This window comes from Acipenser ruthenus, chromosome 5 (genome assembly GCF_902713425.1).
Source record: "Acipenser ruthenus chromosome 5, fAciRut3.2 maternal haplotype, whole genome shotgun sequence".
Lineage (NCBI taxonomy): Eukaryota > Metazoa > Chordata > Actinopteri > Acipenseriformes > Acipenseridae > Acipenser > Acipenser ruthenus.
Window position 1 is genome coordinate 24,299,853 of NC_081193.1, and position 144,179 is coordinate 24,444,031.

Consider the following 144,179-nt stretch of genomic DNA (forward strand, 5'->3'; position numbering starts at 1 on the left):
TATAAATACCAGCTCATCAGTAGGTTAGTTTAGGGGATAGTGATCCCATGTGATGTATTGCAAGGGTTACGTAGTGTAACCGGTTCCTGGAGCAGGACGCCTCGTTTTATAAGGCTAGCACTCGCCCTCTGTGGCACCTTTTATTTGTAGTTTTTGTACTGTGTTTTATTTTGTATTTTTGTACATCTTGCTGTATGTGTCCTCTGTGCGTTACCATGGCTGGTAACGTCACATGACCACCTTTATTTCGTTTCTGTTTTGTTAATAAATCCTGCGCGCCTGTGCCGGCGTTTCAACTCCACCCCCAGTTGTCTCTCTGTATTGCTTGAACCGCGGCTATCCAAACACGTGACAAGAGCAAGACCCTGTCACAGGCCCACAAAATAGTTTTATTATACTGTTTTATTAAATATATACATTAACTGGCAAACCAATCCCAGAACAAAATGTAGTCAATGGTGAATAATGTTAGTTAACATATTGAATTACATGACGTTTTGTAGTTTTCCATATACTTAACGAAAAACTGTCAAAAACGGAAAATGTGTCATTTCAAAATCTAACACGAAATACTGTACTACTATTATGGCTTCCAGTTGACTTTTGCGATATCATTTGGTATCTTCGATTACATGATGCTAAATAAAATATCTAAATTATGTTCATATAGTTGTTTTTTTTAATTTTGTCTCAATTATAGATGACGCAAAACTTATGGCCACAGCTGTAGAATAATACACACAGGTGCCACTGTATTTGTTTGTTTCTTTTAAAAATCCATTCGTGTTTCATGCACTCTGTCTCTGTCTGTCTGCCCCTCTCCTTTGTCTTTCAGTTTGTCTGTCTTTCAACCTATTCACTGAAGAGTTATAAAGTGACAGGACTCCTGCTCAGGAAATAAGAGCTATAAAAGTGAGATTTAACAGCTGCTTCCTTTGTCTGTTTGTAGAAGTATTTCTCCAGTGTTTAATTGAACTCTGCAATGCAGAGGATCGCTATGCCGTTATTCAAAAAAAAAAAAAATAGTTTCCATGATTCAATGGCTGGGTGGTTTTGAAATTCAAATCCACTCTGTCCTTCTGGATTTTAAAGTCATTTAGCGGGGTGATAAATTTTGTTTGTGCACATAGCAGTGCGGAAAAGAATAAAAATACGGTGCGGTGGTGTTGTCACAGCATACTGTAGCTGAAAACACAGAATAGTCGTTCTTTTTCTTTATTCTATAGTTATCATGACTGATCTGTAATATTTCCACAAATAAGCATAGCCAAATTGTTGCTTACGGCTATCAACGGGAGTGAAATTACCACAGCACTCTGTGAACGTTATTTCCTTTTATATAACAAGTATGATATATGGAAAAGGAAGTATGTTTAAACCTGAATCCAGAGATTTACTTTCCTGAGATCAAGCTCTGCTTAATATCACAGTGTCATCTGGAACACTGCTCCCTTTCATATCAGAAATACCAGTGTTTCATCTAAATGCAGCTACCCAGTCTTGCAGTCTTGAAATTCAATGACATCAGGAGTCAAAGGTGAGCTCCTCCAATCGAAATTAATAACAATTTTATAAACATAAACCAGACGCAGCCTCTTCAGCTCATTATAGCACCAGTTGACCACAATTACTTCCTACTTAAGAAGAATTATATTTGCCCTGTTCTCTGATTTCATCACTTTACCCTTCTATTATGTGACATACAAGTAAACCATCTTAAGTTCTATCTGATTAATTTTGACATGAATGTTAATTTCTGCTCACTAAAAATGACTAATGAATGGACTAGTGGGGGCTAAACTGAAACGACAAAACTAATTTCCCTTGTAAGGTAAATTTAATCAAAAGCCAGACATGAAAGGCATGAAAGTCTAATTAATTAGCCCACTGCACCGTCTAACCCCAAATATTATTTTGAATGCACTGTATATTATACTGTACATAACCAAATAAGTATATTAGCACTGCTTAGAATAACATAATAGGTGTCAATGCATTTCTGAAAGGCAGATAGAACATTGCAGAGGACCTCAGGTGCGATTCTTGCTGCATCAACTCTAATTCAAGAACCCAATGTCAATGTCTGGATATTCCTATTCTTTCAGTCTTTTTGAATCAGCTCCACAGCCATACCCCATTCTTCAGCCTGTTCTGCAAAGAGAAAGCTTTATTGTTATCGCTGATTTCTGAATCACACTCTTTACCAATGCATTTTCTTCTACCTGATTCAACTCATTTTCAGCTATAAATATGCAGCACCAGGGGCATTTGTATTTGTTTGTGGGGTCAAAAGACCAAACACAAAATGCTAAAGTAGTCTGCCACCAGCCACCACACTGTAGATTGATTCAATGTGCAACAGGTATTAGGACCCCACCTGAAACTTTTGCTGCACAGAGGCCTATAGGTGACATCAAGAGGTATTCTAATACCTTCTGCACAGCAGGGAGATAACCTGCAGTGCTGCAGCAGGAAAGTGATAAGGGACTTGCAAAATGTTATACTAATGAGGTAAGAAAATATTTGTTTTAGAGCCCAGGTTATTACCCCTTAGGTTACGCGTCTGTATCCCAGCATTATACCATTTACCTCTTTATGCTGGCTAATGAAACACGCTCCTTTAGGATTTCCTGGTCCATTTGTCACCCTTTGTATTTTCACAAGGGTTAAATTACCCAGTTCAGAACTGCTATGATATCATAAGTCAGAGGTGAACCGTTTTCAAAGTGATTGATATTTTGTGTGAAAGCATATCAAATGCTACTTGTCCTGGTTATTATGCCTGCACTTGACCTTTGACCTATGCAATTGCTCCCTGCTTTAAAAAACTGTATCTTTTTCTGCTAACCAATGATGTCATTCCTTTCCTGAATGCATCACAAAATCATTTACTAATCTTAGAAAAAATAAACAATGGGAAATTAAACCCCATAAAGAATATGAATTAATCATAAACAGACAAAAAGTTACTAATTGAAGTCATTTTCTGCTAGATAATTGGCTGTTAATGAAAGCCATGGTCAATTATCTACAGGTAATGACCGCTGCACAGGATATGACTGCTATTAGAAACTTAACAAATGTGTTTTGTGAATAAAGACATTTCTCACATGTGTTTTAAGGTTGTATTTTGGACTGGGTCGGTTATGTTGCCATTGAAGGTTAGTTTTAAGATTCTAAAGATCTGCGTTTTCAAAGTATCATTGATTTGTGTTCACATGTGAATTTAAATGACCACTTATGAAATTTTGTGTAAGTGGATATGTAATTACATTGTAATAACTATACTTATTAAAATGCTATCTATGATACAATAATATTAAAAAAAGAAAGCTGGTAAAAGGACATTAGCATTACCTACTTCTCAGAAAGCATTTGGCAGTGTAGCATCACTCTCAACTCCCATTAACTATGTTTTTTTTTACAATGTGTGAAAGTGTTTGAAAAATACAGTGCCTTGTTTATGTGGTGTGTCAAGGTTTCATTTGAAGAAAGACAAATAACCCAATACAAAACAGACGGTCTTTCTTCATTATTAAGATATTTAAAAAATCTCTTAATAAAATATGTCTTACCTCAGTTTTTAAATGTGTTTACATTTTATAGAGGCTCGCTGACTGGCTTACCGTGCTCAGCTTGCCTGTCACGTTCTGATCACAGGGATATCTAACAAAGGTCTGTAATGTTATGGGCACTTGGTTTCTTTGCCAGTCTCTCAGCAGTGACATTCTATAAAAGACTGCAGTACGCATTTGAGCTGCTCCACCAGTGTCAGCTAAATTGTAACATTACATCAGCAGCCACAACGAGGTGAGCTGTACTGTACACTCGTTATTATTATTATTATTATTATTATTATTATTATTATTATTATTATTATTATTATTTCTTAGCAGACGCCCTTATCCAGGGCGACTTACAGTCGTAAACAAAAAATACATTTCAAGAATCACATTACAAGTATTAATACAATTAAGAGCAAGATAAAATACAATGACTTCAGTTCTAGTAAATACAAGTATATTACAAAATACGAATCAATATCAGAGCAGATAACAGTGTCAGTGATAGTTACATCAAGTGTCCAGAGGGAAAAGAGGAGTTCTACAGGTGCTGTCTGAAGAGGTGAGTCTTGGAGGCGCCGGAAGGTAGTCAGGGACTGGGCAGTCCTGACATCTGTAGGAAAGTCATTCCACCACTGCGGGGCAAGGGTGGAGAAGGAGCAAGCTCTGGATGCAGGGGAGCGTAGAGGAGGTACAGCCAGTCTTCTAGTGCAGGAGGAGCAGAGAGGTCAAGTGGGGGTGTAGGGAGAGATGAGAGATGAGATTCTCATCCTAAGAATCTACTATTGTACAGTAGCTGCTATTGTTCTCAGGATTCATAGATTTTGAAAGCTACAGTAGCACACTAAATTAAATGTATTTTGTGTCATAAAGTTAAGTATATGGTATGCAAATGTGCAACTGATGGTACATGTTTATAGTCTAAATTATTTCAACGACACATTTTTAGTGTAATGGTTCATGTAATACTGCAGTTATAAGGCTTCATTTAAATGTGTAACATTCACTTAGAACAATGTATTGCCACAGCCTAAAATTACTTATAACTCAATTACAGATGCATTAGTGATTGCTTATAAGTAACACATCAGCACTGTTGATTGTGGGTTATAGAATTGTTAATTGTTAATATGTGTTCATACCAACTGCATACCTATACATCACAAGCAGTTGGAATAAAACTAGCGTATGTTGCAAACATCCTTTTTCTGTGCACGTGGATAAAGACATTCATTCCATTTTCTGAAAGGCTGCTTAGTCCACTGTGGTTATTTCTGATGCACAGAATAAGCCACTGTGGGCTTGGTGTTAGCAGACAGACAAAGGGACACTTATTGATAGTTATAAAAAACAGAAAATCTGGGCCGTATTTGTACATTACCAACCTTTTGCTTATTCCAGGGTTACCTGTTCTGTACCTGTTCTGCTTTGAGACCGTTAGGATTGGCATGATCTCAGGAGTAGCTGCAATGCTGAAACATGTCCCAGATGGGATATTTTTGACCTTGACACTTCATTTAAAACTCAAGTGGCTTTGATAATGTGTATTACTCCAGTGCTGGTGTTTCCCCGTTTTCTGTCCTGTGCCAGGGAAATTCTGACAGCAATTACAGGGGAAAACTTGGATGATAAATTAGGGTTACACTCATGATTTCAAATGAACATTATAACATGTCTGATGAAAGATAACACTGTTTGTGTTCATTTTTACACAAACTGAAGCTGGGATTGAAATTGAATTATGGCACTGTTATCCAGACAGCCACTTTAAATAAATGCCAAATAAGAAACACTTTCATAAGCAGTAAGAGAACAATCCAATTGCATACCATTAGTTGCATTTGATTCCATTTGCAACATCTCAATCAGTTAATGAAAAATCACATGTAATTATTTTATACTTTTAAAGATTAAGTCAATTTACAGTATACTGTGGGGTTGTGGTTTCCAAAGACCTCACAGTCAAATTTTGAACCCCATATACCCAGAACAAAATATTACCTATTTATTTAGGTATAAGCCATTTGTAACTATATAATGCCTAATTAATGTATGCCTAATAAACATCCATAAAGTTGTAATTAATAAATGTCACCCTATGGTGGAGCTGTGGTTTGTAACTATATAATGCCTTATTAAATTTCACCTTGTGGTGGAGTGTTGTGGTTTGCTCAAAGCCCATAGTGATTCAGTAGTTAAACTCTGTTTGATACCCTGCAGGTGTGCATCTATGTCAGGGGAAAGGCATGCACTTATTCACCAATGTCCCGTAGTTCTCACCTGTCAGCCTGTCCGATCGTATCTCTCTTGAACATAATACTCGCCAGTAAGAAAAGGATGAAGTAATGCGCACAGACACTGGTGAAAAATGCCTCTGTTGAATAAGATTTGCATGAAGTTACTATTAAAGGGCTACGTCCATCTTTGACATGTGGAATCCATTAGTGGATTTACAAATCTATGATTATAAAGAAGAATAACTCTATATAACTGTGGCAAGGCTGAAGCCTGCCCATGTAAAATATGTTTTATGTTTGATTTATAAATAACATTTGATGGGGATTGTGGAAGGGTGTGGGTATTCACTGACACGGGAGACAGAAGGGTGTACTTGAAACACTGCACAGGTGCCCTGTTTTATTTATGACTTTTGGTTTGTGTCTTTTATTTTCAAGTGCTTGTTTTAGCCCGCAGAGGGCGCTGCTGTCCGTGGCCTGAATACCAGCGATGGTAGACAGTCCCGCTGACGCACTCGGAGGTGCTCTCAAATAATAATAATAACAAAAGGCGAAATCAAAAAGAGAAAATAAAACACAGTAATCAAAACTACAAAGAAAAGGTGCTGCACTCGACAGCGTTACCCCGACCGTCGCTACCCGCACACCGTGAGTTTAACCAGGATCCTTGGTGTACTTTAGGGTAGGGATTAATTTAGGGGAATTTTAATCCCACTCTAGTTTTATTTAGTGTGTGCAGGGAGAAGGTTCCCGGTGCGGGACCTCCCTTTTCAAATGTTACTTTTAGTTGTCTTTCACTACAATTGCATATTATAGCAAACGGGTGTGATTAATAGATTAATTAATCGTCCAGATGGAGTGATTAATCGATTAAAAGAAAATGCCAAGATTAAAACCCTGATTAACAATATATAAATTACAGTATTAAATTGAAAAAGAAAAGAAAAAAGAAAAATAAAGATAAGGAGAGAAATGCCAGATGGAAAGATACAGCAGCCATATAAAAGCAAATTAACAATTATAAATATTTAAAATACATAACTTACTAGAATAAAATAACATAACATAACAATAATTCCTGCTGTTTCTACTGTAATTCCCGCTGTAATTGTGTTCTCCGCTCTGAGCCACCCTGTTTGCACATGTTCTGTGTTTCCCCTGTGATTAGTCCTGTCTGTAAGCCACCCTGTTTGCACATGTTCTGTGTTTCCTCTGTGATTGGTCCTGTCTGTAAGCCACCCTGTTTGCACATGTTCTGTGTTTCCCCTGTGATTGGTCCTGTCTGTAAGCCACTCTGTTTGCACGTGTTCTATGTGTATTGTTCCCATTGACTCGAAGTGTGCGGCTGAGGACCAATAGGATGTGTGTGTGTATCTCTCCCCTCATCTACATACGGGGGAGCGGTACTCGCGGTATAAAAAGAAGCTTTGCTGTCATTATGTGTGTGTGTGTTGTTCTGATTGCCATGGTGACTGTGTTCATGTGTTGATTCTTGTGAAGCTGACAGGGCTGTGGTCTCTGTGTGGGTGCTGAGACATCGTCCAGAATAAAGATAGGGATTTGAAAATGGAGCCAGCATCTCTCCGTTTTCTGCCTCTTGCACGACACGCTACTGTACCACCAGTTGTACATTTTGCATAGCACATGTTTAGCTTTATAAAATAGTTTTAGAAGTTCAGAATTGGGTAGTGCTGGAATCAACCAGATTTAACATTAATAATGTATGTTTGATAAAGTTTAAGATTTCAGACTATTAGCATCTAAACCTGGTTTTAACTAACTGATTATGGACACAAGTAATTGCCCAAAATATGCTATACTGCTCTATTATTCTAAAATGCTGTTGGAAAATTACACATTTCTGACTTTAGTTGTAATATGCATACGGTATAAAAAATGAATTTGGATGTTATTTCTTTTTTCTTTCATATTTCCTTTAAAGGGCACAGAAAAAGTCCAGGATAAAATTGTAGGTGCTTTTAAACACTGATGCAATTTTTCATCAACCAACAAAGTCTCAGGAAAGTGCCAAATGAATCACTTACTGAGCACTTTGTTAACACTGCCTGTTTCACAGTGTATAAACTGTTTGGACTTGGCTTGGGAATGAGGTACCGAGATAGGAATTTGATGCTGGATAGGTGCTGAGAGTACATGTTTTACAATAAGGTTATGTGACTTTTTCATTGCTAAACTATTTCTCCCACTTCAGATTACACCACACTGTTTGCTTTCACATAATCAACTATCTACTTTCTTGTACAATTTAAACAATGATTCCCACAATTCGTGCTATGTTTGCTCTTTTCCTTGGCATATATCTAGTATACAGTCATTCATGAGTCATTAATAAAATAAAACATGAAGTAATCTTTGAACACAATAGCTCTGTTGTGAAAACACAGGACTAAAAGCAGGGTGGTGCACCTGCGCTAATGTATCTCGTGTTTGTTTTGTTTGTTTTACAAATGAAATAATACTGTTGTTAGGGATTCAAAAGAGGAACTTTTAATGATCCAAACAGAAGATCAGCAACTTAAAATGTATAAACTTAATTTTCCACTGTATTTTTTATTTTATTTATTAGGAGTGATGCAAAAAAATACTCTTTGAGGAAAACACCAGCAGCTTTAATACAGTTAAAGGTTGGCAACTTTGAATATTGATGCTTAAGATCCTTTTACGCTGGTTTCACAAACTGAACTAGCACTAATTGTGGACTACCTTACCTACGGTAACATTAGGTGGTCCAAGATTACTGCAGTTCTAATCAGGGACTATGAAACCAGCCATTTTTAATTTTGAATAAAATATTTAAACATCATTATATTAAAATTACCTTAAAATTGTCAAAAAATGTTTATTGGTATCCTCATTATGAATTCTTATATATTTAAACCATTTATCCTACTCTGTCCATTAGGTTTGCTGGTTCAGTTCTCAATTGCTGATAAAGTTCCTTGTTTGATCGTATGATTGCAGTGTTTACAAACTCACTAAAGTATGTCTAAGTTTAGTTTGGATGTCTGCCAGGCCTGTGGTTAACTGAAGGCTTTGCCTAGTTTGGAATAGCGTGACATCATCAGTGCCAGAGGCAGTTCACTTTCCTGGCATTTTCCTCGATACTGTATGTGACCACAGCTCACCACCGTAAATTCAGATAGCTCTTAGTAAGGTCGGGCATATAAACAAATAACCCATACAAACACTCTAAAGTGACTTTCACCAGACTTACTATGGCGAAGAGAGGCAGGAGGGGGCTCTCGGATGTGGCACATCACATTTAAAGACCATGGACTAAACTATTGCAGATCCACATAGAGGGGTGACTCAAAGTCCTGACAAAGCCACACCAGAGTGCAATAAACAACCATTTTAAAACCATGCAAAAATACAATAAAAAAAAAAAAATGATTAACTTGGCTGGACACAGGCACCATCCTGGCCACAACAGTCAGTAGGGAAACAGCAAGCCAAAAAAATAAAACTGTTTTGTACTGTGAACTATGAAAAACTAGCAAATTCCCTTTCCAGTTATACATGATATATTTTATGTTCCCAATTGTATATCAATTTAGTTTTTCCGGACAATTGTTTAAAGGGCAGACATTTCCATGGAGACACATAAATACCAAGCTTATTTGTTTGGTCAGTACAATGTAACAAAGCACCATAGCATACCAAACTACTGCCCCTTACAGCAATATGTATTATCGAGTCAGGGAAGAGGCACAAATACCATTCCGCAATGTAAATAAAAAAAAAGGTTTCCTTCAATGCATGTCTAATAAACATCAATATATTGGTGGACGCTTGGCATTTCTTTAAGGTATTTCAACTCAAATGATCTCCACCCTCAGGAAATGCAATTATTTTCATGAGGCTACAGTACCACAGTTGTTACAAACAATTCACAAGCGTGCCTAAGTTTTTTGTTAATATTTTTGTGACATAAACAGTTGGATTCTCCTTTCACAGTAACGTGCACAGTGACACAAAGACCTTGATAAATATGGCCCAGTGTGTTGAGTACCAGTAACTTTAGTATTTCAATGCAAACACATTTCAATGCTTAAGCATTGAATATTTAGGAAAGCGTACAGAAAAATGGAGCTTTGCTTATCCTCCAAGTACTAACCTACTTACACCATTACTCATTTCACTCTAGCATTAGCATTTTTGCAGGAGGGAGCAAGGTCTGGATACACTATGGTTTTCATAAAGGTGGCCTGTAACACTTTATAATAAGGCTCTCAGTGGAGCTGGCATTACTGTCATTGTGGCGGGTTCAACTGAATGCTTCCTGGTGAATGTGATATTTCCCTATAAAAATGCATTGTTCTTGTTAGCCAATACCTCAAAATATAAACAAGCAAAGGAGACCGACACTCCCCTTTAACCAGTATGCTGACAATTTGATATAAGTCAAAATAACGCACTGCTCTTGCACTAGTACCGTTCAAAAAAATAAACTGTGTTGCTCTAGCTCTAAATTCATTCATAAGAGATGTCCAAAGATGACCTATGTATGTAATTAATCTAACCACGCTTTATCCTTCGATAAAAAATCCTTTCCATGTAGTAAAGAAAATGTATATAGCTTTGCCTGCTTTCAGCAGAGGAACTAATAGGCAGGAGATCCCACAAAGATTTGTGAGGGTTACTACAGATCTTTACTCAAAGCGTGAAGAGTGATAGCTACCAGCCATGACTTTAGACCACACCTCCTGATTAGATCTGCCGCCCTCAGGCTATGTCCTGTCAGACATATCCCTTCAGCTCCTTCCCTGCCTCCTCTCTTATTGTCAAGCTGAAAAGCATGCAACTCTTTCTGAGATGACTTCATCCTGAAAGCAGAGCTTTGTACCGTTAACCACTTCCTAACCACTATGTAACACAATTCTGTATGATTTACCCCTTAGCACACAAGCAATTTCAACATGACTATACTGGTCAAAAGAATAACTAAAGAATGAATGGCCTTAGATGCCTCTAATGCCCTGGTGCTTTGTCTGTGTTAAGTGGTGTGTCGTCTTCTCCAGTGCTGAAGGTTCCTGATCTTTGCGTCACTGAAGCACGTCTGTTGCTTTTCACAATATGTTGCACACGTCTGCGGGCTCGATCCATTATGATATGCTTGCGACCAGAGTTGTGTTTTCTGGTATTGTTTTTCTGCAAATGTTACCATTCCAGGAACCCCCAGAGACCCTCCTGATAGACACGTTGGTCAATACGGCCAACGCGTTTCAAAGACGAGCCAGTTTCATTGGAACTGACTATTTTGCCCCATGTGAAATCACTGAGATCCTTCTGCTTTCTCATGATTGTTTCTGAATAGGTGCACACAACAAGTGACCTCATGAATGTGAGTACATTGCAGACAAGGCATTCTATAATTGTACATCATATTCTCCAATTTTTGGCCACTAAGTGTAGGTATCAATCTTTGGACAAGCAACAACATTAAAATCGAATCAGCACAAGATAAGTGGACAGTACCAGGGGCAGGTGATTCCTGATGCAGGGGAAAGCCGACTCTATAAGAACCTGGAATTTGAGAGTTCTGTTTAGTACTCTGAGAGTTCTGTTCAGCTCAATCATAATACAAGAAGCTTCCTGGTGCAAGTGACAGGTAGCATCCATCATGTGTGCCAACCTACAGACAATCACATTGGTGCCTATTTCACTGCAAACAGCACAGGCAGACAGGATTCTAAGATACAAAGCAAGATAATCACTCTGTCAAAAATCAAAGCACACTGGTGCTAGTGCAGTTCAAGATTTATATCTTAATCCACCAAGCTGTGCTGCTATGCAAATAATGTATTTATCATGTGTTCCAGCAGTGACTGAATAAAACATATTTAATGCTGTTGCCAAGATTAAAAACATCAGATTCCAAAGATGATTCCATTGTTGCTTCTATTGAACCCCTTAAGTAGTCAAGTCTTCAATGTGCAGAACTACCGATGGGGTGTATAACTACAGACAAGTTGCAGACATTACTTTTCAAAGGTCCTCCTTTTTCATATTTGCCTCAGATAACCAAAAAAGCAAACGTTCTTGGCGAATATGTAGTAAAATGAGATTAAGTCTGCTACTTAGGAGGCTAGAGTATCAGATTAATCCTTCTGTATGTCCTCTGGGATCATTCATAGCTTTTTTGGACAGGATCACGCTGTTCTGGCCTTTTTGGACAGGGGATCTTAATCTTTGCTGAGTTAAATAGGATCATCTTTACTCGCTGTAAATTCTAATAGATAATATATACAATATACACTTTCCTTATCACATTATTTGTTTCTTTTTTTATTTTTATCCCTGTTGAATTCTGCTTTGCAAGTTTTTTGTACAATAACCAGAGCACATTCTCAAGGGATCACTATTATTGTTATATTGAGAGAAGATTTTGTAGGAAACAGAAAGTGCTGAAATGGTTAAAACAGTCGGAGAAAGTGAGGGCCAGTTGTTACTGTCATGGAAGCCGAGTTGTTTTTTTCTTTCCTCCAGGAATGAAATACCCCTTTGTAGCACTTTACCACTGTTGTCAGACTTCTCAATCCCTGCCCCCTCCAGACCACTTGTTATGTCCATCACGGTTGTAGCAAAGCTCAAGATGTGGTCATCTGCGAGGGTCCAGAGGTCAAAGCTATCGATTTCAGTGAACATTTGTCTTCCCGGTGGGGCTTGCATTTAAAGGAACATGCAAAGGGGCTTCACTGTTTCAGTCCCCAGAAAATCTTGACAACTGTGTTTCGAGCACAGAGAGTAAAAGAAAGGCTGCAGCTGCAGGGCAGAGAGATCGGCAATCCTTAACTGAGTACATGCCAGGGCTGAGAGGAGATCGGCAATCCTTAACTGAACACATGCCAGGGCTGAAAAGCATCTCCAACAGGAGCTGCTCTGCTTGAAGAACCGGATTTTGTCAATTTGAATTTCAAAAAGCTTCATCTAAAGGTAGCCAAAAAAGAACAGCATGTATGAAAGTGTTTTTATTTTTTTTTAGTTGACAGGTTATAATTATGAAAACCACATGCTTAAATGCTTTTTTTTTTTAAAGCGCTTGTGGGTACTATTAGCCATTGGCAGTTGTAATTCAGCTATCTTCAAACAAGATAAAAGGGAACAAGTCTCAAATTGCTCCTCTTTTTTTCCCCATCATCTTTTAATATCAATTTATTTCGCCCCCAGCAATTAAAAAACAAATCTTGAGGGAACAAAGAGGTAAAGCTTGGAACTGGCATGACTTGTTTATGTTTAAGGAATTACCTCATCCCAAAGCATTTTTGATTGAGGAGGTCGGGCTGGAGTGCATTAGTCTCTCAGTTCTTTTCTTGTTATCTAAGTTTTTTCTTTTGTAAAGAGGGAAGGAAGTTTTGACAGCCAAGGCTTACAACCTCCCTTCCTTCAGTCACCCGCACATGCTCTAACAGACTGTGGTGACTTCACTGTTCTGGACTAAACCTTTCTTTTTTTTTTTTTTTTTTACACTGAACAGTCGGGCAGCATGCCAGCCTTTTTCCTCTTGCTCCGCTCCCTGCTTATCAGGCTGCTTAGTAGCAAATTAGCAGGCTCTGCTGCTCAGTTCCTCAGGAGAAGCCTCTCCACGGCCGGCTCTCACCTTGGCTCGCTGCTGCGTCGTATCTGGGACCGCATACGCTCTCAGGAGTCGAGAGAGGCTATTCTTTCCTGCGTCCTTTGTCTCTTAAACATGAATAAAAAAGTAGATGTCTAAGTTTCTTTTCTTTAAAAACATTTTTAATAGCAACTTTTTTGGACTTAAAAAAAACCCATTGTAGACTGGACAAACCATGTCGGAAAGTATCGTCAGGAAAATTCAACCTTTCACTATCGGGACAAAACTTTCAGTGCCGGCAGTACCAAAAGGCACAGAATTTCCTGACGCTTTTTTGCCAAGCTCTTCTTTGGATAACTGTAAAATGCAGCACAACTTGAACGATCAGGTCTCCCTGTACCTGGGCCACTCTCCGATCCATCCAGACGATTCACACTTTTCACCTGTGGCCGCTAGGGTGCTTCAAGCTGAGAGGTGTCAGGATGAGAAATCTGAGGAAGACCACCTTAACAGAAACGCTGTCTCCCCAACAGCATCCTCCCGCTCCATCAAAAAGATCACCATCTCCAGTGGGAAGGAGAAAACAGGGGACAAGGTGGACTCAGTGGCACACTGCCCAAATGTAATGGCAGCCAAATCCGAGAACTCAAACAACAATAACAATGCAGCCATGGTTCTGCCCAGGATTGTCGGAGTGAGCTGTGAGAATAACCCAAACTCCCAGTTTAAGGTAAAGGTCCATCCTTTTGCTTTTGCTATTCTGATACTGCCTTACACAGCTTACTCAATGTTTGATAAAATCTAGTTACACTTTATAATTGTTGTTGGTTGTTACTTGTAATTGTAGTTGTTTATGAATACTGAATTAATTTTCTTCTGTCATAATATATGCCTTACTTACTCATGTTTAACCCTAAAGTATTTTTCTGTATTTTAAAGCATAACACACTTTTGCATTAGTTATATTGTACCTACTAAATCTGAAGCCTATCACATATTATGCTACCAGAACGTATAGCTACCGCAGTTTTCTGGCAAGTTGGTGCTGAAAAGAACATGTGTGATAACTAGAGAAAAAATAACTTGAACATGCAAGTAGCTATAGGGTTTAATAGATTAAACATGGTGCTTTGTAGCCATTTACTGACAGGAAAAATAAAAATGTTCTGCAGCACAAAAACCTGATATTAATTTATTATAAGGTTACAGGTGATGCCATTTGTTATGGTTTAGCTCTCTTGCAGTAAACCCAACCTAACATATGGGACATTAATTGGTTGGTTGTTTCAAATAGGATAGACTATGCGCAGTCAAGTTTCTTCCCTGTGAGACAGATGTCCCTTGAATCTACATAACATACAGTAAATCCATTTCAGGCGAACATACCCTTGCTAGAATTCGATTTCCCTGTTCTGTGCGGGTCTGCATTCTTTCATGGTCTGCATCTTGTGACATTATGTTTATGACTATTATCCTCAAAAATTGAAGTTATGCATTTTTTGTAGGATGTCTGAACAGCTTCCTATTAAAATAGAGTGTAACGTACTTTCAGTTTTTAAGGACCCCCTAAAGAGAATTACAATATTCAAAAACATTTCCTCATATACAAAAAATAGATTTATAACTTTAATAGTTCGTAATTAATCTGAAGCAACTTGAAAGCTGTGTACAGTATCTAGGTAGTGGTGATTGCATCTGTTAGCCTTTATGATTTAAGAAAACTTTCTACAACATAATGAAGATTGCAACAGTGTATTAATGCAAAAGACTGAGTGATTCCTCCAGCATGGTTAGTTAGTACCTACAGATAGAAGAAGCCATATTCCATACCTGCAGGGCAAGCTTCTGAATTATTGAAGATGGAATGAATCTGGAACAGTAGTCCAGGATTCCTCTATAAAGTGTATGGAATGACGCACTTCAACAGCAGCAGTACTAAACAACTCAACGTGCCAATTATCCTTGTTAGTGTGAAAAGTTTACAAAGTTGGGGCAAGGGCAGAGTAAAGTTGGCTGTGAGTTTAAAATGCTACTGGAAAGAAACAGTTATTCATTATGTATTACACTGATCCCTGGTACAGTACAAGAAACATTACAAAAAGATTATTATTATTATTATTATTATTATTATTATTATTATTATTATTATTATACTTTTTTTCAGCAGAAGATGCATGGTTCAAAGTTCAGTTGTTAGCAGATGGAACAAAAAAAAGGCAAATAAAGGCAGATATCTGTTACAGTTTTTATTCTAATCTTTAAAAACTTCCATTTATTTGTTTACATTTATTTATTTAAGCTGTATATGGAAACTTTAAAGATTAAAATAAAAATGGTAAGGTTAGTACCAGCATCATCATTTCCTCACAAGTAAATTGTAAATTCTCTTTTCTAAAAATAATTCATATTAAGCCCCACTAACTTCTCATGTTCTTTGTACTGGCTGAACTATGACCTTCTACTGTCCAAAAGGTTAACAAACGCTAACACATTGTACTGAATTAGTAGCTCTTTTTTTCTTCTCATAGTTTCCTTGAGTTTGAGAGTCGGCTGTGAACTAACGTCAACATAATATATCGGAGTGATTGGTATACACTTTTACATCAGTCTAGTTAAATTTTAAAAATGTAGGATAGCCACTCCTGGTTTTAACTAGGTTTGGTTTAATGTTTCAATCTCCAGACATTAATTACATGCTGCTCCTGCTGCCAGCATCTTCTGCTTTATTATTTTAGTCTGGTTTTATATCAACAGGCAAACAATTAAGAAAAAAATATGAATATTAAAAAGTAATACTGTCAGTAAATAAATACACTACACAAACCCTAACCCTAACCCTAACTGTGACAGGACAACTGCATTTTAATTACTTCTTGATTTTATTATTATTATTATTATTTTAATTTATTTTTTGGTTAATAATAGGATCTGTTATTTTACATGTGTTTTTTGTTTTTGTTTTTTTAAAATAAATGCACAATTTTAAGATTAAGACATTTTATACTCTTTCTTCTTTTCATATACTTTCGTTAGACTGACATAAATAAATGTAATTACAAATGATCTTGAATAAACCTAATATTCCTTTAGCTTCATTTTTAGGGCATGCTAGAGTTAGAGCTGTGCTGTTTAGAATCATTTATATCGTCAAAATAGACTCCATCTTGTGTTAAATGTCTGATTAAAGACATCACAAGTCAGGTTTGAATACAAATTACTGTTTTAAAACACAAACAAAATACAGTGTAGTCCGTATTCTGTATTCCTTAATTACACACACGACATGTTTGATTCCCATTGTTATTCTGTATTCCTTAATTACATACACGATATGTTTGATTCCCATTGTTATTCTGTATTCCTTAATTACACACACGACATGTTTGATTCCCATTGTTATTCTGTATTCCTTAATTACACACACGACATGTTTGATTCCCATTGTTATTCTGTATTCCTTAATTACACACACGACATGTTTGATTCCCATTGTTATTCTGTATTCCTTAATTACACACACGACATGGTTGATTCCCATTGTTATTCTGTATTCCTTAATTACACACACGACATGTTTGATTCCCATTGTTATTCTGTATTCCTTAATTACACACACGACATGTTTGATTCCCATTGTTATTCTGTATTCCTTAATTACACACACGACATGTTTGATTCCCATTGTTATTCTGTATTCCTTAATTACACACACGACATGTTTGATTCCCATTGTTATTCTGTATTCCTTAATTACACACACAACATGTTTGATTCCCATTGTTATTCTGTATTCCTTAATTACACACACGACATGTTTGATTCCCATTGTTATTCTGTATTCCTTAATTACACACACGACATGTTTGATTCCCATTGTTATTCTGTATTCCTTAATTACACACACGACATGTTTGATTCCCATTGTTATTCTGTATTCCTTAATTACACACACGACATGTTTGATTCCCATTGTTATTCTGTATTCCTTAATTACACACACGACATGTTTGATTCCCATTGTTATTCTGTATTCCTTAATTACACACACGACATGGTTGATTCCCATTGTTATTCTGTATTCCTTAATTACACACACGACATGTTTGATTCCCATTGTTATTCTGTATTCCTTAATTACACACACGACATGTTTGATTCCCATTGTTATTCTGTATTCCTTAATTACACACACGACATGGTTGATTCCCATTGTTATTCTGTATTCCTTAATTACACACACGACATGTTTGATTCCCATTGTTATTCTGTATTCCTTAATTACACACACGACATGTTTGATTCCCATTGTTATTCTGTATTCCTTAATTACACACACGACATGTTTGATTTTGATTCCCATTGTTATTTGTTATGTAATGAATATAAAAAAACACTTGGCTAGCTGTACTGTAATAGTAAACAAAAGCTGTAGCAAAAATAACCCAATCCCATGCATTACTGGGAAAGAGGGAAAAGTCATATTTATTTACAGAACAGGTAGTTTTAAACACTAAATATTTGATAGTTATATTTTATCTATACTGTAAGGGGAAATTATAGACAAATTAAGTACACATTATTGTTTATGTGAAATTATATTCTATGTATTGTATCCATCCACTAACTGCGTATTAGAATATATAGTAATGTTTTCATATTTGATTATATAGATGTGTATTTTTTAACAAATCTCACAAAAAAATGTGTGGGTCTTTCTTAAAAACTTGCTTTAAATGGCAACTGATGGAAATATTTTAAATGCCAAAAATGTATTGATTAATAATCAATTTGCATTTTATTCAAACTTTTCGCTGCCTTTAAAAAAAAATGTTTAGAGTTCAATTAAAATAAATGTTTGTATTTATTTTTATCAGGATAAGCATGATTTTGTATGGGGGGTAGAACAAATAAACTTATTCAAAATAGATATTTTAATTAAAATATTGCAGATGGCTAAATTAATTAAATATATAAAAAAGAATAGTTACATTTCTTTCTTTGAATAACAGCAAACTATTAAGTACCAGTTCTAAATTTATAATTATATATAATTTAAAGCAAGTCTGAATTATCAGTGTAAGAGTGACTACTCTTACAAATACAGTACTTTCCAGTCTTTATTATTAGACCACCTGTGTAGTTGCGTTCTAACATAATAAGCTGACAAACATTTTGGCTAATGCCTTCATCAGTACTTGGCTGTAACCTAAGTGTACAGCACCACCATTGCCTTTTTTTATAGTTCTGCATGTATTTCTGTTGAGCCCATGATAAAATATAAACTGTACTTTCAACATGATGTTGGAAAACCCTTATTTTTTTATTTCTATTTTGCTTCCTGGGTTCTGACAGAGCTACTGTTTTTATATATATATATATTGCTGAATTATATATTGCTAAATACAGTTCTGGCCAAAAGTTTTGCACCACCCTATAGAATTAACAAATTTTGCTTCACTAAACCTGCTGAATAATGTTACATTAACATATTGAATTACATACCGTTTTCTAGTTTTCCATGTACTTAACGTAAAATTGACACACATTTTTAAATGCGACATTTAGAAATCTAACATGAAATACTGTACTACTATTATGGCTTCCAGCAGACATTTTGTAGTTTCTTTGATTACGTGATTTTAAATAAAAGATGTCTAATATGTTCATATAGTTATGTCTCAATCCTAAAATTCTAGGTGATGCAAAAGTTTTGGCCATAGCTGTAGTGCTTTTTTTTTCCTCACAGCAAATTTTGGAAGGTTTTTTTTTAATGGTTTTATGATGAAAGGGAAAGTACAGACAAAAGCAAAACTTTGAATGAATGTAAAAACCAGACACCATTATGAAAGAAACCGTTTTCTTCCCTAGAAAATATTGTAGTATATCTTTTTTTCTGTTTTGTCATTACTACATTACATTACTTTTTCATTGATAATTAATTTTGTCAAATAATTAGTTGGGTACATTGTGAAAGCTAGTATGGATTGCATTATATAGTGTACTAGGGAATTAGATAGCCAATATATTATTTCCACTACCTAAATAATGCCCAATCAACACACGCTGATGAATGTGCATTATGAAGGGATTGAATGACAATCATATGTCATCAATGGGTGTAAGGAATGGGAATAAGGAATCTTTTCAACTGTTGTTGCTCTGTGTAATAACTAGGGCTTCTGATTTTCGGTTTTAACCGATAAAAACAGATAAAACACCCCCATACAAAGAATAATGAAATTGGAGTTCAGTATATCCAATAAACACCAGAAAAACATTGGAAATGGTTACTCGATTCACACTGACTTGACCCATTTCCCTGTGAAAAAAAATTAAAAAGCAGTTAGGCAATGTCCCTCCTTCCTGACTTGTAACTAGCATTGACTCACTCTGAATACTTTAAACCTGCCCCAGCTACTGAGTGACAGCAAATTCCTATGTTTCTATTGGAGGACTGCAACACGCTTGCGAGATTTAAAACGAGCTTACAATTAGAAACTTGTTCTTGATCAAGAGATTTAAAGCTATATTATAGTTCGATAGGGAGTATTTACACGCTGCCGGAATTTAAAACAGAATTGTAAATTGTGGCGAAATGTAACAAAATGCCTAAATACACAAAACCCCCAGAAGAATGTGCCCGTGGCCATAAGGATTTTGTTGTGGAGACAGCAAAGGAAAGAAGGTAAAATGGACATGTGCAAGTACTGTCAAGTTACTGTACATATTGTGACAGAAAAAAAACAAAAGTAACCAAAAACAATCAATTCATACAGTATATAAAAATCGAAAGCCCCGAAAAAAAATAATTTACATAAAACTGTAAAATAGCTCAAAATAAGCACCTAAGAATGAAATTAATAGAAACTGAAAAACAGAAGCCCTGTTATATTGAACTACAGCATTACATTTTATTTTATTATTATTATTTTTTAAACAGTAACACATTTACAGGTACAAAACTGAACTCAAAAACTGAATAAAAGGCTTCTGGGGAACATTTGGACCCCAAAACAGTATGATGGTTATACCATTAAAGGTCCAATTAACATACCACCTCAGAGGTATTGTAAACAATGGTAAATTATAAACACATGGTGCAGTAATCCCTTGCTTGAAACGCAGCTACCTACCTAATCTGCAATCTTACATCATCTAGGGAGCCGAATGGTTTGAACAGTAATTGTTATGGCTGTACTCTGTATAGTATATTATACATTGTAAAGCACACGTGTAGTCTCTCAAAACAATGAAACTGTAGCTGCAATCTGGAAAAGCAAACGTCATGAACGTCATGAACAGTCCATTGACAGCATAGCCAATATCAAGAGCAGAAGTGGCCTTATAACTTGTCATAACACTCCCCCTTGCTTGTATAACATTATCGGTTATTACTTAAGTATATGACAAACAGCTGTTATAAATTACAATATTAATCACATGACACAAGTCAACAAAACACACTAAGATCACAGGGGGAGGGTGTACACTAACTATTTATCATTCAATAATCATTTACAAGCCAAATAATTATTTAGAGATATCTTAAAATGCAATTTTAAAATATCTGCAAAACATTTTGAGATATCTCAGACTGAATTACAGATATCTTTAAAACATTTTGAGATATCTGCATTGTGCAGTTTTTAAGATATCTAAAAATGGTTTTACGATCTCTGTAAATCAATTAGAGATATCTAAAATTGATTTACAGATATCTTTAAATAATATGTAGATAACTGTAAAACCAGGTAGATTTGGCTAGCATGGAGTGTCAAACGTGACACTATGGCAACAGATATTGCTCAGCTTTCTTAAACTGGGTTTCCATGAAGTTTTTAGTTTGTGTTGAAGTGCAACCTGTCTCATCTAGCCACGAATAAAAATGCAACCAAAAAAACGTAAATATATATATATATATATATATATATATATATATATATATATATATATATATATATTATTTTGTATCCCGTAGTTTTTTTTTTTTTTTTTTTTTTTACATTTTTATTGGTGGCTAAATGAGGCAGGCTGCACTTGCGGTGTTTCAACACAAACTAAAAGAAAGCGCTGTGTACTCTCCTTGTATTATTTGTATATATTTATTATAAACCTATTATACATGTACATATATAATATATACAAGTTTTCCTAGAGAACCATAGCTTCAGCAATTCTGATCCTTATAGTCTACGAGCAGAGCCAGCACTGTAGGTTAATGATATAAAAATGATCAGTCAAAAGATTTAGTACAGTACATACTGGTCATAAATCTACAATAGGTTACCCAACTTGCCCTCATTTCCCACTACATAATATTCTTATAATAATAATAATAATAATAATAAATACCTGAATCCAAATTCTGCAGGGACAGTGCAAGGCTCTCGCCAGTAGAATATATATTTGTTCTTGTTGTTATTGAGGATCCAGTATTCTGGTAGTCTATACGAGTTCAACACATTTCTCAGTAGATGCTAATCCACCCAGGACTTTCTAGAACTTTGTTATAAATTGTGTCAAGATGATGTTAAGCCCTGTTGTGACAGGGCTGAAGCCCTGCACATGTAAATAGTGTGTATTTTGTATTTAAGTTTGGCAGGGATAGAAGTCCCAGCAGGGGGTTAGCAAGTGTGTGTTGTCCAGCCCCGCTTTGACACTAGTGTAACGAGCAAGGGAATCACTGGAGATGCACATCAAGGCTCACAGGTACAATGTGTTTGCCATAAGGCTAGTGTAAAATGAATTGCAATAATTAGTGTGCAAGGGCGGAATATACAGTAAGCCATCGCCGTGGAGCAGCTGACTTTGGTGATGTAGTTAATTTGATGTCAGTTTGTAGTTTACTGAGGTAAACTGAACGTTATAAACTTTAAAATGCCATGGAAGATATCACAGAGGATTTTGTTACAAGTACAGTAAATATCTCGGGGAAGGCAACTTTTGAAAACATTCCTCCAGATGTTTGTTCTTGTTGGTTGCTAACATAAGTATGATTCGCACAGGAGTAAAAATCAGGTGTCCTCAGAGTTGGTCAAAAAGCGGAGGACGTCTAGTAGTAACCTCCCAGATGTTGATTATTTTTCATCAAGAAAAAGTCGGTAAATTCAAAATGCACTACGATGTTGTGGCCAGAGAAGGAGCTTTTGTGCATGATTTGTCTACACAGTGAACCAGTAAATAACTACTTTTGTTGAACCTTCTTTTCCAAAGGCTAGAATAACCATTTTGTCCCTTGAGTGATATATAATTCCATACATACCTTCAAATGCACCACTCAAAAGCATCTTTTTTTAAGTCACCAATTATGTTTTGTATTTTCCCCCTGATCCCCAATCGTTGTGTTTTACTGAACTGTAGAATCACTGTAGAATGTACCAATTTTAATATTATATTATGGCTTACTGATCCGTGGTTAAAGAAAAAGGGCTTGTAACCAGGATGTCCCCGGTTCAAATCTCGGCTCACTCACTGTGTGACCTTGAGCAAGTCATTTAACCTCTTTGTGCTCCGTCTTTCGGGTGAGACATTGTTGTAAGTGACTCTGCAGCTGATGCATAGTTCACACACCCTAGTCTCTGTAAGTCGCCTTGGATAAAGGCGTCTGCTAAATAAAGAAATAATAATAATTGTAAAGGCAGGTGTTGCTTTGAGGTGAATATCCTAGAAATGAGTATATTTTCTAAAATAACACTGACATGGTAGATTTTCATAGGAGTAAAAAGACACAGGACACCTGAGTTTGAAATTTTACAGAAGGTGCTGATGTCCTGTAAAAAAAATCAGAGCACCTCTGAGAATGATCTGGGATGAAAAGAAATGGACGGTTCGCACCGGACTAAATTTCACTGTTGCCAGTAAAAATTCCAAAACCACCTGTCCCATGCGAATCGGGCTATAGGTTATATTTTGTATCTGAATTTCTTCATTAGCAATCTCTTACAACAATGATGTGTGATGCCACATGTGCTGCTGCATCTCAGGTGTTTTAACTAGTTTTAATTTCTTGATTTTTGTTCAAGGTTTTACTCAGGAAAGAGGACGAAGAAGAACATAAAAACACACGTAGCAGCCATGGGGCAGCAGGATTTTTAAGGCCGACAGTGCCCAAAGACTTCCCCAGTCATCTGGTAATTATTTTGTTAAATTGCTCAAAATGTTATTATTCACCCAATGTATGTTTCTGTTTTAAAACAAGCATCTAAAATGTTTTTCAATGAATATTTAATCACTAATATAGTACTCTTATCATTCTGCTAAAATCATCTGTTCTGTTTGTTTTATTTATTTTAATTATGCAGGGTTCTTTTTTTAATACAAAGTTAGGCAGTTGAGGTACCTTTATCATACCTTATCATTTCCTTTGCAGTTTCTCGCAACATGGGTCCTCTTATGCACAGTTTACGTCAATAAAATATATGCATTTTTTTATTATTATTTTTTATTATCTGTACGTTTAAAAAAATGTAAAAATCTGCAATCAAATTTTTTGTTTTTTTTTCACGGCACTGGATAGCATTTCATTCGACTTCGTATAATATGTACCGGTTCTGATCCTGGCGACAGTGTTACGTTGGTTTTTGGATGTTCTATTCACACCCATTTTTTGTTAGTCGACAATTTTTTTATATTTATCTTCATTCTTGTGCAGTTACTATACAGCCTTGTGCACAACAGGGCTCTGGGCAGCACCGTGCCAGTCTGGTATGAGGATGCTGTCATTGCATGGTGCTGACACAAGCCAGGGCACGGTATGGATTTTTACAAAAATTATGAAAACAATGTGGATTTTTATTTTATTTTTTTCTGCCCTGGCTGTCTTCGCCTGCCTTTTCGCATGTTACCGCCTTGTTTCTGCCCCTTAAAAATGTCACAAATACTGGCTGGGGATTCATGTTGCTTTCGGCAGTTCCTCCTACTCCTGCAAACCTTCTGTCCTCCCATTTCATGGATTGGAAATGGCTCGTTTTGGTTTCGGGATAAAGAAAATGCGATATGGAAACTAGCTATATTATCGCATAAACACTCTTTCGCAAGAATGATCAGGGTTTGATTTGGTCCAGGCCTACTAGTGTAGTAGCAGATACTACCCGTTTGCATATGTAACCATTTTGTTAGCTACGATTACTGTACTTTAAGTTTAGCTCGATCATTGTCAATGCTTTTTAATTATATTTATTTTTTCAATTACTTAAATTGTTGACTAGTTTTTAGTAGTTTAAGCATTCTAAGACGAGCCAATGTGTTTGTTTTCCTGTTAATTTTTTTTTTCCCTAAGTGATACCATTACAAAAATAATGATAAACATCTACTTTTTTAATTAAGGATTTTCCTGCAAAATCACAAAAAGGCCCACTGTACCTTTCGGCAACAGAAACTTTTTAATTATTATCATGAATCACTTTCTAAACTGTGTGTGTGTTCAGTTACAGCCAGCTGTACATATGATAATGGTCTCTTGGAATTTAGGAAGTGATGTCATGCGTATGGCCGCCAAGCCTAAATGACCAATTATTTTCGATCCTGCACACATACACACCGAGGGGGAAAAAAAGTTGTTTAGTTTTTTCAATTGTGGTTTTGGACTATTAAGGGTCAAAACTACACACATTGTGCTTTGATCTAATGAAGATGTGGTGCGACCACCTCACAAATAATAAAAAAAGACTGTAAAATATATATTTGCTTGTGTAGCTAAAGCCATTTTTAGCAGCAATTTATACCAGGAAAAAGTGCACTCCATATGTACCAAAACTGAATCACCAGTTAAAATGAGCCTGGAGACACAGAGTCAGCAAGAGTTTTGAATCTGGATTACAAACTGCATGTAGAAATAGGGATACTTGGCTGCAGGGTGGAAAAACATGAGATCAGCCAGTGTGCTTGCTGAAGAGATCCGTTTGTTGACCAAGCACAAACCAGTGGTGATGGGTAAAATAAGATTTTACCCATCAGCCAAGTTGTTGTGTTTTTTTGGTTTTTTAAACAAATGATTGAGACTTTAAAAAAAAAAAAAAAAAAAAAAAGATGTAACATTTCTTGGAAATCTCTTTATCCAACGCGTCAGGGAACAACATATTTTTTTCAGAAATCCAGGGCCAGTTTGTGAAACACTACCCGAGCACAAGCCTTTCATCTCTTTCAAATCGATTACAAAAATATATATTACACACTGACAGCTGGTTTTAAATGCTACAGTTTATGCAGAAAAGCTTGTTAAACAAAACAAAACAACTTTTTTTTTTGATAAGGATAAACAGAATACAGACTCAGAACTTTGGTTTTGTCTTCTGTCGGCCATTGATTATTTTTGATATCCATTGTTATACATTTGTTTAACTGTGTATTACAATGTGTGGAGTCAATGTGTCAAATTGCACACCCTGTGCCTGAGATATATATTTCTATAATTTTTTTTCCAGTGAGACTTCCATTTGAGGACCACAATGGTTTGGTGTGAATTTGTGAGCCAACTGTAATACCGATTTGGAATTAATACTTAAGAATCGGCCCTTACTGCTTTCATTCTTGGTGGATTAAACCACATGAGAATGGTTACAAATTAAAGCTTTACCTCACATGAGTGTTGGAACAACTATAATTATGTAAAATAAAAAAAGAGCTGTCCAGAAAAGTAATCATCATTTCAACCTCCCTTTTGTACAGGTGCTTCCTGACAAGAAATGTTCACTGGACTTGAAAAGGAAATCATATTATTCCTATTAATTTGTCCCTGGCAATTTTCAGTGTGCTGACAGTATTTTTTCTTAAATAGGACGTTAGGGTTGCCTGACACATGTTTGAAAGGGCTTTCAGTTGTATAAAGAAGTATAATTAACAGTTTAATGGCCAGTTTAATATTCCATCCCAATGATGTGGTAACTGCAGGGCTGGCAGACTCACTGATTTTATTGTGAGCTTCTGATTTTTCAGGACCATTAGCAGCTTGTTTCTTCTCCACAAGATGAGTTTTTCCTGAAGATGTAAAAGCCAGTTTTTGCGTCACTAAATCCGAAAACCTTTTTTTTTCAATATAGATAAAATGCTTTTTAGAATGTTATTCATAAAAAAAATACTAAAGCTTGTTAATTTCCTCATCCAAGTTGTAACAATGATGATTGGAACTGGCATAATAGGGATTGCTCCAGAATTTTCCAAATGAGGGTTAATGTGGTCAGCCACTGCCCAAGCCGTTTTTTAACATAGCCTTTATGATTGAAAATTTTGGGGGAAAAGTTTAAACATTCTAAACCTCAACCATTTTTTGTCTTATGTGTAAGGTTTGTTTGAGATAATCAGGAGTCACTGCGATTGCATCATCTTATTTGTAAGGAAACCAATTTAATACACTTTTGCTGTTAGGTGGATAGAGTATTTCACTTACATGTAACCAACCCACAGTGATTACTAAACCAATGGCACACTGCAGACCATGCTGACTCCTTTTATATGTCTTGTTGAAGTGTTAAGCTTTGATGAATCAAGTGTAGTATTGGCAAGTAAACTCACTGGGCATGGAATAAGGTTGAATAAACTACTACTAATCTAACGTCCTCTTTGATCCAGCCTACCGGATGATAGCAAAAGGATTCAATTGAATAACATTTTATTTTCCACCTTTCGGAAAGGTGACAATGAATTGCGTGTCTGGAAAGAGGGCATCAGGTGTGAACTCTTAGAAAAGCAGGACAGTGGAACATGGCGCTGTTGTGGAAGCATGTGGGACAGGGTGGATGGGCCTGCCAGTTAGGGATAGCATCATCCATTCTTCCAGCCAGGCTCTGTAAAGCTTGAAACCGCACTTGCGGTTACATGTTTGAAATCCTGCTAATTTATAAAGCTCTGTGGACTGGAACTTAGTCAGCAATGACTTCATCAAAGTGAGCCAACCATGTGGGTTTATGGCGGTTTCGGCTCCTATTTCTGAATTCCCACCATAGCCCGCAGCTTTCCAAATAATCTTTTTATATCTGTTGTTGTTTCAACAGTTTGTTTCTTGAAATATTTTTTGGGATTATTATAATACTTTATTGTAGTTATTGTTGTTTGCGTCATTACTGTTTTGTACTGATTTGACAGTTCAATTAGACTCCTGATGTTTTAATAGCTGCAGCTTGTGTATTAAGGTGTGTCATCACAAAACCTTTACAATTGTAACATAATGTTCTTCATATCACTCCTCGTATACTTCATTATATGACTAGGGAAATCTCTGTGGCATTTACTTTCATTGGAATTCCCTGTTATCCTTCAATAACATGACAAAGTACAAAGTACGTCACAAAGACTCCTCTTAACAGCAAGAACAGCCAACCACCAAATGACTATGTTAAAGTTAGACTCAAAGCAAAGCAGCATATATCTGACTCTTTTTTTAAATTAAAATCAGACCTTATCCAAAGCACTTGTTATATAATACTGTACGTTACATCTAGAACATGCAGTGTGTGAGACAAACGTCTTTCTCGCTCTTGGCATTTAACAGTCATTCATAAGATTTTTTTTTTTCACAGACTACTGAATCGAGTAACCCATTTTTCAGAAGGGATGTACCAAAAAAGGAGAGCACAGTCCCTGGAAATGTGGAGAAGCACAAACAGCAGAGTGACTACAGCCTAACACAGCGCATAACACAGTTTAACAGAGAAATACTGCAGGTAGGTTTCAATTAATTCATTACAGCCGTAAAGTTAAGTGAATTCTCGGAACAGGGGCTAACACAAAATGGAGTATTACTCCCTAAAGCAATAACCTAGTCATTTTACAATAATGGTATCCAGTTTAGTATGCTCATTGCAACACAAATTAGTTATTTGATTTCACCATTCAATTTCACCATGGGCAGTATGAACAGTAGTACATTCTCGTAAACATTTCTGACTCTAAAATGGTCAATATACACGTAGAGGTTGGGTATTTACAACCATGGAAGAACGATCTACTCTCAGATTTGAGGAACATTGTGCACATAGGTCAACTGTGACTGTTTTAAGATACAGTGTTGTAGTGAAACATTTTGTTATATAAAGTACATTTTATGACTGTTTTATTTACATCTTGTAGGCAACAGGAAACTCCATAAACCTCTGCTGTTTTCCCAGATCTGATCAGTTACTGCCCTATATGCTGTATTAAAACCTAGGACAGGGCTCCCGAGTGGCGCATCCAGTAAAAGCACTTGCGTAGAGTGCAGGATGCGTTCTATAGTCTGGACGTCGCGAGTTCGAGTCCAGGCTATTCCTTTGCCGACCGAGGACGGGAGCTCCCATGGGGCGGCGCTCAATTGGCCGAGCGTCGCCTGGGGGGAGGGAGGGTTAGGTCGGCCAGGGTGTCCACGGCTCACCGCACACCAGCGACCCCTGTAGTCTGGCCGGGCGCCTGCGGGCTTGCCTGTAAGCTGCCCGAGAGCTGCATTGTCCTCCGAAGCTGTAGCTCTTGGGTGGCTGCATGGTGAGTCCGCAGTGTGAAAAAAAAGCGGTCGGCTGACGGCACACGCTTCGGAGGACAGTGTGTGTTCGTCTTCACCCTCCCTAGTCAGAGCAGGAGTGGTAGCGGTGAGCTGAGCATAATAAAATAATTGGCCATTCCAAATTGGGAGAAAATAATAAAAAAAAATTGGCAACGACTAAATTTATAAAAAAAAGAAGAAAAAAAAAAAAACCTAGGACAGATCTTTATTAGTGACATTAAAATAACGTTAAATGCATATAACACAGTGCAGTCCCATGATCTCATCAATTCAATTCAATTCAAGCCTTTATTTAACCAGGTAAAGACATTGAGAACAAGTTCTCATTTAAAATGACGACCTGGCCAAGAGGCAACATAAATACAACAGACAACAATACATAGACAGTTAGAGACATTACAACAATATGAAATCAATAAAAACAAACAAAAAAAAACTAATAATATCAGTGTCTGCTCTGACAAGCACATGAAACAGGGAACAAAGCTTCAAGTCTAGAAAAGAAAGCACCCTCTGAGATAAAACCAGGGAGTTTAAGCCTTGATTGTAACTCATTCCAATCGTGAGCAGCTGCATATTGGAATGAGTTACGCCCAACAGCAGTAAAAACACGAGGGACAATTAAACTAATCAAATTGCTGAATTGAAGGTTGTAATAGGAGACCGATATAGTCAACAATTTGCTTAAATAGAGGGGTGATTTCCCGATTAGGGTTTTATAAATGAGTCTGTACCAATGACATAGCCGACGTGTTTGAAGTGAGGGCCAGCCAACCAAAGTGTAGAGATCACAGTGATGAGAGCGGTAGGGAGCACCAGTGACCAATCTTATTGCAGAGTGATATAAAGCATCAAGCTTCATAAGGACAACATTAGAAGCAGCTTTATAAATGACATCTCCATAATCTAAAATGGGTAGTACAGACATCTGTACCAATAAATACTTAGCTGGCCGTGTGAAGCATGATTTATTTCGGTAAATAAAGCCGAGTCTAGCTCGAACTTTCGATTGTAGTTTGACGATATGTGGTTCAAAAGTAAGTGCACTGTATAGCCAAATACCCAGATATTTATAAACTTCCACTTGCGCAAGGTCAACCTTACAAGAGGTACCAATTTTGCAGCCTTGCTCAAGAACTGCAGGATTGGTAACATTTGCACATCCCCTAGTAAATAACATACATTTAGTTTTATCAACATTAAGCAATAAACATAGATCACAAAAAGATTTTTGAATCTGATTGAAACTTGTTTGCAAGTCTGATAGCACTGAAGATAGAGTAGGGCCAATTGAATATAAAATAGTGTCATCAACATAGAGATGAATGACTGCTCATACATAATATCATTTGAATTCCCAAATATAAAGTGGTAGGCACTTTTGTTTTCTTATTGAACACATTATATAGGTCTTATCTGTTAAGGGTTCCAGAGAAAACCCTACACCTCCTTATACTATATAGAATTTCCAGGAAGCAAGTGATGCATTCTGACTTTCCCATGCAATGCAGTATGAAATAATTTTGTGTTGTGGAGAGGAACATGGAAACTTTGGACAAAAATGTATCGAAAAACATGGAACTAGAACATCTCTGTCCCCTGACCCCTTCTCAGTGTTTAGTTTTTGACATTGTTTGAGCTGAGCATGCAAGCAGCACAGGGGAGTGGGAGGGAAAAGAACGGCCCCAAGAGGAGCAATTATTCAGGGGTGAGATCATTGTTTGGCTCCCTCTCTTTACGCCTTTGGTCCACGGAGACCAGCCCGGCCTGCACAAGGCTTGCGTTATCTCATCTCAGAACTGCCTTGAAAATACGAGGACATTTTTCAGTGAGTTCGGCCCAGGGACAATGCTCCCAGCTGTTGGCTGGGAAAGAAAAAAGGACAAGCAGTGGGAGAGAATTTATGACGATATTAACACAAGAAAAAGTGGCCCCTTTATTTGATATTCGCAAAAGCAATGATATATGTAAACTAGACTCATGCTTAACATGCCTTGAATGCAAAATAACTGAAGTAGCATTGATTTTACAGCATGCTTTGCACGCAAAGTGTTTTAGGAATATTAAAATATACTTACTCTGTGGACACTTACTGGGACAAAAAGAACTGGACAAAAAAACCTTATAATTTTGTTGCAATAGTTTCTTCAAGGCAGAATGAATTAATACACTAAGGAACTATGCATGAACATTCTTATACATAGATTATCATTAATGAGCCAGTTTTCTAAGTTTAAATTCTATTTAAAAAAATTCAAAGTAAAAAAACAAAACATGTAAAAAATGTAACTTGGAACAACATCAGAGCAGAAAGTGCTGAAGTAATTTACCACATGAATTATTATGTATTGTTAGAGTTGCCAGTGGTGTCCAGTTCATCATACTGTATACACTTTCATTCCAGGTATTTGAGACAGTATAACAACTTTCAAATACTACAAATAGATTCTTGCTTCTGATCACCTGGTATTTTTGGTGTTTTTTTGGATTGCTGCTGGATGATTCCCCATTTCTTATTCACAGAAAGCTACCTAGATGTACAGCTTCTGGTTTTGCCTCTTATGAGGATTGAGGGTTAAAAAGTGTGAAACAGAGGATGTCATGCACAAGTTGAATATGTATTACATCCAATCTGTCAAGTGTTTCTTACAGGTTCTTAATGATATGATAAAATTGTGAAAAAAGATTACATGGATGCTGAGAGCATTACCAAATGATAGTGCCCGTTAGAGGTGCCCTGTTGCTCAGAAAATGGTAAATATACAAGGTATTTTTATGTTGAAACAAGTAACAAAAGAATATGGACACATGGCTAGTTTCAGTGTTCCAAATTGAAACAGTACAACTATGTTGCTTTTGAAAGTGTGTTTTGTGTCTTTAAGAGGCTTCTATATTTTAATTCTCTGTTATGGCTGCAGTGAATCACAGCATGTGAGTCCCACCTCATGGGTAGTCAGTCACAGTGTTTGAGTTTGATGTTGTGGCTGTGGCGAATCGTGTTTGATTTCTCTGTTAAGGCTACAGTCAGTCATAATATTGGAGCTTCACATACTGTCCGTTAGGGTAGCTGAGAACCTCCCAGTTTGAGTTGCCCATTATCACTGCAGCACATTCTCAGTGGTTCTGGCCACAAATCAAATAGTGCTCATTATGATCCATCTCTGGTTCATCACGTCACTGTGATTTTCCACCGAAATGAACGACTGTTTACTCTAAACCGTATTACCAAGGCATACGTTAATATAGGCGCATGTGCTTTAAGCAGAATTGTTAGATAAGGTGTCAAAATGAAACACATGCCATGTAGAGAGAAACTATTTTCAGATGCACCTCAGCAGAAATCTAGCTATTAAGTCAATGGTTCTACACTAAGTGGGTAACGCAAGACAATTGCATATGTTTTTTAACCCCACAAGGGAGGTGTAAGGGATAATACCAGGACATTTCACAGTGTGAACGTAGCGGTATGTGACCTAAGTGTTGTCAGGTGTGTACTCAAGTGTATTTGACAGATATCCTATTGTTAAAAGAAGGAGGAAAAGGCATGATATTCAAGCGCTTCCTCTATGATGTCATTATTTTTCAAAACACAATTGTGCTGGGGGCCTGCTTGCTTGTGAAAGCCTTAATCAAAAATGCCTCAGTGCCTCTGGGAGCTGTTAAAAGTTAATGGCTGTTTTGTGTTCAGTAAAAAATAAATGACATCATCTTTTAATTTCATGCAAATAGAACTTTGTTGTTGCCAATCATTATGTAAAGTGGTGTGTGGTTTTCGTGCCTTGTTTATTTGGGGAGGGTTGGACTTTAAGCTTATCTTTCAAAAGTAAACCAAAAACATAATCAAACATATTCTGCTTTCGGTTGTAATACTGCAACTAAGGTTTATAGAAGAACTATTTTTGGGTTTTTTTTAAAAAGGATTTCTACATTTCTGCATAATGATATACCACTATACAACCTGAAAGACTTAACCCTGAATTCAGAAGTGCTTTATAGAAAACTGTTTGTGCTTTATAGAAAAACATCATGTGTTTGCCAGACCTGCGCTCAGTCACAATTGCCGTTGAACCTTGGCACACATGCGTAATTGTAATTATATTTATAATTATACCATACAATTGATCCATTTCAGTTCAATTACGCATTTATTTGTCATCTGATCATTATTCTTGTATTTTCAACCACTTTTGGTGACCCCATTTATATAGTCTGTTTCTGTATTTGCACCTGTGATTATTGCTTGGTTATTTAGAATAAATAGAGTAACATGTTAATGTGTGTATTTGTTTGATTATTTTAGTGTAATTGTAATTATAATTGTAATTACTGCTGCATAATTGTAATTGAATGAAATTTCATGCCTATGCTTTACCTTTACACGTTGCTATATTTTTAGCATGATATCCCAGAGTGAACATTTACTGTAACATTCAAACAAACCTTCCATAGATAACGTAGGGGGACCTGAAAGCCACTAGCAAGTGAGAAAGTGGACCACAGCAGCATGGGCTGGTAACCATCTGTCAGTAACATATTAGTGCTGGTGTAACAGTGAAGACCTGATGTATAGGGTGTGTGCATTGAAGGGCCCTCTAATGGTGACAGGGTATATTGCAGGCCATAGGCTTATGTTACACAGCTGCTTTTATCAGTCATGCATAACAGAGGCAATAATGCGGTCACCAAAGGAAACCAAAGGAAAATTTCATTAGCCTCGTTTCCTTCTCTTTGGGGTTAGGATGCCGACGGACGTTAGGGTGTTTTTTCACCCGGATCCCATTGATTTTGGGTGAGAGTTGGTGGTCATCCCAAGTTAAAGCCAGCATTTGAAAGTGGCCTTTTCCTTTTTGCTTGTACTGTAATTATCCACTTTAAGCAAAAGTAAGGTACACACAGGTTTCCTATTAACTTGATTCTCAGACAAGGAAGTGATCTGATACCAAACCCAACTCCTTTCTGAGACATGCTATTTGGTCCATCTTCCTGTACCTAAAAGAAAATGTCTGGATTGTTTGTTTCAGTATGAAGCTTTGCACGTGTTCATATGTTTTATTATTTTCGTGCAGGCTGAGACATGGATTAAAGGAAAGCTGCAGGATTTGAAAGATGGATGTAGCATTCAGCGGTGCCCCCTGCAGGACTGGGAACAGGTATCACAAACCTTACAAAGAGACCTCAAAGACTTTGAGAACACCATGATACAGCTCAGCCAGGTAAGTCTGTGGTGCCCTTGTAAAACACCAAGACCATTTCACAAATATATACCACGTAGGACATCAGCAAAAACAATGTCTTATTTAAGAAAGACATATTCTTTTTATTAAATTCAAGAATGTCCATAATGTCCTATAGTCGTCATCATTAAAACATGGCTTCAAATAAAATGTTTTTACATATTTGTCTAATTGTTTAAGCCAGAAAATAAATTAAGGCTGGTTTTAACAGACCGTGATTAGCACTAATATTACTGTATTAGAATTGTTTCTAATCAAAGGCAAAATAGTCTTGAAAGTAACATTTTGTAATATAAGAAAACAGCATTTAAAATGAATTATTTATGAATACACTGTCATAAATACATACACTTTTATAGGTGCGTTTCATACTTATTACCTGGAATAGTATTGACGCATGACTACCAAGGCCTATCCTTTATTTACTGGTTCAGTACAGATCCAGACATGCCCATGGCACCAACATAAAACAAAAAATACATTTGAGCTGATTCTTTCAAATCCATGACGAATGGGATTAAAAAAAAAAAAAAAATATATATATATATATATATATATATATATATATATATATATATATATATAATGTTACATGAGTTCTTTAACGTTCAAATTCAAACCAGTGGAGGTGTGCCGATATCTGTAATCAGCATACACTTGAATCTGAATAAGAAGTGCTGGGCAGTATGCTGTAGTTTTAAAAATAGTCTCTTCCCACCCATTACATTCTTTTCTTTAACCTAGCATGTCATCAAATGTTTTTTTTTTCAAATTAAGTGCTGTAACCTGATCATCTTTCAAAACTTCAAACGAGAGACATACACAGCAAGATTTATGGAATTATTTAATGAATTAGAACTCCTTTTAACAGTAACATCTGGTATCGGTGTGAATGTTTTTAGTTCTATGCCGCATGAGAACATTCCTAAACATCAAGGTTGTTGGGAGCCACTGCTCTACTGTACTGTATGTTATTTCATTTCCTACTTGCAGATGGGAGAGCAACTTATGTTCAAACAGAACCCCACTTCTGACACAGTGAGGAAACAACTATGTCAACTCAAGGACCAATGGCAAACGTTAAAACAAACTGTGGCCAATCAGTCGAAAGCACTGGGCGGAGCCAGGAATCTTCAAGAATTCAACAGAAAAGTTGATAAGCTGGAAGCCTGGCTAAAAGAAAGGGTATCTGAAGTAAGAGTGGTGGTTATTTAGTTTGTGATTCACGTTGTTCACATTTTCCAATGAAATGTCTGTTTAAGGAACAAACGTAGAGTTATGGATTGAGGTCCCGTTGAACTATAGGTGATCAGATGCTTCTGCATTTATGCTCTGCTTACTCCTTTCCTGGAATGTACCCACAGTACCTGTTTTTTTTTTATGTTGCATGGACAAAAAGCTTTAATGTGCTGAGTCATAAAAACTTGTGTTGGATATCAAAGCAGAATCCTTCAGGAATGTTATGGTTTGTATCTCTTGCTGTGTCATACTTTATAACTCATAGTGTTATTTGTTTTTAATTAAATTAGTCTTGATCTTTTAGATGTCTGTCAAGAGATACAGTACATCATTTTCCCAGAATTGTCATCTAACCCATCTCATGGGAATCTGGACCAATTGACATGAGTACATAGGCAATGTAACGACTCATACATTTAGCAGACATGACTCACTGCCCTGTTAGCGTAAAGTGCTGTGCCAACTCTGCTGTTTCTAGCACGAACAGATGGTTGGAGGAAAAACTGTGCAATAGATAACCACACCCCCAAGACCACATGAACCTATTTTATGCATGCAATTTTCACTACAGTAAAGCAAGTCGTTAGGGTCACCCGAACAAAGCAGTCACCTGCTCTTAACAACCAGTAAAGCCCCAGAATGGATTTTCTTTTTTAAAAGGAAATGACCACTCGGCACCTGGCGTTCAGCTGATGTGGTGGTCATCTGGTTTGGATTTCATTCACATTTATATTTGATTTATATTTGTCTTTAGATCAAATTTGTCATTTGCAGTAAAACTTCATTCCTTAGCAAAAGTTCCTGAAGACATGAACATTTAGGTCATGGTGACCTTTTTTGCAAGGGTTCTGATCTCTGTTTGGTTGGGCTTTAATTTCAGAACTGCTTGCCCAAATGTTATAAACGTGTATGAATATTTGTTATCAGGCATTACTGCTCATACTGTGAATATTATGACCCAAGGTTGACCTACTTTCCACAGTACTGGCACCTTATCGGTTGAATTGCTGAAGACTATATATTAGGATCCGCTTTTGATGACTTTGCATGGATTCATTGTCATATTGGAGGAAACATACAATACAATAAATATGGATTGAAAAACCAAATAATAAATGATTAAAAAAAAATCATATTAAAGCAAATCAGGTATAAAATAGCTGATCCTAGTACCCCAACTGTATTGATTCTGTATGAAATTGTTCAGTGTAAAACCAAGATCATCAGTTTTGAAAATTTGTACTAATTCCACATTTAAAAATGGATGTAATATTTATATTAAATGAAGCAGTTGATTGTTCATATTTCTTTTTTTTTATCATACTGAGCACCTTACTTATGAAGGAACTATTTTGCAGGAAGAAAAGCAGTCGCTTGTGGTGCTTCTGGAGGAGAATATTGACAAACTTCAGCTTACGAGAAAAATACTGGATTTGAAACAGGTAGGACTTGTAAAGAGTGAGAAGGTTTCCATTAATATATAATCTCCCTGCATTGTTAAACACATTTCAGCCTCATTATATTGCAGCGTTTCCCTGCAAGGGCTGCAAGCAGGGTGCTGGTTACATCATCAAAGTCTTAGTTACGGTCAACTGTATTGATGAAAAAGTTTCCATCAGGTGTGTCCTTCCTCAGTTTACACCACCCTAAACAAAAAAAGTAATTTGTTTCATTAAAAGGAAATTGTGTATTATACAGTAAATGAGAAAAGTCTCTGCAAGAAGGAATTTATCCTCATTTATTCAAGTTAGCTGAAATTAAAAACTACTTTGAAGGTAGAAGTTTTCAAAGTACCCATAGACATGGAAGATGATACAAAACAACTGCTGTTTTATTTAAAAACGTCCCCCTATGCATGTTCTTAAGGATGAACAGCAGTACTGGACCCTCCATGCTGAGATTAACAGCCTGGCTCTCAGATTGGAGAAGCAGGGAAAGAACGAAGGGAAGAATATCTCAGCAAGAAGAAAGCACATCAATAAAATGTATGTATCAGAAGTCATTTGAGAGCAAATTACCGGTAACTACCCTTTTTCAAACCATTTCCACACGAGCTAGCTCACAATCCTTTCTATATTTTCAGAGACAATGGGATCTCTGTTTTGTTTTTTGTTTTTTTTGCTTCCATTTTCATATTTCTGGTTATGCATTGTTTTTGGTTTTGTTTCTTTCATTGAGAACGAATATGCCATCACTACTTGACAATGATGTCATTCGGAAACGTTGGAAGCATGTGCAGTTTATGAGTTTGGTTCAGTATAAAAGTTTCAGTTGATGCTGTGAGTGACCGGTCCACCTGCTAGCACAGTGACATCAGACAGAACTACCTCTCAGCAAAAAGCTGAAACAACTGCAAGAGCATTGCCTTCTGCATGGAAATCCATCATTTAATTGTACATTATTTTAATTGAATGAATACTTAATATAAATGTCGCTTTTACTTTTTTAACAAAATATGCGTGTGTGTACATGTGTTGTAGGCAAAACCGAATGAGTGTTTACTCAATTGCAAAACTATTTGCACCAGTTTTAAATGAACCTACCAGCTGTACTGGGTGCAGTTTTTTATTTAAATAAATTTACAAACAGCATTGGATCAGATGGTTACTAAATTTATGAATGTGTAAGCAAAAAGTACTTCCGCATTATTGTGGCATGTTAAGTGATATGTGACCTGATCATTCTCTGGATTTTACATAACTTTCAAACCCTCTTTTTCAGGTGGCTAAAAACCCAGACCCTCATCAAAGAATATCATGAAAACCTTCAGCTGGCTTTAGAGGCGTCTTCCTTTTGCCAACAGGCAGACAACATCATCATAGCTACTAATAACAAGGTAAAGTAACTACACACATATACAAAAGGAATATTGCATATGTATTTGATAGGATACAGTGAAAGTTGTGAAAGTTATCTATAGTCTGTTTACATATCCGACACATTGGTCTTGTATTACTTTGTATATCTGATCTTGTAAAAAAAGGAAAGTCATGTGACAAAATCTGCACATTGAAACCAGTTTGTAAAACTCATATCATCCCAATATCAAACTGGGGCTGCTGCGGGTTGCATCTTCAGCATACAATCAAATCTGCAACTGGATGTAACAAGGAAGTTGAAGATTAGCCTATATGTATCACAGTTTTATATTGCCAATTATAAATGTATTCCCCTACCTCCATAAAATATAAACCTTTTCAAATATCCCCTTCGGTCACAATTTTTTTATATTTTCAGATTGTGTGAACTCTATGGAGTTCGAGAAGTTGCCCTAGATTAAAAAACACATTATGCGTTATAAAATAGGTACATATATAGGAAACTTAACATGGCACAATTGTGCACATAGTGACTGAAGGGGTTAGCGAGAACAATGGAGACTATTAATGTATACATGTATGTTTTTCTAATGTATGTGTGTATGTATTTATTGTACAGAGGAAGAGCATCTGTGGTGCAAATGGACAAGAAAACAGCGGGGACAGAGAGATGAGAGACATTGCTAGTCAGATTATGGTGAGTGCAATACTTCACGCCTGTTGACTTGGTTTGGAAGTCTAGAAGTTAGAAGCTTGCTGCATGGTTCTACCCACCCACTGAGAACCCCACAGCTTACTTCACAAAGAAGAGTGCATCTTGCACAAGGAAGATAAATACTGGAAAATAAAAGTTTAAAACCATATAGGTTCTTCGGTATGGTATGCTGATGCGTGGAAATGATGGTTGTTTTTTGCAAGGCCCCTATGTTATTTTTAAATCTGTAACATTCTTGTGGATTTTGGTTCAGTTTTCCTGCTTTGGAATGCCATGTTTATCTGTACTTGCCAGGAAAGTGATGTAACAATTCCTTTGTAAACCCCCAACGCTGCATTTCCTGCGACCTGTTATTGGAAAAGCATCTTGTCTCAGAAAGAGGAAAGCAAGATTGGGAGTGTAGAGTGTGAGACATGGCCTGTCTAGAAAGAAGCAATAGTGAAACTGAAAGTATGAAAAAAAAAAACATATATTTGAAGACAAAACATCAAAAATCACCATTGCAAACAAGGTTAAAGATCTTTTTATGTTTATTATGTACACCTTTTTAAACCTACTGACTGTTTTTGTTTGTTTGTTTGTTTTACGTACAGTTTACATAAAAGGGCCAGAAATATAATTGAGAGATGCAAGGACAAATTGTGTGCGCATTCGTGAAGTTTAGTATTGGTTCAAGACACAACGTAATTGCTAAGAGCAGCAAAACGTGATCAGGGTTTGGTGGTTTGCAGCACAAGGCTCCAATAAATATGTAATATAAGTATTTTCCATCTTTTATAATATAGATGTTTGACTCAATGTTTAAGAGCATAAAGCATATCTTGTTCCAAGCCTATAAATGTATTCTAAACTAACTGAGTAATTTCCTTCTTCCTCCCAGATGTTGGATGTGACTGTTTCTCAGCTGTCAAACCTCCACCCGACCCTGGCAGAAAGAGTTACTCAGAAGCAGAGAGAGGTGAAGAACAGCTGGGCTCTCCTCCAGCAGACTGTCAGGTAATGAGACACACACACAGAGTAAGGCCTGGCAGTGCCCAGCTTAACCAGGGGCCTCCTGCTGTCACAGGGGTTCACACAATAGGCCAGACTGAATAAACTTCTGCTGCAATGCACAATACTGTTGCACTACTTTTATGAAAACTATAAAAAAAACAATTCTGTGTGCTTGAAGAACCCGGTAAATTATGTTATTTCTTTATTGTATTAACATGGATAAGAGACCAAAGAGATGGTTTAACATGTTGTTTTATAATTAGCCAGCTTCTCTCTTATGTTCTTAAAAAGACCTGGGCGTTGCAGTAGACTCGTCGCTGACAGCAGCCAGGCAGTGTGGAGAGGCAATGGAAGAAGCTGGCAGAATGATTGGCTGTATAGTGTTGTAGAGTACAAATCAGGGAAGGTTATGATGGGGTTATGATAAGGTTACATAATGCACTGATCTGATGAGAACGCACAAAATCCTGCATTCAATTCTGGTCCCTGCATTACAAAAAGAACATTGCTGCTCGACGAAGAGCAACTGATTCAAGAGCTATGAAGACTGAGGGAACTGAATCTGTTTAGCATAGAAGAGCGGTTAGGGAGACTTGACGTTTTTTAAATTCCTAAAAGTAGTCGATAAAATGAACCCTAGTCACTATTTCAAACACAACACTGAGACGTGTGTGTAGTCTACTGAATGGGATCCTTTAAGAGCCAACTAGACTCAGATCTGGCATCAGTCGTCTACTAGAAACTAGTCAAATGGCCTCTCCTATTCATAATTTTTCTTATGCTTTTATGTTCTTATTCAGTGTCAACACATGGTAAAAAGTAGATATTGCACTTTCCTCCAATCTTTATGTTGACTGCGGTATTCAATGGTAAAAGTGTTGTAGCTCATACTGGATACATGGTAGGTTTCATACTAACTAAATGCCTTGTTTAAACCCTTATAAATGTATAGTATACATACGGAATAGAAAGTATAAATAGAGGTTGCATACAGGTTAATCTGTTCGTTTATACAGGTTTCTTACAACTTTACATAGATGGCTGCATATACTGGTGCTCTTTTATGGTACATGTCAAGGAAATTGAGCCTGCCAGCAGGATTATTTTTCTGTTCTTAATATTAGTATTAACCTATGTAAATGGGATATGCTCCCATTATAAACACAACTGTAGCTAAACTAATAACAGTCAGTTAAGCCAATTTGAATATATTCCGAAATGTTGACAGTGTTATAAAAAGGGGTTGTATTCAAGCATAACTGAGATTTTACACACAACAAAAACAAACAGTTGCCAAGCAACCGGACCAAGAGTGGGAAGCCAGCTCTGAACAACTAGCTGCTATTTGTGAAATGAAATATTGTTGGACTGGCTTAATTAAACTCACTTCAGGGATTTCCTGAAACCATTCTCAGAATTCTCAGACCTTTTAACAGGATATATTTTGAACTCTGAGGTGAAGAGGGAAACAAAAAATATTTCTTTGTGAAGTAAAATAGGAAGTCTGCAATTTCTCAGACTCAAAACATGTCTGACCTACGTGACATAACGTCTTTTGCATACAACAACAGATCATGTGATGTGGAAAGCAGGGGAATGGCAGTGATGAGACTATACTAGTTATATTTTTAACAGGTATTTCTCCCCTCAAAAATGAATATGATTTTTAATTGTTTTTGTTTTTTTCACTAAAGTATAAAATCTGTAAATTGTTTTTAAATGTGCTACTTTTATAATCTCTGTACTGTGAAACAAAGTTTGATTGGGAGGACAAAAATGTCAATGCTCCTTTACTACTAGATTTCTATATGACAGTTATTATTATTTTATTATTATTATTATTATTATTTATTTCTTAGCAGACGCCCTTATCCAGGGCGACTTACAATCGTAAGCAAATACATTTCCAGTGTTACAATACAAGTTGAATTGAGAAACAGAAGAACTGATAACAATCTAAATATGAAAGCAACAGGACTATTTCAATTCCATTTGTAGCTATGTTTCCTTTTAGTTACCTTGACAATGCATGTCTGTTTATGACTGTGATAAAAACGTTGAATTTAGGGTTTTGATCAGTACAGTGCTGCCTTAATAGTTCACGCTGTCTTACACATAAACAGTGAAATATATATTGAGAACATTTTCCTTTTCTGCAAAAAAATTACACCCCCTTAGCTGCAGCCATTTCTATTTGAAGATAATATTTTTTAACTTTTAAGGAGTCTTTTCAGAAGCAGTGGTTAAAATTGGACATTAGTAAGTCTGGTAAATAATTATCTAAACTGAAACAAAAGAGAATTATACAAAACACACAAAATAGGATGTTAAACAAGCAAGGAAATACATTTTTCAAAAATGTAGGTGGTATAACGTATCCCTTTAGATGCATAGAAAGAACAAACAGATGTCTGTGCACTGTTTACATGTTCAATTCCTGTTTGCCAGTTGAAACCTGATTTATTATGAAGCAGCCTTTTGTGAACAGAGTTATCTTTGGACACTACAGAATGTTCCTGTTTTTCTGTAGGCTTGGCTTATTAATAAACATTTTTGTGGGTATCATATTTAGCTCATAATTAGAAGAAAGCATTTTTTGTTATGTTTTTTTATTCCAGCTATGATGTAAGCCTTAGATCATGTCTATATTTTGTAACTTTTCTACCCTCTGCAGGAATGAGAAGTCAGGTCTCCCGTTGCCATGTTCAGATTTCATGAGGGAAGTTGGCGACCCCTTGACCTCTATCCGGGAGCCACAGTGCAGCGTAGGAAAAGATTTGCAGAGGATCATGGGAAAAGAGGTTCAAGAAGAACAGAACCTGCTTAAAGCATGTGTGGTCAGTAGCTTGGCTTTTTATTGCAACAGTGCTACAGGTTTCCACATTTTGGTGAAATATGTTGGTTCAGAAATTCTGAAGCTTATATACTGTAGGTACTGCACTGTAGGGCTGTATGTGTTCACAGCTATTAATGTTGGCTTTCAATGCAGGGTATGTAACACTTAAAGGTGATATTTACACTGGCTGCAAAACACTTCATAACCTACAGTGTTTATACAGATTTCACATAATTCCAGTACAAATAACTTTTTATTCAAAGCAGAAAATCTAATATTTTTCTGATCATTGTAAAAACAATATAAGAAAGTAACCGAATAATACCAATAGTAATGGAGCGGTCAGAGTACATACTGCGGGGATAGTTTCTTCCCCAGCCTTCTCTACTAGTGGACATTTCTATCAGTCTGTTGTAATAGCTTAATCTAGTCAGTATAGTGTAGACGTGGCTGGACGGGCTCAACAACAAGAAGTCCTGTTTTGTGTGAAAAGCCTTTGACCCAATTGAGCAATGCTGTTTCACAACAATGGTGACACATAATTTGGAAACAACTCATGGCATTGAGCTTTTGTGCCGCCTTCCTGGTATTATTATTGTTATTTTTGTTTATGCATGTGCGGGGTGTGACAGGAAGGAGTGCAGCCATTGGGTCTCATCAGGTTGGTGGCATGAAGTAAACATGATGCTTTGCTATTTCGATTTTGGAGACTTCCCTAATGATATCCAGATGTTCCAAGCTGTATCCCAGATGGGCATTCTGTTACAGTGATAGTTCCTGGCTGACATCACCCCACAAGATCTTGTTTAAAGAATATATATATATATATATATATATATATATATATATATATATATATATATATATATATATATATATATATATTATCATAATTGAAGGGAGTATTTGTGCTCATGCATGGAAAGACTGGTGGCTATTTTTGTCCTTTGACAAAGCAGTCTAGTAGAATAAAGCAATAGCTTTTCACTTGGAAATCTGGGTTCAAATCCAGTCTGGGTGCAAAGAGAAATGAGTTTAAGCTGCTTTTATAAATCAATGTGTTTTTCTTTGAGATAGGTAAGCTTGTTCTTTTAAATACTTTGATAATGGTCAAAGTATCTGGCAACAGACAACATTTTCCTTTATCATTAGTTTAAGAATCTATACGCTAAACTGAATATATCTTCTAAAAAACTTGTTTTGAAGGAGGTATAAGGGAGAAGAGGGACACTAATGCCCTAAACTACAGGCAGTATTAGTTGCTAATTTTAAAATTACAACAGTGCTATCATGTATGTATGTTAATATACATTCTTTGTATAATTGAGTCATTATGGTTATTTAAGTCTTCAATTACAGCCTTTAGCACGAAAAGAAAACAGAAAAATCTGAGGTACCAGAATTGTAGTCTGCATATTATATGTGCTCCTTCCATTCCCTCTCCCATTAAACTTTGCATTTTACAGTGTTCAGTTATTTGAATCCAGCCTTTTTTAATGGGTGGTTGATCCGACTCAAGCACTTCATCACCAGATTGCCCAGTATTTTTGTAGCAGTCAGCAGAACTGCGAAAAGTGCTGTGACGTAATTCTTTGAGAATCATTTTGTTCAGTAATAATGCATACAGAATCTATCCGGGGGGGGGGGGGGGAGGGGATGGGGGGGGGTCGAATACCTGTTGTACTTTTCTTGTTCAAAAAATTTGAACACCTTGATGTGAAAGAGACGCAATGAAATACATTGCTCTGCTTAGATGACAGTGCCAGTACTGCTGGCATCATACTTACTAGTTAGACAGATAGTAATTCAAAGGTTATAGGCGTACTCTGTGTCTTTTATTTAGAGTTGCCACCTTTTCCACACCAGTCAGTCTAGCTCTATCAAAACTGCAGTATACTGGAATACAGTTTAACACAATACCACCAGATCTCGGTTCAAATCAATAATCATGCAGTATGCACAGTATTGTGCTCTTGATATTTCAAGCAATCAAACTTGCAAGCCAGAAAAATAGTAGCTATTTCATGGTAGGTTAGAGGCCAATCTTGTCTGAGACAAGTAGCTATGGTGATGAGTATCGCTGTAGTAAATCAATACAATTTCTGAAGCGACAATCCTGAATTATTTTACAGCCATTGTGTCATGGCAAATTTGCCCCCCCCCCCATAATAAATATTAACAAACGTTATTAATAGACATTAAACTATGGCACTATTGGTTGTGTGTCAGTAAAAAAGAAACAAAATGAGTCAAAATGTACTAAGATTTGGTTTGGGTTTTTCAATGTTACTAAAAGCTACCGCTAAATATGCAATGTTTATACATACACACACGCATATATGTGGTTTAATTACCATTATATATCGTAAATAACCCATATTTTACTTTAAAGGTTATGTATTTAATCACACGCTGATCAATGTAATGTAAAGCATTATTCAAATGCTGGGGGCGCAGTAGAATGTACAGATCAGTACTAAACAGTACATTCCTAATAAGATAGTGGAAATCCTTTACGCAACTAATCCTTATAACGGGATTTGCTACCTTGGTAGATTTTGACAGTTTTTGTATTGGCATTTATCAATTAGCACATTCACAAGGAAAAATGTCAGTTTTGTATTTCTACTTTTAATTTAAAAAACATTCAAATACATGTTTACTTAATGAAATGTGTCTGCTAAAACAGTATCTCATTTATAGCAACTAGTTATAGCATCAGGAAGCTGTGTGGTCCAGTGGTTAAAGAAAAGGGCTTGTAACCAGGAGGTCCCTGGTTCAAATCCCACCTCAGCCACTGACTCATTGTGTGACCCTGAGCAAGTCACTTAACCTCCTTGTGCTCCGTCTTTTGTCTTTCGTAGTTCATACACCCTAGTCTCTGCAAGTCACCTTGGATAAAGGCGTATGCTAAATAAACAAATAATAATAATAATCTACAGTGTCACTGCAGCAACTTGGAGAACAACAAAGGCCTTCTAAAAATGAGTTACAATATTCTCCATTCAAAATGACAGAGGCACTGCCATTACTTACTTTCAGATTAAGCACTTTACTATGGACAGTATGCAGGTTGGTAACATGGATTGAACCCAGGTCCCTGGCCACCATAAACAATATTTTTAACCTGTGAGCCACAGAAGCAGCTGTGCTAACTCAAGTAATCTTGTAACTGCAACTCAAGTGTTCACAAAGTGACTTGCCCAAGGTGGTATTGCTGGGCTGTAGCTGGTCTGGGATTTAGATCCTGGGACTCCTGGCTCTTATTCATTTGCTTCTGTTTGTATAAGCCCATTGGGGTTCGCAGTGCTGAGACATGCTAATGAATGGAAGTTATTGGAACAGAAAGACAGTTGCCTGAAACTGATTACAATTGGCTCAAGAAAAAAGTGGCTTGAATACAGGTCCAGTAATCACTAATTTAATGAAGCACACCTCCCTTTGTGATCCCCGCTTTGAGTGTCAAACGGCAGGTTGTTCCACATTAAACCTAAGCCACAGGGGAGGTTGTAGGTAACCGCCTGGCTATACCAGACACTGACACAGCAGAACGAGAGTCTGGAACTGGAAACACAATAAGAGATCTAATAGTTGCACAAGTTTAGAAATGCAGTTAAAAACTCTGGCTACCCTCTCAATTACATGAACCATAAAAAAGTGAAGCCCCAACGTCTGATTTCATTTGAATAAATTTAACCGTGAGGCAGAGTCAGGTATCACCCAACTCTGGTGCCAATGGAAATCATGCTGATTGCAAACTTGCAAAAACGCTACGGGTAGCCAAAAGGTCAAAACAAGCACTGCAGTATGTATTTACAAAAAACGTACTGGTTGAGTGTAACTATGACTGTTCTTCAGATACAGTATTCCACAGTCTACCTTAAATAATATGTAATTAAACCCAACTAATTTAGTGAACAAAAAATAATGCAACTGTTTTTGACTGGAAAGAACTTTAGTATGCCTGCACTCCAGTGACTGTATTCAACTGATTTAATAAAAATGGGTGTTAGTGGCTATTAATGAACCACAGAATGTGTGGAGGTGTTGTTAAATTCTCCATGCTCTTTATCCTACAAATAATTTTTACACAGTGGCTGTATACAGTACATTCCCCATTGGCCTCAGATATTGCACAGTGAAGATTCAGATGCTGCAATGTTTCTCAATAGTATATGGCACCATACAACTATGGACAGAAGGGTCATTTTTCTTTGGGGCCTTGGGGGCAGTACATACTGAGCCATTTGGATACTTGGATCAACTGGGGAGGTGGAGCACCCCCGGGCTTCAATAATGTACTGTGATATGTCATCACATAAAATATGCCAGTAAGTGATAATAACAATGGTCGCGTAATCAGTCTGCATCAAGGGGTTGTCTGTTCTTTTTACAGGGAGACGCTCAAATGAAATGAAAAGGGCATCTGAAAGCATTCATTATTTTAATTAACTATAATATATCCTCTTATGAAGTATCCTTCTTCTTTTCATTTTATAGAGTGCGAGAGAGCCTGGGAGTAATAGGAAGTTAGCTAAAAGCCAAGACGAGGAACAGGGGTCAAAGAGCAGCCCCCTTATAGGAACAGGAAGCAGCCCCAGGGAGACAGATGATGTCATTGGCTGGCGCCAGACAGATGGGGAAAGGTATTCATTTGGTGGTTAAGCTGAACAGTGCTTTCTCAGATCAGAGCGATTCTGTAAAACCCAACTATCCCACTTAAATTAAACCAAACGCATATTCCTCTCTTTGAATGAGTAAATGGTTGTTTTTTAAAGTTTATTTCTGTGAAAATAGAGTTTGAAGCATAAACAATCATGTATTTTCTCAACTGTTGATTTTCCAGTCTGTTATGTAATGCATCTGCCACAACAAATAATATAGTAACAATAAGGCAGCCATTTCACATACTTGACAACAGAGACAAGACCTACATTTGTGCCGCTTTTAGCGTAAAATAATAAGTGCACACAAAATTGTGGAGGGCCATGTTACCCACTAGGTCACAGATACTATACCTGTGTAAATAGAACATCTCAAAGGTACAGTACTTCAGGCTCAGATTTGTGAACTAGCCTGGAATGCTCAGTAAATGTAGAATCCCAAGTACTAATGCTAACACAAGGATCTTCTTCCAAACAACATACATAGAATACCAATGTGATTTGTCTTTCGACACTAGTGTCCTCTATGTTCTGGGAATGCATAAGCACACATGTATTTTTGTATCATGTTTTGCAGCAGAAGGAAAAAACCTGAAGCAAAAGCCAGTTTGCAGCATAGATACCCGCAACTGCAGGTCCAGTTGCAGAAGTTCACTGTTTCAGCAGACAAGGTACTTATGCTGTTTAGTTTTTGTAAACATGCATGCTCTGAATAAGCATATACAATGTATTTATCTATTACTATACTGTTTATATTTTTACATAGTTAAGTAAAACCATAGAAAGGAAAATAAATGTCAGCACCATAAATAGAGCTCAGACAAGTATTAGGATCATAACAAGTTCAATTTCAGTCATGGAACCATATTAGGATCATAAGAAGTTAAATTTCAGTCATGGAACCATCCATCACATATCTTTAAATATGTTGTGAATTTAAATAATGGATTACTAAATCTTTTACCCATGTAGCTGTTGAATAACAGCTTTATTTAGGGAAACAAACTTTATTTTCTTAGAGTCAGATACCTGTCAAACAAATGAATAATTCAGAAGAACTGCTGAAATTAGATTTTACTTCGAGCTCTTGGCCTGAAACTTTTCTGACTTGGATTCATAATGAACTCAAGTGGAACACCAGCAGTTACAGCTAATTGATATGAATTTCGACCATCTTGTCAAAATGTAGCGTGTAACATATATCAGAGACTTCATCAACAGAATTCATCTCTGCTGCTTTGCCCTGCAGACCCTACTGTGGCTAAAGGACAATGTTGCCATGGCCACTCAGATCTGCTGTGCAGAGAACTACCAGAGCTTTGAGGCAGCAAAGAGGTGCCAGGCAGCCCTGGAAGATGAAATCTTATCAAACCGGACCAGGATTGAAGTGGTCAAGAAGGTACGTGCAGACCAAGCAATACCAATAGAGACCATAAGAACATAAGAAAGTTTACATCCCAGAGTGTCAGCTTCAACACTGGGGAGTTGGTTCCAGAACCTCACAATTCTCTGTGTAAAAAAGTGCCTCCTATTTTCTGTTCTGAATGCCCCTTTATTCTATCTCCATTTGTGACCCCTGGTCCTTGTTTCTTTTTTCAAGTTGAAAAAGTCCCCTGGGTCGACAATACCTTTTAGAATTTGGAATGCTTGATGTAGTCTTCTTTGTTCAAGACTGAATAGATTCAATTCTTTCAGCCTGTCTGCATACGACATGCCTTTTAAACCCAGGATAATTCTGGTTGCACTCTTTCTAGAACAGTAATATCCTTTTTGTAACAAGGTGACCAGAACTGAACACAATATTCTAGATGAGGTCTTACTAATGCATTGTAAAGTTTTAACATTACTTTCCTTCATTTAAATTCAGCACTTTTCACAATAAATCTGAGCATCTTGTTGGCCTTTTTTTATAGCCTCCCCACATTGTCTAGATGAAGACATTTCTGAGTCAACATAAACTCCTAGGTCTTTTTCATAGATTCATTCTTCAATTGCATCTCCCATATGATTTATAATGCACATTTTTGAGAGCAAGCACATTACTGAGTGAAAATGAGAGTTGCCACTGGACAAATCCTTAATTCAATCCATGGTGTGCTTGCATAAAGATTGAATGGTGCTGTAAAAGTGATATCAAACTGGAGGTAATAAATTCACTTGCAATCTGGTCAATATTAGTTTAACATTTAAAGCTGTTAAACACAAAATCATGATCGTAGCTTAAATTATAACTTGGTGTTTACTTCATATGAATTCCATATGCACTAAATAATTGAACTGGAAGTAATGTGCTAGCTCCCATGTTATTAATGGAAACCTAAAATAAAGCTGTTACTTGATTTTTATTACCATTGCGTATTCTTCTTTATATGCGTGCTGTGGTAATAATTACTGTCTAGTTATAGTGATTACCACAAAGAGTTTTCTCGCTAGTAACCACGACATAATACAGAATTGTTATGCTGTCAGAATCATTCTAACTTAATTTTAAATAGACCCAGACACAAGATTTAAAGTGTTTTCAGCACTTGCGTGCCAATTTTATTATTTACAGAAATAAAAGATGATAAACAAAACACTATACACTATAAAACAAAAACCTAACTCACACATGGAGTACTTGCTAATACTTTCTTTCTTTCAGTCCCTAAACTACTATCGGACGGCTAAGCCGTTTACCGATTTAAAACGAAACAGAGTTATTTTCTTCACACACAAACGAAAAGGTTTTCACCAGACCTTTGGAGACCACACAGGTCTTGTTGCACTGACAGCCTCTCCTTTCACACAGACTGGAGACTGCCTGAACAAACATTTCTGATCTCCTATATACCTGCCTGCTAATCACAGGCAAACGTTTATGATTACAGATTGGAGCCAGGTGATGTCTCTCCTGTGGCATTCTCGGGGATGTAGTTCTTTAGCCCCTCTTCAACTACATATTTCTCTTCCTCCCCCTAGTCTATCATACTATGTGTAATTTTTTTTAATTTTGCACAGGAGGGAAGGAGTCTGGTTCGAGCCCAACATCCAGGAAGTACTAAGATTGAAGAGTTTCTGAGACAGCTGGAAGTCCTGTGGGAGGAACTCAAGACGAGGCACCAGAAGAACGATGCTGTTCTCCGGGAATTAGAGAAGACGAACTTACAGGTATGACTTTCTAACAGTCCACTATGCATTTTGTATCTTTTCTCAATCTTCACATCATTTTCAGTTTATATTTCCTGACTATTAAATTGAAGGTTTACAAATGTAGCATTTCTCTCTAGTAGTTTTTCACCACAGGCTAATGATAATACTGTTTCTGCACTTGTGGATATTTTGTAATAAAGTCACTAAAATATTTTCTGAGCAAGACTGAGCAAGGTAGAAATTCTGTGAAGAGGCCAGTATATAAATGACCTCCTATTAAAGTAGACACCACAAGGATCAATACAGTCATTTATGATTTCATTTTTATTTATATCTGTACAGGCTATGAAAGTTCTGAAGGACTTGAATGACATGGAGGAATGGCTGAAAACAGTGGAGTCGTCCATCTCGCTGTGCGCGCTGAGCGGAGACCCCGAGTCGATGAACGCAGCCGAGAGGGAGAGCAGTCTGTTAGAAAACGAAGTCGCTTCCCGGGGGCTGGAGCTCCGAGCACTGCGTCAGGAAGTGGAGAAGCTGAGGAGCAGGCGGCACTTCCACACGGATGAACTTCCATCCAAAATGGAGGAGGTGGAGGACAAGTAAGTAATCCACTAAGCACCAGATCAACTGCATCTTGTTTTCAAGAGATGTCGAGTCTGCCTTTGTTAGGGGTTAGGGACTTGACCAGTTAAAGTTTTGATGCTACAGACACCATGACTTTGGTTTAGCATCTCATAGATCAGGGGCATCTGTTGAGTTCCAGTTCAGAGGGAAGATTCAGACTTTTATCACCATCTGGATACATTCAGTACCTTTGCTGGTATTGCTACAGAACCTTGCTGTATACATAAATACCCACTAAACCCTGTTTACCTTGAAAATAGTTACAACAATAAGACAGGGTCATGCAAAGAAGTACCATTAAGCAAGGAGGTAATAAAATAAATCTTTTGGATCGTATTAAAAATGTTTTGAATCTACAACATGGCACTTGAAAAATCACTCGTAACAAAAGGATCTTTAATACCGAGCAGTGATAATGTTGTTAATGTTTCTAAGTGGTAAGAAAATAGATTGGTTATCACTCCTTTTAAGTCAAGCACTTTTGCACATGTTGCTGGACTTCCTGTCTGCCCGCGGGACAGAAGGATGCACTGAGGAAATGATTCTGAAACCTCAGGCTTTACACAAAACAAAAAATCTGTTCACTTCATTTGAATTACCATAATTGACTGAAATGACCTTTATTATTCCTCCTACGAACATACACAGTGTTCAATGGCATCAGTGCTCCAGATCTGATATATTTAGGAGTACAGGCCTGGTCTGGAGGGATAGATTTACTCCTTGCAAGTACCAGCTGTGTGGGATTCCTTGTAAAACTATATGATGTGGGCAGCTTTATTGGACGCACCTAGGTTTCTAAATACAGAGCTGACTCTCGAAGTACAGGAGCCTACCAAGGAAAATACAGCAATGGAAATAGTCAGAATGTTTCTCATCTCTAAAACACACAGTAACACATAGAATGCAGACCAAATGTAATGTACCTATACCACCAAATCTATCAAAGATCAGAGTGTGTTACCTAGAAAAAACCTCATGTATTTTACGTTCTGAATGGAAAATTATTCAAAAATCTTTTCTGAATGGGTTTTGTATTTTTTTCTGGTTTTATTTTCAAGCCAGATACTTTTGAGAGGATGGTATTCACAATGCAGCCTTTGAAACTTTCCTCAATTTCAGCTTGATATGCATCCTGTAGCTAATTGCCAAATCTTGGTTTTCCATCTAATTTTGGAAATTCAGAATCATAATGTATGTCAATGTATGAGCTCTTAAACGTGTACACATACACAGCATGTATTCTGTCAACAACAGCTGTTGGAACACTGGAATCGATTCCATTATTATGTGCATCGACTCAAAGATGACCACACTAAAAAATGATTAAAGCCAAATTTGTTGGAACAGTTGTATTCATTGCATTGTATTGTTCAGGTCCCTGTCATTAGTTATTATTATTATTATTCATTTCTTAGCAGACGCCCTTATCCAGGGCGACTTACAATTGTTACAAGATATCACATTATACATTATTTCACATTATACAGTTATCACATTATTTTTACATACAATTACCCATTTATACAGTTGGGTTTTTACTGGAGCAATCTAGGTAAAGTACCTTGCTCAAGGGTACAACAGCAGTGTCCCCCACTGGGGATTGAACCCACGACCCTCCGGTCAAGAGTCCAGTGCCCTAACCACTACTCCACACTGCTGCCCCTATAATGTGTCACATTATACACATATGACAACTGATACGAGATTGAGAGGGGATTCAGAGGTCAGCCCATTAGACCATTCCCATTTGAACGGTTTTTTTTGTTTGTTTGTTTGTTTTTTTTAACGACAGGTACCACTGTGTGCAGAACATGCTGAAGCAGCAGACCTCCGAACTGCAGGACACACGCATGCTGACAGAGTTCCTAGAGAAGGTGGAGATGGAAGAGAACCAGGTCAAAAAGAGGGTGAGTCACATGAGCAACATTGGGGCAGGTAAGAGTAACAAAGCAGCCTTTAATTTGTGGCATAATTCTGCCCACCGCCTTCTTTGCATCTGTATCTCCCTTCCTGGGGGACAATGGTCCTCCATCACCTGGCCTTGGTTAACCTCTGACCAATCATGGAGGTCACTCCTTAACTGAGGATGGTTCCTGCCAGGACACAAGCGAGATCTTAGGCTAAACTGACCAAATATTCCATGCTACCACAACATATGTATTGTTGCTATTTTCTAATGTTTTTCACATTTGAGCCATTATAGGTATCACATCTAATCAACACTGACAGTATAGAAGTCCAGGCTACAGAGTCACTTCAAAGTCCTATTATAAATATTCAATTCAAGACTACTAGAAGATCTTTTTCTGGTGTTTTTTGCATCTCTAGTCTCTGACTGTTGAAAACATGCATCCTCTGTAGACTTATGTTTTTGCAATGATGACTGCACTGGTGCGGCTGGTGAATAATTTTGTTTACCCTTTAAGAATACAGTACAAAAAAAGACCACAAAAGGACTCGTCTTTTGGTTTGATGAGCAACTAAAACTGGTGATAGATGATCTTACTGGTTTGAATCACAGCTTCTAGAAACCAACAGTAATTTAATCACAGTTTGATTTGTGTTCAGAATGTTTTATTTATTTTATTTTGATATTCCGCAGCATGACGATGCCAGGAAACTATGCTTCCAAGCCACTGTAGTGAAACACACATTTTTTTGTTTGTTTGTTTTTTCAGCAGTGCTGACATTGCGCCATGGATTCTAAGAAAGATGCTAATTAATTAAAGAGTTTAAGCCCATCTGCTAATGGTGACCAGCAAGAGTTTTTAAAGACATAAATATACACAGAAATTTGACTAACCAAACCATATTAACGTAGGAAAAGGCCAAGAAAAGCATGTGACCCTTAAGAGTGGACAAATAGCTTTTTTAAGGCTTGTACGAAGGTGTCTAAGGTGGAGATTCAATGAAAAATACAGCATCTGGGTTTCAAGCTAAGTTTCCAGTGGCACTCACAGTATATATTTCAATTTAGGGGCTTCTAGAAGTCTTTTCACTTGGGTCCTCACATGGTTGTGAGGACCCAAGTTGGATTGAAAGTTGGATTGAACAGCACCATAAATAAAGCTGGTTATGATATGGTGCAGTATTTTTTTAAATCCACCTCCAAGAATGGAAACACCATGCACATTCCCTACTTGACTTGCATTGTGTTTTTCTGTTTATGGATACATAGTAGTTACAGAATACATGCAAATCCTACAGCAGTATTTACAAATAACACCCATACCTGTACAGTATTGGTGTACCCATAGAGCAGACAGAACATTGTTCAATGTAGATGAAAGCTACTATTGTATAATTGTGTAATTCTTTATTCTAAATGAACAGTTCTAAAATAGTAACACAGTGCATTTTTGCAGCCCCTTCACAGTGAGCTGGGCTGTCATGGGTCTTCCCTGTTGGTCCTGGCTGACGCAGGGCAGCAGCTGATCGACAGCGGGCGCTTCGACTCGGATGACATCGCTGACCCCCTGGAAGAGCTCCGGGAGGCTGTGGAGATGCTGAATGACACCGTGCGGGAGCGGGGCAGGTCTCTGACCGAAGACCATGAATTGGAAGAGCAGCTCAGGCGGGTAGGAGACGCGGTTTGTTGACCGTCCTGTCTTTAAAATGAACTCTGACCTGACAAACAATTTGAAAGTGGAACGCAACATTTTTGGGCCCAGTTTGTAGATAGCATGTGTTATATTTACAGGCTCTTACCTTTTTTTATTTCCCCTGAAACATTATTCTGCACACTTGCTCAAAAGCTTAATAAATCAAGCCCATCGGGAGCCTGTTCTTGAAAAAATCCTAGTGGCCTCAGTGTTCCTACATATCCTAATGCATCCTACTCTCTGGCAGACACTGCCTTTAAAAAAAAAGTCTTAGCGTGCTTTATATTTTTTTATAAACACATCTTTCAAAGAGGTACAAGTCACTAAAAATAACTGAAAATAATAAATAAAAAAATAAAAAAAAACAATAGGGAAAGTGCACCTTTCTGAAAACCTGCAGTCTTCTTCTCTCTCAGCATTCAAACATCACAGCTAGGATTAGCCAGATGCTGTCCAAGAGTGTGGAGCTAAGCATTGAGATCCACGAGATGGAGACCGACATGGCAGTGAAGTGTGAACCTGACATGTGCAGACTGGAAAACTTAAACAACCAACAGGAAGACATGGAGGTGAGTAACACTAATTGGATACCTGACTATGTATCAATATAGATTTTCCTTTTTTAATTGATGCATGGTTACTATACGAACCGCAAATTGAAAAACATAGCTAGCAAGAAATCTGATTAAACACACTGCACACTTTCTTCCAGTGTCCTTCTTATTCAGTAGAACAATGCTACCGAACAATGCTGCAGGGCTATAGCCTTCAGTTTCCAGAGCCTTATGTGACACACAAGTCAGTACTACTTAACACAATGGCATCTATTGGAGTTTATACTAACAGTGTTTGTAAGAGTGGGAGCTCTGGCCCTCAGGTTATAAACTAGGCTTTATTTTTTTCTCAGTAGAAAATGGCATACTGTCGCTGCACTTTCACAATTAAACATAATAAATATTTATTAAAGCAGAAAAAAAAATATCCTTGTCAGATTCAAAATCAACCATATTTCTTTAGTTACTATATAACAAATGTTCTCAAATACTGACTAGAACAACAGTAAATGCAAAATTACAAAATATTTCATTTTTATGTCCACCATTTAAAGACATATACATAGATTTTAAAAAATTCTAAATGAGACAACCTTTATAAAAGTTGGCCATGATATTTTTGTAGTTTTCCCATGCTTTTCCTGTGGTTATACTATGCATTTAACACAGTTTACCCTAGTTTGTCTTGTCAATTAATATGCTTTACCATAGCTTACTATTCTTTACAATGCTTACCTATGCTTTACCATGCTTTCACTATGGTTTATTACACTTTTATAAGGAAGGTAGCGCATCAGTAAAGCAAACGTTTGCTTTTTTTTGTGCTAATAAAATCTGTATATTTACAGAAATGGGGATTTTCACAGTGAACTGCATATTACATGGCATGGAGTGACATTTCAGAGAAATTGTGTAATCCGTGATAACTGTGAAAAAAATCCAGCCTTAGTTATAAATCAAATCCATTGGTCCTGTCCCCCGAGTTTCCGTTGACTCGAGAGGATGGAGTGACGAGCTTGTCTGAACAGGTTGGATACAGACATAAAACAAAGTAGAATTTGTTACGTTACTGTAGTTGGTAGTATACTGTAAGGTGTCATGCCAAACACAGTGCTACAGCCTATTTTGCTGCACTTCCTCACTGTTTTTACGTGAGGTTGCTTAACGTGTAGAATTGTATTATTGTACACATACAGTATGGGTATGGTCAGCTTTTAAAGGTTCACCTCATTCATAAATAATAAAATGAAATAAAAATGGAAGAAGTGGAACTGAACTGGTCCATCTTTTGAGAAATATTTCCTTTGTATTTTAAAACATCAAGCGCAGTTTTTATGGTGTGCTTTTCTTTTTTGATGTTGTAAACTGACAACATTGTGAATACTTTTTATTATTCACAAGGGACTGGCTTTTTTCTTGTGGAGTGGAGTAGGGGATTGCTTCATGACTCACATTTGGACCAACATTATGTTTATCACATGCACACACAGCTGTCTGGATGCGATACCATTAAAGAAAAAATGACCCAATCTTACCTCTAAAAATAGCAACAGAGTCATAAAACAACTATCCAATGTTCTGTACATCCGAAGGTTATTGTACTTGAAAATGCTATTCATTTTTTTTCTTTAAAAACTGTCAACAGGCAAATAAAAGAAAGCCCAGAAATATTTAAAGCATTTTTACCAGTTATAGGCCAAGGCCAGTTATACTCAGTGGGCCATTACCGGAGACAAATCAGGAAATATGCAAAACCTTTTGGAGAAGGAGGGGGTGCTGGCCCAGTGTCTTCTTTTAATTTAAAATAATTAAACGTTGCTTCCATTGTGCTCTTTAGATTGACTTTGAAGTCATCAGAGAGGAGGTGGATGAGATGGAAAAGCAGGCTGCTCGCTTACAGGTTCTATGTCCAGAGAGAGCGCAGATCCTTGGGGAGGAGGTGCAAGCAACACTGCAAACCTGGGAAGAGATGGGCAAGTGCATTGCAGAGAACAGCGCCAGGCTTTCCCAGGCCCTGCAGCTGCAGGATTTCTTCAGAAATTACCTGGCGATGATGTAAGTGACAGCCTAGAGGATTGGTGTACTGTTTTTTTGGGCTGAGGCCCAACATCATGATGTAATTTTGCCATAAATCTGAGACAGACATTGACCTGCCCTATTATAGCTGGTTATGTTCACATAAAGAGTGACATAAAATAATGAGCCTGTTATAATTTAGTGTGTCATCCAACTTAAAAAATATATATATATATTACCTCATTGTACTTAAGTTTCAGCTTACATTTGTAAGCTACTGAGTGAAACAAACATAAACATGTTCCCTCAAAAACACACAATTTACCTCACCCCTACCCACACCCTGAATATACAAGTTTATTTCATTTTCCTCTACACTTGAAAAAATGTTTATATTTTTTGTATCCCTGTTGAAATTTCTTATAGTTTTCAAAGATTTGATTTGAATTTGTTGTAAGAAAAATAAAAGATTGTGTTGGATGGGCTGTGTTGATTTGTTTCCCTCTGGTTCTTTAGTCAGGAAGCAAGTACCTGAGCCATTGACAAAGCTCCAAACAATGACAGTCAGACCAGAGGAGGGCTTTTGACAGACAACAAAGGCCTAAGAACAAGTCTGCATATTAAAAAGTTATTGAGCTTGATTAGCTAGATAGTAAGAGAATAATTTCTGAGGAAACATGAAATACGAAGCAAAACAATTTACGTAAAACTCGAAAAAAGCTAAAAAATAAGCACCGGAAATTAAATTGATACAAACCAAAAAGTCCTAACTATAACTTAACGTTTTATGAACCAAATAAATCTGCATTTGGTGAATGTTTTGATTCTGTATTAAGAGCACATGCTGATTTTACTGAAGGTTTCACGTGGATGCTCTATGTAAAACAAATGTGTTGAAATTGAGAAAGCTAGGCAGTCCCCAAGCAGTCACAAGAAATCCATAGCAAAACCAATGCAGTATTTTCCACAACTTCCACAAGGTTACTTAATATAATGGGAGTCAATGGGGACAAGACCCTGATAATATCATTTTGGTTATTATCACTCTCTCCTTAATATCAATCACATTTATCAATCATACAACTGATTTTCACCCCACCTTGGGGAAATAAAAGCAAGTGTGTATGTTTAAGTTTGCTGTATGTACGTTTGTAAAATATAGCAAACAAACCTAGTTGAATCTACATTTGAATCCAGTAGAAACAAAACAAAACAAAAAAATGCTGGGGAATTCTGCAAATTTCCCTTTTCACAGCATAAATACAAATACAGTGTTGCATATTGAATTGAGTGGCCCTCTTATAAAATAAATACAATCAAATAACCTCTCTGCTATCTTATGAAAAAATTGGTCTGATTTTAGGGCTGGATTATATTTACTTTTTAATTGGGAAGGTCAATCAGAACTAAGATGGTTTAATAAAATCTTTCTAAATATTCTTCCACAATTGCCGTTAGCTAAAAATGTTGAATTGACCAAAGAAGCTAGGTACACACTACACTCATTAAATTGGGATGTGCATTGTTGTGTTGCAACTAAATCATATTTCAAGTTCTCAGCTCAAGCAACTATCCATGTCCATTTCCTTGCGGACTCCTGTGATAGCTAGCAGCCTTTCAAGCACCTTGGTCCTCAACAGTTTCTCAGGTGTAGACTCAGCTTTGGTCTCAGCTTGGATAAGTGCCCAAACATCTTCGGTGTCTCACCTCAATTCCTCACAGCTCATGGACGGAGGACACGCGCACCTGTATCTTCTCTGAGAGTCCAGTGAACCCTGGGAAAGGTGGAAGGCTTCCAGAGACAGAAGAGCTAGATACAAAGATCGAGCAGAAGTTTCAGGAGTTTGAAGAACTGGCAACAGCTGGACAGAAGCTAATAGATGAAGAACATCATTTAACAGAAATGGTAAGTTGGAGCTGTCAAAACAGAACAGCAATGTCAGACTGTTAAACTCCATCTCCATTCTTCAGATGAATTGTACGGTGCCCATGACACCCCACCATTGCTGTTAGATACCATCTGAACATCCTATATCTTATATCATTGAAAGCATGTTGATGAAACCTGACCTTATAGTCAAGGAGTGGTTTGGCAAGTACAGAATGAAAAGGTCACCAGTTGACTTCTTTTACATTTCCTTGCAGATCAAGGAGAGAACAGAGGAGCTGAGGAGCATGCTGGGATGGATCCTAGTTCGCTGGAGGGCACAGAAGCACCAGCGGAGTCGCGGGAAGACAAAAGCAGAGCCAAAGGGAGATGTGATCTACTCGGAGGCTACAGTGTGCACGCCTCAGTCAGTTCAGGTCAGTTTGCAGAAGGACAAAAAAACGAAATTTATAGCAAAATAGATCTTTGTCATTCCTGTGATTTTTTAGTTTTTATTTAATTATTCAATTAAAGCATCAAGCATCTAGAACACTATTCAATCAGTCTTCAGGTTCATGCTTTTGTTATTTCTCAGCTACATTATTGTAATGCTTTCTTTCCTGATTCTAAACTGTGTTGGCTCCAACTGGTTCAAAATGCTATAGCCCAATGTACTTACTCACACTCACCATTCACAACACATTACTCCTGTTCTTAAATCACTAAAAGTTCAGGATTGATTTTAAAATTCTCCTTACTTCTTATAAGGCCCTCCATGGCTTAGGGTCTTTATATTTGCAGGAACTGTTGGTACCTTATGCCTCTAGTCATACCCTGAGATCAGCAAAGGCTGGCCTACAAGTCAGCTGAAATAAGGAGGGGCGAGGGGGCCTTTAGTAGTTGTGCTCCCTGGCTTTGGAACTCTATCCCAAATCATATCAGGAATGCTGGCACAGTTGAAACTTTTAAATCAATTTTAAAAACATATCTGTTTGAGTTATTTTTGAGCTGTATTGCTTAGCCGTTGGCTATCTTTTTATGTTTTGGTTTTGTTGTGAAGTGTCCTGGGATGCTTCGCATGAAGAGCGTTCTATGAAAGTAAGCTGTATTGTATTGTATTCCATGAGGGCAAATACCAAACAGCCCACTGTGTAACAAATATGCCACGTATTTAATCCAAATCATATATATATATTGCGACGTTGTATCAAATTTGATTGAATATCATTAAAGAACAGTAAAAAGATACAGGCACTTTTAATTATGATTATTAAATTTACCCTTGGATTTTACCCTTTTCTTTCTAGGGTTTCTCCCCCTATCTGGAAGAACAGTATGTTTTTCAAGAGCGATCTACCGGCTGCCAAGTCAAGTCCTACACAGATAGACTACACTCCCAAAAGCCACTCCACAGTTCTCAGTCTGAGGGGGGCTATGAAGAAATGGCCCCGATTCGCCCCAAGGGCAGTGAACTGAACTCACCAGGGGGTTCTCTGGAGGGGTTGCTGATTCTGGAGTCCCTGGAGTCCCCCGAGTCACCGCTGATGGTGCTCAAAGAGCCAACCTCCCCCTCACTCGGGGGCACAGTGAACCTCATCCTCAGCTTTTCAAAAAAGGGGGACAGCCAGCTGCAGCTCCAGGATGCCGTGGATGAGTCAGAGACCCAAGAGCCTGTTCACAGGGTGAGTTCAACAGACTCAGTTTGCCAAGTTACCCAGTGGGCTTTAGAACCCGGCACAAAGGGGGTTGAAGTGGTCTCGCGAGATTACTGTAGTGATGCTGGAATATTTTGATAATTCTTGCAGTTGTAAGTGCCATTTTCAAACCTGTCTTTAACTTTATCACCATTGTCACAACTCTCTGCGAAGGATAGAAGCAGCATGATTAAAGCCCCAGGGAAGTGACTTATAAAGGTAACCAAGATTTAAAATCAGTTTTCCAAACTCTTTTTACTTTCATTAGCAACATCACTGGTCCCTTTTTTCAATGACAGACGTTTCGTGTTGGTGATCTTTTGGGGTTTTAGTTAGCTTTTTATACAGTACCTTACTGTGCAATAAACTGAATTGTCAAGTACAACACTACAGACAGGGACACTTCTTAGTGTGGCCCCTGGCCTTGCTAAACCGTACAGAAAAGAATTAAACCTGAATACAGGGCATTAAGAAAGCAAAAGTTGGTAATAGTTGATATAAACCAAGAGCAATGACCTGCTAACTATCTGTACACAACACTTTAAAACGATTAACTTATTTATTTTTTACAGCCAATTAAAATGCTTTTATAATGATTTTCAATCAAATAAAAGAAACCAATAGCTGGTTTCCAAAGCAGCTATGTTAATTAGAGGCTGTTTATAAGTGGACTTACCTCGAGCTATTGTACCTGTGTTTGCTCCCTCTTAGACAGTGGACAGACCCTGATAAATATGATAGATTATTCCCCAACAGCAATTGCAAGAATCTGTCTTATAATGTGTAGCTTTTTAATTACATATGCTGTAGCACTTTCATAAAGCCTGATACATGCAAAACTTGTGTACAAGACAAACAAAGACAGACTGTGTAAGACCACCTGTTTTAAACGAGAACTCGCCTCAAAAGGGATTAAATAGAAGATCTGAGGGACCACCTGTTCCAAAATGCCAGTTGCCTTCACAACAGGTTCAATCCGTTTAAACTACATTATTTATGTATGACTGCTGTCATCAGTTTTTTTCTCATTGAATGAATCAGGTTCCGGACTGTCTCCTTTCCCAGGCTGTTCTTTCCCATTTTTACTGTATTATTTCTTTTCCTCTCCCTCAGCCCTCTGAGTCTTTATCCTCTGGCTGTAAAAACTTTTGGAGGCGCTGCCAGGGCCTTTTGGAAAATACTTTTGGTAGTTTAAAGAGAAAGAAAAAGATTTCTCTGCAAAATGCTGACGAGGTAAAGAGTGTGCAACGATGCATGTTGTGGAAAACATGTTCTTTCTGTGTGTGCATGTTAATGCATGTGTTGCAGTGTGAAACAATCTACTCGGACCTGAAGCGTTACTAACACAGCATGTGATCCTATAAAAACAAAAACAGCCACTGTTTCAAACTCGACTCTTCTTCTATTGTTTAAATATTAAATAAGGTATTTTAAACAATTTGGATCAAAGTTTGCCACTCAGTGAAAAATACCTTACTGATCGTTTTATATAGGCAGCCACAAATGTACAGCATCTATGGTGACCAGGGATTGAATTAAGTTTATGGTGCCGCCATATTTTTCTGATTGTTATGGCTACGCCATTATTTCACATTAATCCAGGCATAGATACTATTGTACTGCATAGATACTATTGTACTGCCCCAAAACACTATAGTTTATTATACAACACTATAACATGTACAGCAGGATACTATAGGAAGCTTTTTTTATGATATTTTAATGTGTACTGTACTTTACCTTGGGCAAAATTTACTTGGACCCAGTGGTTTTCACTGTGCATCGTGTGTGAAATTCTTCTTCTTCTTCTTCTTCTTCTTCTTCTTCTTTGGTATGGCGTTTGAAAAGCAACAGGCTACAGTTGTAATTTTAGTTTGTTCCACCAGAATACGTGTGTTGTGGGTAATCATCAGTGATGGGCCTGCTGGTTTGCACCTCACTGCATTATTAGCTTGGTGAGTCCTTGATCTTCCACACCTCCTATGCGTTGTTTAGACGTGGTTGAGAGTGGTCCCATGATTTTTTTTAATTTTTTTTTGGTGATGTGCAAACTTTAAAGTAGAGATACAAGTTAAATTTCACATGTTTCTGGCTCAAAACTATTGCTTATTTAAATTCCATGCTAAAGAGGAAACAGACTGCATAACACCTGGTCCTACACTCATATTTCCATCAACAAGATTAGCAAGTCACATACAGGTGCGAGACATATTCAGATGATTCCCATCTTGGCTCAAGACTGCCATGACATTAGGCACCCTGGGAACCACTGATATAGAATAGAGAATATCAGATCACGTCGTTGTTTTAATAGTTTCTACTTCTATTGAGAACAAAACTGAGATATGATATGAGAGGTCTTCTTTGACCTCGTTACACAGTCTGAGTTTTAAAGACTGGCATCATTTAAGTTGGTTCCGCAGACCCAAATTAGCACTGATCTAAGGAAATCTAAAGGTAACATTAAGTAGGCAAGATTAATTATTTTCATGGTACGTGAAACCAGCCAATAAAGGGATACATTCATATTGTAAGTGTTATTCTGAGTGAAATTAAGAACTTGTCTATCTTTTTTTGAATGAAATGAACTCAACTTTAAGTCAGCTGAATGCAACTTGAAAACCTGCTGTATGTACGTGACACACTAAAATGGTGAGAAAGATTAGAAAAGAAATGTCTGATAGCCAACCTGACTAAAATCCAAGTCTGGGCCGTTTCTCATTTAAAGCAGGGATGTGAATGGAGCTTAATAACAATACCTCAGATGAAAGCACTTCAGCCTGCACACAATACATTAGTTACTCCAGCTAGATTTGTACCCAAAACTAGTGCCTGAAAGCGCAATAAAGGGAAATACTGTAAGAGTGAGTATTTCAAAGCATGTAATTGTTCGCTTCAATATGTGACAGTATATCATGCTGGGTTTGAAATTGATTACTGCATATAAAATGTAGTAAAATATTCAGTATTCAGTTAGTTGTTTGGATGTTAAAGAGAAACAATGCAAGGCTTGGACAAAGGCATGTCAATTGACCACCATGGGCAGCCAGAGTGGCAGTGATTTGGCATGATGCGTATGCAAGGTGTTTACATTGTTGAGGGACATGTGACTTTTCCTCAATCATTACTGTGTCTAATTCCTTCAGGGAAGTTAGTGGTTGCACGCGGCTGATGTACAGATTTTCCCACAGAGTCCCCACATTTAAATGTGTTCAGGAAACATCAGTAGTTGTCAATGGTCTTGGATACAGGACTGCCTGCCAGCCAAGTGCCTTCTATCAGCCCACAACCAAAGTCTGTCAGATAAGCTGTCTTGTCCATTGTGACTGAAATTGACTTGCAGCTAGGAGATTGAGGAGTTTTGATATATAACAGAACATATCAGTAACTGAATTTCCATAACACGTGGAACAGTTATGTGAGGGACACAGGTGTTTCAGGTTTTTTTTCCCTCTCCACCAGCCTCTTTCCCACCAGTTTATATCACTGTTTGATACACTGACTTCACATTTTCAGTGTTATGGAAACTTTGATACACAGACTTTATATTTTCAGTGTTCTAGATATGGCTAGAGGGTAAAAACAATGTGGCAATTGATATGTTAATTGGTGTGTTTTTCTTTAACAGAAAGGGGTCCATCTTTTATACCTACGATAGAAGACATGGTGCACATGAGCTGAATTTGATGAATACTTGTTCAGCTCTAGTCAGAGCACCATAACTGATTTGCAGCGTGTGTCGTTATGCACTCTGTCACCCTTTAAATATTTGTTGTATTAATTCGTTTGCCAGTCCTGCATATGCAGAGCACAGCTCCTGTACATTGCTATGCCCCAGCTGTATTCAGAGAAATGAACCATTTAAATACAGCTGAAGTACTCAGGTGGCTGTTTGGTAGGAAGCTATCTGTCTTGACATCTAACTGTATAGATTCTTAGGTGACTTCAGTTTTGATACCCTTTAAACAGCTGTGGTAGATTTGGTTTAGTCATAGGGGTTAAAGGCCACACCATTTCAGTTGTGTATTTACTTACTTAAACACCATATGAGTTTAATAAAGTACTTGTTAAGCAGGCACTAGGAATAGTGCTTCATGGTTCCAAGTACCTTTCTTTTCAGATGGGTGTAGAGCTTAGATCAGCTTCTTATGAGTAATAAGGTATTTTTTTCAGATATTGCTTATAATCCCATTAGTTTTGACTGCTACACTATACAAGTGTATTTAGTTTTCCATAATGGGCTTTTACTTTGTTAGTGTTTTATGTTATGTGTGTGGAAACGTTATGAATTCAAGCCTGGTATCATAAGCATGAAACTTAATGGATAACAAATATAATCAAATCTGGGGTATTGGCAAAAATCTGCGAACCCTTCTTAGTTCTAATGATGTTTTTTTTTTTTTTTAGGTAAGTACCTATTTGCATGTTAAGGACAACAAAAAAGCACCTGTTTTTGAGAATGTCACCCTGCCCCGGCTCAATAGTAAGAGACTGCCCAAAGTCCCTCCTCTGTCAGTCAGCAGTATGTCCTTCCACACCTTGCCAAAAACCAGCTCTAGCTCCGTCTTCAACAGCCTGAAGAAGAGGGGCAAGAAGAAGAAGCGAGACATCCGAAGACACTCCATTCAGAAGATCATGGGTGTTGACCTTTCCAAAGGTGGGGCTGACAGGGCTGGTGAGGTCACATCCAGCACAAACACGTGGCCTCTGAAGGAGAGAATAAAGGATCTCATGATTCCAAGTCCTGCCAGTGGAGAGCTTCTGGACTATGTCAAAAACCCATTGGCTAAAGACATTGATGCAGAGAGTACTGTCGCCCGGTCCATGTCAGGCTTCAGTCAGCCAGGTGGAAGTGAACGCTCTGCTAAAGAAGGAAGCACGGCAGCTGTTAGTAACAATTGCAAACACCTTTGTCTGGGCTCTGTCTTAAGTTTTGAGCTACCCAAAGACATGAACCTAATTGGTAACATCCCAGATCTTATCAAAATCCAGCCTCTTGACACAAAGACAACTGACAGCCTCACTATCAATTCACTCTCTTCCTTTCGTAACTCAGCTAAATGGAATACAGAGGTAGTAAAGGCTCCGGTAGAGACCAAAGGCTGTTCGGCCTTAAGCACTACCAGGCAGGCTTCTATAAAACCAAGAGTCTATGAAGAGACTTCAAATCAGATTCCTACAGGGGCACAGGGCCAGAAGAACGGGGGTCATTGGTTCAAGCTGCGTAACACAGAAAAAGATTCAAACCTGTGCCAGTCTGGTCTACCAGCCACAGAGAATCCTCAGAACGAAGGTCAGGACAGTCCCAGAGATGACAGATTTGACTTAAAGTTAAAGCGTCTCTCCGGAATCAATATTCTTCAGGAGGAGGTTGGCGAGTGGGACAAGCTGGCTGACACTTTGGATTCTACTTGTACACTTAGCAACCAAATAGATGCTGTTGATGAAGAAAAGCAACACAGTAGGACAGCAGCCAATGGATACTCCCAATCCAGTTCGGAGTTGTGTCAGACGGGAAGGAGCACACCTTGTGATCTAAGGAACAATGAACACAAACCAGATAAAAATAAAGGAAGATTTAATGAAGTCTATGGTTTTAAAAGTCCCCAAGCAACCTCTAGCAAGATATTGAGTGAATCAGTTCTTTGTAACAATGTAAACATTAAGACCTGCTCGGGGGAACAGACTGAATCTGTTGCATTAAGAGTCGACAGAAGCACGTTTAAACGAGAGAAGGAAACCAAGACCAACAAAAGTGACAGAACCAGCAGTGAGCTTGGAGTAGCAGCAGTGGAGGTCATCCACCCAGACCACCAGCAGTTTGAGGAAGAAGAAGAGGAACTAGAAGATATCTGGAACAAAAGCGTTGGTTACAGACAGAGTGTCTGCTCCGACATCATGTATCAAACCTACAATCAGGAACCGGACAGCACCTTCCCTGCACAGCAAGAGACAACGGTCACTCAGTATCAAGACGTCAAGTACAGAAATCTGGTCACTGCCTCTGCCCCCAACTTACTGGTCGCTGAATTTAGGCTGCCTACCTCTATACAGAACCTCTTGGGCTATTGTAAAGAGCCAGATGCCAGAGAGAAGAACCCAACCAGTGACCACAGGAGGTCCTGGGCTGCTTTTCCTCATAAAGAACAGGCTAGCCGGCAGATAGCTCTGATTAACGAGACAGCCTCTGATCAGGTGGAGCTACCTAACGTAGTGGATCATCAAAAGTATATCTACAAGTATAGAGAGGAGGAGGAGGAGGAGGACACAGGTAGTGCGAAGGTAAGATCTCAGTTTGTTAGCTTGTCCGAATTCCAAGATCTAACCTTTAAACTTTCACTGACATGGACACTCACAATGTAGAAGTTATGAAGAAGAAATGAAACGGGCTATGATGGCTTGCTAGGAGGTTTGTTGTTTTTGTGAATTATGTGAGTAACGGATTTATTTTGAGTATTGGGAGAAGCATTCCAGGAAGTCCAAATTAATTGCAAACATTTCAAATGATTAGATTTTTGAGATGTACAAAAAGGGTGGCATTCACAAACCCATTACTCCAAAGCATCATCAGCACTTTTTTTTCTGGAAGGAGAAAAACACCCTTTGAGACTTCAGACAAACAATTGTGGGATTTAATTTGCGGGCTCATAGTTGTTTTTAAGTTGTTTATTTCTCGTTTTGTAGCGTGATCAGGTTTTTATTTATCTTTTTAGAAAAAGAAAACTGCCTTTGAGACTTTGGAGTAAAAGGCTTTGTAAATTTCTCCCACATTTGTTGTAACTCAGACTCATGTTTGACATTTCTACACGACTGACCTCACCACATAAGCATGCAATTTCGCATGGAAGTCAAGAGCAAAAATCGAAAATAAAACATCTGATCTCAAGTCTGAATTAAATCAAAAGTTTATGGTGCTGCCATTTAATTGCATTTATTTCAAGCATGCACAAAAAGCAAAAGCTGTTATCCATTTCTGACCATCGGGGTGCAGCTATTAAATTACCTTAAATTTAGAACATATGGCCTTCTCCATACATAACAGTGTGTGGATACTACTTCAAATGAAACCCCCTATAAATGAATGCTGGTTGGATACAGCGATAACAGTACTCCCACTAAACTAAGCAAACCCCATGCCTGTTGGACAGTGTGTCTCCGTATTACTCCTTTAACAAATCAGAACCTTTGCACTGTCCCCAGGAGCAGTCGGTGAGCCTCCTGTCAGTTCACATGGGCGTGGAGGGTAATGGAAAGCAGCGAGTGGATTTTGAGGACAGGGACTGTGACAATGCTGAGCAGAGACACACAATCAACACAAGGGGGCACTGTAGCATCACGGTATGACTAATGTTTTTGCAGCAGGCAGTAAATATTGTACAGTACATGTTGACCTTAAAGCGTCTACTTATAATAATTAAATAATACAGTGTTGAGCTTTTTCTTTTTCTGATAATCCACAAAGCTGTAAAATGGGATTTACTTTTCAGCATCATATTTTTATGGATATTCATGAAATTATTCTATATTATTGTTGGCTTCTTTAACAGCTGTCTAGAACAATCTCCTGAATTTCACACTTTAAATAGAGAATATAGCCATTTAAGAGCTGGGTTTTTTTTTTTCTTTTGGTGCAGAAATACTCATTAGTCTTTTTATTATTTTATATTATTTTGTGATATAATTTATACACAACCTGCAGTTTTATGAATAAGCCAGGGTTCTCTACAGTATATAAAAGCGGAAGACTATATATATATTTTAAAAAAAAACATGTTCACTTATTCCCAAGCTTATTTAACATTTCTTTCTTTTTGTTGTTTTTTTTGCTACCTGTCCACTCGATGGATTTTCACGCAGGTGTAAAAGCCTGGTTAAGAAGCAAGCATGCTGTAGCAATGACCCTGTAGAAATGTCTTGCTGCTTTGTCGTTATTAGCTGAATAACCTGCATTTTGCTAAATGTTTTCAGAATGGAAACAAGGCTGAGTTTCAGTCCATGGAGGGAACGCTGGAGAGGAAGCACAAGCTGCAGCTAGGAGGGAAAAAGGTAAGCTTGATTATTGTAGAAACTTGACAAAGCAGATCTTCATTTAGGAGACTGTGGTCCGAAAGAAGTTAATATTGAAGGAAGTAATAATGAAAGACAATACATTTGCACATGCATAAACCAACGATTTGCAATGAAGCTTTTGCTGTGTCACCTTAATTATACTGTGGACCAAGTTTTTATAGTTTTTTGTTTTCTTCTCCTCGAGCTGCATAGGGATTGAGGTCTCGGACCTGCACATTTTACGGCTATTGACATGAAGCATAATTAGATTCAGCTTCTAATCTAATCGAAACGTCCCTCTATATTAACCCTGTTAATTATGTTAATTCTCTCCCTCAAGTTTCTCTCTAGCTAAGACATTACCTGAATAGGGTCCTATATGTAAAATTCCAACCAGTAAACATCAGGGTGGTCTTGAGGCTACTTGTGTTCACCACAGTGCAGTAGCCGAGCGATGAGTGATTGAAGTGCTGATTGAGTTGTGTTTAGTTGTGTCGAGGAGGGCTTCCCTCATTAAAAGCTGCTGATAGCATTCTTTCCAAAGCGGCAAGGTGAATCTTTATAACCTATAGCTGTATTAAATAATCTGCCTAATGTTTTTTTTTTGTTTGTTTTTGTTACGTTTTAACAGGCGTCATGTAGAACCTGGAACACTTACTATGCTGTGTTGTTCAAACAAAGCCTGTGCTTTTACCAGGACAGAAAAGACACACTCAAGGTAAGGTAGCAAGTAGGTCAGCAAGAATTTGTTAATGACAGTACGAATATTATTATTATTTATTTCTTAGCAGACGCCCTTATCCAGTGCGACTTACAATTGTTACAAATATATCACATTATTTTTACATACAATTACATTATTTTTTATACATTATTTTTACATACAATTACCCATTTATACAGTTGTTTTTTTACTGGAGCAATCTAGGTAAAGTACCTTGCTCAACGGTATAGCAGCAGTGTCCCCCACCTGGGATTGAACACACGACCCTCCGGTCAAGAGTCCAGAGCCCTAACCACTACTCCACACTACTGCCCCTGCTGTCTTATGAGACCTGCAGAGATGCCGGCACAGGGTGGTACTGCACATTGGCGTAAGGCAATAAAAAAGCAACTGTGATATATGGCTTAGTTTAGACTAAATATATCCAGGCTTATGCTTCTAAATTGGTGCTAATCCACAAGTTAATGTGAGTCGTATTTCTTTCTAGCTAGAATCATATAAAGATTAGATTTGAAGGCTGATTTTAAGAAACAGTTTCAGCTATTTAATTTGAAACATTTATTGTAATCATTTTAATACCCTACAAAATTCTTAACACACAGTGGTTTTTGTTCAAATGTTCGAATGTATATGTACTGTATGTTTATTAGTTTCAATACAAAAATCAAGGCTGTGGTAGTGGTGATGATGGGGTGGGGAGGGGGTGTATTTACAGAAAACTGAAAAAATGTTATAAAAAGACCAGAGCTTCAATGTCATGGGGTCTTTAAGGACCACGAAGAACATCAAAGTAGAGCACAGTAGACCTTAGCTTTGGCCTGTCTCATCACTGATGTTTCTGAAATCTGTTATCAGGATCCAAGTTGAAATGATTTTAAGTAGCATCACATTTCTGTTAAGTAGAAGCATGACCTTTTTTTACATTGTTTGTGTCCAAGCAGAGTTCTGTAGCGGGCATTCCTCTCAGCCTCACTGGAGCTGTTTGCAGTCCTGCATCAGATTACACCAAAAAAATGCACTGTTTCAGACTCGAGTGAGTATCTCAAGCGGGGGACAGGGGTGGACTGGAGGGATCTGTTCAGTACTGAGTTTGAATTCATTGACAGGAACCTGAATTACTTTTGGTTTGGAGCAAGAGAGGATAATGCTCTCACAGGTCTCAAAAATGGGTATTGCAATGTACAGTTATAGTGTATTTCTCTAATTCCTAGTTTTACTGGCCTCTTGTGGCCGGAAATAAAAAATATTACTGAACAATGTTTGGGGAAGCTAGAAACAGAGCAAATGTATTTGGAATTAATTTGTATTTTTTTTTTTTTAATCTTAATGCATTATACTGCAAAATCGTGTTGGGGTTGTCCTTGTGTGTGTGTGTGTGTGTGTGTGAGAGAGAAAGATGCCCATTGGTTATAGTAGATATTCAGTAAAAGACCACAAGGTGGAGCTGTGGGTCTGGGATTGCAGACTCAATTATAGGACAGGAGAAGGAGCATATTGCAGACATTCTGTGGCATAGGCTAAATTAGGAATAAGCAATAAGAACAATAGTAAAGTAAGCTCTGCAAAAAACTACAAAATATGTCAATTTGTAGATGATAAAAATGTGTTTAACTTCATACTGTTCTCATTCGTTTACCTCATTCATTTTTCCTTTGTGTGTAAAGGCTGCGGGGCGGCTCTGAATATCTGTTGAGCGCTCCTTCAGGATTCCTAATGAAGAAATGGATTTTAAAAATCCAAGCAAATACAGGTAAAATACTAAAAGAATACACCAATACTGTGCCATCATCCTCAAGGGGTATGGAGAAACACACCTCCTGACAAGCCTTGTTCTATTGTTGTGTCAATAACATTGAATTGTGTTTTAATTTTAATTCCGTGAAGAGATTCAGGCCTGTGGGTATTTGCTGGTGTGAATGACATTTATTTCAGTGTATAAGCTGCCATGGGAGGGGTCAGTGATGATAACCTCTACTGCTAACTTTGTGACTGGATTAAAATCACACTAGTTTATCTAGTCCTCCCTGAAAAGGGTGAGGTTGGTCGCCTGAATTTTGCTCTCCTGGTTAACTGTGTACTTTTCTATCTCCTGTTTTCAGCTTGTATATACGTATGTACAGCCTCTATCTAATAAGTCCTTGCTCGCTGTCATGAGTAAGCTCCCACACAGGTTTTAAGAAGGAGAGAAAAGTCTTGCTGCTGTGGAGCCTGTTCTATCACACTGCAGCATGGTTTTGTGTGAAACAGGAGCTCAATGGCACAGCTTGCCGGGTACTGGCAACCCAGCAGTCAGAACATATATAGATTGCTACATAGAGTAAAGGAAAGCACACAATTTTAGATATTTTATTTGTGATCGCAGAACGGATATGTTCGTTTATAGCTGATTTTAAGGCACTTCTGAAATACATTTATTAAAATCCCTAGTGTGTTGCATGCCCTCTGTATCAAATTGTGAAAATGGAAGCCACAGTTTTTTTAAAGTCGTTTTTTATTCTTTGTGTTCTCAGAGCTCAGTGATCTGGACCCTGCCAGGTCAATAACAAGAGGCCCCACGCCAGTCACACTGTAAGTGAAGAAATGTCACTTTCATTTGAAAGATCTGCTGCAGATTAAGAAAGGCCCTATTTTTTGGTGATCTCAGCAGTTGTAAATGCAAGTCTTTCAAAATCTGACAAAAAAGAAAACTAGTAAGCTTTTGAGTGTTTTTTTTTATTAATTTTTTTTATTCTTAATCCACCATAACAAGATACTACAAAACAGCTTTTTTAAAATATGTTATTGGTGTTTTTTTAAGTAGTGTTTCATACTCTTTTTCTTGATCACTTGGATGACATAGGAAGTTTGTGAATCTTTTTTACTACGGTAAGTCCTTCAGGAAGGCCTAATGGCTCCCTGTGGTGTTAGCGTTTAATTACTGAATATGATTTTAATAAAGTATGTAGTGCAGTTTACATTTGTTATGTGATTTGTTAACTAGACTGTACTTGTGTCTAGCAGAGACTGTTAGTCTCATTGATGCACTTTAAAATCAATGCTAGAATTACACACAGCCCAAGTGACTAATTCAGCAACCCAAATAGGCTTTCAACAGAATCAATACATTGAAAAACCAGTACATTCTGTCCATGGTTTGGATGTTTTTTAGGACAAGTTATCTGAATCTGGGGTTACATGGGTATGTTGTGGATGCAGTACAACGGGTCCTGTTGTTTTGAATAGTTAGCACTGGCTTGCTCTCAATTGCTTTGTAGCTTTCATTAGCCCTTTCCTTCCTGAATCATTTTTTTTTGAGCTGAAGAATGTGAAATTAAGGGATATAATTAAAAAAGTATACATGAGAATAGGACAACTTTTTTTTGTGCATTTATTTTGGTAAACAGGACTTTAAAAGTCCTGTCGGTACTTTTAAGAATTATAAACTGAGCTAAAATAAGGTGGGAACTTGAGGTCTGAAAGCATTAATTTAGTGCGTGACTAGTGAAGCAGTTTGGTTGTCTGAATTCATACCATCGCTTTCCGTTTGTATTCCTGATTGGAGGTCAGCTGATCACCTCATGAGAACACAGTATCTATTGCGATGTCGCCAAGCTTTTGTTTCAATCATGTCAGCTGCTGATCCAAGAAACACAGTAAGAACGGCTGGGAATGCAACCTTGACAGAGTGGTGTCAAGAATGTTCCCCCGCAAAATACAAATCACTTCATCCCTTTTGTTTTCACTACTTCTAAAATGTTCTTATTAGCATGTGAAAATGAAAAAAAAAACTTAGTTAGTTACAGTTGAATAGACTCTGAATGTGTTTATGGGCAGTTGTTTCTGGTTAAACACTGCTTCTAAGTAACAGTACTGTGCCAACAGAAACTTAAGAGCATCTACTGTATACACTTTCACAAGCGAGAGTAGCTCAAACACCAGAATTGTTGTAATGTGTTATTAACAGTACTGTGCCCTTTCTTTCAGATGTTCCCAATTTGCTGTTCCTTGCACCTGCAGCACTGCATGTAACTGTTCTCAAGGGGGCGCCACCACTTCCCTTTCCTCAGGGACTAAAGAAATAACAGTCCTGACCAGAGAAAACACAAAATTGCCAAATTACCGTGGGCATTCAGAGGACCTGGCAGCACCTCTTTCTTCAGACGCTGGTCATCGTGGTAAGGGCAAAACTTATAATGATTATAAAGCACAAAGAAACTTCAAATATTGTTTTAGATTTTATTCAAGGAAAACATAAGTCATCCACCATTTTTTAAACCAGAAGCTTGACCTTTTTTTACCATGGATCCTAAGAGCTAGGGTTAAATAGAGGGTATGTAGTGTAACTCAATTCCTCCCCTTTTAATAATGAACAGCATTTGATCTGATTACTGTGTTCTTATAGAGATCTCAAATGTGTAGTTTCAATCCTCACTAGAACATTTCATTATATTTTCACTCATTACTGTATTCAAAGACACTGATAAGGCAGCTTCTCCCTGCTCAGTACTGAAGGACAGAGGGAGCTGTAAGACAGGATGGAGGCACCATGCACCATGACTGTCTGTAACAGTATTCCTTAAGGTCTTATATATAGATATTTCCACAGACCTTTGTGACGTGACTAAAATAAAATACTGATACATATATGAAAAAATATATGCATTTTACATTATTGGGTGTTTCAAATAGTAGGTATGACTTTCTAATACATATTTTGCATAATACTGTGCATTATTAAAATCCAGTACTGTAGCGGTGAGGGTTTGATGTGTCACGTCATGCTTGCCTGCACACCTTATAGGCCCCTCTCCCCTTGCAGAAGATTACTACGGCTCGCTACGACAGTCCGTGAGGAAGAAGCTGTCTCAGACGTACAGGGACGCCTCTGAGCTGTCACAGGATTCCTTTCACACAGACCGAGACCAGGAGCCAGCGGTGAGCAAGCGGCGCTCCCACTCCTTTACCTCAGGTACCTTCCAACACCGCAGCACACTTATTGGTTGTTCAGTAAGAGCAAATAGGGCATTAGATGGATGTAAAAGGACATACTGAGTTATTTTAACAAATTCATATAATCTGTTAATCTGTTCAAGGGTGTATTGTTAATTGCCTTCATTTAGTCACTTAATTGTCAATTTAGCAATTTACAAACTGTCCAGAGACACATTTCACTAGGGCAGGGGTGGATAACTCAAGTCCAAGAGGGCCATTCTACACCAGATTTAACGGGTATAATAAAATAATTCAGTAACCCGCCGCATATCCTACTGCGGTGGGACCAGAGTGAGGGCGGATATGTAAAAAGGCGGATAAGTGAATCCTATTTTAAATACCATTATACACAGTTGTAACAATTACTATATTCACACAGTTATTGTTTTGAGATTCAGCTTTTATTAGGGAGCTCCCCTATATCCCTTTAGAAAGATACAGGATATTAATGCTTGTGACAGAGTAGCCATGTGGGTGCGTGCATTCATTGCTGAGTGACAGCCAGGAGATTGAGACGGAGACGGAGTTTGAAGTTGATATGCCCCGCAGGCGAACAGGATTTATTTACTTATCAAGCGAACACACTGAACAGCTCACATGACATTGCCAGCAATGGTTGTGCACGGAGCACATACAACACAGTGTATGAAAACTTTGGTAAGATCTACAGTCTCTGAACTAATGTTCTCTGTTCAATAATAAACTAACGTTGCTGATGAGGTTGATCATGGTGGATAAACGGGTAGGGCGGATATGTGACGGGCGGATACGCGACGGATTATTGTAATTAGGACCTGGCTGGAGGTTTGATTGGTTCATGATTATTGAAAAGCACCAAAGCTTCAGCTGAGTAGAAAGAAAAGTAAACGTGTTATTCTTCAAGAATTCTGTGGATGATGTCATGATTATGTCAGAATAGAATGTTCATTCTAGAGGTTCCTAGTTTCCCGCATAGAAATATATGTACTTTTTTTTTTTTTTTCCTAAGCTGCATACCAGAAAATAACTCCCATCTCCACGCCCTTCGGTGGTTCTGAAGGACCCAGTTACTCCGTCACCCTGTTCATTGGAGACCAGTTAGCCGATGGTCAGCGGGGGCCAAGCCAGTCCCTTTTGAACAGTCCGGAGTCTACGCTGCACAGAGAGCCACGGCTCATTGGCTGGCGCCCTGAGATTCTCCTGGACAAACCTGGAGAAGAGACCTATGGGAGTCTCCCGAGACCAAGAAACAAAACTGTCTTCCAAAAGTTCTTTGGAAAGAAGGAATAAATTGAAGAGATTTTCATTCTCACTTCTGACAGGATGTGGAAAAAAATGTAAAGTCACTGACCTTTTTTTTCTTATGTTTTTTAACCAGTAGGTGGTGTGCAGAGCACATTCATGTTTTTAAAAAAAAATCTATTTAAAAGTCTATGTAATGAGTAAATTCATTAGCTGTTAACTACTAATCATGGCATTTACACAAGGTCAACATTCAATAACAGTAACGGCACCTCCAAAGATATTAAATTATTCCTACATTAAACATGGACGTATTTCAGGGCTAAGGCCCCACTTTATCACTGTCTCTGTTGCAGCATGATCTGGATGTTATGAAGACTGTCTGGGGGGCCCAAAATCATTCAAGAAGAATGGGTTGAGTTGTGCATCTTCAATTTCAATGTCATATATATATATATATATATATATATATATATATATATATATATATTACACTATACATTGAAAGTGAAGATGCACAACTCAACCCATTTTTACATATATATATATATAAGAGAAGCTGTTGTCTTTTCTATTTCAAAAACATGCAAGTGCATTTTAAATGTATCGTTCACTTATTATCTGCTCAGTTGTTACTGTTTCTTAAGATGAATGAACAGCAACAAGTCATAATTAATTACAGTAATAAAGGTAAAACCAAACATGTTCAAAGAAAAATAGCCAATATTTGAACCAATATCTAACCCAACAATTCATACTTATTGTGTGCGTGTTGTTAGTTTTTTGTTGTGAGTTCACATTTTGCCTTTACACGTGAGTACAAATACACACAATAAATCAATTTGAATTAAAATATGCATTCCTGTATTCCTAAACAAAACCATAAAGACTTATTAATTTGAAATCTTCAGCTAACAGATTTTTTTGTATACTGGTGTTCACACTAACAATGTTGTTGTGTTTTGGTTGCTTAGTATCAAAGTGTTTTTAAAGACCACTCTCTGCTCCAGAGTTACTTCTTTCACTATGCGCTGTTGGTTCAAAGATGCACTCCTTTGCTTCCCTGAGCTCTCCTGTAAGCTTGTTATTTAAAAAGAAACTTGAAACATGCTGTGCTATGAAACCCTGTACACTGTGGTAGAAATATATCAATATTTCTCAGTAGTAGTAATGGATTTGAGAGGGAAAGGTTATGGGAAATTGTGCTTATCATCACGCAATAATAAAAAATAAACAAATGTCGATCGCATTATTATGTCATGTTTATTGTTTAGTTCATTGCATGAATTTAGTAATATGGGGCATGCTGTAGTTCTAGAGGCGAGACCCAGACCTTTTTACTGAATTCTGTTGGCTAACCAATTTTATAAACTAAGCCCACCATGGGGCAGCAGTGTGGCGTAGTGGTTAGGGCTCTGGACTCTTGACTGGAGGGTTGTGGGTTCAATCCCTGGTAGGGGACACTGCTGCTGTACCCTTGAGCAAGGTAATTTACCTAAATTGCTCCAGTAAAAACCCAACTGTATAAATGGGTAATTGTATGTAAAAATAATGTGATATCTTGTAACAATTGTAAGTCGCCCTGGATAAGGGCGTCTGCTAAGAAATAAATAATAATAATAATAATAATTCGATAAAAATCCCCTGCCTGCCCACTGCCTCCTTGTATGTGTATATCCCTTGGTTGATGGTCCTCAGATTGATGTCGTAGGTCGTACTTCAGTTAAGGGGGGGCTCCTGCTGGACTAGAGGATGAGATCCTGGGCCGAAGTAAGATACACATTCTGTAGTACCTGGTTCCAACACGTATATCAAACTGTGCCTCCATCTTTCATTTTAAGAGCAATGCCACTAGGAATCAATTTCTGCCATGTCGGCTTCAAACTTAAATATCACACTGAACAAACAAGTTACAGTACACTTTTCAAATAACATATTTCAGTAATACTGTAATACAAAGCAATTGTACAGTGTTAAGTTTTGTATATGATTTTATTTTGTGGCACATTTAACTGTAGAATATATAACACTATACTGTATTTACTCTTTTTGCATTCAATTTAGGTCTGGATACAGCATGTTCATGTGCACACCAATCTAATCTGCATAGCTGCTCACTAACACTAACATATATTATTATTGTGTGATTACAATATGACCTGTCACAATTTACGGTCGTACCCACAGTTTATCAGGATTTACAACTCAGAAACCACAATCACAAACCTAATCGAATTCTGTACTATTTGGAGAACCCAGTAGGCTTGTGGACATTGTAATGTATGGTATATATACATATATTATTAACCTGCCTTGTGTATAGCCAAAGGACTACTTTATTTGTTTGGGAGGGGGGGTTGGTGCTTTTTGTTTTTTGTTTTTTGTTTCTTTACTGTATGCAAGATGATTAAATAATAAGAATCTTGTACCACTCATACGTTTATTTAAGAAATACTGCAGCCATTAGCTGTGGATTTTGAAAACTTCCACTTGGATGGTGTCTCCTAAAGTTCTCACACAAGTGTTTATATGAATGGTTTAACTAGTACACCAGACACACTAACAATCAACAGTAATAACAGAAATCGTTTTTTTTTTTCAGAATTCCTTCTTTTTGGAGTTAGTTAACTCCTAAGAACATCTAGCTTGTGTTGAATGCAAGAAATGTGCTGCAGAAAATCAGGATTTGATTTTTTCTTTAAGAAAACCATATATATATACACACACACACACATATATATATATATATATATATATATATATATATATATATATATATATATATATATATATATATATACAGCACTCGGCATCAAAAGATAATCATTTTGTATTTAATTCTGTTTATCTTTTGTATTGACTTCTGTTTATGGACATGTGTTTTTAAAAGAGTGCTGTGCAGATCCTTTTAATAAATAAAAGTTGTTGTTTTTTTTATTGATGTGTGGTAGCCATGTTCCAGTCTTTTCCTTTCCAGGGTAAACGCCTCACTTTCAGGGTGTTTCTCTGAGACAAATGATTGTCAAGTCCTGGTTAACCCCTTAAGGTACACAAGGAATTGAGCGGTTGTTCAAATGGTTTCTTCTTCTCATAAGAAAACTGACCATTTGGATGACCTGTCAGTAAATGTTAAACTCTGTTCCGTGCACCTCATTGCATAAATTAGAAAGTTAGCATCATTTTATTTGTGGAACACATATGATGTCCCATGTACTTTAAAGGGTTAAATAAAATAAGACTTGTCAGTAGTGATAAACAAAATACAGTATTCCTCTCAACCCTGAAAACATCCAGCAGTTGGTGTATTACATAAACACTGTTGTGTTAATAGTAATGCAAGGAACAAACACGTTGCTTGCAACCTCATTGGTTCTCCCTAGCACCAACTGCTACCCACGTCCCTCTGCTGGTCAAATGAGTGTACTGTGCTTGTAATTCACCATCCTACTTAAAAGCACGTAATGTAATCGATGATTAAATACAGTACATACAGAGCTGGGACAAAATGGAAATACAGTACCTGCCTCAGCACTGTCAACCAGGACAGTAAGATTACAGAATATGTTAAGTTTGCATTTAAATTATTCTGTCATTTGAGGGACATCACTTTTACAAAAGGTGTGTGCAACATACGGCAGCTGTGTCGCCCCAGTCTATTCGTATAGTGATTTGAATCTGAATATAGAGCCAGCTGCTTTAAAAAACACAGTATTTGACTAATTGCAAGAAGAACCGCTCAGCAGGGTTTCCCAGAAGAGCCCCACTGCCAGTGTAACTCAGTCCGGAGTCTGCTAGGCCACACTGTATCCATTACAGAGTTATGGAGTGCAAACTGCCAATGGTGTACAAAAGTATCATGATGTGGAGCACAACTAACTGAGGACTAAGCCTTTTTCATGATACATGAAGCATATGCCTTATTTACACAAGCAGAAACAAGCATTTAAACTAAAGGTGGCTGTATTTTTTATATAAGGCCTATCAATTACAACATTATATATATATATATATATATATATATATATATATATATATATATATATATATATATATATATATATATATATATATTGTAACACAGCAGGGAGGGGGTTAATCCTCCCTGCATGAAGAAACATGTGAGAATGCACATTTGTTTAATTGTTTTATTGTTAATGATCCCCTGCACCTGGTAGTTATTGTTAAATTAGGACCAGGTGCAGGGTATTTAAGAGAGGCAGCTAGTCTGCTCATTGCTGCTGAGTAGAAGGAGGCAGATGGTGTGCTCTGTCTCCGAGCAGTAATACTGAAGTAAGTGCCGTGTCAATCCTGTGTTTTGTGTTGTGGGGAAACGGCTTAGCCGTCCCATTTGATAGTCAGGGTGTTCCTGAGTCTTAGTTAGCGCTCCGAAGGAGCTAGGTGTTTGTTTTTGTTCTGTATTTTGTTTATTGTTTTTATTATTAAAAGTGCTTCGGAAGCGCTGAACCCCCAATTTCTGTGTCTGGGTCTATTTGAAAAGGGTCAACGAACCTGAGTGACGTGCAGCTTTATCACAACGTGGTGTCAGAAGCTGTGGGTGCCCCTACGACCCAGTAAAAGAATGGATTTTAAGGAATTGATCGAGAGGATCAACAGAAACACCGCTGCTCAAGTGGAGCAGAACAGGATGTGGAGACTGGAGCTAGGGCTACCGGAGCCGGAGCCAACAGAACTGGACCTGCTGCTCCAGAAATGGGAGGTAGAGCAGCCGTCCAGAGAGCCAGAGAGGGTGGAGCAGCTGTCCCAAGAGCCAGAAGGAGTGGAGCTGTCCCGAGAGCCAGAAGGGGTGGAGTTGCCAACCCAAGAGCCAGAAGGGGTGGAGCTGCCAACCCAAGAGCCAGAGGGGCTGGAGCTGCCGTCTCGGGAACCAGAGGAGGTGAGGGAGTCACCTCCACCACAGCCCCGACCACCACCCCTGGAAACCAGTCCGGTGCTGCCGGGCGCTGTCCCTTGCCCCGTGCTTGTGGACACCCTGCCGGAGTGCATGGACCTCCCTGTGCTCGACCTCGTGCCCAGGTCGGGGCACCACCAGGCACAGTTGCTCACCTGGTCCCTTGCTCCGCTTCCCCTGAAACCGCAGACGTCACGACGCGGTCGTGTGACGTCACTGGCGTTCCCCCTTCATCCCGCTGTGTTCCCCCTGGACTCTCAGAGGTCGCTGCGCCGGTCCCGTGGCTCACACCTCTGCCTGCTGCTGCACCGTCCAGGTTACCGGCCTATGCGTCGGTCGCCCCTGGCAAGCCGTTTGGGTCCCTACTCGCCGGATCGTGGTCCCTTCCGCTGGGCACCGGACTTCAAAGGGGGGGGGGGGGGGGGGGGAATGTGGCCTTGGAATGGCCGATCAGTGCTGTGCACTTAAGGGGGGGGGAAGTGTAACACAGCAGGGAGGGGGTTAATCCTCCCTGCATGAAGAAACATGTGAGAATGCACATTTGTTTAATTGTTTTATTGTTAATGATCCCCTGCACCTGGTAGTTATTGTTAAATTAGGACCAGGTGCAGGGTATTTAAGAGAGGCAGCTAGTCTGCTCATTGCTGCTGAGTAGAAGGAGGCAGATGGTGTGCTCTGTCTCCGAGCAGTAATACTGAAGTAAGTGCCGTGTCAATCCTGTGTTTTGTGTTGTGGGGAAACGGCTTAGCCGTCCCATTTGATAGTCAGGGTGTTCCTGAGTCTTAGTTAGCGCTCCGAAGGAGCTAGGTGTTTGTTTTTGTTCTGTATTTTGTTTATTGTTTTTATTATTAAAAGTGCTTCGGAAGCGCTGAACCCCCAATTTCTGTGTCTGGGTCTATTTGAAAAGGGGCAATGAACCTAAGTGGGGGCAATTTATCACAATATATATATATATATATATATATATATATATATATATATATATATATATATAATGACAAAGCATAAACTTAAAACAGTATTAAAGAGCAAATAACTTCAAAACACATGTTCTTAAATTTCTATGGTGTTTGCAATTACTGTATACAGTACTGGTTACATACAGTATGTCTATGACAGGCAATTGGAATGGAAGTGCAGCTCCTGAACCCAGGTGAAACTTCCTTAACACAGACTTATCAGAAAACAAAGAAAACAGTATTTGGGTACTAGCAATAAGAACCGCACCAAATAATTACAAACGTCATAAAAAGTCAAGGAGATTGAAAAATAAATAAGAAAATGTAGTTTGAGGCTACTTGCTCTGAAAGTAGATTGATTTCTAAATATGATTTGAAAATACATTTACATTCATTTGTTTTTTTCTCATATTTTCCATCTGAAGCACTGTGTCAACACAGTGTTTGCCTTGCTGGTGATGACATGTTAAAGTGTTCCTGGCACAATCACAGTACTTTGTCCACATACCAATCCATTGCAAAATGTTTTTGTTTTTAGCTTTCTTGACAACTGTGTAGGCCGGGATGAAGCTTACATGCTACACAAGGTTAACAGGAAAGGATCCAGCTATTTCAATCAAAATGATGCACCACTAGAATGATCACATTTTATTGAATCAACATGAAGATGAAGCATTTGTTTTTCCATAAACACATGCTGTTTTGCTAGAATAAGCTAAATAATATGGTTTAGAAAAAAAACATTTATAAGTTTCAGATTAAACAATACTGCCTGTTTGAATCACCATCTTATTCTAAGAAATGTTATTGTTAAAAACCGCGTGGAGTACAGGATGCGCCCTATAACCTGGATGTCACCGGTTCGAAGCCAGGCTATTCCACTGCTGACTGGGGACGGGAGCTCCCAGGGGACGGCGCAAAATTGGCCGAGCTTAGGTTGGCCAGGGTGTCCTTGGCTCACCGCGCACCAGCGACCCCTGTAGTTTGGTTGGGCGTCTGCGGGCTTGCCTGTAAGCTGCCCAGAGCCACGTTGTCCTCCGACGCTATAGCTCTGAATTGGCTGGCTGGTGGGCCTGCAATGTGAAAACGAACTGGTCGGCTGATGGCACATGCTTTGGAGGACTTCGTCTTCGCCGCTCCCAAGTCAGCGCCATGGTGGTAGGCGTGAGCTGAGCCTAAAAATAATTGGCTATTCAAAATTGGGAGAAAAAATGATAAAAACAATTGGCGAACCTTATTGGGAGAAAAAATGATAAAAACAATTGGCGAACCTTATTCATGAAACATACACTGTTTATCACTTCGGTTAACATGTTGTTTTATTGTTTGGTGTAGGAGTCAAGAAATTATGTTCCTAAGAAATTACATTGTATCTGCTGACAGAGCCTACAACCAGGGGAGGCAATGGCAATGCTGTCACAAGTCATGAGATACATTCTCATAGCCCTGATCTCTACCTTCATCTTCAGTATGTAACTGTTATGAACTCAGTTTCACATGCCTCCTCTTAAAACAGTATACTATGGTAGCGTAGTGAAGCATAGTAAAGAACATAGATAACCATGGTGAAGCAAGAAAAGCAAAGAAAACTGAAATTACCATGCAAATTTACCATGGGGCACTTTAATAAGGAACAACATGGTGATTCAGTGGTCTAGACCAGTGTTGTCCAATAGAAATCGCTGGTGTGGCTACGGCAGTATCGTTTTAGCCAATGCTATTGTAGTAAAAAGCACCATACATACACTTACACAATATAGGTAAATGTTCTTCAACACTGAAAAGAATGGTGTTATATAGAACACAAACCTGGTGTTTAAACATGGACAACACAAGTTGGTGGTAAAATCAATCAACAAAATCTGAGTATTGAGATCACAATCAATTCGCCACATGTGCCTAGTGGCTAATGTATTGGACAACCCTGGTCTAGACCAATAGAATGTGAACAGGTTTTTGTTGTAGAGCATGGTTGGAATCTTTGGTAACTGTTTGATTTAGTTTTTATTACAAACACATGTGTTGTTTGGATTGAGGGGTTGCTTTGGGGTTTTTCAGTCATGCCAGTCTGTTCAGTGTCAGAGTCAGCTTCCAGTCACACAGCTGAAGGTGAACAATATATAGAACAATATCCCTGGGTCAGTACAGCAATTAAACACATTCTTCAAATACACAAATAATGTGTATGCAGCTATTTGATCTAAAATGAGCAACATCTCATCACAGATGCCAAGCTGGCTGAGAGCATGGCTGCGGCTGCAACCCATTCACCTCAGAGTACATGATGGCAGAAGTTTAAAAAATTATCTTTACAGGACATAGTTTCAGTCCTGCTTCTGGCAATGAACCCCATGTTATATTCAATCTTCTATTACCCTGAGTACTACTTCCACATTCTAAACCAGCAAGGGACCATTGACAAGTGGTCTTTATTTACACTTTCTTTCATGAGAAATGTACAGAGGTGCTATTTGGATGCCGGTCCCCTTCTTTATACAGGTTTCACTGTACCAGTTATAAAACTAAGAAATTGTACTAATATTAATGGCTAGAATGTACTGTATACCTTTAATGATTCAAACTTCACATGCATTAAGAAATTGACATCACCCATTGAGGAACTGCAGTATCTTTAGTACTAACACACAGTTAGTCATTGGAGGCCAGCAGGGTCTTTCCCATCGCAACCCCCCTTTAGGCCAGAGTTAGGCCTGGTTAGTAAGACATGTAATTGTATGTAAAAATAATGTGATATCTTATAACAATTGTAAGTTGCCCTGGATAAGGGTGTCTGCTAAGAAATTAATAATTAAATATAAGACATGGTAATTTGTTTCCAAGAAAACTTTATCCTGATGAAAGAGAAGACTATTGAATGTTGAGAAGATAATACAATTGTTGTTTTAATGATGCGTATCCATTAACATTACTCAAATCCGATGAACTTTGTCGCACTCATTTTTTGTCCAGGCTTGCATTTACATGACCTAGAGTCACATTGAGGGTTTGACCTGTGTGATTAATTCACCCATGCCTGGGATGCCATGTAAACCTGGGCTGTCAGTGCTCCAGTGCAAACTGACTGTTTCTGCTCATGAAGAGCCAGGCTTTGTTAGTGAAGCAGTAGTGCTGTGTACACATTGAAACCACTTCACGCAGACAGTGCACAAAGTACATATACTGGGAACCAATACCCAGTCCATCTAGGTCCACCCGTCATGAAGGCAATTCTCTCAAATACGAAGCTCAGCAAATAGAGCCTGGCTCCTGGTGTCTGTGATGCCACAAGAGCCAGGCTTCATTCACTGAGCTTTATATTATTCAACAGTCAACACAATCAACTACTGGAGAGAACTGGTTAGGGCCACCTTGCACTCTATCAGTGAGATGGGTGCAAGTCTCTGGAGACTGGAGTTTCAAACGTTTTTACTGTGGTTTGCAGATTTCTACAGTGTTTATTATTATTATTATTATTATTATTATTATTATTATTATTATTATTATTATTATTATTATTTGTTTATTTAGCAGACACCTTTATCCAAGGCGACTTACAGAGACTAGGGTGTGTGAACTATGCATCAGCTGCAGAGTCACTTACAATTACGTCTCATCCGAAAGGGAGCACAAGGAGGTTAAGTGACTTGCTCAGGGTCACACAATGAGTCAGTGGCTGAGGTGGTTACAAGCCCTTTTCTTTAACCACTGGACCACACAGCCTCCCAACTTATAGCCCAAAGTTACCTCAAAACTAGACCAATTTTGTTTTTTTACTGAAACCAAGCTTGTAATTAAAACAAAAAGTGATCAAAAAGGGTTCGCAAGAAAAGACACCCAGTGTAGACTTGATAAAAACTCCAGACGCCTCACCCTCAGTGCCAGTTCATCCACATGTTGTTAAAAGCAACCAATCCTTACAGAAGCTCTGAAGACACAATCAACTTTCATAATCCTTTCGTACCAGCAACCGAATTACATTCATGATTCCTCTACTAAAACACTGGTATATCCTAGACCTAAACAATAATGCAAACATATGCAAACAGTTCAATCTAGTTAGATATTGTAACATCAATTAATTGCACCTTAAAAAATGGCAAAAATACACCCAACAATGTACCACTAGTTAAGTAAACACCAATAAAGTAGCTGACTCCTAAATATTTCCCGCGGCCATCTTTTCCAAGTAACCCAATTCCGGACCTGGCAACAATGGTGGTGGATATTTGTTGTAATTACATTTCATTACTGTTGTATGCTCTTGAGCAGGGGATCCCAAAGGTGACCACCTAACCCATGACCCAAGTGCATTTCTAAAACAGTTACTGAAAATTCCTGCCTCTCCACATGTTCTCCTTTTTCTTTAGTATCGTGTTTTGCAATAGCAAACTTTAACTTTAGAGTTCAGGCTTCAAACCAGATGAGTGGGCAGATGTAGAAACATCTTGCTTTCATTATGCTTTCTTATCTCAGCAATAAAACAATTAGAAACACATTTTCAAAACAAATAACATCACTGTGCAAGCTAGCAACAAGCTAGCAAGCTTAACATATTTATTTAAATGCAAAATCACCTTTTTAAAAATCAACAAAATCAATGTTCTATACATTACACTCCGTACTTACAGTTGCTGTTCATTTTTTAAAGAGGTTCTGGAGCAATACCCAACCCAGCTCCTTTTTTACTGCTGATTTCTTGTGTCAGCTTGTACAGCTATGGTCAAAGGTTTGGCATCTCCCTCTATATAGAATTAACAAATTTTTCTTCATAGTCGAATGAAACCTGCTGAATAATGTTACGTTAACACATTTCAAAATCTAACATGAAATTCTGAACTACTTTTATGGCTTCTGCGATATCATTTTGTAGTTTCTTTGATCACATGATGTTAAATAAAATATCTAAATTATGTTCATACAGTTTTAATTTTTAATTTTTTATTATGCCTCAATCCTAAAATTCTAGGTGATGCAAAACTTTTGGCCATAGCTGTACATTGACCTGTGTGGGCATTTTTGACATCAGATTCCAACCTGACTACCTACAAACATGTCTGCCTTCTGATGTCAAGAATAAACCACTATTACTACTACAAAACCTTATCAAGTAAGTTAGACTTCAGTGCAGATTTTCAAAAACCTTTATAAAGTATGTTATATCCCAAACTAGACCTGCAAAATGCAGCAGGAATTGGCATCTTTCAGCATTTACATTTTTTTTACTACCAAAGAGTTCTAATATGAATAAACCAAACCGAAAAAAAAAGTTTTTTTTTATTTTAAAACAAAACAGCATCAAACTGAATAAACAAGGAACTACCAGTGAGTAATACTGATGAGCATTGAGGACTGTAGAAATCCAATGCTCCTTTGTGAAGAAACAAAAGCAGCACGCACACCTCCACCCCTAGCCACTAGGAAACAGAATTTGCCGTAATTGTGAAGAACAAACCCCGGCACTGTGTGGTTTAAATAGAGAGCACATGAGAGGAAGCCATGCTTGAACAGATTCCCCAATGTGAATGGAGTATACAGTAGGTCACGGTCTTCCCTAAGTCATGTGTTCCTTATAATAATATGGTGGGGCAGGGGGACCACCAGCTCTGTATTAACATGAATTGAATTCAAAGTTATTTTCACATGCCACACTTGGGAAGCAGAGACCCCAGCTATTACATCGTTCTATGTGTCCTCTCCGCACTCGTTATATACAAGTATCACAAGCTAGTTTTTCTTTGTGCTTCACACTATTCTTGCATTGTTCCATTTAAATGTACTGTCCTCCACTGCTAATCTAGCTTTCTGACTTCTTATCCTTAACTCAATGGAAGATTGTTTTAAAGCCAACCATTTCTTCAAGTCCCTCTTACTTGGTTTTAAGCCACTTAAAACATTTTCTTGCATTAAATACCCTCATTCATCACTAAGTTTTGAAAATATCCCTGGAACACTAGAAATTGCATTGAGATTCCTGGGCAAATTTCTCTGTCTAAGTCAGAAAGATTAGTATTCTGCAGAGAGACTTGTTGATTACACAGGGGTGCTGACGGATAAAGTATAAATGGGTCAAAGAGACGTGCAGCGCAGCAGGCTGATGTGGAAAACCTCCATACCAGACTTTTCCTGTGGGACAAGATGTTACTGTGAGGCTAGAATACAGAATCAGACACTGACAATGTAGTGGAGAACAGCAGTGTAGTGGAGAACAGCAGTGTAATTGAAATGTGCTATAATTGCCCCATTATTTTAGCCCCGATTTTCCCCCTAATTACACCCCTTCACTGCAGCAGTTCCGCACACAGCTCAGGAAAACCGAAGGTCAGCGGCCGTCCTTCGATCCCCCTACCAAGCCATTTTCCTCTTTACTCCCAGGAACTCATAAACGGGTGTCGGGGAGCAACCAGCCTCTGGAGGGCAAATGCCAGCCCTGCCATAGTCTACGTGGTGTGAGACAAAGCACATTAACCGTTAACATCTGCGTTTCGGCTTCATTTCACTAGGGTCAGCAGAAACCCAGATAACAAGAAGTTACACTTAATCATTAATCATGAATTGCTAGATAAAAGAAGCACAGACCTATTGAATCGTGTAAACTTTCAGGCAGTTCAGCAAAAATAATTAACTTGATGTGAAATGTGTTTTGCTCAATTCTCACAGACGGCAAAGCATCACAAGGTCGAACGACGAGGCTGGTGATGGCAAACTGCTGATGAAAAGCAGCCAGCGCCAGCCTAAGGCAAGGCGAGCGAGGAGGCCACCTAGGGCCCCCACCCTTTAGGAAACCCCGCGCTCAACCAGACTGCAGTGAGATTTAATATGTTTGTTAAGCAAAATGCTCAGGGGTGCAAATGTGGTGCCAGATTGCTGGATTCTCGCGCTAGGGTACCTTATGTAGGCACCAGCAACATTAAATTCCAGCGCCATTAGACATGTTTAATTTTTTTAATGGTATTTTTATTGCTTAGCGACCATAGATGGCGATATAGTTTCTCATTGTGTCTGGACTATTCACATGACCCACCCACACTCATCCACCTACACAGGAGAGAAGGTTTGTGTCCGTTGGGAAAGTGATAGCAAACATGTCCCAGCGCGTTTTTACACAGTTATCAATTAAATCTGTTCAGCAAGTCAAACAGTTATATAGGCAATTAGTAGACTTAACAGGTAACAATACTTTATAATATAATGTTTAGTTTTCACAAGCCTCTTCATTTTACCGTGAAAGTTAACCTTTGCTAGTTTATAAACACATTTTGTTGATTAAGAAATAGTCAATCCATTAAAACACGTATAGTAGGCAAACTACCGAATAGAAAAAGAGCAAACGCGGTTCGTGTTATTATAGTACTTAGCTACTGACCTTAACCGCCAGGCGCGTAGCGTCCGTTGAGGCAGCCGAGGCGGCAGACTCGGTAAAAATCGGCTCAATTCTTAATTGTGAAGACGAAAAAACATAAATAAATAAATAAATAATAATAAAAAAAAACCCGTACCCACTTTATTTTTTAAGAGTGTAATAGCCGATGATGGACTTGTAGTCCGAAACGTCCTGATAATTGATTTGTAATCAATTATTCTACCTTTTTAAGTACCTGAAATATCCTTTCTTTTATTTTTAATTTCCTCACGTTACTGTGATCTCGGGCAGCACAGACACTGCGGTATGTCAAATTCGCGCCACAAAGACGTTTCTCATTAGTCATTTTCCCAAGTTACTCTGTACTCTGGTTTACAGAGCAGCACCAACATGAAACAGAGAAAAACACAACCAATTACACATTTCTTTCTAAAGAAGCCAACTCTTGGTAAGAATCAATGTTAAGTGAATTTATCATTAGTGGGGCTTGCGAAGCAAGAGTCCCCACTTTAAATCTTCGACATACTTCTTCTTCTTCTCATTTGGCACGCTACTCCTCTTACACCGTTTAAGCTACAAACGCTGTTCAAACTTTAAAACGTGTAGACTGGTCTGGAATAATGTGCCTGTATACAACTATATATTTATACTTTTATACTTTTTAAACTATTAAGCTTTTTGTCCTTTTTTGTCCATCTCCATTCACTTTAATGGGACTTTTTTCAACATTCTAAAGCTCCCCATTGTTTAAAAACTCCCAGACTTCCAACATTCTATTTACTGTAAATGATGTAACTTTTGACACAAATCAGCTACTTTGACCACTTTCCCAACAAGTAAGACACAAAGTTAGAGAATATGGAATCTTCCTCTACTTCTCTGCTATTCAAATCAAAACAGAAATACCTTTTACCAATCAAGAGGTACACATGTTTTAGTAACCGCACCGACTACGTTTTCTGTGAACTTTTAGAAATAACTGCCGTTTTGACCACTTTCCCAACAAGTTAGACAAATACTTAGAGTAAATGAAATCTTCCTCTACTTCTCAGCTATTCAAATATGAAATCAAAACAGGAATGGCGTCTACCAATCAAGAGGTACAGCTTTTTTAGTAACCCCATCAACTTCTTTCAGGACTCTACTTCTGGACTCTGGCTCGGTTCCTGCTACCCTTAAGCTTGCCCGAGTTACACCGGTACTCAAAAAACCATCTCTCGACCCGGCTGACTTATCTAATTTCCCGCCAATCTCCAATCTCCCTTTTCTCTCCAAAACTCTCGAAAGGGCTGTAGTCAGTCAGCTGATGAAACATCTCACGGATAACAATCTGCTTGAATGTCTACAGTCTGGTTTTCCGGCCTCATCACTGTACTGAAACTGCTCTGCTCTGGATTGTGAATGATCTCCTGCTCAATGCTGATGCTGGTGCTCCCTCTGTGCTTGTCCTCCTTGACCTAACAGCCGATTTTGACACCATAGATCATGGCATTCTTCTTGACCGCCTTCAGAATTATGGAATCTTTGGAAGCTGTCTCTCCTGGATGTCCTCTTACCTATCAGGACACATGTAGTCTGTTTTCTATGCTGGACGCAGTGGCGTTGCAAACTCAGTCACTTGTGGTGTCCTCCAAGGATCTGTTCTTGGGCCCCTTCTCTGAAATATCTACATGCTTCCCTTGGGTCACCTCATCTGCCAACACAGCCCCATATTTCACTCCTATGCTGATGACACCCAGCTCTACTTAAAACTCGACCCTGGAAGCCCCTCTGCCATGGTCCGGCTCTTGGCTTGCATTCAAGACATCGAGGCCTGGATGTCTGCCAATTTTCTTCAGCTGAACACTAGCAAATCTTAACTCCTTCTAGTAGGATCTAAAACTCAACTTAAGAATCTCAATATAGCTGCCCTGAACCTCGGAAACTGTCTGCTGCTGCCTTCCCCCACAGTACGAAGCCTTGGTGTACTTCTTGACAGCAGCCTCTCCTTTGATGCCCACATCTCCTCCGTGGTCAAATCTTCCTTCTACCATCTTCGAAACATCTCCAAAGTCCGTCCCTACCTTTCCCTCCCAAATGCAGAGATACTATGTCATGCATTTGTCTCCTCTCGACTTGACTACTGCAACTCTCTATATGGTGGTCTCCCGGCACGCACCATAAACTGATTGCAGCTAGTTCAGAATGTCGCTGCTAGGATCCTTACCAGATGTAAAAAACAGGATCACATCACCTCCTGTCTTGCCCAGCTGCACTGGCTACCTGTAAAGTTCAGGATTATTTTCAAAACTCTTCTGCTCACCTACAATGCCCTTCATCACACAGGTCCCGAGTACCTCCTCAACCTGCTGACCCGCTATGTCCCTGCCCGCAAGCTGAGGTCCTCCAACTCTGGACTGCTTGTTATCCCCAAGCAAAAGTGCACCACACTTGGAGAACGCTCATTTAGCTTCATGGCTCCGACTCTTTGGAACTCTCTCCCAGCTTTGGTGTGTGATGCTCCCACCGTCGCTCACGTTAAATAAACTCTCAAGACCCACCTGTTCTCTCTTGCTTTCCATGCTCTTTAAGCCTGATATCTGCTATTAGCTGCTGTGTTGCTGCTACTATTTAATGTATTATGCTACTATCATGTATTATGCACTTTCCAATGTATTTAATGTATCATGCTTTTTTTTAACTGAATTGCAGTTAAACATACTTTGAGCCCAATTCAGTGAATGCAGAGCAGGGAAAAGTGAAAATATAAACAAAATGGATGTGCACATATTTGCAAGGTTATCCGCTTGTGTTTAAAGAATCAGATATTTTGATGCCTTAATAGAATCAAAATAAAATGTTATCCTCTGTTTAATGCATGGATTTATATTTTCCTAAAATGTTTTTTTTTCCCCCAGAAGTGAATTAAATTGAGCCCTTTATTTTTAAGTCAAGTAACTTTTTAGGCAACTTTTTCAGAAATGAATGCTTTTGTAAAGCTGGGGTAATCTTTGCAACCAGTGAACAATATCCTCCCTATTCTCACCACCTCAGCCAGGACGCTGCAGTGTACCACGGACTCTAGTTCTCTCAGTCTTATGCAGGACACTTGAACAACCACTTTCCAATTTGCTGATTAGGAAAAATATTGATAGTCCACAAAACTAGGGTGATAGAACTGTACACCATACAGCATATAGTTTAAAGTGGATTTAGGTATGAATTAATAATTGCATTTATACTGCAAAATTATCTCGACTTCAAGAATGGGTTATGTTATATTCAAAAAACATTTTTGCAAAGCTGATAATAAATACAGATGCTACTGTTTATTGTTTATTGGTGTTGCCATCTCCATTTGTCTTTGAGCTCCCTGGATAGCTGCCTCTCCTGTTAAATCTGAACCAATGTGTTTAACTACATTTAATTTGCTTTTATTTTATACGTCTGCCCCTGATTGACGTAGTCGACAAATCTACAAAATTAACTATTCAGATTAGTCACCTTCTTATATAATGTAGAGGGGTGTGACACCTGTTTGGCACACAGACAAACAACCTCACTGTAATGAAACTAAATACAAAAATGGAGATGAAATACAACAGCTGTTCATTATAAATCACCCTGAAAACTATTTTCTGAATTTGAATGAAAGAAACAATAGGATGAAAGTCCTGCCCATTGCCTCGTCGATTCACGCAATCAGGGACTTTTTTAGATTGTCAAAAGCCTAAGGCCATCAAAGTTCTACTTCATGACTGAAAATAAAGTGTGGCTGTATCTTTCTAACAGAGGACAGACACAGTTGATTGGTCTGTTGATGCAACAGAGAAGCAACATATTCTAAAGCTGTTTAGACAAAAGATCATCTTTGACAACATCTTTGACAACATTTAGTTATTATATTTACGTGAATTATAACCTCATGAAAGGAAACACTGTCCAAAATAAACAATGACCAACCAAGTGCAGCAAAACAGAATACTCTAAATGCTCTTTGCGTTTAAACATCAACACAAAGAGATGTAATTACTCTAAACTGTAACTCATTCTTAGATGCTAAATACTTCATAGCTAAACCATAGTTGGAGGCTTTTTTTCTAACATCCTTTTTATTTTACTATGTTACATGTCTCCCATGTGTTGCTACAACTGTTTACGTAAGGTGTGTGCATTGTTTTAATTTTTTTTTTTTTTTTTTTTTTTTACATTTTGACCACTTTTTTAAACATTTAAATTGCATTCCCTGCCTCAAGATGGCTTCACATATACCCACATGGACCTCACTGGTAAATCCATCTCAGTTACATATGTGAGCAGGTAGTTCTGAGTGGTCCATGCGGGTACATATGAGAGAAGATGCACTACCACGCATGCAGATTAAATAAGAACATAAGAACATAAGAAAGTTTACAAACGAGAGGAGGCCATTCAGCCCATCTTGCTCGTTTGGTTGTTAGTAGCTTATTGATCCCAGAATCTCATCAAGCAGCTTCTTGAATGATCATAGGGTGTCAACTTCAACAACATTACTGGGGAGTTGGTTCCAGACCCTCACAATTCTCTGTGTAAAAAAGTGCCTCCTATTTTCTTTTCTGAATGCCCCTTTATCTAATCTCCATTTGTGACCCCTGGTCCTTGTTTCTTTTTTCAGGTCAAAAAAGTCCCCTGGGTCGACATAGTCTATACCTTTTAGGATTTTGAATGCTTGAATCAGATCACCATGTAATCTTCTTTTTTCAAGACTGAATAGATTAAATTATTTTAGCCTGTCTGCATATGACATGCCTTTTAAACCCAGGATAATTCTGGTTGCTCTTCTTTGAACTCTTTCTAGAGCAGCAATATCCTTTTTGTAACGAGGTGACCAGAATTGAACACAATATTCTAGGTGGGGTCTTACTAATGCATTGTAAAGTTTTAACATTACTTCCCTTGATTTAAATTCAACACTTCTCACAATATATCCGAGCATCTTGTTAGCCTTTTTTATAGCTTCCCCACATTGTCTAGATGAAGACATTTCTGAGTCAACATAAACTCCTAGGTCTTTTTCATAGATACCTTCTTCAATTTCAGTATCTCCCATATGATATTTATAAAGCACATTTTTATTGGCTTCGTGCAGTAGCTTACACTTTTCTCTATTAAATGGTAGGTAATTACGCTTTTACTATATTAAAATCAATCATTTATTAGATAAATTATGGGAGATAATGAGTGTTAGATTGTAGGTACAAGGTGGGGTTTTACAGCCAGTCGGTCTGCTTCTGTCTGTCACCATGCTTCTGAACAGCATGCCAGCAGTGTGCCACCTCTCGGTTTGTTTGTTTCTCTTCTTGCCTGTTTAGGGTTAAATGAGCAATGATTTGGTTCATCAGAAGTGATGCTCCTGAACTAGAATTGTGCTCTGCACCGTTTTTTTTCCAAAAGGACAAACAAGTTATTGTTAATAGCGTGATCGAGCCACAACTATTCAGATGTCATTTAGATGCGTACCTTCTCCTCTCTGTTCATTAGGCTTGTACAAAAGGGCAAAGCTGGGCTTGGCAGTGTTTACTAGGCATTGCTGTATTCCTTTTAAATTTCTTAACTGGCTGACACTGGCTACTCGCATATATATTTTGTTCTGAAATTGACAATTTGTCGCACATGGGCATTGGATAACTGCAGATAAAAGCGGAGAAGGCCCCCATACACCTTTGACACAAATGTTCAGAAGACAGGCAGAGCAGCATTTGTATCTAAGCACACACAATCCTTGGCTAAATATTTCACTGTTACAGTGTTACTGTAGTTTGCCAAATAAGTACTGGTAGTTTTAACTGACATTTGGATTTAAAAAAAAAAAAAACAACAAAAAAAACAACACAGAAGTCGGTCAAAAATAAAACGCACTTAACTTACTTCATATTCAGCATGAAGTGGGAAAATTTAAAAGGGGGTGCTCAATGAATGGCATCCTTACAAATCAACTGCTGTACAATAATAACTGCAGTATTACAGTGGCAGCTGTACTGCAGTTGTACTGCAGCTTACGCATGGTATTTATGCAGTGGCATTGCATTTTACTACATTGAAAAGTTATGTTGTCGCCGCAGTTTTTTGTATAAGTAATATTAAACTAAAGGTAAATTCATTTTGTGCATTTATGTATTACTCTTTATTTTGATAGAGGATAAAACACACTATTTTGTGCAGAGACACAAAGGTAAAAAAAAAAAGACACACAAATCCACAAGTCCTTGGCTGTCAAAAAAACAATGCTTAACACGGCAACAATACAGACATATTATGAACTATTACAAAAAATTTTTTTAAAAAAATGTTTAATTCGGCAAGCACTAGGACCAAGAGAAGCCTTCAGGGGGAGAATCTAAAAAAAAAAACAGCAAACATTTCAATAACTTTTTTGGCACAGAGCAGTGACAAACTCGCATGGATGAGAAGCACTGCCCGACAATACATGTAAGTTAATTTTACAGTATGTATTAGAAATAGTACGCTAATCGAAATGCTTATACTGCGACAGTAACTACGTGTTGATAAATGTAGCAAATTAAGGTACACCCGTCAGTTAACCTTCATTTCACACAGTCTACAGTAACCCAACTGTTCTGACCACGTTACTTTGTTTACTCTAAGGCTTCGTATGAATACAGTTTTGTGTATTTAACCGACACACAGAATTTGAAAAGCACCTCAGTATTCTATTTGTATTTTTTGTGTCGATAAATGCCTTGCAAGCAAATTACGAACAGTACATTATAACAATATTGCCCCATTCATGCTTGATTTATCAGTACGTGCGTAAGTCAAGCAGCTTTGTTGTGTCTATTTAGCCGAAATGTTCTGTCTTTGTGTGTGTGTGAGTGTGTGTGTATGTCCTGACTCCTTTACCAATCGCCTAAGTGGGTTACTGTTAATTATAATTTGTTATACACTCCAGAAGGCGTTATTAATTTAAAATGTATTACTTTTTTGCTGTTTTTTTGTCACTGTTAAATTGTACTAAGGTATGTACATGGTAGTTTGATCATATGGTTCCAGGTTCACTTCTTTTTACCGTGTACAATACAATTCAAAACTAGAAGTTCCAGAATTGATTTGAGATAAACAACAGTTCCGTCAACCTGGAGTTATTTAAATCGGAATAACTCAAGTGAAGGGTTGCAAATGCAACTTCAAAAATCCAAAATCTGTGGATACCGAAATGTTTTGCTTGGTTCTTGTAGATCTCATCAGCATCTATCCAAAAATACGGTAATATGTATTTCTGTATTTTGGTAATCTGGAAAATCGTGTTCTGAGTGCATGCAGTCAGTGTTAGAACCAGTGATCTGATAGTTTGAATCTCATATCTTCACACATTGCAGGTGATAATAGATTCATTTTAAAGGGAGCGACAGTGTTTTTAACTGCTGCTAAATGAAAAGGGAAGATAATACATCTCCAGTGCAAGTTAATAATATGACCACGGCAGAATATCATGATTACCTCAATATCATACCGATGGATCAACTTCTAATTTTAACTGATCTCCATAAATCCTTTCGGTCTAATGACTTGAATAAATGTGTGTTCAGTATTTAACAGAACAACTCCCAATAACTAAAACGAGGAACCAGAAAATGCTGACAGGCCATCTAAAGCCCAGAATAGACAAATACACTGTTTCAGGCGTCTCCTGACAATCTCGTCTCACGTGCCAATGACATGTATAAGGATAAAAAAATGGATTCTCAGTGCATTTAAAACAGAGCTGAATACAAGCCTGTGTAGCTGCAGAGTTCAAACAGTGATCAAACATAATACAAGTAAACCAACAGTTCAACAATTTACAAAAAAAAATAACCATAACATGAATGACCTACAGTTTGTAGTTTTAGAACAAAATACAATTAGATAATGTACAATATGGAAGAATAAAGGAAAATAAATGGATCGATATCACAAGGCCTGAAGGTTTAAATAGAAAGGAATAGTAGATTGTTACATCATTAACTATGTAGTAAATTACATGACAGATACAGTCATAGATTTAAGTAGAAATAAGTGAGTGTAGTTACCATGGCATTAAAAGCATGTAAGTGCCTCCACTGTTTGCTTTCAAACACACTTTCCCTTGACAAAGGTATGTTAAACATAACAAAACATTGGCTCTTTTGAGTCAAGAATTTAAACAAAATTAACCTCAAAGTGATGTCACCATCTAGAAAAATCTTGTGCCATTTACAAGAAGAAATATCTGCTGGTCCTCTCTGTTGTGAAGCTACTTTTCTCTTGTGATTAGGATCTTGCACCTCTGAATTGATGATCTTGTCTGGGGCCCCCAGGGAGCTCTGCCCTGAAGGTTCACTGGGTGAAAAGAACGTGCGTGGGTTATAAGGTAACATACCCTTGGGGAATTCAATTTGGGAAGAAAACAGGGCTAAATACCCAATAAGGCACTCTAATACAAAAAAATTATATATTTCCTAAATTCCCGCCACTTGTTTCTAATCTCCAACCCCTAGCCTGTTAGGCTCTCTCTTCCTGCCATACCTAAATGTTTTTATTTTTATTTTTTATGATTAAACCATTAAAGCATCTTCACTGAGTAATATGCTGCCGACTGGCTCGCTCACCACTGTCATTTACATTGGAAAGCCAGGTATACAGACGTGCTCAAATTTGTTGGTACCCTTACAGCTCATTGAAATAATGCTTCATTCCTCCTGAAAAGTGATGAAATTAAAAGCTATTTTATCATGTATACTTGCATGCCTTTGGTATGTCATAGAATAAAGCAAAGAAGCTGTGAAAAGAGATGAATTAATGCTTATTCTACAAAGATATTCCAAAATGGCCTGGACACATTTGTTAATACCCCTTAGAAAAGATAATAAATAATTGGATTATAGTGATATTTCAAACTAATTAGTTTCTTTAATTAGTATCACACATGTCTCCAATCTTGTAATCAGTCATTCAGCCTATTTAAATGGAGAAAAGTAGTCACTGTGCTGTTTGGTATCATTGTGTGCACCACACTGAACATGGACCAGAGAAAGCAAAGGAGAGAGTTGTCTGAGGAGATCAGAAAGAAAATAATAGACAAGCATGGTAAAGGTAAAGGCTACAAGACCATCTCCAAGCAGCTTGATGTTCCTGTGACAACAGTTGCAAATATTATTAAGAAGTTTAAGGTCCATGGAACTGTAGCCAACCTCCCTGGGCGCGGCCGCAAGAGGAAAATCGACCCCAGATTGAACAGAAGGAATGGTAGAATGGTAGAAAAAGAACCAAGGATAACTGCCAAAGAGATACAAGCTGAACTCCAAGGTGAAGGTACGTCACTTTCTGGTCGCACCATCCGTCGCTTTCTGAGCGAAAGTGGGCTCCATGGAAGAAGACCCAGGAGGACTCCACTTTTGAAAGAAAAACATAAAAAAGCCAGACTGGAATTTGCTAAAATGCATATTGACAAGCCACAATCCTTCTGGGAGAATGTCCTTTGGACAGATGAGTCAAAACTGGAGCTTTTTGGCAAGTCACATCAGCTGTATGTTCACAGACGAAAAAATGAAGCTTTCAAAGAAAAGAACACCATACCTACAGTGAAACATGGAGGAGGCTCGGTTATGTTTTGGGGCTGCTTTGCTGCGCCTGGCACAGGGTGCCTTGAATCTGTGCAGGGCACAATGAAATCTCAAGACTATCAAGGCATTCTGGAGCGAAACGTACTGCCCAGTGTCAGAAAGCTCTGTCTCAGTCGCAGGTCATGGGTCCTCCAAGAGGATAATGACCCAAACCACACAGCTAAAAGCACCCAAGAATGGATAAGAACAAAACATTAGACTATTCTGAAGTGGCCTTCTATGAGTCCTGATCTGAATCCTATCGAACATCTATGGAAAGAGCTGAAACTTGCAGTCTGGAGAAGGCACCCATCAAACCTGAGACAGCTGGAGCAGTTGCTCAGGAAGAGTGGGCCAAATTACCTGTTAACAGGTGCAGAAGTCTCATTGAGAGCTACAGAAAACGTTTGATTGCATTGATTGCCTCTAAAGGTTGTGCAACAGAATATTAGGTTAGGGGTCCCATCATTTTTGTCCATGCCATTTTCATTTGTTTTATTATTTACAATATTATGTTGAATAAAAAATCAAAAGCAAAGTCTGATTTCTATTAAATATGGAATAAACAATGGTGGATGCAATTACTTTTGTCAGTTTCAAGTTATTTCAGAGAAAATTGTGCATTCTTCGTTTTATGTGGAGGGGTACCAACAAATTTGAGCACGTCTGTATGAGTGACAATATCTGTAGTGTAGTTTAATGGGCTGGGGGGGGGGGGGGGGGGTCACAAGGATGGCTGGTGGATGACGTCACAGACCCGGAAGATACAGACACTCAGACAGCACTCTGGTATAAAACGTGCTGCTTGTGCTTTTTTAAGCAAATTAACAAAAATAAAAGGTTTACACAAAACACAAAAGAAAAAGGCACGTTGGCCAAAAGAAACAAACAAACAATACTAACAGCAACAACTAGTATGCTGGATGCAAAACCAGCTTACTTAGCAATTGTTTATTGTTTTAAATGATTATTTTACCTCCCATCTCCACTATCGTTCTCTACTCTGAACACTTCCTCAAGCAGCCAAACTGCGGCTCTTTTATACTGGTGACCGAGGGATCAACTAGCTATCAATTATTGTATTATCCCTCGGTCACCTTTTGCACGGGTTTAGTATGGATGCGTGACTGTCAGCTAATTATATACTTAGTAGCTGATCAATTACGCATTCCCACAAGGTATTTAACAAGGTATTTAACGTGGCGGATGGCAACTTGTTCGCCTGCCACACAATAATAAACCGCAAATAAACACTGGCTTTTTGTCATCATATATACATAAATCATAACAGTAATAATAACAAACAAATATATACACAAAGCAGCGGGATTCCCTGCCACAGTGCCACAGTGTTTTTCCAGCCAAATTTGACTTGTTTTGAAAGCATCTAGCGGGTAAATGTTGTCTTTGGTGGTTTTGTCATCAGATAAAAAAAACATCGGTTCTGGTACTGTAAGTTGTGAGAAAAAAAACACACAAAGCAGATAAATAAATAGTTTATAACATTACTTTTTATTTTAAATAAATGTATAGTACTTATTTATGCTTTTGCAATATATATTCAATCGTAAAAGCAATGGCAGAATGAACAACTGCAAGGGCAGTCCCTGGGTCTCTGTGACCAATGCACAAAGCAGCTTTAAACCCGTGATTATGTCATAGGATGCACTTTTGCTGTCTTCTTCATCAGCATTTTTACTAAAAACAATTCTCAGCCTTCTGTCGTCAGGTGCAAGTGGTGTAGTGAATAAAATGAATGTTCAGGCAGTATTTCTCCCAATAATAATCCGTGCATTTAATTAAAGAAACACAAAAAGAACCTGCCCCTTTACCAGCATTGGTATTGGGGGGTACACGGCGGGCTTGCAAACCAAAAAACAAAACAAAGATAATGGACTTTGTCCATCCCATGTCATCCGTGCACTGTGCTACTGCAGTCGGTTTCCTCTCACCGCCTCTTGGCTCCCTTCCAAGGAATAACTAGTCCTGGGTTTTCTTTCCACCGCGGTAATCCACCAAGGTTTTCCAAAGTTTCAGGATTCTGTGAATTACAGCAGGTTTGTAAAAGTAAAACAACAAAGCACAGCGCGTCTCTTCCGTGTTTTCAGTTCAGGACAGGCAGAGCGAATGGCAAAACCACGCTGCCTAAATACTGCCGAGTCCCGCCCCTGCAATCAGCATGCTGCCCCACGTCAGCCAATCGATGAGCACAGCACAGCTGATTGCAATGATGGGACTTGGCGGCCGCATGGTTCCACCTTGGGCCAAGATGGCCAACCGACCCAATTACGGTCAACCCTACACAGCGCTGCCAGTGGTCGGGAGGGCTAATTACGACAGGGACTCCTTTCAATCCTGTCACAGGTCACCTTCCGGTTTCCGCCTACCGTCAAGGCAGTCCATCTAGGAGGCAGCATACCACCATCCTTACACAGCACCTTTTCTGGTCGGGAGGGAGATTTACAACATTGATTCTTTCTCTCTTTATCACACCTTCTTAAATTAGTACTGTAGTTTGTAATAGAAGTCCCTAATGTTCTCTTCATTGCATCACAAGGATGACTGACTGAAGTCAGACAATTGTGCGGGAGACGTGTGTGGCTTACTCCTACAAACATTTAAAATACGTGCCAGTTATCAGAGACTCCAATTCAGAGTGTGCCATCAAAACTGGTATGTAAGGAATCAGACATTGATTTTTTTGTTCCTAGTGCCTATTCAATGGGAAGATTGATTTGATTTCCCCATGGAAAACAGATCATTTCGTTGGTGCCCAAGCACCGAAATTAGAGTGGTCAGGCACCATATAAGTAATTTCATAACAAATTGGTAAAGATTCTTAAGTTAATTCTTAAGTCAACGTTCTGCCTATGGAAAAAAGTACCAGAACAGCATTCCGGATCGATTACATCAGTGGATTCAGTACAAGAGGAAAGCTCAGATGAATCCTGTTGAACCTCCAGGAAAAAACCTTGGCTCACTTTATTAATTAATGTCGATATCATGGAAAGATCCTGTACAGGATTGGGCAGTGATTTTAAAACGGAATTGGAATTGACCCCGACCCTGATCTTGCAACATAGACACTGGTCTGACGAGGTGCCAAGTCATTTGTACTTGGAAAATGCACAGCTGCAGATTTACAGTTTCTTCATACAATGTATGACTTACTTCTATATGGTTACAATATAATGACTTTCCAAACCAGTCCTTGTCTACACGACAGTCAGTAAATTATATAAACAGCTTATTGTAAATAAGAGCCAGATTCACCCATGTGAAACGTAGTGAATGCAAGGCATTGTTTTGTCAGATAAACTACCAAAACGCTATACGGAGCTAGGCGCCTAACCCATGGGGCAGAAGAGGCAGGTACCCCCCCCCCCTCCCACTTTGAATATGGGGGTTTCAAACTATATATTTTGCCCCCCCACACACACACTTTTTTCATTCATTATGTATGCATTATAACTTGTTGTGTTTGGCATTGGTTTGCTTTAAAATCTTTAAAATAAAATATAAAAATGGAAAAGTATTCAGAGGATGGGCCACATTTATAAACAACCACAATAAATTCTCCCTACACGCACAAACACAAACACATTGGTTTGACCCAAGGTCTGCACCGTGGCGAACGTTCGGTAACAGTAAGAAAAAACGTTGTTAAGTGAATGTGAACTTGGCAGGCGGTCAGAGAGACGACTGCACTAAATATTAATACTTAAATGCAGGCATATATTTTATATTTATTACTTGCAAAAATATCTGAAGAGAGAGTATAAGACCGTGTGGAAGGGTGGTGGGCAATTCACTGACACACACGGGAGACGCAGTGCCCCCACTGCCGCTAAGCCGGTCAGCTGGGGATCTCCGTCCTACGCTGTTATGCACTATACACTGGGGTGGCCAAGGTTCCCCTATCACTACACACATCCCCTCGGGTACGTAACAATATATTTTAATAAATGGTTTATTTATTGCTGGCTGTCTTCCTCAGCCGTGCTTGCCTGTTTTGGTCACTCGCTCCAACCACTGGCGTTCCTGCCTGGTCTGTGTTTACACTGGCCTTCTCAGCCAGCGTCTCTGTGTATTCCCAATCACGGCCACCCGAATGCATAACCAAGCGCAGTACTTATGGGCCGAGCAATCCCCCAAGGCCTGCCTCTCAGCCACTCAGAGAGAGGGAAAGCCAACACACCCTCTTCCCCACCTCTCCGTGTCACTGCCATGACTGACAGGCGGATCTACAAGGCTGCTGCCCCCTTCTTGCAGTACCATGCATGCGCCAGATAGTCAGCACAGATCTCTCCCCCCCCCCCCCGTTACAGACTATTATTAAAATAAAAAGGTAAGAAAGAGAGAGTATCAGACCGTTATTAAAAATTAAATAATGTTGGGTTTTAGAATTTAAAAGAGGGTAATGTTGCAGCGGGGCAATGAACAAGTTCAATTCCCACCAAAATCTTTTATTTTTAACTTTAAGCAGTAGTAAATATAACAAAAATTGGCATTATACAAACCTCACAAGCCTGATTTTACTTTAGTGAAAATGTTGGCTACAATTGTTTTTTTCATTAAAAGCGTGTAACTTAGTTGTTCTTTGCTGATGTTAATGTTCAGCTTTCATATCGAAACATGTGTGCTTACTAATAATTTAAACTCACATTTGTTTAATAATAAACATTTAGGTATGTTATGTCCCTCAATGACTAAAACAAAATAAATGCTGATTGATAAAAAGGGCAACTCAATATTTACCAATGTAGCTCATGATCACTAGCATAGCTACACTGTGGCTAACTGGGGCTGTTTCCACATCAGGATGAGTCATGCAATTTTATTTATTTATTTTTAAATTATTTATGTATTTATTTACTTTTGCCAGGGGCCGGTGAGAATATTATGGAGTGCCATTTGTGCCCAAACTATCCAGCCATTAATTTGTCAATTCGTTTGTCAATTCATGAGTCAAGTATCTTGTTAAATAGAATATCTTTGGAAACGCCCTTTCTAATAAACTGCAATATTACTGGCTGAAGCAGTTTTGAGTGAGGCTGGATTTTCATTGGTTAAAATATTAGTGTGTGCTCCCATTGGCTAGAAAGGTTGCAGTGTTTTCGGCACAGTGCGAGATTGACAGTTGGAAATTTGTCTGTTTGTTGGGAAGTTTGCAGGGAAGTTCGTCTGGTTGATTGGAAATTTGCAGGTCAAGCGCCGAGCAAACAGGTCTACACCCTCCAGTGTTTAAACAACGCCCTTGGGGCTGTGCAGTAATCAAGCATGGCTAAATTCCACGCTTGCCCATCCTGCACAATGTCCCCTGATAACACGGCTGAGCTGTACGCGGTGCTGGGAGCCCCTGGTCAGGCAGCAGGCTCAAGCCCTTGCTCTGGCCCCAGCTCAGCCGATAACGCCGGCCCCGGAGCTGACCCTGTCTGCACAGGTGGTCACCCCGGATGTTACAGAACTGGATGTCGGCATTGCTGAGGAGGACCAGGATGAGATTTCGATCTTGGCCTCATGGGAAGGTGGCTCCTTCCTTCAGAAGCATCCCCTACCTCCCCTGACCATTCCTTTGCTGCTGTGCTCTCAACGAGAACGCAAGGCGTCTCGGCACGTAGCCTCAGTGCTCCCCTCCTGTACTCCAGTACGGGAGAGAACGAGACGCTGACATCCGCTGTACTCGCCAGGCTGTCTGGCCGGGCGAATGGTTTATCACAGTGGACCGAAAGGACGTGTATTTCCACGTTCCTATCCGTCCAGCGCATAGGAAATATCTCGGCTTCGCCTTTCAGGGGAGCGTCTTCGAGTTTTCCGTGCTGCCATTCGGTCTCTCCTTAGCCCCCTCGCACATTTTCAAAGTGCATGGATACCATCCCAGCTCCCTTGCGGCTGCAAGGAATCAGGGTGATGAACTACCTGGGTGACTGGTTGATGTGTTCCCAGTCCCAGGAAGGAGCAGTGGCCCACACAGCGATTGTGACGGAGCATCTGTCGAGGCTGGGTCTCACCCTCAACGATGCAAAAAGCCAATTAATACCAGTGCAAAGTACAGTGTACTTGGGTCTTCGGCTGGACTCCCTTATGATGCGAGGCAACGTGTCGGACGACAGAGTAGCTGCCATTTGCAACTGCCTGGCCCTGTTTCAACAAGGGTCCACAGTACAATTGGTGTTGTGCCAAAAATGACTGGGTCTGATGGCCACAGCTTCGTCAGCCATCCAACTGGGCTTCAAGCATGCCTCTAGCCTTTTGGCTACGCTCCATGCGCGACAGACACCATCAGCTGACCATGTCTCGCCTATGCTGGAAAGCACTACGGTGGTGGAGGCAAGCCCCTCTCCTGAGCAAAGGCGTTAGGATGGGAGTGATTTACAACCATTAAGTGGTGACGACAGACGCATCCAACTCCGGTTCGGAGGTGGTCTGGGCAGGCAGTGGAATCCGCGGATCCAGGCCGGGCCACTGGACATCCCTGCACATAAACGCGCTACAGCTGAAAGCAGTTCACCTCGCGCTGCAACATTTCCTCCCTGTGCTCCGCAACCAACATGTCCTTGTCCGCACAGACAAAATGTCAGTCGTTGCGTACATGAACCACCAGGGAGGGCTTCGATCCCCGGGGTTACACCGCATAACCTTTCGGGTGATGATCTTGGCACAGAGGCACTTCCTGTCCCTCTGGGCTGTACATCTCCTGGGAGTGGTGAACTGGGCGGCGGACCTCCTCTCAGGAGGGTCCTCACCCATCAGAATGGGGACTGCACCCTCAGGTGGTGCAGGTGGTGCAGTGCCTGTGGTTTTCTCTCCACAGCTGCGGAGGTCCACTAGACGTCGACGCCCTAGCTCACAAATGGCCCAAAGCACTTTGTACGCTTTCCTGCATATACCGCTGCTCCCTGCCTTCCTTGAGAAGGTCAGGAGAGACAAGGTGACAGTTCTCCTGGTGGCTTCTAGATGGCCCAGGAGAATCTCCTTTGCGAACCTCTGCCAGCTGCTGCGAGGCCAGCCCCGGGAGATCCTGCTGCGCATGGATCTCAGTCAGGCGAAAGGCACCCTTTCCTGTAAGCTGCCCAGAGCTGCATTGTCCTCCGACGCTGTAGCTCTGGGTGGCTGCATGGTGAGTCTGCAGTGTGAAAAAAAGCGGTCGGCTGACGGCACACGCTTCTGAGGACAGCGTGTGCTCGTCTTCGCCGCTCCCGAGTCAGTGCGGGGGTGGTAGCGGTGAGCTGAGCTAATCAAAAAATAATTGGACACTATTAAATTGAGAGAAAACAACAAAAAACTAATTGGCAACTACTAAATTTAAAAAAAAAAAATCTGTCAGTGGAACTAGAGGCTTTCCATCCCCCTCCCTTTGCGGAGGAGACAGATTAAATTCCCTCTGCCTGGTTCGGGCATTGAGATGCTGTGTGAATAGAACGAGAGCACTGCGTCAGTCTGACCAGCTCTGCGTTTGCCATGGTCAAGCCCTCTCTAAGCAGCGACTGTCCCATTGGATTATGGACATAGTTTCGACTGCGTATACTAATGCCAACCTACCCCCACCTGGGAGGGTGGCCGCGCACTCAACCAGAGGTGTGGCTATGGCATGGGCCCTCTTCAGAGGTGCCTCGTTGACCAATATTTGTACTGTGGCTAGCTGGGCTACTCCGCGTACATTTACCAGGTTCTACCGACTTAATGTTGTAGATCCCTCTATGCCTTTAGTAGGCACTACGGTCCTTGAAGTTGCACACTCACACCACCAACACTAGATGGCGGTAGCGAGATGTCCCTCATGTGCTGTCTGCTCATTCCCCCTCGCGGTCATCTTCGAATTGAAAGGAAACGATAGGCTACGGATGCAAGCCTGGTTCCCTGAAAGAGAAGATGACTGCCAACTTTGCAAGGTCGCATCACTCGCATTCGCGGGTTCAGTGCAAAAGAGACTGATATCTCCGCGCAGTGACTATTTATTGCCTTGGGAGGCGGGAATGAGGACAAATACTGTACTACTATTATGGGTTCCAGTAGACTTTTGCGATATCATTTTGTAGTTTCTTTGATTACATAATAAATAAAATATATAAATGATGTTCATATATTTTTTTTATTTAGTTATGTCTCAATTCTAAAATTATAGGTGCTGCTAAAATTTTGGCCATAGCTGTACTTAAAACTGAATCAGAACAGGAACGCTTGGCAAAAATTGAAAGTTTCTAGAGATATTTGTATTTTTGCCCCAGTGGCAAAAATTTTCTGGCTACACCAGTTCTCATGATATAGACCAACTGAAATCTCTTAGATTTCGGTATGTCATCGACTCCATTGGTCAGGGGCAGGTAAATTTCACATACTTGGCGCATCAGTTTTTATTTATTTATTTATTTTGGTGCCTAAGGATGCGGGAAGTGGAAGTGCTGTCGGTACGGACGAACACAACTGTACTCTTGTTAAAGTATGAGCAGTTTATGGTTGATCTGCACTGCCTGTAATATTGTCATGAATCGTCTATGTGAGGGCTGGCATTTAGTGTTTCAACCAGTTAGCACAAAGCATTGCAATGTTGGAGTGGGTGCTTATTGTTTCAACCTACCAGCACCAAGCATTGTCCTGCAATAGTGTTTACTTTCCGAAAGTCTCGTAGCGGCTGGTTTCGCTGTCATAATTGAGCTCAGCAATGTCTGATGACAAAACGTGAAAAACATTCCCTAGCATCCAGCACTACATTTAAAACAAAGCCATATTATAACATTTTGTACATGTTATTATTTGTTTGTTTAGCACTTCCCTTTAATAAGCTGCATGTTGGAATTATAGGTACTGCACAGCATTGTGGGTATATTATTCCAAAAACCGTAACTTGAAAAAGATTGAACAGTAAAAATGTAGTTTACCAGAGCTTCTTAGCAAAAAAAATAATAATTCGGCACCCGATACCGAGGGCAAGTCAGCTAAGATGCCCATAGAAATTCATAGCAGGGCATAGTTTAGGCTGGTTTGATGTTAATCCAGGACAAATGGTTCAGACCATACAGAGCCTGGTTTTACAGTTTCATTTGATAACATATACAGTATGTCACAGAGTCAGGTAGTTCTATTATTCAGCTCGCTAGTTAACCCACATTACTCTGGATACATCCAAGACACATGTACACAGCTGTCCGCCCTCTTTTCACAACTGATAGCGTACAACCCAGTTGGTCGTGCTAAAGATCTATCAACGTTACTTAAAGGTACATTAAAGAAGCTTTAACCATATCAGGGTTTTCTGTATCTTATTTATAGGTAGCCTGTCTAATTAAGCTCACACTTAAATCTGGATTGGCTCGCACTGCTATGCAATGGAAGACATCAGTTAAGTCCTGCTAGACTATCGGCTGCGCCAGTACTGCATTTCAGGCTGTATTATGGTGTCTAATAAGCGCCTCATGATGTGATATAAATAGTTGGAGATTCTCGTGATGTATACTGTAAACACCTATTTAAATGTGGTGTTTGTTCTTGCCTTACAGAGACACTGTACATTTTTATATTCTGGTACCTTTTCCATGTGATGATAGATTCAGATGCCATGATAAGTTTGTGTTGACATTGCTTAGTGCCCGTGAACAAGACAATCCCAGGCACTGAGGTCACCCTTAAAAAGAGTTTAGGTATTACGTAACCTGATTCGGCAGTCCTGCAATCTACATATAAGGAAAAATAAATGTGTTCTGTAGAAATAATTGGGTAGTGGTGAAATTGGTGGATTAGGCCTGGGTTATAGCAAATCAGCATGTGTGTTTTTTTATTTTTTTTTGTTATTATGGCCTGATGTCTTTTCCTTTTGCTTTGGGATACTTTTTCCTTTTCTGTTTGTGTGTGGTTTGTGGTCTTCCACTATCACATAGTCACGAGCCAGTGTTTTTTGCTACATGAAAACTGGGAAATGAAACTTACAAGTATTTTGTTTCACATGTTCTCAATGCAGTAGTAGACAGTATTTAATGGACATGAGCTAATAATTTAGTAACTCTTTAAATTCAGTGCTATGCTAATATTTGTCCCAGTGTTTTCATTTATGTTTTCAGTTCACAATTCTGATTCATGTGGGCTTGTAATCAAACTGCTCCCAGCACCCTGTGATCGTGCACAACGCTTTGGTTGGGTTTTATATCCCCCCAAAATTGCCAATTATTTTTTTTATTATTTTCTCTCCAATTTGGAATGGCTAGTTATTTTTAGGCTCAGCTCACCGCTACCACCCCTGCACTGACTCAGGAATGGTGAAGACTAACACACGCTGTTCTCCGAAGCGTGTGCCGTCAGCCGACCGCGTTTTTTCACACCATGGACTCACCATGCAGCCACCCAAGAACTACAGCGTCGGAGGACAACGCAGCTCTCGGGCAGCTTACAGGCGAGCCCGCAGGCGCCCAGCCAGACCACAGGGGTCGCTGGTGCGCGGTGAGCCGAGGACACCCTGGACGACCTAACCCTCCCTCTCCCCGGGCGGCGCTCGGCCAATGTAGTTAGATACAAATTGAGGGGACTTCCCTCTCAGCAACTTTATTTAAAAAAACACAGCGACACACACAGCTCATGCGTGGCTTCTCCCTAATCCTGAGCCAATCAGTGCAGAATGTTGGGTCATCAGGTGTTGACATATAAAAAAAAAAAAAAAATGCAAAGACGTCAAAATTAGTAGGTCTGCACTCCCGTTAGAAAAATGGATAAATAAAATAAATGAAAAGTCGGAGCCGAGAAAATTAGAGAAAAATCATAAAGAAAATACAGCTGCATAAGGATTATACCTTTCTACCACAGTATATGTTCTGAAAAATTGTGTGAGATAAGTGGCTTATGAACAGTAAGTACACAAGTTTCTTATTATGTATATTATTTAAGTTAAAGCTGCCAATTGTCCTGGGAAGATATAAATCAAATTCAGTACAAGCATGTGCCTGCAAACTGTACCATACTACTGTAATACTGAGGTTTAAATATTAATTATTTTAGCTGATTTAGTGTTTCATATGCAATATTAAACAGTGTACATTTTAAAACAAACTATTAAGTTTGTTTTAAAATGGATGTCACCAAGGACCTAAGATGAGAGTCCCTGTTTGAAGCAATGACCTAACATGCCACCTGGAATGCCTCTCTTTGGGGCAGTGAATCTCTCTCTTTGGGGCTGTAAATCTCTCTCTTTGGGGCTGTGGATCTCTCTCTTTGGGGCTGTGAATCTCTCTCTTTGGGGCTGTGAATCTCTCTCTTTGGGGCTGTGGATCTCTCTCTTTGGGGCTGTGAATCTCTCTCTTTGGGGCTATGAATCTCTCTCTTTGGGGCTGTGGATCTCTCTCTTTGGGGCTGTGGATCTCTCTCTTTGAGGCAGTGAATCTCTCTCTTTGGGGCTGTGAATCTCTCTCTTTGGGGCTGTGGATCTCTGTCTTTGGGCTGTTAATCTCTCTCTTTGGGGCTGTGGATCTCTCTCTTTGGGGCTGTGAATCTTTCTCTTTGGGGCTGTGAATCACACTCTTTGGGGCTGTGAATCTCACTCTTTAGGACAGCCAGCCCTTCGCATCTCTGTCTTGCATATAAAAGCGTGATAATATTACTTTGGATATTACCTCCTAAATGTCTGCAATAATAACATATTAAGCTACTGACATAAATAAGCAAAAACATAAATAAGCAAACCCATTGTACACTTTATTCCAAATATGTCTGTAGGTCTCCTGCGGTTTATGGATATTTACAGCAAACTGTAAAACAGTCCTGTCACAAGAGTTTTTAGTTCAGTAATTGAAGTTTGCAAAACGTCTTATGTAGTGCCCTGTCAGAACACGAATCCCGCATTTTATTCTTACTAAGTATCGTCACAGCCTCAACGTGGGCCGGTGCACTTTAAAACGACAGGGCCGATTTTTAGTCCCAGTCTGTCACTGGAAGTAACATGTTGTTTGTTTTATTACAGTAGAACGCCAGAGTTACAAACTGACCGGTCTACCGAACACCCACTTTCAATCGTAAGTACACAACCACATAGGCGCTCCTATAAGCGGCATGCTGGTCACAGAGAAGGCAAAATTACTGAACCAACAAATGCATCCAGAAAGGTGAGGCAGATTTCAAAGCAACTACAGGCAATTTACTGGAACATTTTAGTTTTAAACAAAGCACAGTTTTTTTTGTTTTCAAGCCAAAGGAGGCAAGCCGCACGAATGCATTTTGTTAAAATAAGCACAAAGTTAACCCAGGTTTTCATGGACATTTAAATCTGTGTTTTTGCTACAGTTGCGATTTCAATGGTAACTGAAATGTAGCCTTTTTTCCATTTATAGTACCGTTTTAAAGACTTTAGAACCATAACAATATGAGTATTGTATTCAGGGGCGTAACTAAGGATGGAAATTTGGGTGAGCCCCAACTTCAGGTGGACGGGCAAGTACCAAAGCTCTGAGGTCACAGGAAATAATTTACATAAGAACATAAGAAAGTTTACAAATGAGAAGAGGCCATTCGGGCCATCTTGCTCGTTTGGTTGTTAGTAGCTTATTGATCCCAGAATCTCATCAAGCAGCTTCTTGAAGGATCCCAGGGTGTCAGCTTCAACAACATTACTGGGGAGTTGGTTCCAGACAATCACAATTCTCTGTGTAAAAAAGTGCCTCCTATTTTCTGTTCTGAATTGCCCCTTTATCTAATCTCCATTTGTGACCCCTGGTCCTTGTTTCTTTTTTCAGGTCAAAAAAGTCCCCTGGGTCGACATTGTCAATACATTACAAACATGATTTAAATCAATTAAAACTCTGAATACATCAAATATCTCCCAGGTTTTGAGCAGTGCAAAGTAGCCAAGACTGAAAATGTATGTAGAGTAAAGCAAGGCGAACATTTTTGGCAGTTTAGTTGCATGTATTACACTACAAATACAAAGCATGTATGCATACAACCTACAAAAACAAACACACTGTGCAAAATAATTGCAAAAACGGTTTATTTGACAAAAAAGTGCAAATAGAAACTAAAACAATCTCCAAACAAAAAAGCTGCATTGCTTTTTTCTTAGCTGTATTGTAATCTCTTAGCCATATTGTAATAACTTGTTACCTCTGTAAGTCGCCCTGCATAAGGGCATCTGTCAAACAAAAATTTAAAATCATGCTAAGCTCCTGCTGCCTTCAAACCAAAACTAAAATCTTAGCTGTACTGAGAATACCTCGATTCCAGCTGAATATGGCTGCTTTCATTTTTACTGCATTTTCTCAGGTACAGCTAAAGAAAGATAATGTGTTGGCTGAAAAAAAACGTAACAAGCAGACAAAAACAGATTTTTTTAAAACAGCCTTGAGTGACAAATTCAGCAACATTTTTCAAGTTTTATAAACCTTTTGAAAATACACATCTTATGATGCACTTGGACACATCATCAGTGATGTAACCTGAGGTCATCGGGTGTTTCGGGTCTTTCAACATCATACACCCTCGCCCAGGCGACCCAACTGGGGTTGATCAAGCTCCGACTTGTGTCCAAGTAGCGTGTCTACTTCACCCACGGGTCATTCCTCTTGATCCACAGCCACCTAGAGGCTCTTTCAGCTGCCTCTGTGGCGGTCTTAATGGCCTTCCTCCTGTTGGCCCCTGTGATGCCCAGTAGGCTATAGGCCCTGTGGAGGGATTGTCCTGCGAACCCTCTGCAGCCCACTTCAACGGGCTCACACCTTGCTCTCCACCCCTGACTGCGGCACTGCTCCACCAGGTCCTCGTACTTTGCCCTCTTTCTTTCGTTGGCCTCCTCAATGCGATCCTCCCAAGGGACGGTGATCTCAAGTAAATTTACTTGCTTGGAGGTTTCAGAAAGCAGCACAATGTCTGGCCTCAGTGTCGTCACTGTGATGGTGTCGTGGCCCACCCAGGCTCACCCGTGGCTACGCCACTGATTGTATTAATGTACTGTATCCTTGTATTATTTGCCAGATTGAGGGTGTAGATCAGTTATCCACATTTAATAAAACCACAGTTTTCAAAGACTTACGAACAACCTCCATTCCCAACATGTTCGTAACTCTGGCATTCTACTGAATTTCATAACAATTGCTGTTTCAAAAATGTCTTAACGTATGAAAAAATCTGAGAAAGAATTCAGCCCAGGGAAATGTATGCAATTACATGTGACCCAAAGGTTACAGGATGTTGATATCACTGAATTAAAATGAAGAAATAAGATATTCGTTGTGCTCCTTCTATTAGTGTTTTATGTCTTCCACTGTGGTTATTACAGTGTTTCTGTACTGAATGTTGTATACGCTGTTACTTAATAGTTTTTGTGAAACAGGGGCAAAAATAGAAATTGTTTTTGTGTCTGCAAAAGGAACCAATGGTTTTTAGTATTCTTGGTTTAAAATAGCTCTTGTAATTGCTTTTTGACAGGACTGAATATTGTTATGTTATGGAAGCAAAATTGAATGAAGGTTGTCACCTTTCTTACATGCCAGAACATTTTTCTGGTGGGAGTGGGGGTCAGACATATGATCTGTGAGACTGATTGACACTAATGTGCTGCTTACAATACCACAAGAAGGAATCCAGCGCAGAGTAAGTACAAAGGCAGTGCTCACAGATTAAATACTTTTCTTGAGACCAAAGAGAATTTGGAACCTTAAAAGGAAAATAAGCTGAAGAACTTCTAAGAAAAGGAAGAGCAGTAGTCCCAGTAACTGAAGTTCTGTTATAAAGCAGGTTCTTGTGGCACATCATTTTGTCATGCGATTATGTTTGTGTCTGGTATACCGACCCGCTTCTCAATTCCTGGAAGCTGCCTTTCTGTTAGTGTGCAGAATGAAATGAACATCGCTCTTCTTCATGTTGTTACATGCTGCTGCCCCCTTTTTCAGTTAGACTGGCAGGTGGCGTGTGGTTTCTGAAGCCAAGCTCTGCTCAGCAAGTAAGCACCCGACTGGTATTCTGTATGATGGCAGCTTTCTTGTAAAAACAGTTCTTTGCTGTTTGTGGGAACTCTTCCAGGGTTCATGGAAATCTGTCCCACTGTTATTTTAGTTTGATAATTACCTAATTGTGAAACTAAAGAAACCAGACAGGATCTCCTGCCCATCCCCTCCTGGTGTTTTTCTTCCCATTGTTTGCACTGTTCTAGGAAACCACTTGGCAAAGCCATCAGCACAGCAAGCCCTAAGCACAATGCACGCAACGAAGGTGGTATGAAATCAACAACAATAGTAATGTCTTGAACAGACTTCACATTTTACTGATAAAATGACAATGATTTATCAATGTGAGTATCAGTGCAATGAGAAGCCTGTCCACTTGAGAGGCAACAATTAATCGACGCATTGATGATTGATCATCCGTCCTTAAATTTCCAGAGCTTCGATTACATATTGGTGAATCACTGCGTCAAATTTGAGCCCAGTGTGAAGTCTCTCATTGGCAGTTTGCATTATGATTGATTATGTAGTTATGCGCTTATATTAGTGCTAGTCGGTAGTTAGTCAACGTCGGCGCGTTGTTAGGATATAAAGTTTCAGCCTCTGGATTTGCGTTGGACAAGTCATATCAGTTAATATTTTATTTACATTTTCCAGATTTAAAAATGAAAGCGACACAATTTATTTTAAAAACAAATGGAAGAATCTGACACGGATTGGTAGTTTTTGGGGTAAAGGAAAGGGAGGATGGAAAAGCGATGTTTGGCAATTTATTGGATTTTGTGTTGATGGTAAATGCTTTGACATAAAATGTTAACAGGAATGTTAATTTATTAATCAAAAGAGTTCTCATTTGAATGTAATCTGTGCCATATGCTGTTTAACTATTATGCACAGCAGTGTTTGTAGTTATTGGATCTTCTGATAAAAGTCCTAATGTTTGTTCTTGAGGGAATGAGGAATTCTGTTTGTTGTGTCGTGCCACAGCTGTTCATAACAGAGTACAATCCCAGTTCAATCGGGGAACAGGAGGCTTGAAGAGTAAGTACCTGTTTATGATGCTTCATTCTAACTGCATAGTGCATTTCACTTGTTTTTCTATTACTAGACACGAGGGTCCATCTTAACCCATTTAGTGCCATTGGCCTCATTTGAGGACCTGCTATTTGTAATTTTACAAGCACCTCTTTCATTAGAGACAAAATGTCTCAGCTTATATGAAGTAGTTTTTTATATGAAGATGCAGCATAATCAAAATGAAGGTCAGCTGAAAGATGCTGTTTTCAGCTACTCTGAGGCATGTGTTTAAAACTGGCCTCAGTGTGTTCAAAACTTGTCCTCTTGTCAGAGAATGAACCTGAAAAATAAAGGACTACATTCCCCAGTATTGCTGTTTTCATTAGCTTAAAGGAGTTCTGGGGTGAAAAAATTTGCTAAATTTGATTTAAAAAAAAGAAAAGAAAAAAAAGGATTTTAAAATTATGCAGAGCGAAAAGTGTTTATCAAAAAGTTAAATGGGTTCAAGGCCTGAACTTCTTTAAATTTTAAGGCTCATTTTAATGATGTGCTGGCTTTATCGTGCCATGTAATTTTAAAACCATGGCAATAATTATTTTTAAGACTAGACAGGGTGTGGATGTACTGGGAGAGGGAGTATATTTAGCAGCAACATAAGTCTCTTATTTCCTACAGAACTTTTATTCACTTCTGCGTTCAGAATTTTTAAAGCTGAAGTTACACGTTGTAAGCCTGTGATGACGTAAGCCCATACCTTGCCAGCGTTTGACAGATACACGTACAGATGTTTCTGAAGTTCCCTATTCTCTGATGGTATTGGAGAACACCACCAAGGCTTATTTGAAGTCTGGTGCGGGGGTCACATGCAAACTTGTAGTAAAAAAGCAAAAACATTTATGATGTCAAGCATGTGGTAGATTGTGTTTCAAAATATACAATGTAACTTGTAACATGCTTCCGATACTTTTTTTGGGTAGTTTTTTTTTTTTTTTTTTTAAACAATGAACTTGGTCCAGTTGCAACTGCTGTGCTACATAATTGTTTTACATTACATTTTTTCCCTGAAGACCATAATAAAACTCTCAGGTAAAAAAAAAAAAATAAGACAGGAATTTGAAAATGAACTTTGGAAAACATAATTGTAAACAACATACTGTTTTACAGTATGAACTGTATCTGTGTCCTGTCAAGTGCCATATTTTGTTGGCTGAATCTACTGGATCTCTACATTTGGGTGAAACTGAAAGATGGAAATCATCTGAAAGTCTTCTTGTGCTATTAGAGACACCACAGTCCCTGTGTCCAGGCTGTGTGGGTTTCTTGATAATATAAGAAGTATTTGTACTGACATTTAACGTGCCTACGCAGTCTCTTAGGATCAGCAGCAGTGTTTTGTCATGTCTTTATTCTATCTGCACAGAAAGTTTATTGTTCAACACCGCACAAGATATATATTTTTTTTACATTTACTTTATGATACCTTATGGGCTGGTTATAATTCTACTTGAAAATGTTTAAAATACAATTAGAAGAACTTGGCATTCTGGGATCAAACTAGATAAAAACAAGCCTGCATTGTATCTTAACTGAGTACTCCTTTTTAACCAATTCATTTTGTAGGCCATTAAGCTCTGCAGTTCGTTTGAACCTCCTTTGTTTTTTATATACTGTGGTGATGTAACAGGCGGTCACTCACCCTGAGACAGTACTGTAGTTAAGTGCCTTGGTGCACTTTTATTTACATGAAACAAACAAAACACAGGAACAAATTAAAGGTTTATAACGAAACACACAAAACAAAACAGCCCAGATATCCTGGTGCTCTATGCTTCTTCACTTTTTACTTTCTTTCTCAGCTCACTCCTACACACTCCTTTGTTCTCTTTTTCTGTCTCCCCATTTTTGGGGGGCCACCATCCACCACAGACAGTGTACACTCTCAAGAAAACACAAACATGTTAAAAGATGTTTTCTTAAAGTGTATGACATAATTAAAATGGGCTGTGAGCTGCTCACATGCTGTGTATCCTTCATTGGTCCTTCAAAGGCCAGACTGTGGATGGTTCTTTTAATTCTTTGAATTTCACATAGTAAATGCACATTTAAGAATGTGACTTCCTGTACTGTAGTCTGTAACATTTTAAATGTTGAGTTGCCCCCTCTTATCTCAACAAATTGATTTGATCCAGTCGGGGAGCCTAGTTTGTGGAAATACAGATCACAAGTGAGTCTTGTGACTGGTGTGCGAGCTCAGTAATTGAAAAGAGGTGATGATTACTTTATTCAGTAGGTGCAAGCAAATGTAATGTCCATGCCTTGCACCTTTTTTTCCCACAGTTCTGCTAGTGCAGTTGACCCAGTGTTGAGGGTAAATTAAAAATAAAATGCCCAGCTCTTTCCAGTTAGGAGATATTCATCCAGTCCCCAGCAGGGTGATCAGCAGCCACACCAATCCTAGGTACTACTGTGATTGATTAAAAATCATATTGCTAATTAATTTAGTAAATGAGAGGGCCAAATTGCAGTGCAATTAAAGTTTAACCCCTGTGTTTTTAAAAAGCAGGCTGAAAACAAGTGAAAAGATTGGGGAGAACCTAGTCATACATCAGTACACTTGCACGGGGGGGGGGGGGCATTCCAACAAATTAGAAGGATGCCATCTGCGTAGGCGTTTAGTGTCCCTGTGTAAAGGCTGAAATGCAGTGTTTTTGATGTTCTAAAATGGTGACCATGTTAAGCAGATTGTGTTCGCTGTAGGGTTTCTTATAGGGCTTCTGATTTTAGGGTTAAACCCGATTAAAACCTCAACAATTTTTTTTTTTTACAAACCTCACTGATCTCTAGTTGCTGGATTTTAATATAAACCAATGGCGAGATTTTTTTATTTAGTCTTTTACACATTTAAATTGTAGAACATCGTCGGTGTATTAAGGTAAAGGGATGCTTTTAATATGCATTTAAATTGTAGAACATCGTCGGTGCATTAAGGTAAAGGGATGCATTTAAATTGTAGAACATCGTCGGTGCATTAAGGTAAAGGGATGCTTTTAATATGTAAAGTGTTCATAATTCGTACTTCATTAGCAAGGGCTGACGAAGAGGGACACGGGCAATTGTAAAAGTGTAGGTCACTGTATTCCAGTTCCTGTTTTAAAGTGGAGTTTTGTTTTTTTTGTTTTGCAGAGTAAATCAGTACTTGACGAACTTCTAAGTGTTATTTCTTTTTATTATCTTTTTTTTTTTTGTCCAAGACTAATATTAGTCTGTGACTGGAAATCCGTGTAACCCCAATACCCATTTTTAGTTCATATTTTCTTGTTGATTAAACCTGTAATCCTCCCCCTAGAGCAGCCTTACTGTCAGTGTGTGTGTGAACATGTTTGGATACAGATGGCCAGTGGGCGGAGTCAGCTTTCCTTTTGATAAGAGCGCGAACTATCATTTACTACAAATTAAAGCAGCAGGCTCGCCTGTACACTGACTCTTCATTGACAGCCAGAAGTTCCGCACAAGCGGGCCGCTACAATACTACAGACCGTGGCAGAAAAGGATACTGGAACGGTAATATAATTTTATGTGCTGTAGTTTATTACAATCACTTAACAAAAAAGTGTATTTAAAAATGTTGGAGCCTTACGCAAACCATATTCATACATACTGCAGATTCATTTCAGTACAGTTTTGTATTTAAGCGGGAAATCTATCAATAAAAATTATACTTGGGCGTTTCATTCTGCGCGGGAAACAAATAGTTACGTTTTGACTTTCGTACTGGTATTTATTTATTTGTTATTAGTAATATTATTATTAGTGGTAGTGTGTATATATATGTATATATATATATATATATATATATATATATATATATATATATATATATATATATATATATATATTATTGTGTACCTAAAAGTAAACTTAAACCGGTAACAATCAGAAGAGGTTGATATTAAGAGACCGCAAAGTACGCTACGGTATAACTTTAAAACTAATTCCATGTGTGTTTGTATGTGAGACTTTATAATTATCCTTGGTGTACCCGAACTCATAAGGTTACAGTATGGGGAAATATCAAGTGAGCCACCATGACTGAGCGCGCCCAATAGTACTGAGTATTAACCTTCGTGTTATAACCGTTTTACATGAATATTCACGTTTGTTGCTGTTTAAAATATTATGTGCTTAATATGTGGCAAAGTAATCGGTTATCTGAGGATTATTTTCTCTCACAGCCTCTGAGTCGTTAGGTGCAGGTGGTTATATATTCACACAGGTACACGTGCTTATTGCGTTTACAATTCTTACTTGTGTCTTCTCCGAATCTTATAAGTAGGAACAGTTATTTTGCTGTTGAAGCAACCTCACTACTTTACAGTTTTAATCAGATAGTCCATGTATTGTGCAGATCTGCTGTGCTATTGTGGGGTCGATGAGATTCCTAATGATATGAAATGAGTGTTGTGTGATATTAGAAGGAAATGGACGTGCTGAATTCCATGTGCTGGCTCGCTCACGCTTGGGTTTTGTAACATGAACTCTGTTACTTTTATTAGTTCGTTCAGAAGTAATTTAGTGAGTTTGAGAGTCCTGCGGAATACTTTTGATGATTCAAATGATTTACATCGTAGAACGAAACACTTTATTCAATCCTAATGAAATACCACATGCTTGATTTTTAAATTGCCAGTCTAAAAAAAAAATGAAATAAAAATAAACTAATAACCTTACTGGTAAATAATCTTGCTTTGGATCATATCAGGATATAATGACTCTATTAGATAGATAGATAGATAGATAGATAGATATAAGTGAGGAGGTGGGGTAAACATTAAAAACTAAGGCAGATGTATAATTAGGGCCATATGTTTTTTTTTTTTTTGTTTTTTTTGATGACTAGGAAAACCACATTTGGTCTTGGATGCTTTTAGAAAGAAGGGGGATGTGTTTGTGACAGGATTTGACTGAAGCCTTAAAGTGCTGTCTGCCTGGATTTCTGTAGCTTTACATTTTAGACTTTGATCACGCAGAGATTGAGTTTCAGTTGTGTTTTGCAAGAGAATGAATTGCGTAGGGTATTGCTAAAATGCACAGACCCGTGGGTGGTGATCTGTGGCTTAGTCTAAACTTCATGGGTTAACAACTTGTCATTGTTAAATTTTAAACTGTAGCTTCATTGTTTCCGATCCTTTAATATGTAATGCTACAGAAACTTATCAACTTTACTTGTGGGTGACTGTTTACTACATCTATTGTAACATGAGGTACCAAACATATTATTTTTAGTACCTTATGGGGCACTGTGCCTTTTCCACAGCGCTATTAATGGGTTACTAAATCAGGTGTATTGCAGCCTCTTGAGCAACCTTCAGGCTCAGGTGTATTTTTAGGTGCTCAAAATAACACCCTGGAAACCGGCTCTAACTTTTTGTATTGGTCCTGGAAAGAAAGGTCACTTGAGGAGGATGATTCCTGGAGGGCTTCAGAATATGCTCAGCTGTGACTGATCACTTCTCTGTGAATAAGTTGGACAGATGTCCCAGTGCTCCCCTTTGTTGGTGCCTCTCAGCGCGGGCCTCTCACTGTGCCCACAAGCAGTTTGTGGTATTCTTTGAGATAATCTGGTTACATCTAGAGTTTAGGGGGGAAGGGGGCTCTTTGTCCATTTGAGAAGAGTAACTCCTAGCGCATCCTAGCCTTTTAAAGGTGAAGTGCCCCTTTCTCTTAAACCTTCTGCTGTGGCACCACTAGAAATCGTTCATATATGAACGATGATGTAACGGTGACGTTAGACGCACGTTTTAAGTTGTTTTTTTTTAAATAAAGATCACAAGTACAAGCTTATAAGAACTCACACTATACCAAGCATCAAAAGAAACTTATCACTATTATAACACATTTATTTTTGAAAAATAAGGTATATAAATGATGGACATTGACAAAATGTTTTTGTTTTCTTGTTAATCACTCGATCATTCATCCTTGACCATGACACGCTCGAGTGACTATGACTGAAGCATATGCACTTAATCACCTAATTAGTGAGACAGTTTATTGAACACTGGATATGGAGTGATTTCAGCTGTTGAATTGCAAGCTTGAATAAAAGCAATAAAGAAAATCACAGAAAAAAACAATATGTCAAGAGAGCAGCGCTTTCATGTAATCGGCATCTTGGAGGCTGGACTAGGGCAGCGTACTGTGGCTCGCCATCTTGGGTGCTCACAGCCAGCAAGTTCAAACCTGGCGAGACGGTACAACCAGTCACACACTGTCAATGACAGGCCACGAACTGGGAGACCAAGTCACAACACCTGCCCAAGATCGACAAAGCATTTTGCAGCATCTTTGTGATGTCAATTGTTAATTAGCACAATAAAAAGTCACTGCACGTACACTAACATTCTTTATCATTTTTTGATCAAATCTAGTGAATTTTATCCAAATATAAGTGATAAGTTTCTTTTGATGCTCAGTATAAATCATCAAATGTTTATAAACCCCAACGAACAATTTTAACTGTAGTGAAATATTCATAGGATAAACATCACAGATGATTCTCCAATCAAAATGCATTTCACTAACGCCCCAGGCCAATAGATAGCTTTTTATTATGAGGTGCGACATTTCAGTATCTTGGTTTCGGTTTTGACAGTTTGACTGTAATACCATCTGCAGTGAATTAATGTCTTGACCTTTAACCCGCAAGTATTTCTCTGGGGAAAATCGGTAGTATTTCTTGCCCAACTCCTGAGAGAACTTAGAAAACCATGGAAATGTCACCTTTTTCATCAACTCAAGCCCACTCGAGTTGGCTCTCCTTTGTACACTGTCTCCCTCGCATTCTTTCTGTGTGTTAATTTGCAGAGAGTGGGTCAGTGGGTGACCTGATGAGTGCTCAGTAATATGTTTGTTAGGAATGACATGTACCAAAAAAAATACATCAACCAAAAAAAAAGAAAGTGAATGCATATGTTGTAGATCAAGTTAAATTGAGTTTTATCAGTTATTATGCAACAAAGCAATGTTTTTATATCTTATTTATTTCTTGAGAGAGTACCACCACCTTTTTTGTACTTTGTGACCAAACTATTTTGACATCATGTACATGTCTGAAATGTTAGCCTTCATGGATATTCTGTGCAAGCTGATGCAAGAACAAATTGGTTTTTTTTTGTTTGTTTTTTTATCTACTAGACACAGGCATCTAACCCTGTGATTTAACTTGATAGGAGTTATTTTGTTCTTAAGTCTTTTGAGTCGATTGAACTTTAAATAAATAAACCATGAATAAAATGTAATCTTATCTATTTCATCAGTATACCCGCAGTTTTACTGTGCAGCAAGCAGTCAAGTTTTAATTGTTTGGTCTCTTTCTCTCGCTGTTTATTGTTTTGTCTGTATGTCTCTCGCTGTCTGAGGCTATTGATGCTGAATCACTACCTCCCAACTGTATTTAAAATAAAAAAAAGTCATCTGGAGTCTCAAACAATTGTTTTTATGGCCTCAGAGCCACACTGCAAATGTTTTCCTAAAAATACTAAGTTTGCACTTCTAAAGTTTTTCATTTATTTCTATAATAAAACCAAACCACCTCTCATTTAAAAACGTACAGCAGACCCTTCTATAATAAACTGGAAACAAATCGGGTGTTTTGCAAGGTTTGTTTTTATTATTGTTCTGAGTCTGACAACGGGTCAAATGTAATAGGTTAATCAATCATATAAATTGATATATCTGAATTCAATAAGATGAAGTATGTTGCTAACGTATTTAAGTTAAATACAAAAACTACTTTCACTTTCCTGTTCCAATTGCATGCTGCACAATCTCAGCTAAATCTAACATTAAAGCGATTTGCAATACTGTTATCATAATTATATGTAAAACTGTAATATTCTAGAATAGGTTGTGAAGGCTTTACTTTGCTCCACTGAAATAACTATAAAGCAAAGGATGTCAAACTTAAAATTATACACTTTTTCTTGTGTATTTCAGGCACAGACAGTACAAAAGTAGACTTTTTTTTTTAGTGCCTGCCATTGTAGTTTCTTTGCAATAAACAAAGTGGGAAATTACACATTTGCATAAACTAATAGCATTATTGAGGTTTAGTTTCAAACACTGTTGTTCTAGTTTACATCACTGTTACTAAACATTAACAACAACCCGCATTGATATCTGTGGATATGACGTACATTGCATTATGGGTAGCGTATTACTTTGGACTACAAACGTAGCACTTTCTAAAAGGCACAGTCTGGTAACGGGCGTTATTGCAAATGAGAATTTGTTCTCAAGGGTTTTACTTGATTAAAGAAAAAGAATGATTGAATGAATGTTTAGGGAGCCTAGTTTTCCGCAATTAAAAAAAAATAATAATCTGCGTTATTCCTCAATTTAAAATAAGACTGAAACTGAGGCTTCCGAGTGGCGCATCCAGTTAAAAGCACTTGCGTAGAGTGCAGGATGCGTCCTATAGTCTGGACGTCGCGAGTTCGAGTCGAGGCTATTCCTTTGCCGACCGAGGACGGGAGCTCCCAGGGGGCGGCGCTCAATTGGCCGAGCGTCGCCCGGGGGGAGGGAGGGTTAGGTCAGCCAGGGTGTCCTCGGCTCACCGTGCACCAGCGACCCCTGTAGTCTGGCCGGGCACCTGCGGGCTTGCCTGTAAGCTGCCCGAGATCTGCGTTGTCCTCCGACGCTGTAGCTCTTGGGTGGCTGCATGGTGAGTCCGCAGTGTGAAGAAAAGCGGTCGGCTGACGGCACACACTTCGGAGGACAGCGTGTGTTCGTCTTCGCCCTCCCGAGTCTGCGCAGGGGTGGTAGCGGTGAGCTGAGCATAATAAAATAATTGGCTATTCCAAATTGGGAGAAAATAATAAAAATAATTGGCAACGACTAAATTTATTAAAAAAAAGACTGAAATTGAGTGCCCCCACGTAACATCAGATACACAAACAGTACTATTGAATAAGTTTAGTTTTTACAGGAAGTATCTATTGGTATAGTTTCAAATTCGAAGGAAGTTACAAGCTCACCAGAGTGCCATCAATCAATAATATAAACAAATGTACCATTTTACTTTAAACATTACAAATACGTCTGTGTACTAAAAATAAAAACTAAAAAATAGTATTTATTAGTTTATCGCGAGTTAGTCTTTGTCACCTGGATGGCTATTGCCAAACTCATTGACTCTGTTTAGGGGTGATTTTTATTGTTTTCAGGCAGCTTTAATCTTTGAGTAGTAAACACACTTGATACTGAAGTAAACTGCAGCTACGTTTCAGCATGAATGTGACGTGAGTGTGTCTCGTTCACCAGAAGCAGTTTTATTGAACAAGTATGCTTACTAAATTTAAAGCAAAATTGCCTGAGTTGATGATTTTTATATATGTGTATTGATTTGGTTATCAAACAACCAAAACAAGCCTTTGCAACTTATGTTCTATATTGGGTGGGTTTTAAGGAAGAAGTGGGTGGGTTTTTGTGAAAATAGTTGGCAACACTGGTTACAGTACACACATGCCCTGTAGATAGCAGGGTCCTTTCAATGTTGCGTATCAGCAATTTTCAGCTTTTAATGGAGAGCTGATGCACAACACGCCAAAAGGAAGGCTCTCGTGGGCTGGTGTTCAGCTGTGTTCCAAGATTCCCTCAATGGAGTACCATTATACTGGTGTCCAAATAGAAAGACCTCTGCCACATTGTTTTAACCTCTGACCAGGTCAATGGTGCAGATCTTTCCACATACCCCTTTTACTACAAGCTTACAAACCATGAAATTACATTTATTTTAGGTTATGCCCCTGGGGATGCTTTGCTTTTGTTCACAACAACTCCCAATTATATAATATAGTGTGTGTCCATTCTCGTTTATAACAAACTCGGACTAAACAAAGTTCCTGATACTAAGAATTTTAAGTTCTGGAGATATTAAGACAAAATTGCCACTTGCTTGTGGATTGTGAGGTGAAGCCTCTGACCATTAAGGAAGTGTAACAATTAGCTATATCCTGATCTTTGGCAGCCTGTGGATTAGTAGGGGGGGGGGAGCCATTTGTAGCAGGGTAAGGCTGACCAAGTAATGAAGTAAAAGCACTATCCATGCATACGTCAAGATTGACAAGGACCATTTTTATGTAAAGTCATAGTTAGATTGTTGGTTTGTTTTTGTTTTAGATCTACTGTAGCCCAGACTAAACCAGTTGAGTTGACCCTTGTGCAGAAAAGCATTATATTAAAGTTGCAGTTTTTTCTGGCTTCTAATGATGTTTAACTAAAAATCGTGTCTTGCACTCTGCTCACGTGGTAGGATTTTATCTTACAGGACTCGCCATGTGAAGCTGGCTGATCAACGTTTTGCTTTAGGACCAGAATAAAGGTTCAAATAAGCAATAAGAACTTTGAAACAAAGATCTGGGCCTATATTTTCCACTGCAGGCAAATTGCGCTCACAGTGGAAAATCAGGCCCTTGGATTGTAAGAGCTTGAATTGCCACCCTGTTCGCTTACTGATGTTGGGTTGCTCCTTTTCAAAGTTTACAGGGATGGAAATAAGACTCCCATTACAAAACAGTCAAGAAACCTGTTATTTGTGCAATGGATTGCTGGGGCTTTGCTACCTAATGTGATAGTTTTAAATCAATTATTTACTTCTGACTAGGGGCAGAGATTTTTAAGCTAAAGAAAATCACAGCAAAAGAAATGGGCATTAATTGTACCTGCCTCTTTCCTATTGTTTTGGATATGAGGATCTCCGGCCCACTCATTTACAACGTGTCTTGAACTTAGCTGTCAAAAACAACTCAATGAAAGTGCAAGACCAGTTGCATAATTAAAAGGTCTATCTCATTGTGTTCCGAAGCAGAACCCCACATGTACGCACTGTAAAAGGTGAGTGAATTATTAGTATTTTTCAGCCCCTGAAAAATAAAAATGGAACCAAGCCCATCTGTGTTCAACAACATGGGCATGTGAACAGGGGGTGAACAGCCCGAGGCTGCATGTGTTTCAGAACTATTACAAATAATGTCAGCGGTTCTGAGGCAGGGCGTTGGCAGTGAGTGGGGCTGCCATTCTTGGAAAGGGGCCCAGATTATGTAGGCTAAATATAGTGTGCCGCCTGACCGGAACACCTGGAATAGCTTAAACTTCAATGCAATTGGATACTAAAGTTACCCTTGCCCTGTAAGATATCCTTATTGGCGACCAATGCAATTGCCCTGGTTAATGGTAGAGAACCGCAATTTAGCCATACCCTTTAACCCAAAGGTTTATCATTCGAATGCAGCAGTTAGTTGATATGAAGAATCCTTTGTTTTGTATTGCTTCACCATGCAAAGTGAATCTGTGAATGCATTTTGGTGGCGCATTATAAACAGTGCCACCTGTGGTGTTGCTTAGCATTGGCGGTGAAATTTCTATTTGCATCAAACTGCATTGATGTAACCTTTGAGCTCTTGAAGTAACGATACTATAAGGTGATGAGCCATGGCATGTGGCATGTGCCATGGAAATTGTACAACTTTTAAAACGGTTGCTTGTTTTTCTTTTCTTCCAGGACCTGTGCTGTGAATTGAATCAAAACTGTTGTAGAAACCTCAGACTTGCAAAATGACGGCTACTAATCCACCACAAGACAAGTGAGTGTATGCTTCATGGAACCCCTACCCCCACCCTTCATAAAGTGTTCTGATATCAGGTATCCCCGCAGAGTAACACAAAGAGCAGCATTGGAACAGTTTGTCTCCATACATCTGTACAGTTCAACGATAGTAACAAACAGTATATTGGCAGTCACGCCACTGAAACTGTGCTTCTCTTTACTACTTTGCAGATACAAGGCTGTGTGGCTCATATTCTTTATTCTTGGATTAGGAACACTCCTGCCATGGAATTTCTTCATGACTGCCACAATGGTAATTACTGTATTCGTTTATTTTTGTTATATTTGGGTTTCTTGTAACATACACTTAAGCTGAGGGAACACAAAGCTGCTTGTGGCTTAGAACTTGGTTTCAGGAGACTGTACTGTACACCAGGGGAGACTTGGGGCTTGATACAACAACGTTGTCTTAAACTAGGTCTCTCGGTCTTCTGGAGCCAGGTTTCAAGCCACTATTCCTGAAAGTGGCTTTGTTCCCTCAGCTTTACAGTGCTAGTCTTACAGTTTTCAAACTGGTGGGCGTGGACTGTATCTCGGGGGGCGCCAGAAGGTTCAGGGTTTAAGTTTTTATTTCTTATATATACAGTATGTATATGTGTGTGTGTGTGTGTGATATATATATATATATATATATATATATATATATATATATATATATATATATATATATATATATATATATATATAATATTTTAAAATTACAGCGCACATCTTAACCTAGGCTATACCATATAACAGGCTGATACTTTTATTTGGGCTTTATTGGCTATTTTGATTGGATCGCCAATAATACCTCCACCAATCGGAGGGTTGCATACAGTACTTGTAGCGGTCCCGCCCTCTGTTCAGACTGGTATACAGAACAGATTAAAGAAGCAGTGGATAAGGGTCTCCCGAGTGGCGCATCCAGTAAAAGCACTCGCTAGAGTGCAGGATGCGCTCTATAGCCTGGACGTCCCCGGTTCGAGTCCAGGCTATTCCACAACTGACCGTGGACGGGAGCTCCAGGGGTTGGCGCTCAATTGGCTGAGCTTCGTCCGGGGGGAGGGAGGGTTAGGTCAGCCAGGGTGTCCTCGGCTCACCGTGCACCAGCGACCCCTGTAGTCTGGCCGGGCGCCTGCGGGCTTGCATGTAAGCTGCCCAGAGCTGCGTTGTCCTCCGACGCTGTAGCTCTGAGGCGGCTGCATGGTGAGTCTGCAGAGTGTAAAGAAGCGGGTGGCTGACGGCACACGCTTCGGAGGACAGCATGTGTTCATCTTCGCCCCTCCCAAGTCAGCGCAGGGGTGGTAGCGGTGAGCTGAGCCTAAAAATAATTGGGCATTTCAAATTGGGGAGAAAATAATAAAAACTAATTGGCAACGACTAAAATAAAAAAAATAAAAAAGAAGCGGTGGATAAGAGAAATAATGTGTTGGATATCAAAGTGGATATGAGAATGGCAGTGATGAAGTCCATTTGCTTGCAATCATTAAAAGTAGACCATCAATGGAGTGTAAACTGCCTGCTAATAAGACTGTTCTTTTTTTATGTTAAGCATTTTTGTGTTCTCCTTTTTTTTTTTTTTTTAGAAGAGTTTAATTAAGTAACAGCCAAAATTGTTTGTCAGATTTGTTGAAAGTCTGTAATAAAATGACTGTTATTGTCGATATGTTGTAGATACGACTATTAATGCAGGCATCGTGCAGGTGTCGCAAAGTCCAGAAACAAAACAAAATGTTAAAATGTTTTGCACCATATAAAACTGAGCTGATTTTGCCAGTGCTTACTAGTCTATTAACCAAGCAAATAAAAGCATTTTCGTTTGGGCTTAATTGTTAAAGATTTCACATGTGGTAATACTGCCCTACAAGTTACTGCACGGTAGTACTATGATTGTTCCACTGTGTTATGTTGTGAACCATAGTTTTAAAACTGAGAGACAGCAAATGCTTGTCATAACAGTTTACTGGTTGTTAAAATGAAGGGCCATATAAGAACGATAAATACTGTAACTGATTAGAAGGCCTTTGTTGTTCTCCAAGTTGCTGCGTTCCATTGCAGATGCTATAACGAGTTACTCTAAAGAGATACTGTTTTAGCAGACATTTATTTAATTAAGTAAACATTTATTTAAATGTTTTTGGAATTAAAAATATAAATGCAGTACAGACTTTTTTGTAAATGTGCTGTGAAAAAATACCAGCCAAAAATACCAGCCAAAATTTCCCTTTTTATGCTGTGACACCTCCAGGCATGTCAGAGTTTGTGGATGGCGCTGTGCATCTGACTGGTGTCTTTTAAGCTTTCATATTTTTTGGATGAAGCCTGCTGTCATCTGGTAATGTGTGGTGTTTATCAGCGGCCCCAAAAGTTTAAGAACCGCTGCACTAGACCCTTGAATAAATATGCGATGTGTTGGAGGTAACGAAACCTTGGTGTGAAGGATGAGCGAAGATGTATGAACTTGGTTTCCTCTCTCACAGTACTTCACCAGCCGGCTGGTAACTGCAGAGGAGAGGATGTTACAGGTTAATAGCACAGGCAACCTGACTGTCTTGGTGCCTAAGAATTACCTGGAGTCCAAATTCAACAACTTTATGACTTTCTGTGCCATGGTGCCACTTCTCATCTTCACCTGCCTCAACTCTTTCCTCCATCAAAGGTAAGCACTTCTTTCTTTCACAAAGCTAGATTTAGCTACACTTTTTTTTTTTTTTGTTAATGTTATGCGTTTTGGCTGATTTAAAGAACTGGTTAATAACATTTTATTGAAATTGGTGTTTTGCACAGCATCCATCCTGGTGGAACGCTCAAGTGTATGTGGAAGGCAGGGGCTTTATTTAGAATTTCAAAAAGGGTTGGGTGTTTGGCCTTATTTTGTAAGCTTGGTGCTAAAGCTGCCCCTGTACCTGCTTTTTCAGGGTTCCCCTGAAGGTGCGCATCATGGGAAGCCTGGGTGTCATTCTGCTGCTGTTCCTCGTAACGGCTGCTCTCGTCAAGATCTCCATCCTTCCACTCTCCTTCTTTGTGCTGACGATGATCACAATTGTTTGTATCAACTGTAAGCGACACCTGCTCTTTTTCTAGTGTTGAACCAATGATCACAATTACCCATGTCTTTTTAATTTGTCATTTTTCTGGTTCACCAAACAATTTAATGATGGTCATAAATGGGACTACTGCTTATTTACAACTACTTTTTACATACAAAAAAAAGCCCACCACAAAAGGTTAAAAAAATGATTGGAACTGTCTGAACAAAACAAAAGGCCGACGTGGATTAAAAAACAATGTGTATGAATGATTGTTAAAGTTGAATTAATGTTGAACTATTGTGTAATGGTAGCTTGTTCAAATCATAGCCCTCCAGCAAATCAAGGACCTCTCCTGACTTGCTTAATGGGTTTAAACACTTAATTTATAAATGCAATTGAATGCCTTGCTTTGTCTTGTTGTCTTTGGCTGCATTTTTGTCTTTTAAAGTAGATAAGGTTCAGTAGCTGTGTTTCTCTGTTTTTGTAGCCTTTGGAGCGATTCTTCAGGGCAGTCTCTTCGGACTAGCCGGCCTGCTGCCAGCCAGCTACACTGCCCCCATCATGAGCGGACAGGGCATGGCAGGAACATTTGCTGCCATTGCTATGATCTGTGCTATTGCAAGTATGTTTTTTGATTGTTGTCTGTTTTACAAATAGAGAGATAGAAAAAAAGCTACTGCTTTAAGAGAATTATTCTAAGATTCATGAAGCACAATTTTCTCTCTCCCAATCTTTTGCTGCTTGTCAATGACCTGACAAAGATGCTTCTCTTGTGGTTTACGCAGTGTTTTTGAGGAGTAGCTGTCAGCTAATTACAGTATACACACTATACTTTGTCAGCAGTAGAGCTACACCTGAACCAAGACAAGAGAATCTGTACACTTTACATTGATTTGATGTTCAAAAAAGAAAACCATGACAAGTCTAAGATGGACTATGGAAAAACATGTGAAGAAAACCTAAATATGATCATTAAAAAAACCTCCACAGGAACTGGGGATGAGGTATGGGCCCCTTATTCCCAAAGCTTAAACCCATGAGTAACTTTAAAGAAAAGTTAGTTACATGAACATAAAAAGCTTGTTTTAAAAATCTTCTGAATTTAGTGTTTGTGAATAGGGATTTTGGTTCTGTAGTTACTTGATCACTGTTGCAAAACTAATACTTCCAATGGGCCCTTCCTTCCAGGTGGTTCGGAGTTACAAGACAGTGCCTTCGGATATTTCATCACAGCATGTGTGGTGATCATCATAGCTATTGTTTCCTACATCGCCCTCCCTAAAATGGTAAGGGTCACTGTTATACTTATAATATATCTTCAAATAAACCAGTGAGGAGAGTGTCATTCACGTCATGTGTTTTTGTTTGTTCTTGAATGCAGTGTAGTGACTAATCTGAGGTTATTTGCCGTTTCATGGCACCATTTTATAGGTGTGTATTTTTGCCAGGGTAGTTTTTGAGGTTGGTTTTGGGGGGTGTGAATTAAATAAAAACATTGAATTAGTGGAGTACTCGAATGCTACCACAAAGACAGGCAGTGGGGTGGTGGGGTGGTGGGGTGGTGATTTTGCTGAATATTTATCAAAGTAGGTGTTCAAGTACTCTTAACATGCCCCTTGTTGATTTCGGGGGGAAAATACTATACAGTAATCCATCACGTATCCGCCCGTCACATATCCGCCCTACCCGTTTATCCACCATGATCAACCTCTTCAGCAATGTGAGTTTATTATTGAACAGAGAACATTAGTTCAGAGATTGTAGCTCCCACCAAAGTTTTTGTACACTGTTGTGCTCAGTGCGCTGCCATTGCTGGAAGTGTTACATGAGCTGTTCAGTGTGGTGACTTGATATGTAAATGAATCCTGTTCGCCTGCGGGGCATATCGGCTTCAACCTCCGTCTCGCTGTCCTGCCTGTCACTCAGCAGCGAATGCACGCATCCACGCTGCAGGCGGCTACCCTGTCACAAGCGTTAATACCCTGTATCTTTCTAAACAAAGGATTTAGGAGAGCTCCCTAATAAAAGCTGAATCTCAAAACAATAATAATTGTGTGAATATAGTGTACCGCCGTCCCTTTGCGGCGCCAGTAATAAAGTCGCTGATGAGATGAGTGTCGTTCACTATTTTATTTATTAACCACAAACAACTGTAGCTGGCTTCCAATCTCACACTGTAGGCAGGTACTGTCTCTCACTCAAATTGTCGCACAAAATTTTTTGATGGCTCCTCCTCCACCACTCGCACACGCAGCCATGCAATCTAACTAACTCCATTCACTCCGAGCTGTGCATACACACTCGCATGCATACCAGCTTAACAATACACACAACGCGTACAACACATAACAACCACAGCAGCGGGTCTTCTGAGCGCCCGGTTGTCCGGGTCACTACAGTAATAGTTACAGTTGTGTATAATGGTATTTAAAACAGGATTCATTTGTCTGCCTTTACATATCCGCCCTTACTTTGGTCCCACGACAGGCAGATATGCGACAGATTACTGTGTATTATGAAACCTAAAAAAGGTACAATGTAATGCTATATGTTGGACTGTAATCCCAGTCACCTGCATGACAATGTCATTTGTTTTACAAGCTGATCTGTAACACAGTTAAGACTTGTCTATGCAGGGACACCATGTTGATAATGTTTTGGAATGCAACCCATGGGAAAGACAGCTGTTGTGTTTGAAAGCTGGCTGGCTCCAGAATCCTCTTGTAAACAACGTGGATTGCTTATCCACAATAAAATAAACATGCTGTTGCTTATATTAAATTAAGGTTTTGGCTTTCATTATTCACTTTTTTTTTTTTTTTTTTTCATTTTACGCAGGAATTTTTCTTGTATTATTTGAACAAAAACAGCAGTCCTATGATGAGCAGCAATGATGGCGAAACCAAGCTAGACCTGCTGAAGAAAGGTACGGCTCTGCTTGTGCAAGAGCTGCAGCGTCTTCAAGGCTCTGGCACTGCGTTTCTGCACTTTGTGTTTTTGATGGTCCAATTGCAGGCAGATTAATAGCCTGTATTGTATTGCTAGAGGCTACAGTAATGAAGCAGATTTGGTTCTATTAAGATGCATGTCCCGATCGGTTAAAGCATGCCTGTATCGTTCTTGCCCCTTTTAAACTACTGGAACCGATGGCAGTATTGGATTCCATAATGCAATATAATCCAGCATACAACAGTATATAGGTTGATCCCAGACACTGGTGCTGCCTCATTGGCTCAGTTAAAGAGCGGGGAGAGAAAGCATGGACATTTGAGTGACTCGAGTATCACAAGGAAACTAACAATTTGTTATTCTTTGTACTTTTTTTAAAGGGTTAAAAAAAAAAAAAAAAACCCTTCTATTTTTATTTTTTATTTTTTATTTTAGCGGAACAGACAAACGGGGCGGATAAAAAGGCTGTCATAAGCTTCACAGATGATCTTCAACCTCAAGTCTCAGTAGTTGAAATCTTAAAAAAGGTAACACATCTGCATGCCACCCGAGACACCAAATCTCGTTTCACACGCAAAAAACATGAGCCATCATTCATTTTTCAAAAATAACTCGAATATAAATGTTATATACCATCCCCTATAAAAGTTTCCCCATTATAAAAGGATAGCAAGGTGTAATAAAGCATGGTACATCATGGATAAGCTTTGTAAAGAAGAGCGAGGTAATGTATGGTAAAGCATAAAATGCCAGTTTCTGTATCATATATATGATACAATGCTTAGCCACCCCTGTATATTCGTTTTTAAATCCAGCCTCACAAGCCAGACTTTCATATGCAGTACATCGTGTTTCCGGACAGGGGAAAAAAAAAAAATAGTATTTTGTACAAGAAACAGAATCTAGTAACAAATAAATGCTTTGGCATTACACGGTTAATAAACATGGCAGATGAAGGTAAACTATGGTAAGTGCCAGCTACTGAAGAGCTCCTCCCATTGACTGACGGCGTTGTTGTTACAGATCTGGGTGCTGGCGTTGTCTGTGTGCTTTGTGTTTATGGTCACTATTGGTACATTTCCCGCTGTCACTGTCGATGTGAAATCCACAATTGCAGGGGACAGTCGCTGGGGTAAGTGTGAAAATGCTTGATAAGTTTTCTGCAATTAGTTTCTGACAGGATGATGATATTATTATTATTTATTATTATTATTATTATTTTTATTTGTTTTTATAAGGCTTAAAGGTTCAAATGTTTTAATTTCACAGCCCATGTTTGGCCGTTATGCAAATACCAATCTCTTGTCCGCTACACTGTGTGGAGTAGTGGTTAGGGAGTAGTGGTTAGGGCAGCAGTGTGGAGTAGTGGTTAGGGCTCTGGACTCTTGATTAGAGGGTTGTGGGTTCAATCCCAGGTGGGGGACACTGCTGCTGTACCCTTGAGCAAGGTACTTTACCTAGATTGCTCCAGTAAAAACCCAACTGTATAAATGGGTAATTGTATGTAAAAAAAAATAAAAATAATGTGATATCTGTATAATGTGAAATAATGTATAATGTGATATCTTGTAACAATTGTAAGTCGCCCTGGATAAGGGCGTCTGCTAAGAAATAAATAATAATAATAATACACTGTGCATATAATCAGGGTTGGGTCAAATCCTGTTTAATTCCAGTTCCTTTTCAAAATCAATTTCCAATTCCTTTCAAAGACCACATTGGTGTGAGTTACTCGACTGTTTTTCATTTGAAGCCAATTTAAAATGGATTAATACAAAGGGAATTGGAATTGATTTTAAAAAAGAAATGGAATTGAAAAACAGGAATTGACCCCGACCCTGCATCTGATACAGAGCTTCTAGAAGCACTACATTTTACTGTTGAGTAACAGTTCGATGCTTTTGTTTGTTGGTTTTTAGGAGACTATTTTATCCCTGTCTCGTGTTTCCTGTTGTTTAACCTGTGTGACTGGGCTGGAAGGAGTCTCACTGCAATCTGTTTGTGGGTAAGTCCTGATGCCAAATGCAACACTTACCTTGCAGTAAACTTTTAGCTTAAAGCATTAATGAACATCTTTGGGGGGGGGGGGCTGCCTTCTAGAATTTAGCATGTCCAGATGCCCACAGCACTTTTCCCAGCCTTAGCAAGTGCCCTTGTACTTACTCCTAGGTTCTGTCCAATTGCCCTGAGGCGAGAAACTGCATGGTGTTTCTACAGAACATCAACAAACGATCCGTCCAAATGCCATTTTTATTTTACTATGACCAAAAACAACCCTAATGAATTTAGATTATGTAAAAATATTACCTGACACTTGAAATACCTTGACGTATGATGTGTGTTTTTTTTTTGTTCATGGATATAAAAATCTAAACACAGTTTTTTTTTCACAGATATTTGATGTGCTCTTATTCTTGTTCAGACTGCTTTAGGAGCTTTCTTATTCACTGCCATGATTTGCCTATGGCAAAAAAACTTCCATAAAAGCCATTGATAAGCCAGTACATGTAATTTGCACATCATGTTTTGAACTTGGTTATTTCAGCATGTTTTTAATTTACTTTATGGCAAATGCTCTTAACCTTTAGACTTGAATTCTAAGAATTTGTTTTTGCGTGACCTTTTACAGCTATTGTGTGTTTTCAATTGGGCAGTGAATAAGAAAGCTATTAAACAGCAGGAACAATATATTGTATCGTGACTCCAATTTTAAAATGGGTCTTCTGTTACCTCTTGCCTGGGGGTAAACAAAATTACAACCAATGCTTGTTGTACAATCTATTTTCTAACCTCTTGGATTTAATATTGTGGTGCTTGTATGTTGTGCTAAATCATTTGGTGGCTCACTTTCGTATACGATGTGTTTTGTTTTTCTCCTGCATTAATTGAATGTACCGTATGCACATCTCAAATACTATACTCTGTTGTTAAAGTACTGTATTCTTGCACAATTGCTGTAGATCACATACCCTAGGGTTACATTTGAATTATCACAGCTGTTTGTTTTGTTTGTATTGTTTGGTACAGGTGCACTCCACTTATAACTGATCCTGTTAGAACGGAGTTCCGTTTACAACATATATTGAGGAGGCATGTCTCTGCCAAACGTGTTTTTAATGGGGAATTGCTCTGGTTAAAACAGACTCGTTTTATAATGTATATACTGTTTTAATATGTACAGTTTTCCTGTTCCACAGGCATGTCTTTTGCACAAATAAGGTACATCTGGGACAGTAAATGACAGTCACGGTGTACAGCCGTTGTACAGTTTATAACGTATACAATTTTAATTGCATTTAGCGAAAATATAAATTTGTAAAATGGTACCAATTGCATTGTACAGCCCACAGGGGGCGTGTTTTGTACAAATAAACTCCCATTCTTTGGCAGTTGAGCTTTCTTGTATTGTTAATATTTAAGGTACTTATGTTCGCAGTTACAGACAGCATTTTGAATTGTACTTCATTTTTAAAGTACTGATTTCCTTTGTCCCTTTTATAAGTGGAGTGCACCTGTACTTTTTTTTTTTTTTTTTTAATAAAAATGGAATCCTAAGGATAGTCTGATTTTGAACTGCAGTATCAGGACGCAGCAACACCTTCTCTCCTGGTTGAGTTACTACCACACATTCTCCATCAAGACCCTGCTGCCCATAAAGCTGTTGCTCTGAGGAAGTCAGGCAGTTCAGTGTATGACATGCTGCAGTTTTACTGATTTGGAATGCTGATTTTGTGCTTCCCCTTCAGCCTGGGAAGGACAGCTTGCTCTTGCCGATCATGGTGGTGGCTCGTGTGGTCTTCGTGCCCCTGTTCATGCTGTGTAACGTGCAGCCCCGGGAGAACCTTCCTGTCTTCTTCAGTCACGACATGTGGTACATCATCTTCATGATCCTCTTCGCCTTCTCCAACGGATACCTGGCCAGCCTCTGCATGTGCTTCGGACCCAAGTAAGGACGCGGCCGCTGGGGGCAGCAATGCACACAAATCTATTAGTTTGTCAAAGGAAAAAAGGAGTGCTGTAGAACTGAGAACTGTTTAACTTTAAGCAATCCCCACCAGGGGACCCTGGATACTCCTTGCAGTCTACAGCAGTGGTTCCCAACCCCAGTCCTGGGGGACCCACTGTGGCTGCTGGTTTTTATTCCAACTGAGTTCTCAATTACTTAACTAGACCCTTAATTGAACTGATAATTTGCTTAGATCTTTTAATTGTTTTCAGGTCTTAAACAGTTGCAGCGTTCAAGTTACGTATAAAATGTTATAGCTAACTTGACATATGCAACTGTTAAGAGCTGAAAACAATTAAAAAGGTCTAATTCAGCAAATGATCAGTTCAATTAAGGGTCTAGTTAAGTAAATGAGAGCTCAGCTGGAATGAAAACCAGCAGACGCAGAGTCCTCGGGACCAGTTTGGGAACCACTGGTCTACAGCACTGTAGACTGTTCTAATCTAGTGTATCTAGGTACTGTATGTTTTGCATTACCCTATAGAATTAACTAATTCAGCTTCATGAAGTCTGTATATTATAGCTGTATATTACTCTGTAAATGTAGATATGTGTGTGTGTACTTTTTGTTTGTTTTTTAGTAGCATTTATTGTCTTGCCGTGGCTGTAGCTACTGCAATTGCTGTAGCATTCGGTTTAAAGTTCATCTCAAAACTGATTTATTTTACCACAGACGGATGTTTTAAATGTAAGAGATGCAGTTCGACAGATAAACTGCACAGCTGGCTTTCCTTATTGTACCCTGGGTAGGACCTTTTTGAGGAGTAGTGTTAAGGGTACAGATTTTAATGCTTGGGGGAAAATATTCTTTTAATTTAAGGCATCTCAGTTCATATTGGTCTTCGATTTTAATGCCTTTTACATCTTGTTTCGTCCACAGGAAAGTGGCCTCTCATGAAGCAGAGACGACTGGAGCCATCATGGCCTTCTTCCTATCTCTGGGCCTGGCCTTGGGTGCCTCAGTCTCCTTCATGTTCCGGGGGATGGTGTAACAATGGCAGAGGAATCTCCAAGTGCTGATTTTAACACTGGAATCAAGCAGGAAGCCTTCCTCTGCAGACTCCCCTTACTGGGTTTAAGACCAGCCTTGATTTTATACAGTGCTTTTTATACTGCCTTTCAATTGTTTCAATAATTGTCAATATTTTAAGTATTTTACTTGTAATGTGCTAACAATATGCTTTATATATTTTTTTATTTCACATGTGCTGGTTTTTTGTTTTTTGTTTTAATTTAAAATATTTTAATGTTTTTGTTTAGTTTTTTACACTGAATTACTGGATAGTGAGGTGCTTGCATATACAAGTGAAGCTGTGTATAAAAAAGCAAAGTTAAATTGTCATCGCTTCATTGATACCACAGCTAGTTACAAAGGGTAGGATTTAGTAGCCACATGCACAATGAAAGCCAGGAAATTTGGGACAAGCAATCGCTTTAATGATACCGTGATCTGTCACGTTTTAAAGCAGTATTAAAGTGCTAACTATGATTAGATGTCGTGTTTAAATGAGGGCAGACAGACACTAATTTAGATAGAGGTGGCATGGGATTATCTCTCTGGCAAATATTTAGTATTGCGTCTTACAGAATTAACATAGTAAACTAAGTTATACAGTAAGCATATACTTAGAAATGAAAACAAGGGGATGTTTTTTTTGTTTTTTTTTTTAAATCAGAGCTATTGGATCAGAGCTGCCTTTGTCCTTAAATAAACTTGTAATATTTTAATAGTTTAAAGAGGAGCAGAATGAAACTAATGTAGAATTTCAGTGCTTTAGATTTTAGATTTTGTTTCCACTATCTCACCTGTATTTTATTTATTTAGTATAACTTTCACGTTAGTCATTTTTACCCTATTCACCCACAATCTGAAATTGGGCATGACCAAATGTCATTGCATGACATGACAAGTCAATAGTAATCGCATGGTTTAAATGCAAAAAAAGGAAAAAGTAATGTTTCTTTTTGACCACCATTGTGTTTTTTGTAGTTATGGATGTATACTGTTTTAGCATTTATTTTATTACTGTATGTTGTTCCTTCACAAGTTTGTATTTTAGAGTACAAGAACACAGTTATATCAGTATTCTGCCAAGGTCCAGAGAGCCGTTTATTCAAGGAGTCTCAAACAATTGTGAATAAATGTAATGTAATGAACTCTGAATCAGCAGTTTGTTTCCAGAGTGAATTGGAATGTACTGGTTTAAACTGGAAATGTGCTAGTGTGACTTCCGTTTGTATAATTCCTGCTAGACTGGGACTCTGCAAAGAGGTGCAGTTTGTCATAAGCAATACTGAATAAATGTTGTTGCAGACTATTTGTTTGCAATTCCTTTTTTTTTTTTTTTTTAAATAAACATGTATAACTTTTTTTTTAATGAAATTGAGAGTCCTGTCTCATCAATGAATTAATCAATCCTCCTGGTGAAATTTATTTTTCATTTAAGAGCATTGCATAACTTTCTGGATGCAAACCACACTAAAATCACTGTCTTGTAATGTGCACAACCTCACACATGTTAAAGCATAACAAAGTTATGCTTGGATTAAGAAATGTGGTTGGGAAACACTGGTAGTATTATTTATTTCTTAGCAGACGCCCTTACCCAGGGTGACATGCAGTTGTACAATTAAGAGCAAGATACAAAATACAATGACTTCCGTGCTAATAAGAGCAAATACAAAACACAGTACGATTTGATATCCGGGCAGTTCAAGCGCAGATAACAGTGTTGATAGTTACATCAGGGTTAGATAGGCGTGCAGGTGAAATACAAGATATGACAGATTGGGTTAAGTGCAGGATTAAATACTGTAAAATAGGAAGCCGAGAATTGCAAGTTAAAGTGCTCTAAAGGCAGAGTGCTATATTGTCCAGCAGGGAAGAGTTGAGTTTACAGATGTTGTCTGAAGCGGTGTGTCTTGAGGAGGCGCCGGAAGATGGTTAGGGACTGAGCAGTCCTGACATTCGTAGGAAGGTCGTTCCTCTGCAGGGCGAGGGTGGAGAAGGAGCGGGCTCTGGAGGCAGGGGAGCGTAGAGGAGGTACAGCCAGTCTTCTAGTGCAGGCGGAGCGGAGAGGTCGGGTGGGGGTGTAGGGAGAGATGAGGGTCTGGAGGTAGCTGGGTGCAGTCTGGTCAAGGCATCGGTAGGTGAGTACAAGTGTCTGGAACTGGATGCGAGCGGTGATCGGGAGCCAGTGTACTGAGCGGAACAGTGGAGAAGCTAGGCAGCGAGAACACCTGGCGGAGTTCTGGATGAGGTGGAGCGGACGGGTGGCGGACACAGGGAGACCGGCCAGGAAGAAGTTTCAGTAGTCTAGGCGGGACAGTACCAGGGCCTGGACGATGAGTTGCATGGAGTAGTTGGTGAGGAAGGGTCGGATTCTTCGTATGTTGCTCAGGAGGAATTGGCAGGTGTATGCTAGAGTGGAGATGTGCTGGGAGTAGGAGAGGCAGGGGTCCAGGGTTACTCTGAGGTTCTTGGCTGAGGAGGAGGGAGTGTGCGTGATAGATTCCAGAGGAATGGAGATAGAGAGATTAGAGGAGGGGAAGAAAAAGGTGGGTTTGTGCCCCTGGAGGAGGGAGGAGAGGTTAGTCTGAGAGGGGAGAGAAGGAGGGTGAGTTAGTAGGGGAGACAGAGGGTGTTGGGGTTGGAGTAGGGAGAGGTGTTTAAGAGTATTCCGATATCAGAGATTTTAGAGGAGAGAGAAGGGAGGAGTAGGTAGAGAATAGTTTTCGGGTGTTGTTAGTGGAGGATTGGATAATAGATTGGAAATAGGAGAGTTTAGCAGAGAGAGGTGAGGAGGAGGAGGAGAGGAGGAAGCGGTAGAGGTCTAGGGCAGCAGGGAGTTTGGTTCTCTTCCATTTCTTTTCAGCAGAGCGCAGTTCAGTTCTTGCTGAGCGGAACAGAGAGGAGAGCCAGGGTTGGAGAGGGGAGGGGACAGAGTAAGTCGAGGGAGCAGGTGAGGGAGGAGAAGAAGGTGGAGGTAGCAGAGTCTACAGAGTTGGAAGAAGGAGTTGATAGGAGGGAGATGTGAGAGCGGTGGAGGCAAGGACAGAGGGGGAGAGAGAGTGGAGGTTATGGCAGGAGGTGACAGTGGGGGTAGGGAGAGAGGGGAGAGACAGAAAATTACATGAAATAGTGATCAGAGAGGTCCAGATGGGTGACAGAGAGGGTGGAGGGGCAGCAGGCCCTGGAGAAGGTGAGGTCCAGTTGACAGCCAGCTTTGTGGGTAGGAGGGGATGGAGAGAGAGAAGTTGAAGGAGTGAAAGAGAGGAAGGAATCTGGTAGAGTGGGTGGGGTTGGAGAGATGGATATTGAACAGAGAGGGGAGGGAGGAGAGGAGATAGTCGAGTTCATCGAGAAAGTGAGTGAGAGGTCCAGGGGACCGGTACAGTACAACTAGCAGAAGTTAACGGAGAGGTTAGTTGGACAGCGTGAAATTCAAAGGTGTTCACAGAGAGTGAGGAGAGGTCAGAGGGGACCGAAAAGAGTAAGAAGGGAGAGAGGAGAAGACTAGTCCCACCTCCCCGTCCAGTGAGACGCGGAGTATGGGACAGGACGTAGAGAGAGGATAGGATCGTCATTGTTCTAACGTTTTTCTTTTTTTGTTTTTTTTAATTCTTAATGAAATGTCAACTAACTGCCACAGAACTCTTGTCAAAAATGGTGACTAATGTGTGTCTAATTATGTTGTTTCTCTGTTTAAGTTGGCCTGTCATGGTGCCAGGCAGGCCGGTGCTAGGCAACACATTTTTAGATTTCAGCAAACAAACCCCAAAATAGGTTGTTATCAATAGTTTTAAACATATCTAAAATTTTGAGGAGATTTTTTTTTTTTTTTTTTTAAATGTATAAAAATGCTTTCGTACACACCAAATTCGACTACATTTCCTCCCCAGTGGCCATATTGGATTTAAGTTTTGAACTCTATTGACTTTGGCTTTCAGAATTAAAAAATAAATAAAAGATCACACAGAGTGAGGCAATCAGACGGAGGGCAGGCGCAAACCCGGCTCCTCTCGCACCAAAGCACTGCGCCGATAACGCTGTACAAAAGAGCCGACACCCGTGCAAGGAGCGTATATCGGGCTTATGTCTTTGTGTGTGATTACGTCACCGGCCAGCCCTGCTGCTGCCTTCCCCCGTGCACGCTACAATTACACACACACACACACACAGTAGATCTAACACAATTTACTATCGATCGCTCCATACCATGCCAAAGAGCATGTTTGGATGGGATTCTTCAGTGCGATGCCAGTTACCGTGGTGCTAAACGTCACGGGAGCGGTGCTTAGCGCATTAATGAAGATTTCTTGCTTCCATTTTCATTTTTTGCCACCACCCTAAACTTTCCTAGTTTGCCTAGGTTTTGCTCCGTGCCTGTGCCAGGTCTTCTGAAGTACGGTACATACCCTGTAGACATAAGTATAAATCAGATTTTATATGTACATTCCTGGTTTTTACTTAATTAAACCAGTTCACCCAATTATACAAAAACAATAAACAACTTGTTCTAATAACCAATTACACACACACAATATATATATATATATATATATATATATATATATATATATATATATATATATATATATATATATATATATATATATATATATATTATCTAAAGTATACTGTATCTTTTAATATACAGTTAAAGAATTACTAAACAGTGTAGCATGTCTTAATGTAACTAGATGTGCTAGATTTGCAATTTTCTTTTATTATACAATTTTATATATTACAGAATGTATGTCAGAGAACTTGCATAGTATATCAATTAAGCAGTTAGGGGCAGTCCGTGTACACAAAGTATGTGCTACATATGCAAGTGGTAAAAACTTCACATTTTCTACAATTCCTCGACTGTCACGGAACATGCCTGCCCTCTGCTGGTCAAAATTGGGTAGTGGAACTGATGTTTTCAGCTTGTGCACAGTAGACACAACATACCGTAATTACATTATCTTTCCTAATCTGTTGTCATCGTCATTGTTCTAACGTTTTTTTTGTTTTGTTTTTTAATTTAATGCTGCTTAAAACAATCAGATAAAAACAATACTTTTAAAATGTTATATTTTTTAATAATTGTTAATGGAATATATTCCATCAGTAATTTACAAAAAAAAAAAAAAAAAGAAAAAAGCATTTGCCCTAGTCTCCATTATAATATATTAACCTTTGAATACAGCATTGCATTTCTAGTCATCCGCTGGCTGGAGGGGTCTGCAAGAAAATTCTGTGCTGAACAGTAATTCCAACCTCTCTTCGGTGGTTTCCCATAGCCACCAACTAAGCGTCTATACGCAGAGGAGAGTGTAAACAAAGTGAGTGATGACTGTTAAACAAACGTGACATAACACTAAAACGCTCCCAATGAGACAGAGGTGGTTTTGTGATTTGAACCTTTGTTTTAAGTCACGCCTGGCTGGAGTATTTGACTTTGTAACACAAGAAAAAGTGATTCTTTTTTTTCTTTTTTAATGTTGCATGGACGCACGTAGGTTTAATTGGATCTGTATAATTTGGACTGTTCCGAAGCGGAGGGTAACAGGTATGTTCTGACTAGCCGGAGATGGCTGGTGGAAGCTTGCGCCATGCAAGGGTTGAGGCCTATAACACTTTTGCACAAACCCTTGTCTGCGTTTGTGTATGAAAACCCAGAGACACCCCACTGAGAACTGTCACTGAACTCTATGAAATGCATGAAAAGCAACGTAGGAGAAAATTACGCGATTGTAGAGGTGAGAAAAAAAGTTATAGACGAGGTAAAGGAAAGAACACCAACCAGCGAGCCAGTGTCTACTGCTCAGCAAAACACAACGGTGGTTTCGTCAGGAGAAAGACAGTTTTCAGAGACCATAGATAAAGTTGTTAACAGTTCTGAATCACTTGGAAGAAACTGATCTTTGGAATGGACAAGAAACAGTAACAAGTCAGAAACCAGCAAAACAGAAGCTAGTAAGAAGTCACCCTTCTCAGATTATAAAGCACAAAAAGTGGCCAAAGTGGAATGGAAAAACACGATTTTCAGGGCTATGTGGGCACCAGCTTGAGCCTGGGGGGATCTGAGTCACTACCCTGCCACTAAGAAAAAACTACAGAAACTTTTGATGGCCGTCAGGAGGGAAACCTGCATATCGGTACCCGAGAGGGACAGAAAAATTGCCACTTTGATGATAGCCAGATACAAGGAACATAAATCACGGCAGCAGCTGAGGCTGAGAGCTGACCAGCTCTGGGAGGAGGAGAGGCTGCAGAAGGCCAGGGTGGAGAAAGCGAGGAGGCAGCAGCTGGGCCGCAGCTTGTAGCGGTAGCTGGAGGCGCGGAAGAGCCAGGTGCAGCTTAAGGAGGCGCTGCTGGCAGAGGAGAGGGAGACAGCTGCCTCCCTGCACTGGGACAAGTGGCACAGGCTGGCCGCGGAGGAGGAGGCCAAGCGGCTGGAGAAGATTGAGTGAGCCAGGTACGAAGTGGACTACAAGAAGCGCTACCAGAAGCAGCAGCTGAGTGGGAAGGAGTGGATGGGAGAAGCAGTGTCAGGAGGCGCAGAAGAAGATCTTCTGGGCCTCCTGGAGCAAGCTGCTGGAGAGGGAGAAGATCCAGCAGGAGAACCGACACGAGAAGCTGAAGCACTTGCTGAAGAGGGAGGTGGAGGAGCAGGCCAAAGCAGAGGAACTCCTCAAGAGGATGGCCCTGGAGAAGAAGCTGCAGTAATCCCAGGAGAAGCACAAGCAGGTGCTGGAGGAGCGCAGCAGGCAGCTCATGGAGAGATCCACCAGGGAGCAGGAGCAGATCGTCCTGGCCAGGATACGGGCGGAGAATCGTGAGCAGGAGCAGCAGAGGCACAAGGAGGTGCTGGCCCAGCTCACCCACAGAAAGATCCAGCAGGCCGGCGAGTCCGTGGGGGAGACAGTGCGCTGCAAACCGTAGGAATCCAGGAGGGTCAACACTGAGAAGAATCGCTCCCACCAGCTGCTGATG

The 144,179-nt window shown here is 38.9% G+C and overlaps 2 protein-coding genes across 9 annotated transcripts; both read left to right on the forward strand.

Moving 5' to 3' along the window:
• Window positions 1-13,484: 13,484 nt before the first annotated feature.
• On the forward strand, window positions 13,485-76,237 carry LOC117403325 (spectrin beta chain, non-erythrocytic 1-like). 5 transcript variants are annotated; one of them, XM_059023854.1, is made up of 34 exons: window positions 13,485-14,106; window positions 23,399-23,506; window positions 27,890-28,033; window positions 33,912-34,058; window positions 35,073-35,273; window positions 36,677-36,760; window positions 37,185-37,303; window positions 38,040-38,154; window positions 38,757-38,834; window positions 39,733-39,848; window positions 42,520-42,682; window positions 47,182-47,327; window positions 47,923-48,016; window positions 48,595-48,744; window positions 50,346-50,495; window positions 50,820-51,076; window positions 52,897-53,011; window positions 54,470-54,682; window positions 55,123-55,275; window positions 57,098-57,315; window positions 58,999-59,182; window positions 59,422-59,580; window positions 60,451-60,825; window positions 61,951-62,070; window positions 65,245-67,119; window positions 68,038-68,175; window positions 68,806-68,883; window positions 69,518-69,604; window positions 70,552-70,643; window positions 71,275-71,360; window positions 72,121-72,178; window positions 73,574-73,764; window positions 74,391-74,558; window positions 75,570-76,237. In XM_059023854.1, the coding sequence occupies exons 1-34, from the start codon at window positions 13,612-13,614 to the stop codon at window positions 75,848-75,850; spliced, it is 7,158 nt and encodes a 2,385-aa protein (XP_058879837.1). In that variant the 5' UTR covers window positions 13,485-13,611; the 3' UTR covers window positions 75,851-76,237. The 5 variants fall into 5 exon arrangements, with proteins under 5 accessions (XP_058879837.1, XP_058879838.1, XP_058879840.1 ...); XM_059023855.1 differs by having other exon boundaries at window positions 74,409-74,558; XM_059023857.1 differs by lacking the exon at window positions 65,245-67,119.
• A 19,142-nt stretch (window positions 76,238-95,379) lies between these two features.
• Window positions 95,380-138,531, forward strand: LOC117402288 (equilibrative nucleoside transporter 1). 4 transcript variants are annotated; one of them, XM_034003287.3, is made up of 14 exons: window positions 95,392-95,477; window positions 110,571-110,622; window positions 126,119-126,200; window positions 126,395-126,476; window positions 128,686-128,864; window positions 129,124-129,263; window positions 129,725-129,859; window positions 130,426-130,523; window positions 132,076-132,163; window positions 132,622-132,713; window positions 133,210-133,318; window positions 134,106-134,191; window positions 135,933-136,132; window positions 137,073-138,531. In XM_034003287.3, exons 3-14 carry the CDS (start codon window positions 126,172-126,174, stop codon window positions 137,182-137,184), a joined length of 1,350 nt encoding a protein of 449 aa, XP_033859178.2. In that variant the 5' UTR covers window positions 95,392-95,477; window positions 110,571-110,622; window positions 126,119-126,171; the 3' UTR covers window positions 137,185-138,531. The 4 variants fall into 4 exon arrangements, with proteins under 4 accessions (XP_033859177.2, XP_033859178.2, XP_033859179.2 ...); XM_034003286.3 differs by lacking the exon at window positions 110,571-110,622 and having other exon boundaries at window positions 95,380-95,477; XM_034003288.3 differs by lacking the exons at window positions 95,392-95,477; window positions 110,571-110,622 and adding an exon at window positions 97,377-97,398.
• The last annotated feature ends 5,648 nt before the right edge of the window (window positions 138,532-144,179 follow it).

What these genes read in the sequence shown, in the direction of transcription:
- LOC117402288 (XM_034003286.3), top strand. Translation starts at nt 126,172, where the DNA reads ATGACGGCTACTAATCCACCACAAGACAA. An exon ending in TCTTCATGACTGCCACAATG is followed by an intron (nt 126,477 to 128,685) that starts GTAATTACTGTA and finishes CCTCTCTCACAG; the next exon opens with TACTTCACCAGCCGGCTGGT. An exon ending in CACAATTGTTTGTATCAACT is followed by an intron (nt 129,264 to 129,724) that starts GTAAGCGACACC and finishes CTGTTTTTGTAG; the next exon opens with CCTTTGGAGCGATTCTTCAG.
- LOC117403325 (XM_059023854.1), top strand. Translation starts at nt 13,612, where the DNA reads ATGTCGGAAAGTATCGTCAGGAAAATTCAACCTTTCACTATCGGGACA. An exon ending in CTCCTCCAGCAGACTGTCAG is followed by an intron (nt 39,849 to 42,519) that starts GTAATGAGACAC and finishes TACCCTCTGCAG; the next exon opens with GAATGAGAAGTCAGGTCTCC. An exon ending in AGGACACAGGTAGTGCGAAG is followed by an intron (nt 67,120 to 68,037) that starts GTAAGATCTCAG and finishes CACTGTCCCCAG; the next exon opens with GAGCAGTCGGTGAGCCTCCT.